We start from the raw sequence: 141,132 nt of genomic DNA on the forward strand, positions 1-141,132 counted from the left end.
GAGTCTGTGCAGGGGGGAGGCTGGCTCCGTCTGGTCAGCGCCTGGCGCGCGGGGGAGGGCCGGGCCGGGCTGGGCCGGGCGGGCGCCGGGTGTCCGGGGCTGGCTTCGCCCCCGCGCTCACGCTCCCTCCGCGTTTCACTGCATCGCCTCCGCTTTTCACGCCGCTCTCGTGGGACGGCTTCGAGCTGCCACCGGCGGCTTCGCGAGTCTCCACGGCGTCAGGGGACACGGATCTGCCTCTCCCGAGGCCGCAGAGCCGTGGCAAACAGAGTATTGATGCGAAAGAAACGCGGGTTAAGCTTCATCTTCAGAAACTCAGTGAAAGGACTGGCACGTCCCCAAACTGCGGCTGTTGTCGCCTTACGGTTACTCCGGGGGGGTGTGGAAACCTAAGTCAAAGGGGCTTGGGATGATTTTAAAAAGACCGTCCTGCGTCACCACGAGAGAGAAGGTACCATCCACTGATCTCTTTAAAAGGCTCAGCAGCTCTCCGGGCATTTTGAGCTTTTTCTTTTAAAAACCAAGAAAATCTCCTCTTTTTCTTAGTCTGTGGGTCCTTCTGCAAGGACATCCTCGGTCATTTTTCCCTCGTGTTTTAAATCCTGACCTAGACAAACCCACCCCGTCTAGGACGACCATTAGGCCGCGGCAAACAGGAGGGGAATTTCAAAGGCTGTGTTTCTCAGCAGCCTCTCCTTAAATTACAAGGTTTTCAAATTAAGCCTCTGGGGTTAATGGAGAGAAGGCGGGAGGGGCGGGAGGGGCGGGAGGGAGGGGACGCTGTTACGTTTATATTTGTGCTGAGTTTCTGGCAAAACGTTCCTGTCAATTAGTGGGTTCTTGGCCTTTGGAGAAAGACCACATTGCAAATATGTCTCAGCCAACGTCCCCCAAACATTCTGCCGAGAAGGCAGCGGGGCCGAGGACTTCTCCGGGGGCCGGCGGGCGCGGCTGGACTGTGGGCTGCCTGGGTCGTGTGCGGCCGAGATGGGCAGTGGGCGGTGTGACCTAGACGCTGGCCGGTCTCCTACGTATAAGTCAGCTTTACTTCATTCAAAGTCTATGGAAAAGGGGGGGATCTATTGCTTCCATGGACAGAGGCACGGTTAAGGACCTGTTTTGTCATTTGGTTCAGGAGTCTGCAGCTTGTCACGTCTGGTCCCTCTGTCTTCCGTCACTGCCCTGGTGACCGGCTCACTCGCTGCTGCAGCCCAGGCCTCAGGTCCTTCGCTGGGGGACATCCGTCCCTACCGCTCTGGTATCAGGTGGTGTCTGCAGAGAGATCTTGGGGAACAGGCTGCCCGTGGTTTCCACGGTGGCTGCCGTGAGCAGTGGCTCTGTGGCCAGGCTCCTGGAGTTTCCAGTTGATGACGGAGGTGCCCCGAGTCCACTCAGAGGCGGGACTTTGCCTGTGTCTCCCAGGAGCCCAGCCGTGGGGGCTGTTTCATTTTTTTCTTTTTACATCTTGGTTTTATTAAATGCATTTTGCATTCAACTTATACACTAATTAAACTCGTAAGCCTTAAATTTATACCGCGCCGTAAGTCAGTTATATCTCAATATACGGGGAAGAAAATGCTTTTTTTCCACCACGTATGGGAATTACACGTGAACACTTAAAAACCACGTAATTACGCTCCTCGGTGATCCCAGTGGCGCCAGTGGATGCAGGCTGGTAGGTCAGACGCCGGCTGCGTGTTCGCACTAAGCGGACAGGCCAGCGTTTAGGCCCAGCTGCCCATGTCCCCGGCTCACCTGGAGAAGCAGGCCCGCATACACGCGCTCCCACGCACTCGCGGGGTCCCCGCACATGGGGGCCGCACCATCTCCACCGGCCCCTGGCCCTCCTCCCAGCAGGAGCTCTAGTTGGTTCATGGTGACACTGCAGCCGACTAGGGGACACAGAGCCCCCACCCCAAGCTCCCAGGTGGGTGGCTGTGTAATAATATCCTGAATGATGCAATGCAGCAGAGTCCTACTGGGTGCAGTCGGCTGGGAAAGTTCTTGTTTCCCTTGTAAAAAGAGCCAGAGTTAGCTGGCAGAGCCCCACCCTCTGCCCTCTCCCCTTCTCACGGCCTGGACGGTGGCCCCGGTACCCGGCGGCCCCTCCTGACTGGGGGACAAAGCCACAGCCGAGGACGGCCTGCGGGAGACAGAGCCTCGCCCACCCGGGGAGCTGTGTCAGGTGAGAAAGACGAAGCCCTTTCCTCACACGGCGGCCGCCTCCAGCCCCGCGCAGCCCCGCCCGCCGATGGGCAGAGGAGACGTGCGTGTGGGACACGCAGGTGGCGCCTGGGCAGGTGCGCCCTGGGCACAGGCAGGCGGCGTCTCATCCCCGCCGGTCAGCCCCTCCCGCCCCCTCTGTTTATCTGCGTGCTGCAGGGTCCTCTAATGCTCACTAAAAGCCCGAAAAGCACCGTCTTTTATATGAACATCACCTTTCTCATGGCTGCAGTCTAGGGGTCGTTAAATTTTGTGGCTCATAAACCTGTATGAGAATCTATTCAAATGCTGGATATTCCCCTCAGAAGATGCCTAGACCTTAATAAACAAAAAATCAGTGCAGCACCGAGGGGTTCGCAGGCCCCCTAAGACCCGTCTGGGGCCCTGGTGGGAACGTCCTGTTCTGGGCACACAGCTCAGCGGCAATTATCTGCCCGTATATGCCCGCTCAGCTGATTAACAATATGCAAATTAGGTACTTGTTTGATTTTTAATTTTGCAAATGGGGTGTTCGTCCTGTTCCTTGGATATTTACAGCTAACTCTAAATTACTCTCATTCCACAAATTATTATTTGTAGCGAAAAATATAGAGAGAATCACGAAAATATCACCAGTACAGAGCAAGAAACCCAGCGGCCCAAAAAGATACACAACGGAAACCGAGCCCGTCCCCTAAACGCGGAGGCCCAGGCCCCAGCACCCCGAGACCAGGTGTCTGGGCCGTCATTTGGGGATGCTCTGTGCATGGCCCTGTTATTTCTTCTTTTAAGAAAGCGGGCGAATTTGTACCCGCTGTCCTATTTTCTGCGCTCACTACGCCTTGGAGAGCCTCTCCCGCACCGGCTGTGGCTCTGCTGTCCCTTCAGAGGTTGAGCAGGTCCCACCGTGCAGGTGTGCCGAGGGTTATCTGGCTGCCCCTTTGTGCTGGGCGGTCATTTGCGGAAGCTTCGAGCTTCGCTCGCGGGGCAGCGGGCCCCGGCCGTCGCCGTGCCGCCGCTGAGGCAGGTGCGGAGCCTCGAGCTCCGTATCTCTGCTCGTCCAGAGGAAATTCAAACCGAGACGCCTGCGGCAAACCCACCTCCCCTTTCAACCGTCTCCACGTAAAACGCGCTCAGGGGGAAAGGACAGGTTTTGCTACTGACCACTTTCAGTTATGCAGGTCACCATTTCCGTCTCTTGCTGGGGTTTCTGAGCCACAGGAAATGTCACCTGGGTACGGCAGGAATGGGTACAGCGAGGACCTCAGGGCCAGGCTGCCCGGGTTTGAATCTCAGCTCCACACTCTGTGGCTGTGTGACCGTAGGATAGGTACTTAACCTCCCTGGGCCTTACTTTCTCATCTGGAAATGCGGATAATAGTTGTACCCACCTCTCAGGGCCTCTTGAGGCTCAAATGAGGTAAAATCGCTCAAGTTCTTAGGACTGAGGCAGGCACAGCAAGCGCTAGGGAAGTGTGGATGTTTTTAGTTTACACGGCCTTGGACTAAGACTGAGGAGCCCTTTCTTCTGCAGTGGGGTGGGGGTGTTGTCCAAGGTGAGGACCCAGGGGGCCTGTCTCAGATCCCTCGAGCTCTGGTGCATACACGCGCATGCTCACACACGTGCACACACAGCACTCCACACACGCCTCCCAGGTGCTGACGAAGCTTATAAGGCCTGCACTGGGCTCGGGGGGGGGGGGGGGGGGGGATGGGACCCTGCAAGGTCCTACAAGAACAGCAAATGAGAGGACTGTGTACCTGCCCAGGGGGACCCCCACGGGGACAGGAGGCAGCTGTAATCCCACAGCCTTGGGGACGGAGCACTGGCGAGGCCCAGGCCTGTGGAGCACGGTGCCCAGCCGGGGAGGCAATTCACTCCCTCTGCCAGCAGGAAACCTGAGAGGCACCGGCAGGTGGAGGCAGGCCTGTTGCTAAGCACCAACCAGCCCATGCGCCCCTCTCAGTGGGGGGGGGTCCAGCAAGTCCCAGGGGTGCTGTGTGCATCAGAGGGGCCTCCCCAGAAACAACTGCCTGGATTTTAATTAAAGTTCAGCAGGAGGGGCTGACAGTGGGACCGCGAGTGGGAGCCGGGAGGCCCAGGAGAGGCACTGTGGCTGCTGGAATATTTAGAAATCACAACATGAAATCCACAGCCATCCCCTCCTACCCAGAAATAGAAGTCATTTACGTTTCTTTCCCATCTATGTTTTACCATCACATTAGAAACTGAGCTTGTCGTCACAGTCCAGGGCACCCAAGAACAAGGTGGGGCAGATTCACTTTAATCACAGCGATTACATTTTTAAAGTGACCTTAAATAGTTGAATGCTTTCATTTTCTCAAGATGACTAGGCTGGTACCCATTCTACCTCCTCCAAGAGCTGTGGGTGGAAGAAAATAGACGGGAACCCCAAATAATAGATATTTCAACCAGAGCTCTGCTGCGATCTGACTGGCTTGCAGAACACACAGTTAAGCGTGAACAGGACGTGCATTTGAACGATGCAGAGAAAAGCACCGTATTGTGAAGGAACGTTGAGAAAAACGATCCTAATTAACCGCCTTGTTCGAGGCGAGATACCGGCCGAGGCTCTTCCGTTCAGGGGCAGAAGGCTGCCCGACCACAGCCAAGTATCCAATCAGATTTTAAACGGAACTTTTTAATACGTCACATGCCACAGACCGAAAAGGGAATTAAATGGAGTAGGGATTTCTGAATGAAAAACAGACGTATCCCTTTTGATAGCTTGAGAGATCACATAGCAGCGACCCCAGGTGCTAGGATATCTCTATGTATTTGGCACGAACCTAATATTTGAAAAGTGACAGCTATCTCCCAGGACCTGGGAAAAGCACATAAATCTCCAAGGCCTGTGCATATATTTCTAACTAGGTCAAGCGCCCGCAGTTCGCGTCCATCCCCTTCTCTGTCTTTAGTTTCTCAACTTACCTATCACATGGAAAATGTGATAATTAGGGAGACAGAAAGGCGTTCTGCAAACCGCCTCGGCGAGCTGGACTCCGGTTACTCAGATTCGGAACCCCTAACCGCATTCTTACAAATTCACCGGTTGCACGCAGAACACGCCTTCGTGTGGCGCTTCTTGTTGCACATGCAGGGTCGCGTTTGTATTTCAGGGTTACAGAGGGTTCAGGTGACTCGTCAGCACGGATTTTACCATAAATTCTTCATTCTGTAGATGTCGATTCTAACCAGGCTCAGCGTGGACACTGAGAGTGACTCAATTCTCCAGACCCTTCCTTTCTCTTCTAGAAGGGTCATGCCCAGTGGCCGCCAGGCAACCGCCCCGCCCGCCCCGGAGGCCTGCCCATCCTCCTGCCTTCCGCTTCCCTCAGGTGCCCTGGTGACTATCTCGGGAGGCCTGTGACACCAGGACAGCTCACCTGAGGCTGCAGATGCTCACTAAGTGTCTGCTATTCTCACCCAGGTGCGAGAATCCGCACCTTGGGTGTAAACTCATTTTGCATTTGGAGTGCAGAAAAATACATGGATGTGTGAAAATACAACACTTTTTCTTCCAAAGTGTGGGCTTCAGCTGAGCTAAACATGTGCAATATTACAGGGGGGAGACCAGTGAACTAAAATGAGTAGAGATAGAACTTGCTAGAAAAAAAAATCCAGAATGGACTCCCCATAAAACTTCTATTTGTTTGATAAAAGCCACTCCAGTTTCACACAGAGCGATCCAGGTACTCAGCCTCCGTTCCCCTGAATGAACCGAGCTGCAGTCGTCACTGGGAAGCTGTTCATTCGGTCATCCATCCAAGAACGTGTTGAGTGTGACTTTGAATGTATTGAGCCTGAGCTGGGCACTGTGGCACCTCCTTGCCCAGTTTACAGCCTGGGGCAGAAGCAAATGCAAGCTCTGCTAGAGAGATTTGGATTATATTTGTGGTAAGGGCAGAGTTCTGCAGGAAAGCATAGAAAGGGCCTTGAGCCCAGATGGGGCGTCCAGAAACACTTCCCAGAGTCTGAGTATCAGGGCAGAATCCTGAAGAAATAAAAAGAGTCAGAAATCAAGGTGTTTATCTGCAAGCAACAGACACTGACAATGGCTAACGCTTCTAAAAAGGGACTTCCTAAAGGGCAACTGGGTAATTCAGAGAGTCGGGAGGGCTCAAGAACCGAGCTCAATTTTGAGCTTCCAGAGGACTGCGCCACCCCATCAGGGAAACTGCCACCGCCCTGCGTATCCCACTGAGGCCACGGCCAGGCCAGGAGCTCTGCCCCAGACCCACGGTGCCTGAAGAAAGATGTTTCCGCCACCAGCCTCGCCTCCTTCTGCAAGTTGGTGATGGGATCAGAGATCCACATGGTGGAAGCTAGACACACCTGCATTTAGCTGCAAGGGAAGCTGTGAGTTTGTGTTTTGGGGGTTCCAAATATAGCAAGAGTGTTCTCAAGATGCTGGGCACCCAGAAAACATGGCAAAACCATTATCTCAGTGAGGAGGGTGGTGCAAGTGGAAACAGCCAGTGGAATGGCTTAGTCCTGAACTCTACTTCGGGACTGGGATTGCCAGTCCCAGGGGCATGGGGCCAAAATAAAGGAAGCCGTCCCCGTGAACCTTTTGCGTGCTCCGGGCAACACCGATTTCCCACTGGCCGGCGATGACTGCGACTCCTACGTTCCAAGAGCAATTAAATTAATATCAAGAAAACGGATACCTGCTAACCCAACTGTCGCTAAGGGCTGACTGTTAGGGGAGGGAGCCATTGTCCTATCCACAGATACTTGCACTAGGTTTTATTTAAAGTTTGGTTGGTATGGAAAAAACACACAGACACATACTTAAGAGGTCAAAATATCCAAACAAAATTTACTGCAACTTCTGTAGAATTTAATTTGTGCTACAAGATATGTTGCATAGGACACTATTTTAAGCCCCTGAGGAAAAATATCCATGGTTTAAGGTGCAACTGGTTTTGTTTCGTCTTTGGGGAAAAGGGGAGAGAGGGTCAGTGGAAGAACAAAGGGGGAGAGCTGAAAAGTAGAATTTAAGGGTATCACGTGTGATGATTGGGGAACTGTGTGTCTTGGTTCTTCTTGCAGCATAAAATATGTAGTGTTTTTAGTTTTTGGTATCATTGTGTTTTCTAGCCAGTTGATCTTCAGTATCTGAATCAGCAGATACGTAAGAATGTTTCAGCCCCATAAGGGAATAGACATTGATTATAGTAAGTAATTAATGTGTTTTAAGAAAGCAGATTTAAAGAATGAGATCAGGATCCAAGTGGCCCACGTGACTTCCTACGAGTACATTCCCGGGGACTTCAGTCGTGCCCCTGCTCCCTCTGAGCTGCCACGACTACACTGCCGTCACAGAATTCAACCTGGAAAGTCGGCCTGCAACCGTAAAGGTTACCAACGCCACATTCTGCCAGGTCCCAGACATTATGTGGGAACTATTTCATTTTCTGAGAATGCTCACCCTGCTCAGATAATCTCTATATTGTAAATTAAAACGGTCTCCCCATACTGTTCCTTTCATTTCCGAGGCGACATGGGCATACCAGGAAGGGAGAGGGGTTACATGTTGGGTGAAATGAAGCGAGAGTTTGGCAAATGGCAGCAGGCACCTTGCAGAGGGCGTCCTTGTGGCAAAGTTTCCTTCGTGACCATAGGGAGGGGGAGTTCTGCAGGGACCAGCTCACTTGCAGCCGGGGTTGCTCTTTCGAACGAGCAGGGGCCACAAAGAACGCCAGCTCCCAGCTGCTTCCTCATCTCAAGGGCACCAGTCACGCATGTCGGACTTAACTTTGCCCACGAAACGGTCCACGTGCGCTGTGGCTGGTCACTTTCTGCACCAGGAGGCAACGGTACACAAGATAACAAAAGAGGAGAGAACATGACCCAGGACGTTCTCAGAAAGAATGGGCTTGAGCTACTACACTCATCTACCAAAAAACCACGGTTCCTATTCGATTTACGTTTTTACAGGTACAGAGTGAAAGAAGGTCCAACACTCGAACAAGCATCTTCCCGTGCTTCTTGTTGAAATGTGAGTGTCTGGGGATATGAAATGCCCCGGATAACTTTTAAATACATATATACATCTGTAACATAATTTAAAAAGATCTTTAGAGAACATAAAAACCTCAACAGCATCTGCCCCATTAGGTGTTTTTTTTTTTAACCTTGATGATCCATTAAAAAAATTAGATACCACCTTTCTCGTATGTCCCCTCCTCCCCATACTTTAAAAAAAGTGATTTTAAATTTAAATTTATACCTAACAAATAGAAAGCTATTTGATTGGCAATGACCTGCAGTAGAAATTCCCTTCAGGCGCCCCCTGCCCCGTGGCGGAGGCAGCGGGTGGAGTGCTGCGTGTGCTTGCTTGGTCCTGGGGCACGGGGCCAGCCCGGAGCCACCCTGATCGTCTGAGCAGCCAGCCCTCCCTTCCTCCCTTCCCAGCAACACGTCACTGCATGGGCATCCGGGGCAGACGGGGGCACAGGCCCCAGGGCAGAGCAGACCGGGGGGGACCAGTTCAAATCACAAAGTCGTCCTGGTCAGCAGGACTGAAGGCAGCAGCTCGCAGGATGTCCAGGGTGTTCACAAGGATGAGGGTGCCAGTGAGGTGCTTCCAGCGCTTGGTGATAGGGTTCTTCATCCGGTCCAGGCCCGTGTGCAGCTCCTGGATGACATCCCGGTAGCTGTCCCCGATCTGGTGGCTCCAGGTCAGTAAAAAGTCATAGGCGGGTTTCCACATGGCCTGCAGGAGGGAGTCGTCCAGAACAAAAGGAGGGAGAAGGGACAGAGGTGAGGGGCAGTCGGACGTTTGAACCTGTCCCCCGATGCAGCTCCTCTGCTAGTGTTTACATTGCTCTGTAAGAGCGGAGCAAACTCGGCGCCACAGGTGACCGTCTCTGTCCCGGGCCAGCACGTTTCAAAGGGAACAGGGTGTTTTGTGCTAGAGGAGGGACGTAGCCAATGGTGTCTCAACCAACAGAAAGGATTTCTCTCCTTACAATCCCCATAGCACTTTCTATCGGGGCCACTGATTCAGAAATTCACCCGGTTTAATAAAGGACACCCTTAGGCCTGGAGCTGCCCCCTTCCTAATCTCTGGAAGCTTAGTGACCTCCACCAACAGGTGAGAAAACAGGACATCTCAGCAGGAGCCCGGCCTGCTGTGGCTCACACTCCCTCTAACTGAAGGTAATTTAAGGTGGGGACCAGCAAGGGACTGGCAGTCCTGCCAATGCTGTTCCAACATTCCACTGCATGGCATGTGGCCTTGCCCGCGTCAGATTTGGAGTCACCGCTGAAGACCCCAAGAAGGACAGGACCCACCCCACTCAGTGGGGGCCTACTGTGCGCTGGGCACGTGCTTTCACGTCCAACCCACTCTGTCGTCAATGAAAACGCTATAAAACTGCATTGCTACAACTGCATTTTACGGGTTGGAAGAAGCGCCGCCTGGCTCACCTCGCTGTCCACGACCCCATTCCTGTCCCGGTGGGGAGACTCGTACGCGTCCATCTGCTGCTTGGACACCTTGGCGAGCTTCTCAGCCAGCTCCCTCCAGCGCTGCGCCACCTCGACGGCCGTGGTCAGGAGCACGAAGTCCTGGATGAGCCTGACCACCAGGCCCTGGCAGTCCATCTTCAGCAAGGCCTGGGGGAGGGGGGAGCAGAGCGTGAGGGGGGCAACTCCGGGCGCGGGCGGAGCCCCGCTGCAGAGACAGAGACAACTGGCTCCACCCTAACGCTTTATTATTATCATTCTTTAACACTCACCTGAGGATATTTTTTCCATTGCTTTCCAGAGACAGTGGAAGGGAGAGAGAAACAACGCTGTGAGACACATCCATGGGCTGCCTCCCGCAAGAGCCCCGACCAGGGTCAGGGATCGAGCCTGTGACCCAGGTCCGTGCCCTTGGCCGGAACTGAACCCGAGTCCCTTCAGTCTGCAGGCCGACGCTCTGACCATGGAGCCAAACCGGCCAGGGCTTTAACACCTGCAATACACCCCTGAACCCCTGCACCGCTGCGACTCATGGGACACAGTAACGTCGATGATGTTGGGGGGGGGTCCCCTAGAACCTAAGCATGTGGCCAGATCTGGAAGCAGGGTCTCTGCAGTGGACTGACAGCTCCTATTTCTTCTCATCTGGGAAGTCTGCTGTCCAAACCTTCCCTGTCTAATTCATTTAATCACAATTCCAAACCGAGGCACTGTCGTAAACAGAAAACTACTTTCACAAGGAGAGGGGTACCCGGGGGAGGGGGTGTCTGGCTGTGAGAGGGGGAAGGGGCAGGTTAGGTCCTTGGTCGACGCTGATTTCTAAGTCCCTGGAAATTAAGCCCCCGGCTTCCAGCGACTCCTCCAGCACCCTGGGGTCAGCCGGCCTGCGGTTTCTGAGTCTGGCCAGGCGCTCGGATCTGCCGCTCAGGGAAGGTGAGGGGAACCAGTTTCACTCCAGGGCACCTTCCTGCCAACGTCGAGTTCCACTCCCTCCTCCCTGGGGCTCTGGGCGCCAGGGTGTGGGGCTGGGGGAAGGCGAGAGGGCCCCCGACACACAGAGCCTCACCCTCACACTAACTCACCTAAAGAAGCCAACGGAAAAATCTATTCTGGGTCCCCCAGGTTGGAAAAAAGGGAGCAATGGCTAACGTCTTATGCAAAGAAGTGAGGAAATGAGATAAAAGCCACCTCCTCAGGCGTTTCCCCACAGCCCGGAAGGAGCTGCTGGGATCGGTTCCTTTGCCCTCTGCCCACTCAAGGTGAGCGTCGTTTTAGCTCACGCAGGCGCGATCAATCCGCGTTCGCTCCGCGAGAGCACCTAATTCCCTAATCGATGGAGAATGCCAGCTTGAGGCCCGCGAGAGGGAAGCTCAGCCCGCCCACGGTGTGAGGTCCGTCCCGGAGGAGCCGGGGACCCCCCCCCCCGCGTCGCTGGCCTGCGCAGGAGCTGCTCCTACGTGCGCCCCGAAGGGAGGGGCGCGAGGCATCACCCCGGGGGGACCACGCTGGGTGCCCGGGGGAGCTCTCCTGCTGCCAAGCTCACCCCCAGCCATGACAACCCCGAGTCCTCTCCACTGAAGCTGCCGATGCCCCATGACCTCTGGTGGCCAAGGTCGCCCCTCCACCTGCCCCTCGCTTCCCGGCTCTCCCCTTGGGGCACTGTCAGGTTCCCATCTGCTCCGCGTGTCCAGCTCCTTATACCATCGTGGGCCTTGCTTCACTGCCCACTCCCTGCAGGAGTGGCCACGCCACAGTGGACTGCATCCCTTCCGTCCCCGGCTCCAGGGGGCAGCAGAGAGATGTGTGTGCAATGGGCAAACCTCGGCTGCACCTCAGACACACCTGGTTCGCCTGTTCCCAGAAGCACAGACACAGAACAGCTTCTGTCACAGAATGAAGCTGACTGACAAAGGGCAGCACAGACTACAAGAGGTGCCCGGAGCAGGGCATTATTAAGCCTCTCCGAGCACTGCCGGAGCCCATCCAGCAGTTAGGAGAGGGGCTGCTGTGGGCAGTGGGGCTGCTGCAGGGAGTGGGGTGCGGGACCCGGGCTGAGCCAGGCCTGTGAGAGCTGTGAAAGGTCCAGTCAGGGCCCCCGGTTGGCTGGTGGGCGGGTGAATCCTGTAGCGACACCAGCTTCCCCTCTCACTTCTCAGGATCCCAACTGTTGGTTGTGCTGGCGAAGCAGAGGCGTCCCCACCCCTGACTCACACGCCCCCGGAAAGGAGGAAGAGGGAAACAATACAGAGACATGGGGGGGCCCCCCAGTAAGACGTGGAGAGGAAAACTCATTAAAATAAAGCCCGACGCTGGGGCAGTGGTTCTAAAATTTGAGCCATAGATGCCGGCGGAAAGCTGATGAAAGGACAGATCCTCTCCCAAGACGTCTACAGAGAGGTGGTTGGAGTGCAGGCCCCGCGTGTCCCCATCCCACTGGGCATGTGGAGATCCATCCTGAGACCTCTGAGGAGCCCCAGATTCAGCGGGAAGAAAGACCTGAGCTGTTTGGGGTGGTCCCCGCACGTCCCTGTAGACGCCTCTCTACAGATGCTTAAAATCCTGTCCTTGCATTTCAGGGAGCAGAGACGAGCCCGGACACGAATCCAGCTGCTCATTAAACCACAAGCACCCATGTGACACCAGTCCAACGGTTCACGAAACCACGGGGCACCCATGTGACACCTGTCCAAGGATTCACCGAACCACAAGGCACCCACATGACACCTGTCCAACGGTTCACAAAACCACGCAGCACCCACGTGACACCTGTCCAATGACTCACCGAACCACAAGGCACCCATGTGACACCTGCCCAAGGGTTCACTGAACCACACAGCACGCACGTTGACACCCGTCCAGTGGCTCACTCAACCACGAGGCTCACTCAACCACACGGCACCCCCGGTGCGAGGAGAGGCTGGACTGCACCCCACCCCCCCAAAGCCCAACCCGCCGGGACCTACCATCATGAGCTCCTTCTGGAAGGACTTGCGGTCCTTGTTCTCGGCGTTGTTACAGTCCTCCTTCAGCTTCTCCAGGACGGATGCCACCCGCTCGGGCTCGCTGTCGGGCTCCGCGCGGCAGAAGGAGGCGAGCGGCAGGTTCCCGTAGCCCAGGGCGTCGGCGAAGGAGCGCCAGCTGCTGACGTTCTCCATGAGCAGCGTGCGGACCGAGGCGTAGATGTAGGTGAGGAACTTGCAGGGCCGCAGCATCTGCTCCAGCAGCACGGCCGTGCTCAGCTCGGGCCCGCACGGCAGGCTGGGCCGGGCCCTGCCCACCACCAGCACGTTCTTGGCGTGCACCAGGCCCACCTGGCCCTGGTGGTAGCCGATGTACCACTCCTTGGTCCACAGCTGCCCCTTCAGGCGGATCTTCTCCTCGCTGAGCAGGGCGATGGCCTCCCCCTTCTTGTACTCCAGCAGGTAGTGGTTCTTGCTCTGCCGGACCACGGTCTTCAGCAACTTGCCGAACTTGAGGCTGGACACGGGGCGGTCCTGGAAAGTGGGGTACTTGGTGGTGGCCGCGAACGGCGACAGGATGATTTTCCCAACTTCGTTCTTCTTGAGGAAGCGCCTCTGCCCGGACGGCTTGATGGCGCTTTTGGGGGGCGGCTGGGGAGTCTGGACGCAGAACTGGGTGAGGATGGCCGCCTGGTCGTCCTTCACCTGGACGCGCAGGGTGAAGTCGGAGAGCTCGCCGGGGCCCTGGCAGGCGATGGGGAAGATCAGGCGGCTCACCTTGCCCAGCTTCATCTGGAAGCCCCTCACGACCTTGGCCGGCTCGCTCGCGCGGACCTCGTAGTGCGTCATGTTGGAGAACATGCAGACCTGGAGGTCCTGGGGCCTGGGCAGGACGAACTGGTGCTTGCCCCAGAGCTGCAGGGCCACGGGCGCGGGGCTGGGTGCCTGGCGGGTGACCTCGGTGACCAGGAGGGTCTTGGGGGCACAGTCATGCCCAAAAATGGTCACCACCGTCTTGAAGGACGGATGGATGTGTTTGGGGCCATAGAGACCCACTGTGACCTTTTTGTTGATGAAGTCCCACACGGTGGAAGGGTAGAGGATGTTGGGCCCGTGGGCAACAATGGCCAGGTACATACAGGGCTCCAGGTTGTCCAGGTGCACCTGGACCGTGTCCCCGTAGCTGTAGGTCAGCGGAATGGGGACGTACGGCCCTTCCTTGACGTCGCTCCTCAGGCACTGCAGGCCCACTGTGCTTTTGCTGAAAATGTCATTTTTCACCTCGGCGGAAACCTTCATCTCCAACACGATGACGGTTTTCACCTCCAGGTGGCTCAGCTTCACCTCCAGCACGGGGCTGACGCTGCAGCACCTGTCGCTGTTGAGTTCCAGGGGCGGGTCCAGCAGCGCCTTCATGGAGATCTGCTGGGTCTCCCCCGGGGCCACGTGGCCTTCGGGCACGTGGATGCTGATGCCGGTGTCGGGGAGCTGCACGGAGCCCCCCGAGCTGTCCAGCTTGCACACGATGTTCGTCTCCACCGCCTGGGTCTGGCCCCACCCGGGGCTCTGGCCCAGCAAGTCCAGGTCGTGGCAGGACCGGGCCAGCTTCCGGTGGCTCAGCCAGGCGGCGCGGAAGTCCTCCCGGCTCTGGAACTGCTCGGGGGCCGGGGACTTCAAGCCCGTGAAGAACCCCGACGAGGCGGGCGCGTCGGACTTGGACTGAAGGACGGAGAGCTCCGACAGGCTGTAGGAGCGCTTGCTCCGGAAGAACGGGTTGTCCCGCCTGCCCGGCGCCTCGGCGGGCAGCTGACTTGCAGCCGGCAGCCCGTCGAAGATGTTGCCGGTGCCGTTCGTGGTGGCCGAGCTGGACTCGGGGAAGGGACTCGTGCCCGTGTCGAACAGCAGCAAGTCCACGGTGCTCTTGGGAGCCGGCTCGTCTGCGCCGGGCACCCCCCCCGGCACGCTCCCGTTCAGAAACGGGTTCGTCCGGACGCCGTTCCAGAAGGGGTTATTACTGTAGGTTCTGGCCGGTCCCTTCCCGTCATCCGTCCACCCTCCGAGCAAGTCCAGCTCCTTGGCCGCCTCGTCCGGGCTGTCGGGAAGGTTGTCGATCATCCCGCTGTCGCTCAGCGTGGAGTTCCGGTAGTGGAGGGGCTGCACGTAGGAGGAGGGGATGTAGCCCATCTCCGTGGTGTTGTGGGCATACCACCAGTCCCCGCCCGACGTGTCCAGCACATAGAGGTGGTCGCCCTTGGAGAACTTCAGGGTGGTGAAGTTGTTGGGGCGGTAGTCCTTGATGGCGATCACTTCCTTCGCGTTTCCGAAATGCGTGGGATTGTCCCCGAGCAAGGCACTGGGAGAAGGCACTGCAAGACACACACAGAAGGGAAGGTGAGGGCGCAGAGGCGGGCGGGCCGCAGGGCTCCGCCCCAGCTAGGGGAGTGCGGGCCAGGAAACAGCCTCTACCGGACGCGACCGCCAGCCGCTGCCCGACTCACGGGAACAAACCGGAGCGGGGCCTGGCGTGGGGCCGACACGCCCACGCGGGCACGGGGGTCTCGCCACACTCGGCCGAGTCCGAGTCCCACACGCAACGTCGGGCGAGGCCACGGGGGAAGTCGCTCCGCCAGCCACAGGCGCGCAAACCGGCACAGGGAAGTCCCCGTGTGCCCGCGTTTCAAACGTCTCGTTCGGGTCAAAGTTCTCTTTACCTGACTAACTGGCCGGAACTGCTGCTGGGCAGTGAGGGGCGCAGGGCAGGCCCCCCAAAGTCCACCCCTGTGGCACGTGGACTACTCTGATCGGAAGACAACCCAGGCCCCAGAGACTCAGGAAGAGCCTTTGCCTCCTTACGGCTTACGAGAATGTAGATGGAGGCCCGTTCCGGGAAGAGCTGTCACCAGAGAGAAGACGCGGAGCGCCCGCCGGTGGGCTGGGGGAGCTAGGCAGGGAATTCTGTCCCACTGTCTCCGCAGGGCTGGGAAACCTGTTTATCCAACACTTGCTCTTCCATCTTCCTGTGAATCTCCTTCCCTTCGAGGCCCAGCCCCGCCGCCTCCTTCCCAGCTCAGCCTTCCTAGCATATGAGCCTTTTTGGCCTGACGGCCCCAGGTCTCATATTATTATAGGTCGCACAGTCTTACAGGGGCCCCATACGTATGTCATTAAATTTGTTTTTCTCTTGTAAATCTGTCTTATGTCCATTTAGTTATTAGGCCAACCAATAACTAAGCCTAGAGTCTAGAGCCTAGAAAGGTAGGGGAACAGTTGTGTGTCCCTGTGTCTTAGCAAACACAGAGATGTTCTGAATTTAGTGACCCTGAGGCATGTGACCAGGCACAGGGGGGACAAGAAGAGCCTCAGAAGAGCTGCCTCCATATCCCGCCTTCGACACCCAAGACACATTCCCTTGAAGCTCAGGCCCGATTCTTCCATTACAAGTTGAACCACCCTTATTTACTTAATTTTTATTAAAATTTTGATATTATCCGGCTGGGCGTGGCTCAGTGGTTGAGCATCAAGCCGGCCAGGGCTAGACCTGGGCTTTTAATCCAGGCCCTCAGGACTGTCTGACCTCCGGAGCCTGAAGTTCTTCATGATGGAGAAGAGACTCTTTATTCAAGGGGCCCTGGGGAGGATTAGATGAAATGGTGCCGGCGGGGGGCTTAGGACAGTGACGCTTGGCCCGGGGGGAGGGCTCACAAAATGTTCTGTCACAGTGGACACAGCACCCCCTCCTGTTTTATTCCCCACAACACTGATCACCACCCAATATTTCAGGCACCTTACGCATTTGCTTCAGTTTTGGGGGGGAGGGCTCCATCGCCCCATCAGGGTACAAGCTCCGTTGGGGGCTGCTCTGCTCACTGTGTGTCCCTGGCAGAGGGTCCAGCACAGCAGGTGCTCGGCCCATAGCCCCTGGATGACCGCTCCTGCAGTCTGGGCTGCTCACAGCAGACAGGGAGTGTCCACGCTACTGGGCCAAGGCGACGGCCAAAGGCAAAATGAGGCTTCCCCCTGGCTGTGGCCCCTACTGGAACATCACACACCCTGAAGGGAGGGGACTGAACAAAAACAGCAGCATAAAAGGGACTGGCTTCGAAGGGGAGGTGGGGAGAAGGGAGGTGGGTCAGGCTGGGGTCAGAGATAATATAAGACCTTCTCTCCCACTCTGTTGTCTGGTCACGGGCTCCAGGCCTATAAACCACTTCTGTCTCCTTGACACAGCTAATGAAAATGTCACATGAAAATTAGAACCAAATGAAAATTAAAGAAAGCCCGAGAGCTATTAAAATCTGGTTAGAATCCCTCGCAAGTTAAATCCCTATCATGTTGGCCCAGAATAATTCTCTTACAGTAATATTTTTAAAATTAAAAACGGAAGCTATGAGGTTGGCGTTGTACATAGCCCGAGACAATATATCCATGTAAATGATCACTTCAGTCTCACCCGGCTGAAGAACAGAAACGGTTTTACTTAATACTCCGAGCACTCTCCTTAGAAGGTAACAGATTTCACTCGAGGATCAGGCTCCTTCTGGTCAGCCCCCCCCCTCGTGAAAGTGGACAGTGGTGTGCAGGCCCTTCTAGGAGGGGCCCTCCATCAGGCACCTGCCACGGAGCGCCCAGGGCACCAGGCCGGGCCTCCATCCAGTTGGACGCAGGAAAATCCCTATTGAATTCCAACTTAATGAATTCTGGGGAGCGAGTGCTGCCCAGATCACAGCTGCCTTGATTTTAATGCAGAGCAGCTCCCCAGGCGTCAGGGACTCCCGGGCACTGGGCAACCCATTCCCTACCCTCCTGCCTCGGTCCTCTGCAGGCAAAACACTCAGCAGAAGCAGAGGACTTCGTAGCAGGTATTCTGGCCGGAATAGATCCCCACCTTGAAACGAGCTCACCATGGATGTGTGTGGAGCTGCTGGGCGGGATGCTGCTTAGGGCTGCATTTGTTTGCTCTCCTATGACTTCTTTGAAGCTACGACAGGGCTGAGTAGCTGGGACAGACATCATACGTCCTGGGACCCCGTCCCAGACAACCCTGTTTCTTCCCAGTGTTTCCAATAAGTCACGCTTCCCCCTAGTTTTCTGCGCCACCAAGCTTCCCACCGTAATGTCACCAAAACACATGAAGAGGGGAAACAAACACATTCTGCGTGAAGTTTCGTTACTGACGGGGAAAATTCAAAACAACCTCCCAACACACGAGCGAAACAGAACAGACACGTGGTCGCTGTCCCGGGGCTGGATTCATAACCCGCCGGAGCTCAGGGCTCAGATGCACTGGTCTGAACGTGAACCCGGCCGCCGAGGGGCCCCGACCCGGGTCTGCCCCCGGAGCTCACCTTTGACATCGTTGAAGCTCGATTCGGAAAAGCCCTCGCTCAGGTCGATCAGGGTCCCCTCGGACTTGCAGCGGGGGAGGCCGCTGGAGTTGGCGGCCCGGATCCGCTGAGCCGCCATCCTGAGGCTCTCCTGGGGCGGGGCGGGCGCGGGGGGCTGCTAAGGCTCCATGTCCCCTCCTCAGGCGACTCGGCGTCTGTCTCAGGGCACCATGCTGCCCGGCGCCGGCGGTGCGAGATGCCCTTTCTCCTGGAGGGAGAGGAAGAAAAACGTGTCCCTTGAGCAAGTGAAACACAGGTTAAAAAGTAACTTGACGGGAAGCGGGAGCCTTTCTTTCAGAGGCTAGTCCCATCCGCAGACCCGTGTCATTCCCTCGGCCCCGAGGGCAGAGCAGGCTCCCTCCCGGGGTCCCGGGCACAGGGCCGGGCAGTGTCCCTGCCGCGGTGGGTGCCTCCCTTCCCCGGGCACAGTGGGGTCTGTGAGATGGGTTCTAGCACCGGGCTGGCCCTTTCCCTACAGTCAGAGAAGGCCAAACGGGGTCGGTGCAGCCCACGCCGCTGGCTCCAGGGTTCGAGGGCTTGGAGAGGGAGGGATGAATCTCCAGCTGCCCAGGCAGGGGCTGGGTCCGCGGTAGGAGCAACCTCGGCTGTGGCTCCAGCCCCCAGGGACAGGGCTTAGCATAGCGCCTCCGAGGGGGCACGCTCCCCGCCTGCACCCTCCTTCAATCCTCCCGGGACCCCAAATAAACAGACAATCATAAATAGAACATGCAAGTGGCCATTCGTATATATGAGGCATTTTCGTGTAACTCGGGCAGGGGAGACCCTCCGTTTACTGAGCCGGGCGGCGTCGCTGAGCGAGCAGAGGAAGGGTGGGTGGAAGGAACGCGGGAGTCGCGCCCGGGGCCTCGGCCCTTTCGGGGAAGGGACACCGGGCACCTGGGGGTCCTGGAGATGAACGAGCACCGGACTCAGGAAGAGCACCAGCTAAGAGCCCATTTCAAAGCACTGGATTTCACCTGCTCTCCAAGAGGAGCAGGCAGACACGCCACGGCTGGCCACGGCTGGCCACGGCTGGCCACGGCTGGCCCGCAGCACTCAGCTGAGAGCGCCCTGCGCACAGGCGGGCTTCATCCCAGTGCGGCCGGGTTCACGCAACCCAGTCCGAGGTCCCTCCCTTATCTGAAGGCACCCTGAAATGCAGCTTCTGACCCACGTGTCACCTTTACTAACCAGAGGGACCTGGAGGGCCTGACTCCACCCTCTGCAGCCCCTGTGCTGTGGTGACAGCTCAGCCCACCCACCGTCCCCTTTCCCCCGGCTCTGCACGCGGCGTCCGGGCTGCGGGCCCACGGTGGGTGAGCGAGCGGCCCCAGCTTTGCATCCACACTGGGCACCTTGTGTTCAACACTGAGCTCCGCTAAGCCTCCGTTTTCCTATCTGTAGCACGGAGTGGGGAGGGCATCGTCCTGCTTTGGCTTGTGTGAGGAATTCATGCTCTATTAGAACAGGAGCTCCGTGCCGCTGTGCTCGCACCCCGGGCATTCGCAGCCCTGGTCCTGGCGTGGGGTTTAGTCTTGCCCCGGAGACCCCAGGAAGCCGCAGAAGGTTCCTGATTGAGAAAGAGAACTTTGGCTGCAGATGAGAAGGGGGGAAGCAGCAATGCCGTTATCTCTGAAAATGACTGACGCAGCTTAGGGGGCGGATCGCAGGTGGATGGCAAGGAGAGGGCACCTTGGGACCAGCCCTGCCATCCTCCAAGTCCGTCCTCAGCCGACACTGTGGGTGAGCCTGACGGGGCCGAGTTACCTGGGGCGGGGAGAGTCCTGGCCAACAGCTCGCTCGGGCACCTGCAGGACCCGGGAGCACCGGGAGGAGCCTGCAGGTTGGCGAGACGAGATGAGAGAAATGCTCCAGAGCGACAGATTCCTGGCTTCCAGGGGGCGGCCAGGGTGAAACCAGGGCGTAAGGGCTGGGCAGAACGAATCACAGACCCTGCAGTGTTTGGAGACTGATCATCATTTTTGTTTATTATTGATGGGGGGACAGAGTTATGACCCAGAGCCCGGGGAGAGACAGAAAGTGTTAACAGCTGTATGCAGAGATCTGCTTTCCTTTTAAAAACACAAAGATACCCTCACAGAGGCTGCCATTCAAGGGACAGATAAGCCACCAACTGTGCAGCCCTGGCCACTTATCAGCCGGAGCGCAGCCAAAGCGCTGAAGTCCCACTCCCTGGTGGCCAGAGCGCCGCCTCCCGCTGAGCGTCAATGCCGTCATTCATGCTCGGTCTTCCACGGGAGGGAGGGGGCGTTTCGGCCCGTGGAGCTCAATGCCCTGGAGAAAGTCCAGAATGTGGCTTCTTCTCTGGTGGCAGTGGGAGACGGTCCTTAAACAAAGTCCCAACACCCACCAGCACCTTCATGGTGAGCACCGGGCACTGTCACCATTTGGAGATGGGCAGCTGGCCCTGCTGGACCAAGCCTGGCAGGCTCCGGGCCCAAATACAGTCAGGCGGGGAGCCCTGCACCTCCACCAACTGCAGAGTCAGGCATTGAGGGTGCCTGGGGTCACTTGCCCAGGTAAGACTCCAGGAGGCACTGGGGTCTCCCCAAACCCACAGGGATCACCAGGCCTTCCTCACCTGCAGCCTCTCACAGTCTCCATCAGGGCCCTGAATTTTCGCAAAGCTCTCCTCTCCCGTCGGGTCATACCGGCTCAAAACCCTCAGGGGGTTGCTTGCTGCTTTTAAACCAGCAAAGTTCAACTTTTCAGGTCTATCCGCAGCGAATTAAGGCCCACGCTCACTCTACTTCTCAAGCGCCCACGCTCCAGCCTCTGCTCCAGGACACAAGCCCTCACCTGTGCTGCCAGGAAAACCTCTCTGCCTCTTTGTGCCCCACCCTCCCCCCACAGCACTGCAAACCCCGGTGAGTCACCTGCTGGCGTCAGATCTGCAGTCAATGTCCCCAAGCCTCAAATTCAAGGCTTATGAGCTCATGCGCCGCACCCCTCAAACCAGTCCTCCCTTTATTAGAAAAGTGATGTCGGGAGAAATGACACAATCTGCTTTATAAGGAGTTCTCGAAGGTCCACTATGCTATATTTTACTGAACATTACGTTATGACGGCAAATATGTGTATTTATAAGTATTTAAATATATCACTATATTTACTATACATTATACTATTTTCCCTATTTATTTACTGTTACACATGGGCATGGTCGGGGTCCTGCTCAGCTGACAAGTGACCCCTGAACCTGGACCTCAGACCACCAAGGGCTCAGACTACTGAATGGCATCTCGAACCTCCCAGGTCCAAACCCAACTCTGGGGTTTGCCCCAAACCTCCTCTCCCACTTTCCACCTTCGCCATCTCCGTGAATGGTTGACTGGCTCATTCCACTGCCCACCCGCCCCCTGCCTCTTGACCCCTGACCTGAGTGGTCTGGGCAGTAACCCAAGTGGAAAGGTGACACGTGACTGGTGTCCCCTTTCAGGCACTCCCTCCCCTGCAAGAAAGGCCCAGGTTCCGGTTACAGGAGAGGACCAGCCCCACACAGAGAAACTCAACCCTTCCCCGCCACTGGGGCACTTCTCCTCTCAGCTGCACAGTCCCACCTCCAGGACTGTCGGTGTCCACTTGAAGCAGGAGACGGCTGTGCTGTCCCGTGTCCCCAAGGAGGGCACGCCCCATTGAAGGTACCAGGATGCCCTGGCCTCCTTGACCACTGTTCACTTGGATTCAACACCACTGAGTTCAGCTTGGGGGGATAGCGGTAGTTGTCTGGGGCCCCCAACAGGCCATCTGGGTCAGTCATGAGGCCTGTGTGCAGGACCATGTGCCCTGGTCCCAGAGTCTGAGAAAGGTGGGTGTCTCCCAGGCAGGTGCCACATTGCCTTGGTCAACAGCCACTGAGCACCTACCTCTAGGATGAAGGCTGTGTCCACACAGGGGACATAGGACACATGGAGCAGCTGTGGTCAGAGAACCACGTCTGGGAAAGACTGTAAGACTCAGAGGGGAATGAAGGTGCTCACACACACACACACACACACACACACACACACGCACGCCGATCCTTATCTGCTCACCCAAAGCTGGTGACTCGAAACCACCCACAGGCTCCACGGGGACAGTGGGCAGGACCCTGCAGCTCTGGCCTGCCCACTCGGTGCCACTCCCCACTCCCTGTTTTTACTGTGGAAAGTGTGAGGGCTGGGCGTGGGCACAGTGACTCGGGACGTTTTCTCAGGCCTGTGAAAGTAAGAAAGTCCGGGTCTGTAGAATCAGAGGGTTGTGGTGCGGGGCAGGGAGGGCAGGAGGGTCTCTGGGGCCTGAGCTTCCGGCTACCTGCCTCCTCCCTGCAGGCAACTGGACGACCAGCTGCGGGGTTGGTCCTCCTGGGTGTGGGACCCATCCCATCACCTCCTCGGGGAAAGCCAACAATCTAGGGCTCTGCGGAGGCACCCCCCCGCCCCCAGTCTGCAGACAAGAATCCGCAAGTCTGGTTTGTCTCCCCAGGCCCTCACGCACTAACCCCACCATGTCTGAATCATGCGCTAACCCCCTCCAACGTCTGTATCGCGCTTTCCTTTGCCTGCCCTGTGCTCTTGCCAAACACAGCCACAGTTTCTTTGACTTGGCTCAAAACATCCCCCAGTCGTCTCCCAGAACCTGCTGTCCTTCTCCCCACCCCACCTTCCCGAAGACCCACAGGCCTCCCAGTTTCTCCTACATCAAAACCTACCCATCTGAGCGGGCCCCGGTCACACAGTGCCTTTGCAGGTGGGAGCCCGCCTCCGTCCTGAGCTCTCCTGAGATGCACCTGTCATTGTATCTGGGCATTTACTGCTTCGGTCGCAAGCATCAGAACTCACGTGACGACTCTGCAGGTGCCAGCTCAGTTCCCTGACACTTGGCTCCCCTATCTTTACAATTTCCCAGGAGCAGACGCAGTGCCTGGCCTGAGTCGGGGTTTGCCGTCACCTGTCGAATGGACAAATGTCTTGTTCAAACACTTACTCAGGCCCAGTGCCCTGGGGACCACCAAAGACACAAGGGAACGCAGGACCTGGTCCCTTCCCTCCACTGCTTGTCATCTGGCTGAGACAACATACTCGAAACTGACACCGAGAGGAGAGAAAGGGGCGGGGTTTCCACCGTGTCTCCTGGGCACGCAGGAGACTGGGCACCTCGGGTGGCCGTCACACCGCTTGTGCCGAGGTGGGCACCCCTCATCTGTCCATCACCCTGCTGCTGCAAACCGCAGGCGTTCAAACACTGACCAACGGGCAGCACGTCGCCTGCCTGGCGAGCATGGGACCGGGTGGGGTGTTCATCACGATGGGGCCTGTGGTCTGCCCCCGAGTCACATGGGGAGGCCTGCCCACCATGTGACAGAGCTGGCAGCAACAGGCTGAGGAGCGGGATCTTGTGATCAGCCCAGACCAGAACATTCCTAGTCCCCGGGCAGCGACTAGGGAGGCAGAGCAAGATTCTCTGCCGAGGTTCCGGCAGCTACGAGAAGAGAGGCCCATTCACGTAACCAGGGCCGGGCAGGGTCAGCCGGCCCGCCCACCCGCCCGACAGGCATCGAGGCTGCGAAACCAGCCCTCGAAGGATTTGTGGTTTCTCAACATTAGTCACTGATATCCTGTGGTCCTTCAGAAAAACACACACAACCAAATACTGTTTATCGTTCCCTTTAAGCCGAGTTAAGTTTGTTTCAAGGCAGTTCTTGAAGGCAGCTTTCCATCGCTTTAAAGGAAGCCAGTCTGTCGGCCAGACAGACTGACATACCTTCTCTAGCGCACGTACATCAACTTAAACGTTTTTTTAAAGTTCTGCTCGGATGCCACTCTGAGAAACGCAGACCCGGCCAGTGCCACTCACTTTACAGATGAAGGGACTGAGGTTTGTTTGGTTTTTACTGGAAGGGGTTTTCCCCAAGGTTCGTTTGTGAGACTCAGATGAAAACACGAGGGTCACGCGAGCCTGAGAGGGAGGCAGCGCCGCGGGTCCAACGCTGCCCAAGTCAACAGGCCACGCCCGAGGCTCCACTTTGGGACAGGAATTTAATACCGTGAGGACACCGGGAGCTGCTGGAACCAGAAGGGACCTGGGGACGAGCGAGAGCCCTTGCGAGGCTGCACAGAGAACCAGGCCAACGGTGCCGTCGGAAAACAACCAACAATCACAAGGGGACGCCCGACGGACTGACCCAGGCTGTCCACGGGCCTCCCGCGTGGCTCGGGAGAGCGGACGGGGTGAGGACCCCCCCCGGGCATCCTCCCCTGCCTTACAGGTTTGCTACCTCGCAAGCAGTTCAGTTTTACCCACCAGTTTTTCGAGGGCCTGGCGGCACCCGGCACAGCAACCAACCAGCGAAATTCAGGGAGTGAAGGAATGAATTTCTTTACCACCTACCACGCCCACGAATTACTAACCAAGACGTCTAGAGCACTAAACCGATTACAAATCTATACACTTCACCAATATTTATTGAGGAAACGAGAGGATATGTTCTGTGCCTCCTCCCACACCCCTGCCCCTCAAATATGTGTCCTTGGGCAACCCAGGATCTAGATAAAGTGACTCAGCCACATATTGCTCACAGACGTGCAGAAGAGAGGAGACGACTGAATTATCCTTCACAGGGCTGAGGGTGTCCCATCCCCGTGGGGGTTACAGCCACCAGGCCCATGTTCTGGTATTTCACAGGATGGAAATTCCACACCCCACGATACTGAGAAAAATTAAACCCACTGATTTTACAACAAAATCTTATCCTACTTTGTTTTAAAAAAATGTACATTTGCTAGAAAAAGATGACTGAATTTCACACTAAACATGGACGTTAATTCGGTCTAGGTGGCGGGGACATGGGTAATTGTCTTTCTGATCTTAATTTTCTTAAGTGTTCAATTTTCTGTAGTTTAAAAATGCATTTTATGAAATAAACTTCCATTCTTATTTGCCAACAACCAGAAACTGTGATTCCATAGATAAAAGTAGGCCAGGTGAGGGGTTGACTGTGAGCTCTCCCGGAGGCCGGACGGGGCACTGAGAACTCTCCCGGAGGCCGGACGGGGCACCGAGGACTCTCCCGGGCGCCGGACGGGGCACCGAGAACTCTCCCGGGCGCCGGACGGGGCACCGAGAACTCTCCCGGGCGCCGGACGGGGCACCGAGGACTCTCCCGGGCGCCGGACGGGGCACCGAGGACTCTCCCGGGCGCCGGACGGGGCACCGAGAACTCTCCCGGGCGCCGGACGGGGCACCGAGGACTCTCCCGGGCGCCGGACGGGGCACCATGACCTGTACTAACTGATCCCAGTGCACCTCAGCCCGGCCCCATTCCCGCTGTAACTTGGGAGGTCATTCACCACTAAATGGAAATAAAAGGTACGCCCATTTCTCCTGGGCTCATAACTCCACTAACTAGGAAACACGCGTACCTGACTGCGGCGTTGGGATTTATAACGAGAAATGCTTATTTGGTGTAAGTCCCATTTCTGGCCCTGAGCTCCTAAAACCCTTGGCGTCTCCTAAGTGAGGAGAGCCAGAAAGCTGTCTGTCATGACGGGAATGACGTGACTTTGGAATTGCTCCTAGATCACCTAAGGATGGGGCCGGTTGTCCCAAGAACCAATCAAGTGGTTAGAGCAGCAATTTTCAGTGGCAGGTGTGTGTGCCGCAAGAACTAAAACATGCAACGCCTGAGTATCGAGTCAGGGGCACCGACCTCTTTTCTCTTAGATTGTCGAATAAAAAAAATGACAACAGTCAACAGCACAACAGCTGTCCGGTGTGAACGAGTCAACATGATACCTTCCCCCCATCCCGCTCTCTTAGCTCAGTGCCGACGGTGGTCAGAGACGCTCCCCTGCCCGGCCTCCTAGGCCCAACCAAGCTCTCCGGACCTGTGAGGACCGGGCCCTAAATCCAAGGCCTCCAAATTCCCCACTATCTGCATGTTCTTGTTTCCTGCAAAAAAACCCACATTCAGCAGCCACGGTACCATCTGCTTCACCGCCCGTCTCCCTCCCAGCCCCCCACGCCAGCCGTCCGTGTGCTCGCCGCTGCTGGCATGGGCCTGACCTCCTGCCAGGAACCCAACCTCAGCAGGCTCGCCAGCCCGCCGCTCCCCCACCCGGGGCTCCTCTGCCTCCCCTACGTGTGGCCAAACCCATCCACCCTCCGCGTCCTCCCTGCTCTGCTGCGCTGTCGCTGACCGCCCCCCCCCGACCCCCAGCACAAAGCCACGGAAGGGCCGCAGCACCTTCTGGGCGCTGCACACGAGCTCCTGTCCGGGCACTGCCTCCCCTCTGACCCCCCGGGCCCCCAGGCCCAGTTCTCTGCAGCCGCGCACCGAGCTCGGGCAGAAGGGCCCTCAAAGTGGCGAGTCCTTCATTCGCCGCAGGCTCAGGCGCCCAGGTGACGTGAGCTCTGCTCATAACGGGCACCTCTGTCCTGAGTGACCCCCGGAGCCTGCACTGTGGGCTCACTAACAAGTGGCCTCTGAAGTCTGGGCCCCGTGCGCGGCCTGGGAGGCCTTCGACCCCGGGTCCTGGTGCGGTCACTGCTGTGTGAGTCTGACTGAGGCGTCTCCTGGATGTTTATCCGCGAGACCATGTGGACACACAGGCAGGCACCTGGGAAACCTCAGGGTACCAGGAGAGGCCAGGAGAGCCGGGCACAGAGCCGCCCCGTGGGCACCCCGGCCCAGCCAGCAGGGCAGGTGAAGAAAACCGCGGACGTGGCTTGGGACGAGGCCAGGTCTGTGGGCACATGGATCACCGGTTGTAAAGCAAGAACCCTCTTCTAGCGGAGTCAGTCACACGCCCCACTCAGACTCGGGGGACACACACGCATTTGGAGCTTTCTTTGTGTAATACACACACATACAGACACACACACAGGTTCCGGGGCCTGTTGCCGGAGCCCAGCTCAAGGACCAGATGGATCAGCTCATGTCTAGACAACCCCGAGAACACAAGCTGTCCCTCCACCTGTCTGGCTGGGCCCACGTCAGCCGGCGCCTGGAGACCAGCGCCTGGGGGACCCCAAGGCTGTGCCACGGCGGTAGAGCTAACGGCCACATTGTGGTTTTTTAAAACGAAGTGTAAATAAACAAACCCTGTGTGAACCACCGTTTCCCCCCAGCTTCTGCTACGAGTCTGTACCGGGCAGAGATACGAAGAAGTGGAGCCGAAACGCCAGGGTTCCCGCGGGACAGGGAGTGCGGGGGCGCTGCACGCGGGCTGTGCCCTCCGATAATTCCGTGTCCCCCGGAGAGGCACGTGAACAGGGAGCCAGCGGGACCTGGAGCCGGAGGGCACAGCCGGCACCCGGGGCAGCCGGAGCGCCTCTGCTCTCTCCCCAACCAGAGTCCCTGAGGACAAGCATTCACAGGACCGAGAACCACGCGCGGAAGGAGAGAGGGGCCTCCTCCAGTGCTTTCTGTCCCCTGCCTCACGTGGTCACGGCTCCCACCAGATGTCCCGCCCACTGCCAGTGACACCTGGTCCCAGGCGCCACTTCTGCAGGAAAGTCCCGCCCACTGTCAGTGACACCTGGTCGCAGGCCCGTCCCCTGCAGGAAGGCTGCGTCCTCCATCACGCCGCCTCGGCCTAGAAGCCAGCAGCCCGGGGAGAGGCGCCGCCTTCCCAGCAGGGGCTCCGGGAGGCTGGACGCTGGGCACCTTCCCTTCAGCTGATCAACACCCCCAGCTCAGCCCTGCCCCACCGCCCCTGGACACAGCTCTCACTGGGGGCTCGAGGCGCCCCCTGGGGCCACACGTCCTAAGGGCTCACTCCCATGTGCTTCTCACCTGGCAGCTTTCTAACCACGGGCAGCTCTGTGGGTGTCTCACAGCACCCCTGGCTGATCCTTCCCGCTTCCCTTCAGAGATTTCTCGTCCTTAATGTCCCCAGTGTCTCCTCTCCCTTCTGCTCCTCACCTGGGGCATCTCCTAGGTGCCAGGCCACAGCCAGGCCACCCCAGGGAACGGGGCTGTTTAGTCTCTGCGGTGCTCGAGCCCGTATCTCCAGGGCAACCCTGGCTCCGCAGCACCATGCACACAACAGCTGCCCCCAGGCCCAGCCTCACCTCCACCCCAGCCTGCCTGCACCCCACATCCCCATCCTAGCACAGGGCACCGCCCAGAACCACTCATCCCAGATGCCTCCTCTCCCCGCCAGCTGGTTCTCCAGCTGAAACAGCGGACTTTCCTAGAAAGCAGTGTTTCCGAGCCTCGGCACCACTGGCATTCTCAGGGCCTGGTCATCTTCCTGTGGGGGCCGTCCTGGCATCGCAGGATAGCAACCCAGCCTCAACCCACCGGGTGCCAGCAGCACCCCCAACCCCAGTTGTACAACCAAAATGTCTCCAGACATTGCCAGATGTCCCCCGCTGACACCAAAGGGCCAGACGGCAGCTATTTTAGGCAAGGTGGGCCATTTGGTCCCTACAGGAACCAGTCGCTCTGCCTTTGAAAGGCAAACACGCCTGGCAGGTGAGGGGTGCGGCTGGGGTCCAGTAAAACCTCCCTCACAGAGGCAGGCACAACCGACCAGCCTCCCACCCTGGATGCTGGCTCACCAGACCGACAGCCCAGGTGACAACGAGAAGTGAGGTCGCCCGGAGTCCAGGGACCTGTGGCTTTGAGCATCCTGCAGTCCTGGCTGCCCTCATCCCGCTGGCTTCCTTTCTGTAATGTTTTAGTACCAATTAAAAATCTATTACAACTAAAAGGGAATATGTTTCCCCTAAACATGAGACTCCACTGACTTCTGACGGGTCCATTTTTACCAAAACCCATGAATTTAGGTGCAATACCTCCAAGGCAGCAAGCGGCCCTCCTGAGAATTTCTGAACGTGTCCAACCCCAAGGGAGGGAGGGAGGGAGGGAGGGAGGGAGGGAGGGAGGGAGGGAGGCCCTAGTGGAACAAAGCAGGAAGAGACAAGGGTACCCGGCTGGGCTCCCCACCTGCCACCTGCTGTCCATTCCCAGTGGGCCCCCAGTGGGCAGAGTCGGGCCAGCACTGCTGAGCCTGGAGGGGCACCCTTCTCAGGTTTCCTCACATCCGCAGCCAGGACAGGATTAGAGGCTGGAGCCTAGGCCTGGGTGCGAGCAGCTGCAGGGACTCGGCAGCACTCGCGCCCCCCCCCCCCCCAGGGACACAGACAGGGCACAGACACAGCCATGGGATTCCAAGCCCTGAAAGGAAGCTAAGTGGCTGGGCACAGGGCGACCCGGGTGGGCCACCCAGCAGGCTGCGTCCCTCCTCTCCCTTCCCGCCCCCACATTTTGCCTGTAAGCTGTGTTAAACCTGCAGGCCCTGGAGCCAGGGGGTTCAGTAAACATTCCCTCCTCCAACAGATGCTCCAAAGGCAGAGCAGAACAGGGTGGTCAGTCCAGGGCCCGGACACCGGGAAGCGGAGCGTGTCAGGGGCCCACTGGGCCGGCGGTTCCCCAGCTCAGAGGACTCGGGGCCTGTGAGTGCAGGTTCCTGGCCCTGCGGCGGCCTGTTCACGGGGTAGGGACAGGCTGAGCTCTCATTCAGAGTCAAGACAGAAATGGGATCATGCACTCAGTTTAGCATCATTTTACAAGAGCTTTTTAATAAAGAGACAATTTACAGAGGTGTGTGGGGGTTGCAGGACGGCAGGGGTGAGGGGAAGGGGGGCAGTGGTGACTGGAAATTGGGGAGACAGGGACCCTCAGTCAGAGGAAGCAGAGACAGTCCCAGGCTATGCTGCAGGGAGGGACACCCTGTTCTCTCCCTCCCTCTGTCCTCTCCGCTGGCTGATCCCACCAGGAGGTAAGGGAGCCCCGCCTGCTCCAGTCCTTCAGATCTACCCACAGGAGGTGCAGAGAGGGTGCAAGGGACAGAGGGACAGACCAGCAGCAGCCAGCACAGAGGAGGTCCAGGAGGTTGTTTTCTGAAAACAAGCCCCCCGTGTGATCTTGGTGCAGGTGACCAAGAGGCCACACCTGGAGAAACACCTGGGCAGGTGTGCTGTGGACACCCCCTCGGTGAGCAGCACTTCCTGAAGGTGACTCACTGTTCCTGGCCCTGCTGTGTCAACACGCAGCCAAAGGAACTTACAGAGACAACCGCAAACTGGCCTGTTCGACAGACACCCAAGCCCGTCCACGCCACGGGGGATGTTCACAGCAGGTCAACACCAGCTCGGGGAGACTTAAAAACACTGGGGACAGGCACAGGCAGGGGGAGGGAGCAGGAGTCAAAGGCTGGGGGCCGCCCAACAGCTCTTAGAACTAGGGCCCCAGAATATAGTGCATCTCGGGCACACTGTTCACGAGAGCCAGGGGTGGGAACAGCCCAGTGTTCGCTGCCAGACAAGCAGGCCAAGACGTGGGCATCCTTATGGTGACGTCACCACACTGGAAAACGGTTAACTTTATGTTCGATAAAAACTTTTTAAAAAAGAACCCTTGTACAGAAGTGAGGTCACCTGAAAGGGGTGTGACGCAGGTCGCAGGTGACACGCCTCAGCTCCCATTTCACAGATGAGCAAAGTGAGGCACAGTGAGTAGAGACACAGAAGTCCAAGCCACACCCCACCAGAACCACATGGGTGAAGTGGGAGGAAAAGTGTCCCCAAGAAAAAGAAAGAGGGTCCTTTTCTCATCACTCTATGGAGGACCCCATTTTGCTCCCAGCCCCTCCCCCACCTACCCATCGGTGCAGCCAAGCAGCTCTGTTCCCATCACCAAAAGACCTGCTTTTCTCAAGCCCCATTGATAAAGTGTGTTTGCAGGACCTAGGCTCACCCTGGAGCCCGGTGCCTGAGGGCCTGGCCCTGGCCCGGGGTGTTGGTCATGCCGGACCAGCCCCAGGTTGTTCCTGGACCAGCCTCACCGAAGGACGGCCAGGTTCCACAGGGCCATACACCCTGTCCCCACGGGACCGCATCAACGGGAGCCTTTCGCAGGCTTGCTCAGATCCACTCGGAAGCCCTCTCACATGTGGTACCCTGAGGAATTTCCACAGAAACAGAGTCCCAATGTGGGCAAACCATTTCCTGGTGACTTACAGGAAAAACTGCCTCCTGACAAATATCTGATGCCCAGTCACATGGAGGCTGGTTCTCAGGTTACATCGAGTCCTCTGGAAATCAAAGATCTGAGCCCGATAGGAACCTGTGCGCAGCGCTGCAGCCAGAGGCCCCCCGGGCCCACGGGGCCTCCACTGCTGCCAGACTCCTTCCGCACGGAAAGTTCCAGAACCCTGCTGGGCCTCCCGTCATCCCACTCAGGCCTTTGGCTCTGGAGACCCTGTGCGAGGGTGCTGAGGTCCCGTCTGACCTCAGTCAATCACTGTCCAGCTTCTCTGTGCCCAAGCTCTCCGGTCGGTAAAACGAGATACTAAGATCTGGCTGTGGACCTGCCTCTCCCTGGGCAGATCAAGAACAAACCTAAGAGCTTTGCAAACTGTAAACTGCTGTGCAAAATGTAAAAATAACACCCAGCCACAGAGGAGCTCGTCCAATGACTGCTGCAGGTGGTGTTTCTCTCCTGGAAGCTTCCTCTTCGCCAAATCCACGGCCCTAGAGTCTCCTGCACCACTCACAACCCACCCTCCTCTCTGAGGGCCCATTCATTCAAAATGCCTGACACTGTGCAGCCCCGACAATTCAGAGGACCCCTCCTTCTATTCACCTGCCCACAGATGGCCAGTTAGTCACCTGGACGCCGCCCCGTGACCTCCACCCTCGGTTTCTAGAAACCACCTGGGGAGCACATTTGATTTTGCAGGTTCTGTTCAGAGTAGGTCCAAGTTCAACAAAGACCCAAAGATGATTTTCATAAGCCAGGTCTCCCCCATTCTGTGAATGAGCAAATAATATCTGGACTTAATGAAGAACAGAATCATTAAACAGGTGAAGGAAATGGAGTTCTCACTGGTTTCTGTCCAGTCTGACCCTGGCGTATGCAGAGCGCTCCAGCCACAGGGAGAGTCTGTCAGCCCCTCACTCAGAGCCACCCAGGTTAGCTCATCTCCCGTCACCTCATCTCCATGCAGGTCTAGACCGTCCTCCAGCAGGGGCTGTGAACTTTCTGGTGGCACAAATCCTTTGAGGAACCTGTGAAGGGCCATACGCTTTGTCTTTAGAAAACCGCCCATCCCTGCAGAGTTTTGCTGCAGACCCGCTAAGAGGACCTGGCTGAGAGTCCATCAGGGTGAACACACCTCTTCTGTGGTTGATAAAAGTCATGCTCCACGGCAAGGCCCAGACCACTGCTCCCCATCAGAGGACGCCCAGGCCAACAGAGCATTCAATGCTTTTTAGGTTTCATCGGAACCTGCAGGCACAGTGAGTGCAGACAGGATGTATGGGCGGCCACAAAGAAGGGAAAAAATCAAGCCGTGTTTACTGAGCACAGAGTCCAGGGCCGCCCGGGCCGGTGTGGGGGGGGGGGGGGGAGGTGTCCACAGGAGCCAGGGCGGCGAAGACCCCAAGCAGCACAGCAAGGCAGACCCTACCAGGCGCTGGCGGAGGCCTGGGCCACCCCCGACCCGGGGGGCGGCGGATGGAGGGTTGTAGTAGGAAAGACACCGTGTGACCTCGGACAGGCCCCGGTTTCCCCTGCCAAACGCACGGCTTGGCTTGGCGGCCGTTCAAGCCCGTCCCCACTCCTGAATGGAGTGCAAGGGGGGGCACTGGGTGAGCCATACGTGTGACTCCGGGACCTGTGTCCACCCCATGGGGAGAGGAGCATCTCGGCGTGCCATCCATCCTGAAAACATCAACAGAGCGCAAGCCAGGGACATCTGGTCAGTCCTTCTGCTCAGCCATCCCCAAGGAGAGCTGTGCATGGCTTGGAAAGAGGGCCCCCGAGTCATTCACTCTGACCAGTGGGTCATGTTAATCCCTCTTTGGACCCTTGGGACTCCTGGGGTGACCTGAGGTCAGGAGGGCAATGTGCTTGAGAAATGGCATGAACTGAAATGTCAGGGCCAGGGCTGCCCCCTTGACCACATCAATGACATGTTCACAAAGGATCACTGGACTAATGTTCGGGGCCCTCAACAATGACATGAGAAAAGGGAGCCCCAGAGGGGCTAAATGGCCTGCCCAAAGTGATGGCCTTGTGGGAAAATCCGAGGGAGGGAGGGGGGAAGGAGGGAGGCATGGGAAACTTGTACACATGCCCAGGTAAGAATGAAGCATCTCACCTTCCCAGGAGAACCAACAGCCATCGTTCCCTGGCCCAGGGACGTCCCCAGCCTGGACACCCCTGTGGCCCTGCCCCTTCCCCCAGATGGATCAGCAATGGACACAGACCCACAGCCCTCCTGCTGACCCAGCCCAACCCTCTTCTCTGGTAGCTGGGACACGCACAAGCGACCAAGGACTGTTGTGCCCGGGGCTGCAGGCCACCCCGGGCCAGGTGCGCGCCAGGTGAGCAGGCAGCCAGGCGAACGGAGGCCAGGTGACAGGGACAAGCACAGTTCCTGAAGAGCAGTCCACCCCTCACGTTCCTGCGCCCGGGTCCTCCGCACGACCGGCTGTGCTCTCGGTGTCCAAATCTCTCCTTTTTACTTCTTGAGCAAGTCCGAACGCCTGTCCTCTCCTTTCCTTTCACCTTTGAGAACCATCTAAGAGGCTAACTCCATTTCTGCAGATGAGGAAACTGAGGTCCAAGGAAATTAACTTATGCAAAGTGCGCTTATGTGCTCATAACCGAAATTCGTTTAAAAACAAAACCAAAGCTGTGGCTCTGTGCAGAGGCACTTTCCTGGCCTGAGAATGAGCCGCCTTCACTGGAAGCTTCCTAAACGGCAGCTGCCCAGCCAGCTCCAAACAACAACCAACAAAGGGGGGAAACTCCAGCCGGGACAGGAAAGCCCGGGCCCTCTGATTAGACTGGAACTTTCTTTGTGAGTCGGAGCAGGTTTCAGTAGAGACTGGAAGGCTCTGGAAATAAACAGCGGTAGACTCTTTCTCCATTCACACCTTTTATCTCCAAAGCCTCAAGTATGCTAAAAATTTCTCCCAGTCCTGAGGCAGCCTGCTTTATTTAAGAAGCGTGGAAAGGCAGGCTGTTTACCAGGCCAAACACAGGGCTCTGAACAAAGGATACAAATGCCATTTTTAGTCTAGCGGGCTGGGGGTGGCTGGGGGGGCTTGGGGGGGTGCTGAGGGTGGCTGGGGGCCGTTGGGGGTGTGGCTCAGGTGTCTGGTCTGTCCACATGCCCCAGGCTTCTCTTCATGGCTCATGACCTCACTCCTCCAACGGCAGCCGTTTCTGAAGCAGCTACGTGTGGGGCATGTTCATGCAAAGGTTTGGAAGGGGGCCGAGTAACGTCTCAGGCTCATGCGGGGCTGCGGGGCTCCCCTCCCCGGGTCTCGGGGAGGTCAGACTGTGGGCCACAAGGGGTACCACAGGGTGACGGGATCATAAATTCCTGACTGGGCAGGTCAGGGTGGGTAGTCACAGCCTCGGCCGGCCTATCACTTCTGAATGGCCCGTCTTGGCCTGAAGCCAGCCCTGTCCATTGTTTCTGCGCATCTGGGTTAACGCACTTTTGAAATGAGCCGTCACCACCGCTCTGTAATCCAATCTCTCCCCGCTTTCTCCCACCTTCGCGTAATCCTCCTGACGATCCCTCCTTAATTCCACAGGCATAAAAGAAGCTGCACACTGACATTCGAGGAGGCATTTTTCTCAGTCTGTTGAGAAAAAGGAGCTCTGGGGACAAGCTCTGCTATTTCCGGTTACATCCCTCATTCACCCCGTCTTAGAGTGAAGGGCAGCGAGTCAGCTCCCCCCTCCCTCTCCTGGCCCTGATACCATCCTGAGCAGCAGTGGCCGCGGAACTTAATACACTATCAACAGCGGGACCACTAACAGGTTGAGATCCTGACCCCGAGTTGCAGAATTACATGCAAATCACAAAACCGGAGGCCAGCAAAACTCTGGATGTAGAAACAGAAACCCTGGGAAGCTCCATCTCACAATGAACTTGAGACAAATCAGATGTTGATTATGAAGCACAGAGAAAACACTGCATTTATGTTTCTGGGGGAAAAAGCCACAAAAGTCGGCCAAATGTGTCAAGACGCCAGTTTTGCCACAGCCAGGGATGGTCTCTTTAAACGCTGAGACACACGTCCACTCTGCCGTCTCCAAGGCAGGCAAAGGCGAGCCTCCCTCTCCTGGCTCCCAGGGGCCAGCCCTTCATGCCCAGGTAGAGACAGAGGGCACCGCTGGGGCCCATCTGGAGACAGCCAGGCCCTGTCTCACCCTCCTGTGTCCTGTTCCCAGACGTCCTGCTGCTCTGGTGAGTCTGGCTCAGTGCCAGCAAAAGCAAACCACATGACTGACACCCAGGGAGCTGCTGGAGCCAGGGAGGGGCCCCAGGCAGGGCCCACAGTGGGGAGCCGTGCCTCAAAACCAGGGGCGAGACCCGTGGGGTCGGACAGGAAGCCGTGCTGCTGTGTCTCCGGAGCCTGGAGCGAGAGCCATGCTGCATACTTGCTTCTGATTTCAAAACGCCCGTGTTCCGGCCAGTGCCCGGCCAGAGGAATGCCAGGAATGTGGCCGCCTCTCCTGGGTCTCACCGCCACCCAAACAGACCACAGCCCGCGCCAGGGGGCTGCACTTATAAGGCAGGCTGCCTGGGGCTGCTTCCTGTCCCGGGCAGAAGTATTTTAAGTCCCCAGAACACTCCGGAATTCACTTCACTAAGAAAAGCCCCGGGGTCGTAACCTGTGGGGTCCCTAACATTCTTTCCATCCTAAACCTGCAGGCGCCCCTACTGTTCTCTCCGCTGAAGCACAGGCCGGTGCTGGTGTCAAAGTAGTTAGAAGAGAGTTGGGCCAAAATCTCCTCCCTGAGTCGAACAGGGGATCCTGCAATAATTCAGGCTGCCCCCCGCCCCCCGTGACTGGGGGACCCCGAAAGGGAGCGGCAGGGAGCTGTTCCCTCTCAGATCCCCAACCGCCACCCCTGCCCAGGGTGATGCAAATGCCCATTTGGATTCTCCCCGCCCTTCCACCGGGGAGGAAACACACTGTGGTTGTTTTAAATACGTGGAGGCTGCAACACATCACAACACAGTACGCAGCCGATCGCGCCCCACTGACTTCACAATAGACGGTTTCCTTCCATTGCTCAGAACAGAACCGGCGCCAAGAAAGCCCCCAGGACACTCCAGCAGGGTGTCATTTACTCTGTCCCTTTTGCTGGGAGTTCCAACCGCCTCCAGCTATTCCTCATGAGCCTGGCTGCTGCTTCCTTCTAACATTTTCTGCTATTGTTGTTCCAAGGACAGGCCGGTCCCGGAGCCCCAGTGTGTGTGTGTGGGGGGTGACCCGGAACCACAGGGCCACTGGAGGTCCCTCAGCTCCCACCGGCCACTGCTAGCCATTGTTTGGAGCTCGTAACCTCTTACGTTGTAAGAATAACTCCTTTGTGCAAACACAACAGGACGGCCAACCTGGGCTGTCAGGTTCTGGGTAAAGCGAGAACGTTCCATTGGCAGCGACAGAGAGGAAGTCACAGAAAGTAAACAGAAACGAGGGGCTGTTCTGGGAACCCTGGTGCCAGGCACATCGCTGACATCTGACCTTCCTGTGAAGATAGAGTCCGGAGGGAGAGTCTGCAGTGACCTGAAAGGCCAAGGGCCACCAGAAGCTTCTGGAAGCTTTTTCTCCCTCCCAAGCTGCTGGGCACATGCACGGGGCTCGCCTCCCCACACGGGTCTGTGCCCCTTGGCCAGGACATGGCTGTCCCTATGCAGTGGGCCCAGGTAGAGCGACCCTTGCAAACACCTGTGTGCATCGCTTACCTGCAGCAGGCCACCAGCTCCCGACGTCAGGGGCGGAGTCCCAGGGCCCGGCCTTCCACCCAGAAAAGGAGGGAGATGCTGCAAGACAAAAAGAGAACCGTGACTAAGGTTCAGTCTCGCTCAGTCCCCAAACCCACGTCTGCTTTCCCTCCGAGACTCTTCCACATCGAGAGCAGCCGCACGGTCAGGGAGGACAGTGGTGGACGCTACGGGGTGGCACCCACGTGCCCGTTCCATCCCGCTGCTGGGAGTGTGACCGGCAGGACCTTTTCCTAGACCTGCCCTCCCTGGGGCCACTGTGCAGGGAGAAAGGTGGACCCTCACCTGCTCCCACCTACTGAGAACTCTAAAGGATCCCCCAGGTCAGAGCTCCTGCAGGTCTCGAAGGGCTTTGCTGAGACCGCAGGGCAGCCCACTCTCCTCTGCCCATGCCTGTCTCCCTCCCGTGGGGCTGGTCTCAACAGTGTCCCCACAGACCTCCTGCACAGTGACCTGTGTCCACTCCCCAGGATGCCTTCCCTCCCTTGCTGTGACTTCTGCTGCAGAGACTGTCAGCTAACAGAGGCATCTCATGGGCTCAACCCTAAAGACACTCCAATTGCCTCCCAGCAGCGGGGCTCCTCCCCACACGGCGGGGTCACCAGGAGGTGGTCAAGTCACAGAGCACTAAGGTGGTAAGTACCGAGCCCACATCCGTGGCAGATCCCATAAACAGTCTGACGATGACAAGAGAGGAGTGGGTTGAAGGTCACCACCCTGTGGCCCTCTCAGCCACCCACACCCAGGCTGGCATTTTAGACAGGGTCATGGGGGGGGGGGGGAGGCTCTGGGCTTTTGAGGTCAGGCTGGGAAAGGGAAGGTGGAATCCACTCTGGATACCTTCCCTAAATCAAGGCCACTGGGCCTGCCCCCGGCATCCCTAACAGGCGGCCCAGAACAGCCCCTCCCCTGCATACATATTTCACATGCAATTAAAATGAGCCTGTGAGGAGGTGAGGAGTCTCCTCTGTGAGGCCAGGACAGCTGGCTAGTTTTCAGGACACCGCTTCCCCCCGGGGCTTCAGCAGTAAGAGAAATTCCAGATGTGCAGAAAGGGGGGGCGGGGGAGCAGGAAGGGAATCAACCGGAAGGAAAGCCCATTGCGCACGGATACGGCGAACCTCGCGGTAGAGACCTCTCGCAAAGGTGCAGCAATGTGAGAAACCCCACGGGCAGAGGGGACGGCTCCATCCCCGCCAGGGAGCTCCACGGAGGAGGCAGTGACGCGAGGAAACACTGAAACACGCAAGGGATCAGGTCCCCAAGGCCCAGGAGAGACGGGGGGTGGGGCAGGATGCTCAGGACACGGGAGACAAGGGGCCACTGTGTGCCCACCACATTTATTCTGGACGCGTCCACTGTGTGGCTCGCAGGTCCCAGGAAGACCCGGGTTATTCTGAGAACGGAACAAGCGCTCTGGGGGGCCAGGAGACCTGCGTCCGGACAGGCCGTGGAGAACCTCATCTTAAAGGGGGAAAGGGAACTGAAAACACCAGGGGAAGCGAGACTGTGAGCAGGGGCCTCTCGGAAGTGGATTTATGGGTGTTCTGCTGCTTCCTCGGACTTCCTTCTTTCCAATTTGTTTGACAGTGTGTGGGTGTCGTTTTGTTTTCTTCTGACTTTTCAAAGTGACTCCTCAAAAGTCACCACGCCAGCCTGAGAATTTAGGGGCCTCCTTTCCTTTCTACCCCCACATCTGGGCTGAGGTAACGGGGCCAATATTGGATGGATGAGAGGCAGGCAGGGGACTGGCAAGGGCCCGCAAAGAGCACCTGTGTGTGCTCGGCACCCCCTGCACCCTCCTGAGCTCACCCCACCCCAGGCCCCCCCAAGCCCATCTCCCAGGCACAAAATAAGCCACAGTTGAGCAGCTGCAGCCCGACCGTCTCCCGTCTCAACTCCGCTGAGCTGCCAGGTGTCTTCCCTTACAAAGAGCAGTTCTTTCCAACATCCTGACTCACCACTGCTTTGAGCGCCAAGTCCCTAAGCATTTGGGTCGGGGCCTTGCTCCTTGGGGCTCTCCCCTGGTTACAGGCCTGAGCTGAGCTGTATTCCTCACACGGCCCCCTGGCAGGTTCCCAGACAGGTAAACTCACATCTCATGCCCAATATGGGAGGACCCAGTGCTGCCCAACCAGGCTGACCCAGATGTCGTGATGTCCTGCTGGACTTTGGGGCACGCAGGGACAGGGGCGCACAGAGCCCTCTGACCACTTGGTGTTGGTGTGTGGGCTTGAGAGGGGAGGCTGGCTGTGAGCAGGCATGCGGTGAGGCCCAGGGTGGGTGGATTAGGTGGAGAGGGAAGTGGCATGCACCCATGGGCGTGTGGCTAGACACCAATTCTTGGCAAGTGTCATGAGAAATGGCCACAGGGAAGGGAAGAAAACAGGAAGGTGTGAGGTGTGGCTAGAAACGAAGACAGACGTGGCCCAGAAGGTAGCCTTCATCAGGTCAAAATTGCTGCCTAGAGCTGGCTCTGAGGTCAAGAGGGAAGGGCTCCCGGCCTCCTCGGGCAGACAGGAGCCCCCCACCTGCATACCTGACAAGGATCGGTCCTTATGCAAGGGATGCTCAAGACAGAGCATTTTCACTCTTCATGGGAGAAACCCCAAGACAACCAACTTACAAACTCGAGACAGTAACGCTTGGGGAGGCTGGCGACGGCCTTTCTGTTTAATGCTATTGAAATCATCGCCCTGGAAACTGCTCGTGAAAACAGCCTTGTGGTGGATGACACAGCCAAGCGGGAGTGTGACATCTCGCCCGATTCATGTGGGGAAATGCTCTTCGCAGAACACAGCTGGCTCGCTTGCTTCCCTGTGGTTACGTAACACTTCACGTTTCAGAGAGGACGCCTCTGCCCCTCCTATACTGAAGCACAAAGGGGAGGCATTTACTGAGCAAACAGCCAGACACCCACAACGGTTTCGTTCTGGGTCCGGCCGCTCGCTCCACACACCTGTGGGCTCCCACGCGGCGCCGGACACGCACCGCCAGGGCTAAGCTCACTGCGGCCGGCGTGTCCGGGTCCCTCCCCGGGCGAGGCTTCTGTCCGCCGGGGTGGGAGGCGGGGGCGCTGGGGGTTCCCCGAGCCCGCTCTCAGGCACGAGGACTCCCACAGCCTGGCCAGGCGGCTGCTGCCCCCCCCCCCCCGCCCGTGTGCTTGTGCCCCCTCCGGCGGGAGCTGGGGAGCCCGTCATAGGAACTTCCATGTATTTGATTTACGTGAACGAACAGCCACCGTGAGCCAAGAGCAGCGTCTACGACGACCCCCGGGGAGGATTTCAGACCCGACAAAGGCGAGTGGCTACAACGGGCCGGCAAACGGGACCCCGTTAAACACTGGAGGGAGAGTAAGCTCGAGGAGGGCTCTGCACTCGGGCTGTCCCCCCCGTGTCCTTACGCTCCTGCCTGGTATTAAACTGGGAATCAGGGGAAGCATCACGCTCACGAGTTCGTGCAAAACACCGCTGTCCAACGACACTCAGAAACCACCTTCCCGTTTTTAAAAAAACAAACGTGTCCTTCCAGGCTCTGAGCAGCGTTTCCAACTCACTGACCTGGGGGCTTTCGCAGTGGGGCCCGGGCCGGAGGTTCAAGTCCAGGTCGTGACAATCACCCCTGAGAGGCTGATGGAGGAAGCCCTGTTTCGGACCCAAAACCTTCTCCGTGAATCGGCGGGGAGACGGCTCCAGGTGGCGGGAGGCGGCCTGCAAACGCAGGCCCTCTGAGATGATCCCGCGTCACACCGTGGGTTCCAGGTCAGCTCTGCCCCTACCAGCTCCATCACCTTTGCTAAATCATTCACCTGGACTCCGGGCCTCAGTTTCCTCAAGTGGCAAGCAGGGCTCTCCATGCCCTGCGGGGGGTATCCCCGCTTAAGGTGGCTTTTTCTCTTGTCTTTTCCACCCGCCTGCGGATCACGTCGAGGGTGGGACTCCGCCTTTGTCTTCTTTGACACATAAAAGACCAGATACGTAGTGCCAAATACGTGGCAGAAACTTCAAAAAACGTCTTCCATTTGAATAAGGCGGTGGTTGTAAACATCGGTGGGATCCAACTCCACGCCGGGAGGGCTTAAAAACAGACCGCTGGGCTCCACTCCGAGGCCAGGGTCCGGCCTGAAAATGTGCATTCCTAACTCGAACAGCCTCGGGAGTTTGAAGAAGGCAACCCAAAGGCCAGCTGACCACTGGAGTGGTGACCACGAGCTCAGTTACTCACCCAGCCTTTGCCTTCCCCCTTCCCCACCTCAGTCTCCCAGTTCCCCGCTCCTGCTTTGGGAGGACACCTCTCCCCCAGCAACCAGCCCCCAAGTCCTTGCCCCAGGCTCGGCTTTCGGGGGTCCCATCCGGAACAGATGACAGAGTGAAACGGGCACTGGACGCTGGGCCTTTCCGCCCAGACGCAAACAGGGCTGGTGATATAAATGAGCAAGTTCTTGGTCAGTCTGCTCAGAGCTAGCGGGCTATTTTACAGTGTTAGAAATTCCTAGTACAGGAAGCCGAGGAAGTATTCTGTGCCTTCAGTAAGTTACATTTATACTCAACTAAAGCTGGAGGAAAGCAAAGGGCATTTATACCACACCTGACATTTTTATATTAAAAATGCTATATACGTTCACTGCGGCCCCGTCCAGGCTGGAGGCAACCAGAGCACGCAGTTCCCAAGGAATTCCCGACTCTCAGCCGGGCCTAGGTCCCAGCCAGGCCCCACAGGCCCAGCCCATGTCAGCAGGGAGCCCACCCGGCCTTCCCAGAGTACCGCGAGTTACGACCTCACGTCACTTACATTTAGGGGCTCCAACCCCTAGGCCCCCGTTACATTCCTAGGGCCATTATAACAGATTGCCGGCAACTTTGTGACTTAAAACACGAATTTATTCTCCTGTAGCCTGGAGGTGAGAAATCTGAAACCAGTGTCGCTGGGCTACAGTCAAGGTCGGGGCAGGTCTGGTTCCTTCTGGGGGCTCTAAGGGGAGAACCCACTTACCTGCCTGTCTCAGCTTCCAGCAGCACCCGCGTTCCTGCCTCGTGGTCCTTCCCTCCCCCTCCAAAGTGCATCGCTCTAATCTCCGTCTCCATCATCTCATGGGCTTCTCCTCTGTAGTCGGGTCTCCCTTTGCCTCGCTTTTAAAATGGCTCTTGTCAGACCCTGGCTGGGTGGCTATTGGTTAGAGCATCATCCCGATGATGCCAAGGTTGCGGGTTCGATCCACATACAAGAAGCAGCCAATGAATGCATGAGTAAGTGGAACGACAAACTGATCTCTCTCTTTCTCTCTAAAAGTCAATAAATAATTTTTAAAAATATATATATCTTTATAGGTTTCAGAGAGAGGAAGGGAGAGGAAGAGAAAGAGACAGAAACATCAATGATGAGAGAGCCATTAATCGGCTGCCTCCTGCACACTCCCAACGGGAGATGGAGCCCGCAACCCGGGCATGTGCCCTGACCGGAAATAGAACCCCGATCTCCTGGATCCTAGGTCGATGCTCAACCGCTGAGCCAAGCCTGGCCGGACTGAATTTTTTTTTAAAAAGCTTTTAAGCCCTGGCCAGTGTGGCTCAGTTGGTTGGAGCATTGTGCCTTACACCAAAAGGTGGAGGTTCAATTACTGGTCAGGGCATATACCAGGTTGCAGGTTCAAATCCTGGTCAGGGTGTGTGCAGGACACAAAGGATAGATATTTCTCTCTCTCAAATCAATTTAAATAAATAAATAAATAAAATGGCAATACTTTAAAAAAATTGTTTTCAAAGCGATACTTGTCATTACATTATATTTTGGGCCCATCTGGATAATCCAGGGTAATCCCTCCATCTCAAGAGCCTTAAACACACGTGCAAAGTCCTCTCTGCCACATAAAGTGACAGCGGCAGGTTCTAGGGGTTAGGATGGGCCCGTCTGCAGGGTCCTTACTCAGCCGCCACATTCTCCACCTAAAACAGCACCCTTCCACTCCTCACTCCCTCACCCGGCCTCAGGCACCACTCCCGACATCCCCGGTCTATCGTGTGCTCATTTCCTTCCTCTCCAGAACAAGTGCTCCATGAGGACAAGGGGTCACCCAGACCAGACCGCCTGGAACACAGCAGGGACTCAGTAAAAGGCTACAGAACCCCCTCGAGCGGTCAGCATAGTATCTGTGACAGGTGAACCTGCACCGTCTGGAGGCAGGAGCTCACCTGCCTCCTTCGCTGCTGTATCCCAGCCCCCGGCCCGCACATGACGCACAGTAAGATGTCCATGAGCAGGACCTGGTTCCTGACTGTGAAACAAAGTCCCCCGGTACCTGGAATCTGCGCATCAGTTTGCCTCCTGACTGGTCCCAGGTGCATCTCCCCCAAGCCCGCTGTCCCTCTCGCTCCCTTCAGCACATCCCTCTCTGCTCTTGAACACACGGCGCCCGCGTCCTCCTGCCACCTGCCCATTCCAGGGCTCCCCCGGGCTGGCCCTGTCCCACCTCCAGGCTCCTTAGCTCCTCCTGCCAATTTCCTTCACCCTGGCCAGGCCAGGGGCCCACCCTAACCCCACCTCCTCTTGAAGGGACCCTCCTAAAGGCCCAGCTCCCACCCACCGCGATTCCAGGTGTCAGTGACACCTCTCCCACCCCCAGCGAAGGCCAGCGCAGGTGAGCTCCCGGCCTGCAGCCTCGGGTTCCCTGGGGGCGAGTCTCTGACGAGCACTCAAGCTCCCTGGGGAAGATGCCCTGACATCCTGCAGTGCCCTCCAGCTCCCGGGCTTGCATCAGATAGACCATGAGGTCAGGCCCCAACTCGGGCACAGCATACTCACAACTGAGTGACCACAGGCTTTGCCACGACAGGAAGAGCAGCCGGTCCAGCGCCAGTGGGATGACGTGTCCAAACACAGAAATGGACAAACCCAGCGAAGCCACAGGTCTGCCAGCAAGTGCCACCAGCCCACAAGAGCAGGCCCAGGCACCACAAGTAACCAAAATCAAGGACCAAAAATGAAGTATAGCCAGGGGTGAAGGGGGGGGGGTTAGGGTCTCCAGATAAAATGCAGGACGCCCAGTTAAACTTGCATTTCAGATACACAATTTAATTAGTGTATGTGTGTCCCACATGGTCACATGTTTCTGAGTGTCCTGCCATTTTATTTGCTAAACCTGGCACCCTCAGGGCGATATAGGAGTGGCCCCCCAGACTGTGCCACTCAGAGGGAAAGTCACAGAAGGGAGAGGTGGGGGATGGCCTGGGCAGGGTGGAGGGGCGATCGGGAGCCAAGTTCACTGCAGGGCTAACGACTTCTCCTTCCAGGCCTCACTTACAAAGGTGCTCTCCGTGAGATTTACTTCCCATTAAAACGCTTTTAAAAACATAAACCATTTCTTGCCAGTTGTAAAAAGGGGCGGTGTCAACACTATTTTTCCATTCCCTCATAATTCTTCAAGAATTCACAAACAAAGCATCGGCCCTCCGACAACAAAGATCGCCATGGAGACCGATCACCTCCATCCTGAAACCATGACTTCACCTCCCATTCCGCCAGATTGTTACCAGAAGAATCCTTGTGAAAACAAATGCGAGCCCACGAGGGGCAGGAAGTGTAGCCGCTCTTTCTAATTTTAACTTTCCCCAGGAACGCACTCACGCTGAATGGCCGGGCACCCTCCCCAGACCCCGCGTTCCTTCGGGAAGGCGGTCACCCCGGGGTCCACAGCCCCCGGCGGAGGGCTGAGCCCAAGGTATGATGCTGACTCACGGATTCCTCCAAACTAAGGGACCAGAACGCGGTGTTTGAATAGGAAAGTACCCCCGGACCAGAGGGTGAGCCCCGGAGGGGCACCCAGGGAGCCGCTCGCTTCAGCGTCCAATAGTTACGGTAAGCAGGGGCCAATTTCCCAGGCACAGCGCCGGGACGAGGGGACCACAGGCCCGAAGTGGGAACACCTCCCAAACGAGCCTGCGGATCACCCCCCGGGACAGAATTCGGAACCCGTCTCATTGGACTTTTAAAGCCCACGTGGCTGGGGGACAAACGGGGTGGCAACATTTTCGAGGCTTACAGCCAAGAAAGGCTTATTTTCCAGAAAATTCCAAAGAACTACGATTCAGTAAGAAAAATGGGCAAAACCCATGAAAAGCATCTTTGCATCAGAAAAAGCCAATAAGCACTGGTTTATGGCTAATAATAAGGAAAGCACAGGTTAAACATGAGTCAAATACCGGCTCAAATCCATCAGACCAGACCGCCCCCAAAATGACGTCAGCTGAGGACCTCAGCCCCCTGCCACCTGGGCTCCATGCGGCTGCTCGCTGCATCGAAGCCAGCGAGACGGAAAGCCTGTCACTGAGGAGGAAGCCACCGTCTTAATCTAGTCGTGGGCGCGGCCTCCGTCACCCCCGATGAGTTCTATCAGGCCGGCCACACCTGGGCGGCCAGCACCCCGGCTGTGTGTACAGGGAGGTGGGGATCACCGGGGGCCCCATCAGAGCCGGCCAGCCACGCATGGGCACAGTTCCATTTACACAGAGGTGAAAACACATGCCACCGCACAGGGCCACGTGTTCACTGCTATGTGGTAAAATTATAAACACGAGGGAATGACAGCCACAAAATTCAAGACGGGACACCTCCAATGCTTACCGCATATCAAACAGGTTTTGGGGAGGCAGGCGAGAAGGGCATGGGGCTGGGCGGGGGCACCAGGAACTGCAGACTTACGGGTTAAGTTCTGCTTCGTGGCCCGGGTAGTGGCTTATACAGTCTGTAAGAGTGACCACGATTTCTGTGACTTTCTTTTCCTCTCAAATATTTCCAAGTATTATTAATATCTCAAGACACAGGGACCTCACGGTGTGGCCCCCTGGCACCCCATGGAATGGTCGGGAGAGGTACCCTGAGCACCGGGGGACCTGGGAAATGCCCGCCTGCTGTGCATTCGCCTCGCCCTGCAAAGAAACACTGGCCCCAACCTGGCAGCGTGGTCCACCTGGAATCCCTTCTCTCGCTCGTCGCCAAACCAAATCCAAAGGCCTCCAGCGTCACCTGGCAGCCTCCTCCCGGGCTGGGTGATGACTCCCAGGCTTTGCCCCACCCTTGCCGGCTCTGTCACTGTAACCGAGGCGCAGGTTGTGGCCTCCGCAGACCTCAGCCTCCTCCTTACCCAGGGCTGCCCTCCAAGGCCTCGAAGAGCCCTGTGGTGGGGCTCTGTCCCTCTCGAGGCATCATCTGAAAACAAGAGCCATCGGCAGCTGGAAGCTGGGAGCCACCCAGACCACATCCTGTTTGGCTGCAGGGTGGATTCAGTCATGCCAATACTGTGAACAAAAGGACATTCTGCACGGGCTTCGGGGAGACGCCCGCAGCAGGGAAGGGACGCAACCGGAGCTCATGGCTCCGGCCAGGGGTGCAAACTGCCTAAGCGTGCACCAGCTCGGCCCGTGGCTGACAGCAGGGGGGTGCCCCGGGCCCTGCTTTTGCCCCCATCTCCACACCCCAACGTCTCAGGCTCTCAAATGTTTGATAAATGAATGAGTGACGAGCGCTTCTGAGCTGGAGCAAGAGCACGCACAGCGTAGATGAGCCACGGGTGATGGGGAGTTGCCGTCAGCGCAGGAGAGCAAACCCCGCAAGGCCCCAGCGACGGTGGCTCTCTGGGCGGCCTCTTCAAAGGGAATGACGACCCCTTGGAAGTCTAGCACCCCAAACCCTGGCGTTTTCTAGAAAAACCCTCCACTAGCTGCAGTGCTGGCTCCTCCTGAGAGTGAGGAGGGGACCGGGGTGTGTTTCTCCAGCATCCCTGAGGATGGGGAGAGCTGAGGTTTGAACTGAAATCTGCTGAGTGTCATCGGGGAGCAGATCCGCAGGCTTGGATGTGAGAAGCAGGGTGGAGAGGTGAAGAACCTTCTGGAACGCCCAGACAGCAGGGAAGGGGTTCGTGAGCGGCCCCCAGTGCGGTGAGGACACCAAGTGAGGGCAACAGCGGGCACACACAGGCCTCTGGCGCTCACCCGGCAGAGGGACCCAAGCTCCGGTCTGAAGCGTGAACACAGCACATGGGGAAGGCCGCCCGTCCCCTGCCCGCCAGTGGCCGCAGGTCTCTGGACGGCCGGGGTTCAGGGGTCCAGGGTTCACCTTCTCCTGGGGGGGGGGGGGCCTCAGGCAGGCGGCAGACCTGCCTCATCTCCAAAAGGGGCTGCTGTGGGGAGTGGCCAACAAGCGGGAAGCACTAACGACAGGCAGCCTCAGGCCCACAGCCCGAGCCACCCGAGTGCTCACAGCTGTTCTCCCCGACGGAGCCGAACCGGACGTGCACACAGCCGGCCAGACGCCTCCCAACCTCCCTCCCCTCCCACCTGCCACCCCCTCTCATCTCTTCCCAGATGAATCTTGTCCCTTAACTCACATTCAAGCTTATCTTCCAGTTTATCCACCTGACAACATTTCAGACCCAACTCCCAAGGCACAAAGCATGAGCCCCAGTCCTCCCGGAGGCCACCTCCCCACCTGCCCAGACCACACCCCTGCTGATCACGGAGCCCCTGGCTACTCAAAGCGTCCTCTGGATCGGCAGCCTGCTCTCCAGACCTGCCAGGCCAGAATCTGCCGTGAACGAGCCCCAGGCCGCTCCTGTGCACAGGTTGGAGGCGGGCCCCGGAGTCCTGCGTTTGTGCGTCTGCTCTCCCGAGCCGAGTCCTGAGAAAGCCCTGCCGCCCGGCCGCTCTGGCTCTGTGCGCTGAGCGTCGCCCCTGCACCAAGAGGTCGCTGGTTTGATTCCTGGTCGGGCCACATGCCTGAGTTTCGGGCTAGATGCCCAGTAGGGGGTGTGTAGGAGGCAGCCCATCCGTGTTTCTCTCTCATCGATGTTTCTATCTTCCTCTCCCTCTCCCTTCCTCCCTCTCTCTAAAAAAAAAAAATCAATGAAAACATATTTAAACAAAGAACGAAAGCCTTCCCTTCTAAGATGACTAACTGAAGCGCAGGGCCCAGGGCCTGCATGCGAATGAGCCCGCAGTGACTCCCCGGGCTGCGTGCGTGGTGGTGCCGGGCCCTAGGCCAGCCCGTGGCAGAAGAAAACCGCTAAAGGAGCAGCCTGCTCGACACGGCCGCGTAGACTGTCCCCGCTGTATTCAGCCATCCTCGGAGGACAGCCAATCTCGTCCTGTTTCCCGTGCGTCAACCCCCGACCCGAGCGGATAACAGGATTAGGAGGGCCCTGGGCCACCGCCACGAACACCTGACTCCCCTGCAAGCCTACTACCCCGGACTCTGCATTTCGGAGCGGCTTACAAAGAGGCCCATTGTCCCCGCCGCGCTGCTCCCTTTCTCAGGTTCACCTGGCAGAGAGATGATGGTGTTTGTGTTTGGAAACCAGCTCCCTCACCAGCCGGGAGAGCAGCTCACCTCTAAACATCAGGTCCAGGAGAGAACAAAGGACCTGCTGTGGGCAGGAGGCAGGCCCTGGCCTGACCCGGAGTGGGCTGGGCCCCCAGCGCCCGGCTTTGAGGAACTGGGTGGCCGCTGGCCAGGGCGTGGAGGCTCCGGCTTCTCCCTGGCAGGGGGCACCTGGGTCTTGACACCAGCCGTGGTCACCACACGAGGCAGACATGGGTGCAGAGGCCACGCTGGCCCGAGAGCCGTGCCATGAAACCCGTCACCCACCAGCCTTCCCTGACACTATCTTTAAGTAAACTCTTTCTTTACACCAGTCTCCCCTTATTACTAACATCTTACATCGGGAGGGCACATTTGTCTAGTTAATGACCTGAGGCGGGTGCGCAGTTACTAACCAATGCCCACTCTTTACTCAGATGGCCTGAATTTTCCCCAATGTCCACGTTCCATTCCAGGACGCCATCAGGGCCCCACGTGGCATTGAGTCCTGTCTCCTGAGGCTCCTATGGGCTGTGACAGTTTCTCAGACACTCCTGGTTTTGATGACCTTGACAGTTCTGAGCAGGACCACCAGGGATTCCCTAAATGCCCCTCAGTTGGATGTGCCTGATGTTTTCCTCATGGTCACTCTGGAGTCATGGGCTTTTGGGAGGAAGACCAGAGGTGAGGTATCTTCTCACCTCTTCATATCAAGGGCACACACAGTCAACACGACCTACACTGTAGATGCTGACCTTGGTCACCTGGCGCCTCTTAACTTGCCTTCTTCAGGCCCCACCCTCCCTGCTGAAAGATTTCCCCATGTCCACTGTCAGCCCCAGGATGTAAACACGAGCTCCTCTATTTTTAACAAAACAAGCAAAGGAAATTTCGAAGCACAAGTCCCAAAGAACAGAGCCCTGGCTTAGTGGCGGGCAGCTCTGTGTGAACCACACAGCAACCTCTTCACACACACACACACCCCCCCCTGCGACACCCCCCCCACGCACACACACACCCCCCCGCACACGCACACACCCCACGGACACACACTTCCTGCGCGCTCAGAAGGGCTGACGTTACAGACGCAGAGCTTGCCGCCGACTGGAAGATCAACAGTTTAAAACCTGAGTGGCTGGATAGATAAATACAGGTGACGACCTGGCCTGTGGTTATAAAAAGGCCATTTCAACGAGAGCCCAGAGACCAGCTGCCCTGCTCTCAGGCCCTTGACACGCACCTGGCCAGGTGAGCTGGTGCTGGGGGAGGGCGGCCCCGCTGCACGGATCAGTGGGTTACCTGATGAGGTCCCGCAAGCCTGTGGTGTCCCTCACAGGGGCCACCAGACAAAAGCCTCTAAGCCTAGGGGGGACTCGGGCACACAGAGAGGACACACCAGGTCCCAGGCACTGCGCTCAGCCGAGAGCCTTGTGCTCCGGAGGCGCCGTTCCGTTCGGAGAGCTCAGTGTCTGTGAGGGACCAGAGACCCTGGGCCCTGGGGGGGGGGGGGGGGAGAAGAAACACATTTAAGTTCCTTTTGGGAAGAGAAGTGGGGAAGGGGTTTAGAATGAAAGGCTCCAGGTCAGACCACTTTTGCTCGATTTTTGACCTTCAAAGCTTGGGTGAACTGCTCGGTGCCTCGGTTTCCCCACATGCTAAATGAAGACGCTCACAGTGCCTGCCTCCCAGGCAGGATTCTAGAATGAGGCATGAGTTCCCCAGGCAGGGGTGGACGAAAGCTCTGTTACCCTACGGACCTCGGCGCTGGGTGTCTGGGTTCAAGTCCTGCGCCGTGACCCTGGTGCGTCACCGAACTTCCCCGGGGAAGCTGTCCCACCTGCAGGAGGGAGAAGGGCGCCAGCTCGGGCACCCTCAGCACTGCCTCACCCCCCGGAGCACTGAGCTGCTACGACAGAGCTGCCGTCGCCACCACCGGGACAACTACTCAGCCAAAACCCAGTGCCCCGTCTGCTGAGGAGTCCCCAACACAGAGCTGCCACCGCCACCGGGAACGAAGGCGCGATTCCTGCACCACCTCGGTTCAGAGACGCCCCGTCCACACCGACCCTCACCCCTCTGGTCCCCACGCCCCAGGAGCTGCCTGCTGGGCTGGCTCGAAGGCGCCCGGGGCAGGGCTCACACGTGTCCCGGGCCCATGCCACACGCCTGTCATCACGGTGCGCTTTATGATTATCCCCATTACAAATCGCCACTTGCCGCGGGGCCGCCACCCCCAGAGCCGGCACACTGACTAGCTCAGACCCCCCCCACTCCTCCCTGTCCTCCCCCGTCGGCCAGCACCAGCTGTGACCGGCAGAGCCCGCGGGGACGGGAGGAGAGGGAAGGGACAGCTGGGCCCGGCAGGGAGCCCCTTGCTGTCTGAGTGAGAAAGCGCGTCCATGCGCGTGGGGGAGCCCCAGGGAGCCCCTGCAGCGGAGGCCCTGCTGCCCAGGCCCATCACGACCGCAGGAGCCCCAGGAGGGCCGCGTCCAGCTGAAGATCCCACAGGCTGTAATCATTCAGGACACCTGCCAGCGGAGGGCTGCGTGTCCACCGGATGCCCCATCCCACCCCCCGCAGCGCTGGAGGGCAGCAAAGTGGGTTAAGTTCACGGCCCTCGCGAATCCCACAGGGCAGTTTTCTCCACCCGCTGAGATAAGTGAAATGGTCCTTCTCTCTGGTCCAGGCAAACTTTCCAACCACACCTATTAAGCCAGACCCAGAAAAACACTCGGCAGGGGGCTCGCAGCCAGTGTGGGTGGTGCCGTCCACAGTTCCCCCCAACCCAGCTTCAGAGGGGCCTCGGGCAGCCTGTGGCCAGGGAAGCAGGAGAAAGCACCGGTCTGTCCCCAGGGGCTGCCCGGGCACTCCGCAGGGCGGCACGGCCTCAGGGGCTGCCCGGGCACTCCGCAGGGCGGCACGGCCTCAGGGGCTGCCCGGGCACTCCGCAGGGCGGCACGGCTTCAGGGGCTGCCCGGGCACTCTGCAGGGCGGCATGGTCTCGGGCTGCCCGGGCACTCCGCAGGGCGGCACAGCCTCAGGGGCTGCCCGGGCACTCCGCAGGGCGGCACGGCCTCAGGGGCTGCCCGGGCACTCCGCGGAGCGGCATGGCCTCGGGGGCTGCCCGGGCACTCCGCAGGGCGGCATGGCCTCGGGGGCTGCCCGGGCACTCCGCAGGGCGGCATGGCCTCAGGGGCTGCCTGGGCACTCCGCAGGGCGGCACGGCCTCAACACGGGAGCCTGGACAACGCTCTTCGGCAGTCAGGCTGCAGGGGAGCCGCCGGCCTCGCTGGGGTGCCTGCTGCAATCCCACCTCATACGCAGGCGGCTGGAGGGAAACGCTGAGACCGGGGAGAGCATGGGAGTGACACTATGGGGACCCGTCAACACAGGGGCCGTGAGGAGGTGAACACGGCACTGCGCCTGGCAGCCGTGGCTAAGCAGCCGGATGGCACACAAGTGACCTCAGCGTGGCCTGCGCCCCGCGACTGCCGGGTGAAGTGGGGGGTTGCAAGAGTGAGCACAAACGCCCGCGTCTGGAATAACGCCCACGTGACTTGCTCGCAGTGACGAGGCACAGGTTGCAGGCGACTCGGTGTCTCCTACAGGGTCTGTTTCCTGCGTGTCTGACAAGCGGGGATTGCTCACGCACCACCAGCAAACACAGCCCGCGGGCAACCTGCAGAGTCCCGTGGCCCCTCTCCTCCGATTTCGCCTCCACGGGCGAGGAGCGTCTATTGTTATTCACGACATCGGACTTGACCGGCATCAACCCTTTAAACAGTTTGCAGGGGGAAGGCGGCTTTCTGGGAGTCCTGCCAGGGGACGTTTGTTCCCAGTTTCACGGAAGGAAATCCTCCCAAACGGCCTGTTAGAAATAAGCTCCCCGAGCACAAGGGAAATGGGAGAAGCCCGCGGCGTCTAAAACAATTTCCTGGCGTTTTCATTTTTACCACGAGCAGATTTTATACCTATAACTGTATAAAGAAAAAGAATCATCAAATACACTTTACAGAAAATCTAAGCCAATAAATACTGTTGGAAAAGGGCAGGCCCCCCACGAGCCCGAGACAAGCTGCTCCACGTCACTCATCACCAGGGGACGCAAGTCAAGACCGCCTGCGACATCAGCGCTCACCCCGAGGAGGAGCGCCATCGAAAGCCCAGAAAGCAGCGAGCGGTGAGGGGACTGGAGAAGCCGGGCGGTGTCACCACCGAGCTGTTCCCGCTGAATAAAGTTTCCTTCCTCACCGCACCCCAAAGTGGGGGTTTTGGTTGGCGTTGAATTGGTGCCAGTGACCATTGGTTAACAATGGTAAAGCTTATATTATGCATGTTTTTTAACCCACAATCAAAAATAAATAAATAAAAATTCTTTAAAAGAGGGGGGGTCCTAAACAGCGGCCTACCCTGCATTCCTAGCGCAGTTTCTGAGGGCGTTAGCGTCTGGCAACACCTTGCAGCAAATACGCATTTACCTCCCTTCAGTTCGGGCCTGGTGCCCAGCAGACAGGTGTAAGGCAGTTTAAAAAGACAAACCGTCCCCCCTGCCACTGCTTGGAGAGGCAAAGAGGGATCCCAATCCCCAAAGCCAGGGATTTTCAGCCTGTTCATCTCATGGCACATAAACTAATCGCTAACATTCTGAGGCACACCAAAAAATATATTTTTTGCCAATCTGACAAAAATAAGTAGGTATAATTTTGATTGACTTACCAAAAAAAAAATTTAAAAAATAGTAATTACCTACCCTTTTTGCTCCAAAGTGACTTTTAAAAAATCAGGTGCCGATACTTGTATGTGAAGATTTCTGGTACCAAGAATTAACCGATCAGACGTAACCTTATGATGCAACATGACCGATAAAACGCAACTCTATCATAGGACCTATATATTTACGGTTCAAGACAAGGCATTCGCAGGGGACGGCTACTGTTGTTTGGCTGTTGTCATTTTTTTTTTATTTGACAATCTAAGGGGAAAGAGGTCAGTGCCCTTGATACCCAGACAGATACTGTACGTTTTAAAAATTGTTCAGCTACTGGCTGAAAATAGCTACCCAAAGCTAATAACCAGAAAAGGAAACCTGCATGATACAGTCCACAGGAGACTCCCACACAGCCAGCGGAACCAGCCCGGAGGTCAAGGCCGGCTTCCGAGGACAGCAGCCTGAGCCCGTGACACAGCCGCTCCAGTGGGGACGAGTGACTCGCTTTCCACTTTCCGGGTGTCTGTCGTGCTTGGAGCTGCTACAAAAGCACCCGTCCTTAGAACTGAAAGATTTAAGCGCACTACCGTTTAGAACAACCATCATCTCAGGTGCACCATCCAACGCGGTCACTCCGAGCTGGTGGTTTTCATTCTGCTGAACAGTCACCTAGGATGCTTTTAAAATCAGGGGTGCCAGGGCCCCAGCCCAGGCCAAGTGACTCTCCAGGGGTGACACTGAGCAATACCTGTCAGTAACCCTCACGGGTGATTCCGATGCATGAAAACAAGAGAGGCCGTAAGCTCAGAAGTCATGTAAGGATGCGCTCCAGGCCGAATATCCTCAGTACCACTGTCCCCAGTCCCAGTCCCAGGACCACGATTCCCAGGGCCACTGTCCCCAGAACCACTATTCCTGGTACCAGTGTCCTCAGTACCACTGACCACAGTGCCACTGTCCCAAGTACCACAGTCCTTAGTACCAATGTCCCCAGTACCACTGTCCCCAGGACTACTGCTCGTACCTGGGCTCTGACCAGCACAGTTGGCACAGAGACAGGCAGGCAGGAGGCCAGAGGACGAAGGCCCAGCCACGCAAACACACACCACTCGGGAGAACACTGTGGCATCTTAGGGTCGGCCTGCAGGCCGCAGGGAGGGGCGGGCTAGAGAGGGCGTGCTCAAGGCCAGCCTCCCAGACCCCGGTGCCACACTAAGTCAGGCTTCCTCTGGGGAACCGAGGGGCGGGGCTTGGGAGCCCGCAGGCCAGGAAGAAACACAACCAGGTGGTGTTTTCAGTTCTTGGAAAGGGTGAGGGCCATGACTGAACGGTGCCCAGCATGCGAAGGACCAGTGTGTGTGTGCAAGGGAACCAATGAATGAATGAGTGGGAACAGGGGCAGGGTCGGCTTCCCAGGCAGAGACCAGGCCCACAGAGCCATGCCACACACAGCCAGAGTTGGCGCACACGGGGCATCCTATGGCTACGGAGTCCCCCCAAAACCCCTTAGTACATATAATAACACGCAACCTCCCAAATACAGAGAAAGGGGACGCTGGGCGCCAGAGTCTCACCAGGGTCAACCCCCAGATCGAGGCATAAAACATACAAAATCAGAACCACACAACACTGCAGAAGCCTACTATTCAGATACTCTCCACAACAAAAACTGCACAGCAGGATTAGCAGGTTCGACACACAAGTAAAAATTCTCAGTAAGAACTGTGCCCACAGACACTGGGAAGGGAGACGCGGGGAAGTCACCAGCGAGGCTCTCACTGTGACGCTCACCAAGTAATTTCAGCTGAAATGTTCTCTTTTCCTTAGAGCTTGGTGGGCCGGAGCCCCCGCACTTGGTCTAAGTCCCAAACCCTCAAGGAAGAAAGCTCGACAAGGCCTGAGAAGCAAACTCTTCAAGGAAGAGGCAGGGACCAAGCCAACCGTATGTGTTATTTACACCAAACATGAAACATCTCGACGGGGGGCTGTGACCCAGGGAAAAGAACCACTCACCCAGCAGGGGAAATAAATCTACGACCAGCTGACCCAGGAAGGGTGGCGATAAAGGAGTGTCAGAAAAGCAACATTCAGGACGGGGGACACTGAACACGCGCAGGAAGGAGGGCCACCCTGCAGGCAGGCCCCACTGTGCTGCAGAGGGAACACAGGTGAAGGACACCGTTCCCGCAGATCCAGAGAAAACGACGGAACCAGCGGGGAGGGAACCCCGCGCCCAGCTCCTGAAATCTGACAGACAGACAGACCGCATGGCACGCATGGCACAATCAGAGCTCAGTCCGATGGATCCGTATCGAGCCCCGCGTCCCGGAGACGGTGCTGGGCAAGGCTCCAGGGGTGCTCACCAGCCGGCTGAGACCTCGGGAACGTCAACATAGAAACCTGTGCGGACACCCCCTGGTCCCAACGCAATGACACCCAGAAGCTAACAAGAAAATAAGGTTAGAAAGAGGGAAAAATAGAAAAGGGAAAGTTAAATACTTAAAAAAGAACTCATGGGTTAAAGAGGGCATTAAAATAAAAACTGGAGCCCAGCCAGGCGTGGCTCAGCGGTTGAGTGTCAGCCTAGGATCCTGGCGATTGGGGTTCGATTCCCGGTCAGGGCACATGCCCAGGTTGCGGGCTGCAGCCGATCAATGACTCTCATCATTGACGTTTCTGTCTCCCTCTCCTTTCCTCTCTCTGAAATCAATAAAGATATATTTAAAATAAAAACTAGAGACTCCTTAGGAAAAACAAGGACCCCTGAGGCCCCCTGGCTGCAGGCACTCACAGGTGACCCTCTGGAGCAGTTAGGGAAACACGACTGTAACCACACACACACTCCCACCCCATGGTCCTAGTGACCGTGCTACTTCCAAATAGTCCCTGCGTTCAAACACCCAAAGAGGCAATTCCGGAGCTTTCCATCAGTTATCACCACGCTGGCCTGAGTGCTGGGGCCCCGGTGGACCAGGGCACAGCCGGTCCCTGCCCACCCTCCATTCCATCGGCTGCGATGGACAGGCCGTAGGGGACCCAGGGGCCCTGGGGGGGCCCCCCTCACCGGACGGAGGGAAAGCCCTGTAGGCTTCTCCAGGGGTGGCAGGGAAACCGGAGGCACCTTGGCCCTTCTGAGTGGGGAGCTTCCCGCACTGCACGGATTCTTCGTTTAACATAAAATCAGAAAAGCGCCACAGAATGGAGATATCTGAGGGCAGGCTTCTTAGGCATGAAGATTTCTAACACACCTACCGCTCTGTGACTAGATTATCCCGACCGAGTGTCCCGCCTGGTGCCTGGCATGGCACAGGCCTTGACAGATGAGTTTCGATGGACACGAGGGGAGGACATGGGCACAGCGCCACACGTCACCACAGCAGGGCTTCCGTGTGCCTGCCAAATGTCAGGGTGCTGTGGGGGAAGGAAATGCAGCCCCTCCTGCCCCGCTCCCACTGCCCCAGCCTTGGCTCCTGCTCATGGACGGGAACCTGCCCCCCAGACTCTCCACCGGGCTACATCACCTCCCGCCCTCACCGGAGACCTCACCTTGCCCGCCCCCCCCCGGCACCGCCCACGCTGCTCCCTGATCTGGTGGGAAGCACCTGGTCACCCGGGGCCTTCTCTACCCTCGGGGAGGCCTGGCACGCGGTGACGGGCAGGTCAGGGTGACAGCTGACAGTCTGGACTCAAGCCCTGGTTGCTGCACTCACAGCTCGGACAAGTCCCCTACCCCTCTGGTGCCTCAGTGTCCCCATCCGTCACACAGGCACCGCAAGAGTCCCGCACCTCACAGGGCTTGTAAAGATGAAGAGTTCACAGGTAAAGCGCAGAGACGCCGGGTGTCGCAGGGCAAACGCTGACAGCCGGGCTGTTATCACCAGAAGCACGTGTGTCTGTGCTAGGCCCTGTACGTCCCGATACGCCTGTGACCAAGGACAGCGTCACGCAGAGCGGCTGTGCTCTCCCTGCCACACGGGCGATGCTCACGTCAGACGACACCAGGGCTGCTTGCCGTCAATGGCAGCGACGCGTTTCCGAGGATCCTGAGCACCGCGTTATGCGGCGGGAGCTCCGGAGTCTAAGGCACAGGCGTCCCCCGCGCAGGGCGTGAGGTCGGAGTAACGTTCAAGAGGAGATGCGGGGCCGGCAAGGTTCTCCGCCGCGGCGCCGATCCCAGAAACGCTGGGGAACGATGCCCGTCGGCAACGCGTCTGGGTTCCTGTCACCTTCAGCGATCTTAGCGGTTCCACTCTCGCAGTCCTCGTACCCACCGTGGCACCACCGCCCGTGGGAGCCTGGCGCTCAGGGCTCGGGGTCCATGCCCCTCGGTTAGTATCCGGCATAAGCACCACGGGAGAGTTTGCTCCCTGGCATTTTCCACACTCGCCATGTCCACGGACACGCTGAACCATCTCTTGGCTTCAGCTTCACTGTCGAAGGGGGCAACGCCACTCACCCAGCCGGGTTTCGCGAGGGTCACATAAGTGACGGGATCCAGCACAGTGACGGCCTGTGGGTGCTTTACAGACATTACCTAGCATTTCTCCTCTTTCCTCCCCAAAGATTTAAAATTCACAGTTTACTTTGCTTTGTTACAGACAACAGAGGGGTTGGAGGTGGGGGGACGGGAGGCCAATTTTCACACCCGCACAGCAAGGCCACTTCTGTAGACTCCCTGTTTACGATTCCCAGCAGTGCAATCCGAGAGCAAGGGACGACCACAAGCAGCCTGACATATTCAAAGTCACGGCTCAAGTTTTCTGTGCAGCTAAGCTTTCCGTAGTCACCTAAGGCGTAAATCGGAGCCCGTCCCGAAGGCCTTGCTCACGGCTCTGTGCAGCCTCCCAGCCCCGCTCCCCAAGGAAGCCCGGCTGCTCTCCCCTTTCCCTGCTCGTCGAAATAACCCCTTCTTCCCAGAGCAATCATCGGGCTCCCAGTTTAGCGAGCAGCCACTTCTCGACACTTCCACTCGTGACAATAGAGCGGCGTTGGGGACGTCCTTTCCCAGCTCTTAGCTCTGTCCTTCTAACCGGGTCGTGATGATTTTACTCTGAGCGCACTGAGGGCCGCTGGTTGTCCTCCTGGAGCGGGGGCTCTTACTGAGGCTTCCCCAGACGTTGACACGGGATTAGCCAGGTTCACGTGGGCTCAACACGGAAATCCGCGGGCTGGCCAGCAATGCTGCCATCTCTCAGCGGCTTTCATGAGGTCAGGACTCACCCAGCCTGGCGTCCCCTGTGCTGTGGGCTCTGGGACTGCCTTAAAGACAGTCAGGGGCGCAGGTGGCCAGGGAGGGGCACCCCAACCCGCCTAACTGGGTCTCTCTGATGAGGTAGTAACTGGAAATCTCCTCTTCTACATAATACCTTTTCCTTTCTGGGATATAAAAATGCTATGACTCCCTTAATAATCCGACAGGTGGCTTTGTTTCCAAAGTGTCATTTTTAAAATAAAGGCAACTCTTAATACTGCACAGAGGGGTCATTTAATCAGATATTTCACGGGCCTCTCGCAACAGGGCACGAGGGAGCAGCACTGTGGATCACTCAGGGGTCCCGGGAGCCCAAGGCTGTGGGGTGTCGGGGCTGTGAGGAGGGGACCTAGAATGAGGTGTGGTGTGTCGGGTCCCCTCCCAATCATGCTGGCATTTTTTTTTAATGCTCACCAGAGGATATTTTTCCATTGCTTCTCAGAGGATGGGAGAGAGGGAGGGAGGGAGGGAGGGAGGGAGGGAGGGAGGGAGGGAGGGAGGGAGGGAGGGAGGGAGGGAGGGAAAGAGAGAGAAACATCACTGTCAGAGAGACACATCGATTGGCTGCCTCCTGCATGCACCCTGACCAGGGCAGGGGATGGAGCCTGCAACAGAGGTATGTGCTCTTGGCCGGACTCGAACCTGGGACCCTTCAGCCTGCAGGCCGGCACTCTAACCACTAAGCCAAACTGGCCAGGGCCATGCTGGCACTTTTAATCAAGTCTCCCCAGTGCCCTGAGATACAAGCTCAAAGCCAACTGTGGGCCAGAGGACCTGTCCATCCAGCCACTTAACTCTCCCATGGCCGCAGATGCTCCAGAAAGCGGTCACCTCCTCCGGTTCACCGCACTTAGCCAATCACCCTCCATCCCCAAGACCCCTGCCTGCACCCACACAATGCCCTCACATCCCCCCACTTACTGGGGCTGCTTTGGGGAGCCTGTCCTGACCCCCCAGCACCATGACCTCCCCAAACAGAGGCTGTCTCTGGTGCCCCTCCCACCCCCAGGAACCTGCCTGGCATACAGCGGCTCAGCGGGGTGATGGAATGGAGTTCAAGTCCCACAGAGCTAATCAGAAGGCGGGAAGGGGGCCAGGACAGTGTCTCAGAGAGTTTCAAAAGGGCTCAGCAATCAGGCCCCGTCTAGGGGCTCCAGCCCCCAGACTCCGTGAGGTGGGCCTGGCACCCAGGACAAACAACCAGAGCAAAGAGCAGATCTCCCGGTTTCCCTGAGGCCCCCAAAGTGCTGCCTCATGTCCTAATAGGTGGCCGATGACTCAGGATCCCGCGGGTGCCAAGACCAGGGAGGCAGCCAGGCCCCTTTGCAAAACCGCGCTCGGGAGACGGGCCAAAGATCTTCCACCCATAACCGAGTTCCCCGCTCTGGTCAGAAGAAGACGTCCCGTGACACCAGGCTGCAGGCAGAAATAAAATCACAGCCTCGCCCCCAGTGGGAGGCACTGAGCACCTTTCTCTTCACAAACCTGCAGGTTCTGAAAGTCCAGTCTGCTCCACCCCCCTGCGCCAGACCAAACGCAACCTGCCTCGTCACAGCCGGTCAGGGACACAGCCCCAGAGGTCAATCACGACCACAATGACGCGGCCCGGGCGCCTGCAATGACCATTCCAGAGGCTGAACGCCCCGAAGCGTTTCCAGGGGCAAGTGGGCCCTGAACACTCCCAACAGAAACAGCTCCCGTGTGCTCGAGCATGTTTCCCCGTGTTTCAATGTTCCCGAAACTGGTGTGCATGTGTAAAACTGAGGGTGCACTTCCAACCCCACCCAAAACTCGTAGTGCAGAGCATTTTAGGATTGGGACAATCATAAAGGAATTCCCCCAAAAGGGTGCCGGAGAGTCTGAGGCTGACGCACAGATTCCCCAAATTCTATCCAAGATATGAAGAAACTCTCCCCCGAGTGACTCCCTCCAGAGGTGTTTTCCTGAGCAGCGAGTGTACATTCACCCAGCAATTCATATAATTAGTTCTGTATAGATTTTAAGCCCGATGAAAGCAAAAAGGAAACATCATTCAAAGGAGAAACCTACAGGCATGGGAAGGTATCTCACGACGGTCGCTATAGTGCTGTTTATAATTTCACAGTAGCTGGAAACGGCCCGTGAACAGGTCGTGTAAACAAAGAGGGTGCATCCCCGACAAGCCTGACAGGACTGAGACCCAACCTGCACCACTCATCTGGAAATACGTCAGCAACAATTTGAGATAAAAAGCAGTTTTAATAGAGGAGTATTCACTGGACAAATGCTTACTGAAGGAGGCCGCATGGGCCAGGCCAGGGCCAGGCGAACACAGTCCTCACTGTCCCGGCTTTGTTTGAAGGTCTGATTTACACGCCAAACGTCTGGAGCAGTTATCGTGGGGAGCAGAGTTTCGCTGATGGGAGCTTTCCCTCCTTTTGCATTTTCTAATGTTTCTAAAATGAGCATTACTTGAAAACTTTTTTAAAAATTTAAGTGGACAGGGTTTAAAGAACATAAGTCGGTAAGAAACTAGTCCCCAAACAATTCACACACCTAGGAAGTACTTACATTGACCACAAGATGCTTCTGGCCTCCCTCCCTCATCCCCCAAGGGCAGGGCAGGTCTCCTGCACACAGAGGCCTCCTGCAAGGGGCTGCTCCCCCCTTTGCCCTGTGCCACCAGCCACAGCCACACCCCATCCCAGGTCTGGGCCTGTGATGCACCTCGCTGACTCCATTCCCACACCGCTCCTGCTCCCAGGGCTTTGAGAAACAGGGCAAGGACTGAGGGTCCTAATCCCTAGTTAGACACCCACGCATCATACTGCTAGTCTGCACCCATTCACTTTTTAGGGGTCAGACGGACCACCTAAAAATACCCAAGTCCCAAACTCCTACTTAATTCAGATGGTGCAACATAAAGAAAATTCTCTATTTACTCTACACTTAAGAATAATCTACAGTGCACGCAAGACTCAGAAGGGACCACGGTGACAGGCAGCGGGCGGGGGGGGTCTCCACACGTCCACCTCCCAGCCAGGAGGTGAGCAGCGCCGTCACCATTTCACAGACCAGAAAGCTGAGCCTCAAAGAAGCCCCCAAACTTGCCCAAGGTCAAAACCAGAAGTAAAACAGAAGCCAGAGATTTGAATCCAGACAGGTGTGTGGTACTGAGAAGCCCTTGATGGCACTGGAAATAAAACAGGTCTTAATGATGAGCTGTTGGAGATGCCAGTAAGAAAAGGAAGTTGGCGCGGTCCAGCCTGTGAAAGCCTCGTTCCAGCTATTTCTGTTCCCCGACAACGACCTGGATACAAAACACAATGTTAGCGGGACATGATGGATGGTGAGTCACTTGTCTTCCTAAGAATCAAATATGATGACTTTCAGTTGTGCACACTGGGCTGTTTCATATTTGAAAAGAAAAAGAGCCATTTACAGAAGACTGGGCAGTGACAGAGAGAAGCCCAGTCAATATGTGAAGCCACAGAAAAGTCCCTGTTAAAAGGTGAGTGTGGCCCTGGCAGGTCTGGCTCAGTGGTTGGAGCGTCGGCCCTGGGACTGAAGCGTCTCGGGTTCGATTCTTGGTCAAGGGCAAATACCTCTGTTGCAGGTTTGATCCCCGGCCCCGGTCGGGGTGCGTGTTAAAACCAGCAGATGCAACCGAGGCACAAGCATGTGGACCAGCACCGTGGGGGAAGGGCACTGGAGTAAGACGGACAACAGGTAACTGGGAAGATCGGTCTCTGCCTGCCTCATCCTCACACTCGGAGCTTTCTGCTGAAAAACCTTCCCAGGCTCCACGAGGGAATTTCAACTTCTTGGCATCAAATACAAGGTCTGCCAGCCTGGCCCCAAACTACCTCTTGTGGACAAACAAGGAGCCATGTAGCCTAGCCCGCCAAACTGTAACCTCACAGGGTGCTCCCATCATAAATCTCTAACTGGTAGGTCATGGTGGGTAGTGACCAACTGGCCGGGTAATGGCAGGTAGTTACGCCCCAGGCCTATAAAAAGATCTGCCTGTGCCTTGAGCAAGCCCTGTCCATTGTTTCTGGGCATCAGGGTTAACACACTGACCACGGACAGTCATGGTCATTAGCACCAATTCAACGCCAACAGTTTCCTTTGGTCCTATTGGTGGACCTAGGACTCCAGGAAACCTTCATAAGGCTGGCTCAGAGAGCAGGAACACGGGGCGGCAGGCAGTCCCGCAAGCCCAGAGGCTTCTCCGTGAAGTGCAGTTTGTGGAGGGGCCCTGTGCAGAAGAAATGGCTGCTTCCCCCCCCCCCCCCATTTGAGCCCAGTTAGCCACCAGGAGCCTTTCTTAGCAGGTGTCTTCCCCACCCCCCGGGTTCACAAGACCTTTGAAATACCTCTTCTTCAGACCGCTAGAAGCATAACCACCCTCAAGAGAGCACATAGTCATGTAATCCAATCCTGTCCCCACTTTCTTCCACCTCCACACAAGCTCCCTTACACTCATTCCCTCCTTAATCCAAATGAGTAAAGGAAACTGCAAATTTACCCTCCGGAGCATTTGAGATCTTGGTCCCTGGCAATGTCATCAGTTTGGCTCCAATAAACTCCCCTGGATAGACATTAGAATGGTGATTCTACCAGGGAGCTTTTATTTTTTTATTTTTAATCCTTACCCGAGGATATGTTCCCCAAACACACACTTATTTTAGAGAGAGAGGAAGGGGGAGAGAGAGAGAAACATGATCAGTTGCCCCGTGCCCTGGGGATTGGACCTACAACCTAGGTATGTGCCCTGACCAGGAATAGAACCCACAACATTTTGGTGTACAGGGAAATGCTCCAACCAACTCAGCCACCTGGCCAGCGCTCAACTGGGGAGCTTTTAAATACTACTCATGTCTGAGCCCCACCCTCAGAAATTCTGACTTGACGGAGAAGGGGGCAGCAAAGGTTTTAAAAAAACTTTTTAACTCCTAGATGACTTTAAGGTGTGGTCTGAGTTCTGAAGCACTCTAGTCTTGCTGGGCCAAAACTGGCTACCCAGTGACACCAAATCCTCTCTCCTCTCATACAGCTAAGCAAACATAGTCCAAGCAGAAGCCAGCCAACCTTTAATCGATTATATGAGGGCGCTGGACAGGTGGGCTCAGTCCAAGAAAAGTAAGCTGTAGCGGCTCTTATTGGCTCATACAGATCATTGCATAGTTAGTAATGTGCAGCCCGAACACTGCTGGCTTTAAGTCAGCCATGGTGGGAGTCTTTACACCCAGTAATTGGCAGATGCTACAATCAAGGCTCTGTGTTTTTTGGTTTTTGTTTTCCTCAACGAGCAGGTTTCTCTGCAGTGGTTCACTGCAGCCTCAGGCCTCCTCCTTTGGAGAGGCTAGAAAAGGAAACATTTGTATTCCACTGAGACCTGCAGACTTTAGTGAGCTTCCCTGTTTTGAAAAACGGGCAGGCTTTCCCTCAACTGCACAGACTAGCAGGAGAGAGGAAAGGATGTGTTCTAAGAATTTGGAACCATGAAATCATTTTGCAGCAAGAATCTTTGCAATCTGCTCCAAAGAGTTGGGCTAACCAGCTTCAGCAGGGCTCCCCAGACACTAGTCTTTCCTGAGCAGATAAGAATAATCTCAGCAGTCTGTCACTTCAGAGATTGTAAAGGGGAAGGCGGAGCCCTTATCTTACATTTATTTATCAGCCTTCCCATAATCTTAATCTTACTCCAGTGACCTCAGTGACCTCATCGGCCCAGAATACCTCTTTTCAGGGTGCAAGGACACACTTCATAGCAGGTGCTGAGTTTTCTCAACTTCAAAACTGCAGTCTTCCAAAAAAAAAAATCAACCTTTACCCTGTAGACAGGGTGAGGGCACCCGCCCCCAGGAACAAATGTGCAAACCTGCTGTCTTCCATTCAGGCTGAAAAAATTCACGGGTTTTAAAGATTCCATCAAGCTTTTTGATCACGGTGTGAGGCGGCAGGCAGGCAGGCACTCTGCTCATTTCATGCCTTAATGCTACCAAAATACGTGCTGAACAGCTGTTTGGGAGACGGGAGCTGGGAGATCAAGCTGGGCTCAGGCAGACCCAGGTTCAAGTCCCAGCTCAGGCACTTACTGAATGAACTGTTACGTTGGAGAAGTGACTTGAATTCTCCTAGTTTTTGTGAGGATTTTAAAGTGTGCACACTGGTCCTTGGTACCATGTACGCCCTCAGCAAGTGACACTGATTTCTTCCCCTTAAAACACCCCAAATCGCAATTTAAATTAGGCTAACTCAGTCCACCGTTCTCTCCCTTGAATCTGCAGGCACCTCCTGATGGTTTGGGAGGGTATTTGCTGTGCACACATATGGGGACTTCACAGTTCCCTTCCTGAAACACACCACACAGACCTTAATTTCCAAAACACCTTGTGTATCCTCTTGCTTTCTTCTAGCTGAAGGCTTTCCTGTGAGGCGCTGGCCGCTGGTTCTGCCCGCACTAGGTGTGTTATGTAACAGGGATGCCCTAGGGCCCCGGGAGCAGCAGGCCAGGCTCCCTGGAAGATCCTGAGTCAGTAGCCGGCTTGTTCCCTGGGTGTGTGGGGACTTGAATTACTTTTCTGTCACTCCTCCAGAGGGTAGTGGCAGGACATGGGGCTTCTATTGTGGGAATATCTGGGGAGCCAGGAGACCCGGCTCTGCAAGTCCAGTGTAAACCCTGGACGGCGGAAGCAAGGCGGGCCGGCCTGTGCACTCTCTGTGAAGTCAATTTCCCTGCTCCTCGGTGACCTTTCTCAATCCCTGGTTGTCAGGCAGCGACCTAGGGACAAAGAAATCCTAGTGCCCATCTCCAGGGCCTTAGGAAATAAAATATCCCAGGGGTCTGACTCCAGTTCTCAAAAGGAAAATGGCAACATGGCCCAACTCAGGTGTCCAATTTGAAAACAAGAAAGCGAAGGGAAACCCACATGGCTGGCCCAAGGCCCGCTTGCTCAACAGCGGCTTTCACTCAGTCAACACAAGGCTAGAACCTGAAACAGGGAGCCACGGAGGCTTGCCCTGAGCCGGGGTGAGGTCATTAGGGGTGAACCCGGAGCTCCCAGGCTTGTTTGGTGGAAGCCAGGGGGCCTCCTCCCAGGGAGGAGAGGGAGCACACACACCTCCCACGCTTCACTGGGGGTCCGAGGATTAAATCCCCACACTCGCCATTAGCATATCTTATAATCAGACTAGAAACCAACATTAGAATAGAAAAGAAGTCTGTTCCAGCAGCCAGCAGGAAGTTCACAAACACTGCAAAGGAGAAATCCAGCCAGCCTCCCCTCCTCCTCTCGCCCAGATAAGGAGAATTGCCACCAGACAGCGAGCCCGGCGACGGGCACCGTCAGCAACTCTTCCAGCCCCCTTTCTGGGTCCTTCCGGAAACCCCCTGTGTCTGGACAGATCCAAGTGCTGCTGGGAGCGACAATAAAAAAAATGAAACTATCAAATGACAAACCGGAGCCCGTGAGACGTTCAGGGAAAGAGGATCTTGGATCTTCCACCGCGGTTTCTGTTCTAGGGGAACAAAAGGCGACCTGTGCGGCACCTCGCCCCACTCCGCCTTTCGTACCTGAAATTAACTCATGGTAGGAGTCCCTTCTCATTGTTATAAAATGCGACCTGGGACAAGAGGAAAAATATTAGAGCTCACAGAGCTTCTCAGGCAGGGCAGATCCGAGCTGGTCATTGTTCATTTGGTAAACAGGGGAGCCATAAAACAAACCTCCGGGAAGCCGGGCTTGTGCACTTTCTGAGTCCCTCTCCCGGAACTAACTGTTCCCTCTGGGGTCACTGTGGCCTCAGCAGTCCACAGATGGTCAAGCGTCAGGTCTGTGCAACTTGAGGCCCGTCTTAATACCAATGCCCCCTTCTCCCCATCTGCCCACATGCAGAAGGCAGAGAGGAGCTGGATTTGGGCATGCTGTCTCTTTCCAAGGCCCCCGTTTTCTGGGGGACTTGGCCCAGACAGACGGACCTGAGCAGGGGACCAGGATGGTTCTCCAGGCTCCATCGGACATTCCTGGTGTCCGTCTCCTGGTCAGGATGGCCAGGTGGGAGGTAGACTGTTTTTATTTGATGACAACGGCAACACAGAACAGCAAGCAGAATGCTTCCTAGCCCCTTAAAGTACAGCCGCTGTCCATCCAAGGATGGCGATACGCTTGGCAAACCACCCATTAATTTTTATGGCGGCCTGAGAAGCTGATTGAGAATCATTACCTTCATTTTTACAAGGCAAGGAACCAAAACCACAGGGGAGGGTGGACAGGCACTGGGCCAATCCCATCTGAGCCAGTGTTCCAAGCTGACCACTCCTCTCTCTCCATCTCAGGCCTACAGAAGGCAGGGAGTACACCACCCTCTGGAAAGGGAGCTGGCCCTGGTGAAGGAAACCAGGCCCATAAACCCAGACCTTGGTGCTCAGAGACAAACACGTTTCCAAGGGTGGGAAGAGTTGCATAAAGAGATTACTTTTGATTTAGGCTAGAGGGGCTCCAGTTGTAACTTACTGAGGAAATCTGCAAGCGTGCGACCCCGAGAAAGATGAATAAATATTAAAGGCCGGAGGAACTAAGGGGCCATGGATGGTTTCTGTTTGATGTCTTTCTTTCCATGTTTTCCACCCAAAGCATTTACTGCTTTTGTGCTCAGAACAAAAAGTTACGAGAACTTATTACTACGGATAAGCAGCGGGCACCAAGCTGCTGCACTAACTTGGAAAGAATCGGCACGAATGAAATCCAGCCCAGCGCTCCCTTCTTTCAACCTCAGGGACCCGCCGGGCTCCCTCGCGCTCGCTCCCCGCGCTCCGCGGCCGCGCCTCCGGCCTGCCGGCGCCGCGGGCAAGGGCCAGGGAGGGCCCGGCCCCCGGGCTGCAGGGCCAGCCCCGGGCCGGGAGCCACGGGACCCCGAGGCTGTGTCCCACGCACCACCTACCCGCGCCCGGAGCGGGCTTCCCGGGAAACAGCACTTAACAGAACAGCGTGCCTCTCCCACCTGTCCCCGCCCGCCGGCCGCGGCGCTGTCACCCCGGGCTGCCGGGTCACCGCACGGCTAAAGCCAGAAACCAGGTTTTCATTTCCAGCCTAAAACGAGGGATCTCCGAAGTTCAAATATGCATTGTCACCAGCAAGTTTAACGCGGGACCGCGCGCCCTGCCCGCCACCCAGGGACCGCGCGAGGGGGCGCCCCGGCCCCTCCAGCCCTCGGAGCGCCCCGCGAGTGCACAAGCCCCAGATTCGTGCCCCGCTGTCGCTGTGGGGCGGCCCTGGGAAGCGTCTGGGCCGGGAGAGAGCGGATCTGCCGGACGCGGGGGGGGGGCTCCGAGGGCGGCTCGGCGCCCGAACCCCGACCCGCCCGCCCGGCCGGGTGATCGGGGCGCCCGGGGGAGCGGCAAGGGGTGCGCGAGGCTTCCGGAAGCCGCCAGGCGCCCGCCGCGCCAGGGCACCCCGGACCCCGAGCTCGAGCGGCGAGAGAACGACCCGCGCTCGAGAGGCGCGCCAACCCGCCGGGCGCGAGCGGGCGCCGGGCGCGGGCCGGGCGCGGGGCCGGAGCGCCCGCAGGGGCCCCGCCCGCCTGCCTACCTGGCTCGCATGGCGATCCTCCGGCTCCCCGGCTCTCCTCGAGCTCTGGGAGCTCGCCCGGCCGGGGGCGCGCGCGGCTCCGCGGGAATCACCGCGCCGGAGGCCAGGGGCAGGGACCGCCCCGAGCGCCCGGAGCTTTCGGTCCCAGCCTCCGCGAGCCGAGGGAGGTCCCAGCCTCGGGGCGGGGCGCGGGGCCGGGGGCAGGGCTTGCTCCGCGGAGATCCGGGCGGGAACGGGCGGGCGCCAGCGGCTGGGGTGGTCTCGGCGCCCGGGCGGGGTCTAGGGGCGGGGTCCTGGAGGGGTGGAGCCTGAGCCCGGGCCCCGCAGGGCGGGGAAGGCGGCTGGGAGCGAGCGGAACGGGGCGGGGGCCGCGCACATGCAGCGTAGGGTGTGGACCGAGCCCAGCGCTGGGCGGGACGATCGCGGGGCGGGGCCTAGGGGCGGGGCATGAATAAGTAGGGGCGGGGCGAGCGGGGAGGGCGGGGCCGAGCTGCTGGGGCCCGGAGACCGGGGCGTGGAGTGAATAAGAGGGGGCGGGGCGAGCGCTGGGGGCGGGGCGAGCTCTGGGGGCGGGGCATGAATAAGTAGGGGCGGGGCGAGCGGGGAGGGCGGGGCCGAGCTGCTGGGGCCCGGAGACCGGGGCGTGGAGTGAATAAGAGGGGGCGGGGCGAGCGCTGGGGGCGGGGCGAGCGCGGGGCGGGGCATGAATAAGGAGGGGGCGGGGCCGAGCTGCGGGGGCCCGGAGGCCGGGGCGGGGCGTGTTACCAGGGCTGGGCGGTGGCACTGGGCCGCGGGGGGCGGGTTGGCGCCCGGTCTCCGGAGTCCCGGAGGATCCCGCCTCGGCGCCTAATTCCTTCCTTTCCTCTTCCCGGCGCCGGCGGGGGAGCGGGCCCCGGGACGCAGGGCGCCCCCGGAATCGTGGTCCCTGGCACCAGCGCCTCCAGGTGTGGCTGTTTCATGGAGACCTTTTGTCCGCGCTCTTGTGCCCACCGCATCCCCACCTTCTCTCACCCCGTCCCCGGGGAACCCCGGGTGAGGCTCGGATCCCCGAGTGGGCGGCGGCCAGGCCCCGGAGGGCAGAGCCTAGTTGTCAGAACGCGCAGGACACTGTCGAGGACCCTGCGAGGCGGGCAGGTGGGGGGCGTGGGGGCCATGGACTAAAACGCCTAATCCTCAGAAAATCCCACACTTGGCTACTCCTTAGCCCATTTCACAGGTGAGCAGACTGAACCTTGGAGGGTTGATTTGCGGGCAGCAAAGTGGTAGAACCAGAATTTGGCCAGCGGCCACTCCAGAGGCTGGGCTGTAACCCCTGCCCAACTGAGGCCCCCCCTGCAAAACTGGGGCCCCCCTGTGACCCCAACACCAGGAAGAAGCACAGATCTTCAGGGGCAGAAAAGCTAACATTTGTTATGTCAGGTCCGGAGCTAGACGCCCTTTCAGTCCTCCCTCACCGTACCTCCTGAGGCAGCTAAAGTCGCACTTGGTGGGTGACTTTAGGCCTCATGCACTGTATCGTGATCACGTGGGACGGGTGCATCTAGATTCAAACCCGTATTCTCAGGCTCCCTCTGCCTTGGAGACAGACCTCCCTCCACCTGGGAATCTGGTCTCCTGCCTTTGGAACTGAAGTCAGTAGTTTTCAGGAGCCCCCAGGAAGACAGAGACTTGGGTCTAGAAGAGTGGAGAGTGGTCTGATTCCGGTGTCATCTATGTGTGGGCCACTGAATGCCTGAAAATTGACATAATTAGCCCTGCTGACCTGAAAATAAAAGGGCCTTTTAAAATAAGAGGCAGCAAGCATTTATTTGAGATCAGTAAGAATAGCTGTGTGGGGCCAAGCTGACTCGGGCAGACGTGTTCTGTCCCAGATAGTGTCCTGACTCGGAGACAGAGGCAACGGGGATTTATGAAAAAGGGAAGTTACATCAGTAGAAGGCAGGCATTTCTACCGGTGCAGGTAACATGGTGATGTTAACTCTAAACAGATTTTTTAAAAATTTTCAGTCCGCTTGTCATCAGCCCAATAGTCATAATAACTGCTCTCTTCTTATCTTTGCAAACACTTGGGAATCCAGTGTTGCTTCGGGCCCCAGCCAAAGGTTATTTCGTCCTATTTCAACATTGCAAAGATTGGAGGCACCCGGCTCCGTTTTAAAATGGCTCTGATTACATTATTCCAACAGCCCTAAAATGTATGCTGCAGATCTGAAAAGGATCTGCCCCTGGAGGGGCAGGTAGAGAAGCCTCAGAGAGGGGGAGGGTGTCTAGGGAGCCTGTGGAGGCCCGGGGGTCCTCGGTCAGGGACACACGAGGAACCCTGGGTTTGAAGCCAGCCTGCAGGTCTGGAATGTCGGGGAAGTAACTTTGCCTCTCTGTGACTCAGTTTCCTATGAAAGGTTGAAAAATTAACGCAGCCTGTGAGGTGCTTAGCAGAGGGCCTGGCGCAGACTGACGCTCAGTAAGTTTTGGCTACTAGATTTGCTTCTGTTCCAAATGACCAGCGTCCTCCCTGTGGGGGGAAAAATGCCGATAAAGCATTGCAGAAGATACGCGGCAGAAAACGGACAAAGGTATGAACAGACAATTCCCAGAGGCAGCACGGATGGCCCAGAGCATGCGGAGCTCTGCAGACACACTGCTGCAGAGAGCAAGGGCAACGCACAAAAATAGCCCAGGAAAGACGGAGCCCAGTCCGGGAAAAGCTGAGTCCACTGAACGAGGGAGGGAGAGACACTAAGATGGCAAAGAACACAGGGCGGGGGAAATGCAGGCCCAGGGTGGACGCACGAAGCTCCTGCCAGGTGTGACGGGCTGGGGGCAGGGAGCACGCCTTGCGGTGCCCACAGTTGTATGAGCAACTCTAGGCCTCATGGTGCCACAAGCGTCCTCAAACCAGCCCACCTCCTGGGAGAGGAATTTGTGGAGGTCAGAATGTTTAAAGGGAGCAGCAGAGAAAGGCACAGACTTCCGTCCTCCGCTCTTATAAGAGCTCGGTTGCGCTTGAGGCTGGTCAGAGCCGGGAGACCGCTCGGCGTGTTCAAGCGGGTGTTGTTCACGGACCGACCGTTTGGTCTTCTGTGTCCTGTGAGGCCAGGAGGCCTCGAGGTGTCGCTCCCTGTTGAATTCGTGCTTTCTCCTTCCACCGGTTTTTATTACCTACCCTTCCAAAGACAAAAGCAAAGCGAGAACAGGAGCTCCTCGTAACATTCACAACATTCAATTACTCGGTAAGCGTGTCTAGTGGGAGCACCAGCAAAACCAGTAACTTGGTTTTTTTTAGGTACAAGTACAGCACATGTTTGCTTCAGAGGGTTCAGGCGGTGAGAGCGGCGGGAGGACCAGTCGGCGTCGACCCCAAGTTTGTGCCCTCTCGCAGGATCCCACGGCTAACAGTGCGCGAGGCACCTACTGAGACCTCATTCTGGTGTCAGTGTGTGTGATATGAGTGTGGCATGTGATAGGAGCGTGTGTCCATGCACACATATGTGCGTACACGCGCACAAAAAATGAGAGAAAGACAGGCTGGGCGTGGTGGGGTCTGAAATCAGACCGCCTGGGTCCAAGGCCAGCGCCACCACCGAGCGGCTGGGCGTTTTCTCGTCTTAAAATGGGAGCAATATTTGCAAGGATGAAATGAGATGGTGCTTGCAGATCGCTCAGTGCAGTGCCGGACACGCAGTACACATCATGTATAAATATAAGCTGCCGTCCTGATTATTTATACACACACACTTACAAGGTGTTCTTTGGTTCCCACAAAACCCAAGAGAACGGTGCTAGTTTTGTATCAGCTGTACACAGAAATGTCTTGTTCAGGCCACTGTCGTTATCCGGAGGCTGTCCGCACGGCCCTGAGGGAAATGGGTGGGCGAGACAGGCCAAGAGCGTGAACCTCACACTCCCCGGGCTTCGCTTGCCCAGCCTCGCCCTTAGCGTAGGCTCCTCTCTAGCGGGGTCTGCTCAGTGCACAGGGTGGGGGGGGGGCGATGGCATTTTAGGGAGTCTCCTGTGCGGAGGAGGCAAGATGCACGGGGAAGTTAGAGGGAGGGGGTGGGATGGGTTTGGACTGTCAACTTGTCACCTCTGTTATAAAAATCAGCAATAGTTGAAGTGTGATCCACACTACCCACCACCACTAATGATTCATTCCAGAGGCTTCTCAAAATAGGCACAACACTCCCAGAAATAGCGGCTCAGGCAAGACTGGCTCTCCACGGGCGGACACTGTCCCGAACTCTGCCGAGGCTGCTGACACGTGCGGCCCAGCGCTGTGGGCCCCCGTAAGGTGCCCTTCCCATCGGAAAGGGGCTGCTCAGGAGCCTCACGGGGCCCCCACAAAGGGACCTCTCGGCGTCCCCAGCAAGACAACGCAAAGAGCGACGTCCCTTGATGAGGTGGAATCGGTACCAGCCACATGCCACGTCCAGGGGGAAACGGAAGGAAAAGATACGACACAGCTAAGGGGGAGGGGGGAGCAGAGGGCCCGAGCCGCTGCTCCAGTGGAACCTGCGACAGCAGAAACCGGATCATCCGCAGGGCCGTGCGGAGGCTCAGGCGTGTCGTCGGCGACTTGGAATGTGAAGCGCGGCCCTTGTGAAACCCTAGTTGGGGTGAATACTCTCCACCGGTTTCAGTTGAGAGAGGAGGTGCCTCTCGCATGATTCACACGCCTGAAGGGTGACATCATCCGTGCACCCGAGAAACACTGGACGTTGGCTGTGTGCCAGACCCTGGCGGCCCTGGGACCGAGGCCGGGACAAAACCAGCTCTGCTCTTGGGGGGCTGAGGTTCCGGGGGTGGAAGGAGAGAGGGCGAAGCTGCCAGGTGGCAAGTGCTCTAAAGGAAGCCACAGGTGGCCCGAAAGGAGGTCACAGGAGACACCTGCTTGAGGTGAGACCTTGAGAGGGCCCTCAGGGGAGGTGACATCAGACTCGCTGGGAACGGGTCTGAGTCAGGCCGAGGGAACAGAGTGGGTGAAGACCTTGGGGCTAGAGAGCGCTTCCACCTACGGATCTGGGAGGACCGCCCGGTGGCTGGAGTGAGGAGAGGGAGGTGGGAGCCCTGAGAGGGAGGCTGAGAGAATCGCAGGCGTCTGTCCCCGTCACCTCCCCAGAGCCCAGCGGCTGTGGGGGAGAAGCACAGGCCTTCAGACGCTCCACCCCCTGCCCCTCCCCCCGCAGCTCAGAGACCCGCTGCTTTGCCAGGAATCCAAGAAGATGCTGGCTGTGAGTCTCTGTTTTAGGCAGAAGATACTGGGGGTCTAGTTTGTCATTCTGGGAACCCTGTAGCCTTCCCACCGCGGAAGGCTGTGACACCGAGCCTCCTGCTCAGGGTCCCGCAGGCAGCATGTGCACACCTGAGGCCCACAGGCCTCCCTTGTCAGGAAGCAGTAGCAGGTGGAAGAGTTTAAGAGACCAGGGTTCGAGTATGTCCTGTGCCACTTCCAGGCTATGTGCGACCTTGAGCAAACCTACTTAATTACTGAGAATAACTTTTGTAGAAAGGAAAATAATTGAGGTAAAGCACATAGCCCAACATCTGGGACCCTAGAAACGCCCAAGAACTGTTAGTTAATTTTGACTCCGTGTTTCTCGGGGAAGGTGCCACCCTGAAGAGTATGTGTGGGATCCTAAGATGACAGAGACAATCTGCCTTTGACTGACTCCTTCTGCAGCTCCCCAGGACCTGGACGTGAGGGGGAGAGGTCAGCACCCCCAAGCCAGGCTGGGCGGTCCCCCTGGAATGTGCAGAGCAGAATAAAGACTGGGAAGAGCTCCCAGTGGAAACAAATAATAAACACTTAGAATTCCAAGAGCATATTTTAAGCAAGTATGTAGAGTGCCAATCACCTGGGCTGCCAGTCCTCACCTGAGAGAGGCGGTGACAGGGACCTCGTCAGGGCCACGGGGTCCTTGTGCCAGTGTAGCAGATCAGGTTACAGAGGGCGAGGAAGCGGCCCAGAAACCAGCATCCGGCTGCACAGGCTCCATGCCACGGCTGCCGTGAGGACGAACCAGAAACTGGCATCAGACAAGGGCGGGGGGTGCTTCTAGGGTGCGGTGCAGATGGACTAGATCATCTCTGAAGTCCCCTCAAGCCCCAAGATTCCAGATACATCAATTCACTTAACAAGCATGCAAGAGCTGGGGCCTGCATTGAGCCCCCTTCGCAGTGCCCGCGTTGAAGCCCTAACCTCCAGTGTGACTGCATTTGGAGACGGGGCCTGTAGAGGGGCGATTAAGGTTAAACAAGATTATAAGGATGGGGCCCCAATCCAATGGGACTGGCGTCCTTAAGGGAACCAGAGAGCTCTCTCGGCGCCAACAGAGGAAGGGCCATGTGGGGACACAGTGAGAAGATGCTGCCTGGGAGCCAGAAAGAGAGCTCTCACCAGAAACCAAATTTTCTGGCATCTTGATCTAGGACTTCCAACCTCTGGAACAATGAAAAAAATAAACACCTGTGGGTTAAGCCCCCCAGTCGGCGCTATTTGTTTTGGCAGCCCCAGGAAATTAACAAGCAGTGTTGTAGCCACAAGAAATATAGCAGCGGGCATGTTCCGCAGAATTTAAAATCTGGTAGAAGACACATACGTTAAATAACCACGTAAAAAAGTCCAGATTAGTCAGGTTCTTTCTCCTTTCCACACCCTGGACAGCCGCTGCAAAAGGCCTTCACCGGTTCCTTCCGAGGGAGGAAGGGGCTGTTGCCATCAGCAGAGTCACCTGGGCTGCTGTGAGCTCCCGCCAGAGGCGGGGCACACCTGGAAGGAAAGGTGTGTCAGAAAGAAGGGATCTCTTCCTTCAGGCTCGTTTTTCATGCCCACGTGGTCCTTAAAGGATTTAGACAGTTAAGAGCCATAAAGCAGTTAAAGGGAATATAAATGTTTAAGAGCCACATAATATGAATTAAAGATGGGAGGAGTTTTTGGTGGCTTTTTTTTTTTAATTCCGGCCAAACTGGCTGGATCAGATTGCCACAGGCTGGGAGTCTGAGCTCCCCGGCAGCCAGAGGGAGGGGAACACAGAGTCAGTTATGAATAAATGTATTATCCGCCAGCAGGCACTGCATCTCTTCATCTCGAGGACCCGTGCGCTCCCTCCGCCCTGCACGGCTCATCTTACGGATGTTTTACTGTCTCTCGATGCACATAAAGCTCCTCTTTGTCCCCAGGGCTGTGGAGTTCCCCGCGATGTCCCCTGATACGGTTCTACCTGCGTTTATTATAATTTGTGACGGATGATTTAACAGCTCTTGCAAGCTCGGAGCACCTATCTTTAGATGGTGGGAGATTTTCCTGACTTTGTTTTTTAAATAAATTGAGAAATACGCGGCCCTTCCACTTTCTCTGCCTGAAACGCCTGTTATTTGCATATGGGGCCCCCGGATTGATGCCTTTTTCCCCCCAACTTTTCCTCACGCGTTTCTCTTTCTCGGTCCTTTTGCTCTGTTTTTTGTTTGTTTCTTTTTGAGACGTCACCTCCATTTTATTTTCCAAATTTTCTGCTAAGTTTGTATTTCTGCCGTTATATTTAATATGTTTACACACACACACAGTCCTGCCGTTGCCAGCCTGTTCGCCGCATCGGCAGGACGTCCCGGTGACGGTGACGAGGCCTCCTTTTCAACGGCGCCTCGCCGCGTGGGTGCGCGGGGCGCGCCCGACCACGGGGGTTGGATCTGGAAGGACGACGGGTACATTCCCAGCAGAGGTTCGGGGCGTGACAGGCAGAGGGACAAGCAGGTGGAAAGGGTCGGGGACACCGAACAGCAAGGGGTATCGAAAGGCTAACTGGCGACTCGGTGGGGGGAAGAGTGCGTGTGCGTGAGTGTGTGCGCCTGTGGGTGAGTGTTTGTGTGACGTGTGTGCACGTGTGTGTGTGCACGTACACGAGTGTGTGTCTGTGTCACGGGAGGAGTGCGCCTGAGAATCCAGTGATGGACGGACAGACCCCTTTTCCGGGCGACCTGGACGGAAGGCCCTGATTCCCAGGGGAGCAGGCACGTAGTGAAGCCTGCTCTTCGGAAGCCCCCTCTGTCGGGAAAAGGGAGGCGGCCCGGAGGGGACGGGACTGCGGTTAACTGGCCGTCCCAGAAGCTGGGACAAGAAGTGCTGAGGGTGGGGACCAGGGCTGTGACAGTGGGACGGAGGGGGCGACACGGGCAGGGAGGGCAGATATCCAGGAGGCAGCCAGGGTACAGTCGAGGCTGCGTGAAGGGAGCCGGTGAGAAGGGGCGACCCGGACGGGCCCTCGATTTCAGCGGCTGACTCGGGCGCCCGCCCGCAGCGTTGCCACGGCGGGTGAGCTCCCTGAGACGGAGAGGGAGGGAGGCGGCCACCCGGGCCGCCCGGGCCGCCGAGCCGCGGAGAACAGCTCTCCTGCCAGCGCGGAGCCGGGCGATGCCCACGGGGAGGCGGCGAGGCGAAGGCCGGGAGCCGGGCGATGCCCACGGGGAGGCGGCGAGGCGAAGGCCGGGAGCCGGGCGATGCCCACGGGGAGGCGGCGAGGCGAAGGCCGGGAGCCGGGCGATGCCCACGGGGAGGCGGCGAGGCGAAGGCCCGGAGCCGGGGCGATGCCCACGGGGAGGCGGCGAGGCGAAGGCCGGGAGCCGGGCGATGCCCACGGGGAGGCGGCGTGGCGAAGGCCCCGGGGCAGAGCTCAGGCTGAGGGGGTGCGGCGGGACAGGCAACCGGGGAGCAGAGAAAACACACTGAGGTAACGCTGTAAAATTTTTAAGACGCTGTTTTAAAAAGTATTTTTTATTATTGAAAGAAAGGTTTATGGGGAAATAAAGACGATGGTGTTTAAAGGTCCGGATGCCGTTCACGTGGTCTGTGGGCGGGCCGGGGGACCAGGCGGAAAGGCGCCGCCAGCCTGCGCGCCCGGACCCGCCGCCGGGGACTCCGGGGCCTGCCTCCCTCACGGTCGGGCCAGTTCCCCACGAGTTTACAGACGCACTTTGGCGTAGTAACAGCATCGAAAGGCGTTTTGCCCTACGAATCGCTAGAGTTCTACTCAGCGAAAGCAGAAGGGGGGCCCCGGCTCAACAAAGGAGAAAGCAAACGAAAAACCAACGGAGATGCCGCCAGCAACACCGGACACGAATGACTGCGACGGGTATAAATGGGCCAGTTCTCTAAGGAAAAGGAAAAGAACTGAACTAAGACGACAAAGCCTAACGATACGCTGCTTACGAGAGCCAGGCCTGAGTCGCGGTGACAAGGAGGCGTAATGAGGGGCAAACGCGCGCCAGGCATCAAACGAGAGCTGAAAGGAAGCCGGGGGGCATGTCGTGTTGCTGTCCGGGTCCAGGGCGAGGGTGTCCCCAGGAGCGTGGAGGCCGGACTCTCCCCGGGGCTCGCGTCCCCACCCGCAGCGTCAGTCGTCATCGATTGTCACGGACACACCAACAGTCCCAGGCTACACCGCCTGCCCGTCCGCCTGTTCTCTCCGCGCCCCCACAGGTGCCCGCTGTCCCCCTTCCGAGGACCGGCCCGTGGCCCGGGAGGGGCGGTGTCTGGGGCCTTTTGGTACTAGGGTGGGACGGTTCCAGTCAAACAGGGCGGCTGGGAGCCTGAGTCCCTCTGTCTCAGAAAGGCCCAGTCGCTTTCCTCCGGGGCGCTCGACGCGGACTGTAATCCCGGGCTTGCTTCTGTCTCCCTTGTCACTGAGGATGGGAGGGCTGGCCCTGTGCTGGGGACGAGAGGTGCTGAGGGCCGGGACCAGGCCGTGGCCGTGGGAATGAGGGGGACACGGCGGAGCGCTGTGCCCGGTCCCGGAGCCTGAGACTCAGCCACCCTCGGCTGAACGAAATCGCACACGAACGCTCGCCCAGCAGGCTACCTGACAGTGTCAGAGCACGCAAGGCCACTGATAAACAAGTTGCTCATTGAAATACACTTTTGAAAAAGCAAAAAATGACAGAGCGTAAGGGCATGTGTGTGTCTGCGTGTGCATGTGCATGTGTGTGTCTGCGTGTGCATGTGTGTGTCTGCATGTGCATGCATGTGTCTGCGTGTGCATGCGCACGTGTGTTCCCCATGGCCGTCTCCTCACAGAAATCCTTCAGGAATGCCTTCATCTCCTCCAAACCCTTCAAGCACCTTTAAATCACCTGCGTCCTTTGTTTGCTCCCCAAAGTTTGAACGTGTGTGTGCGTTTCAGTTACCAAGATCCTTGAATTTCTTCAGCTTTGCCGAGTACGTTCAGGGTCCCCAAATAAAGAATTAAAATAGATTCCCCATCTATTACTAACTGAAGATGCTGCTGCTCTTGGTGGAAGAGTGGCCCATCTTGGTACCATTTACAGAAGCACTTTGGCTTCCCTAAATATTTATTAATCAACTATTTTTATCGGCAAACGCGCCTTCTAAATATTTATTTTTGAGGGATCCTTTTGCCATGTTCTGTTTACAAAATTGCCTGGAGAAAGTGAGAGCAGCTATGACTTCCCAGGGCTGGAGTGGTTTTAGCAGCCACGGTGAAGGTTTGTTTGGTTACTGGCTTTGCCGCTATTTTATGAATAGATTTGGCTCTGTCGTGTTTAGAAATACTTACCCCAAAAGAGAGGCATATGAAGTGTCTGCAGGAGGAGCTCGTCTCTCAGTCCCGGGGAGCAGAGGGGACCAAGAGTCAGGAGCCGTTTGGGTCCACAGCACTGCAAGCTGGAGGACACCACCCAGCGCCACCTCGCTCGGCACCGGGACACCCGCAACGCGCACACCTCATGCTCCCGGGGACAGGGTGGCCCCCAGGGGCCTCTCTGCCTTTCCAGGACGCCTCCCACCCCTGCTGCCCCCCTTGGTCCTCCCCGGGGCTGAGCGGCACGGCCCCCCCTTGTCTGACTGCATGCCGTCATCTCTCAGACCCTACAGGGCCGTCTTGAGTCTAAACGTCCCATCTGCTTTCTGGCCACATGTGGCAGACGTGTGCCTTGTTTTGACTTGGAAAATGTGGTCCCCCATAGCTGGGTGCCTTCAGAGCTTCACTGGGTAAGAGGATGGGTTTTCTTTCTTTCTTTTTTAAATTTTTTAATTTTATTGATTTCAAAGAAAGGGGGAGAGAGAGAGAGAGAGAAACATCGATGATGAGAGTCATTGACCGGCTGCCTCCTGCAAGCCCCCGACTGGGGATCGAGCCCCAAACCCGGGCATGTGCCCCGACCCGGAATCAAACAGTGACCTTCTGGTCCGTAGGTCACCGCTCAACCACTGAGCCACGCCAGCTGGGCAAGAATGGGTTTTCTTCAGCTGGTCCACACCCACTCTCTGGGGAGACCTTGGGCTCAAGTTTGGTGTAGGTAGTTAGGTAGTTGCAGGCAAAACAAGCCCCCCCCCCCTTGGAATGTGTCATTTTAAATGACAGGTGGTTTTAGTCTCTTCTCTATTTCAGCCGATTTTAAGACAACTCAGACGGCATCCTTACACACCGGCGTCGTGTGGCTTTGCTGGGGAGGGGCCGGTGTGACAGCCAGCCAAGGGGGGCTTGCCCCTAGGCCCCAGCAAAGCCCTGGGACCCCGTCGAGCCTGTGAGCGTCATCTCTTCAAACGCAACTCGGGCTAGCCAAGCCCGAGACCGTCTGCATTATGTCACTTGTTTTCCAGAAATGCTCCCGGCTTGTTTCTTGCACTGGAGGGTGAAGGAGGCAGTTCTGGGAAAGGCACTTGGGGTCCGATCGGAAGGGAGAACCTCAAAGCCGAGCGAAGGAAAGGGTTTGTGGCGGGAGCCGTGCTTGCGTAACAGTCTCATGTACTTCATGGCACTAAATTATTTGTGCTAATGGGGGAGGTAATGAGGAGATAACCCGAAGTGGACACCAAACCGAATGGCCTTTATTTTTGGCATCGAGCGTGTCTCTGAGCCTCGGGTCAGTGGCCCCGCCGGCGGTTCTCTGAGGCCCGCAGGACGCCAAGCGCTCGTGCCCAGGGGGCCGAGCCGGGCCTCGCCCATCGCGGGAAACGCGCCCCGGACAGCGGCGGAAGCAAGCCTGCAGTTTCACATTTATTCCAGAAACACATCCATCAGATAATCTGCATTCCCTTAGTTAGGTGTTGATGCAAAACAAACAGAAACCAATGGGGCATCCAAGTAAACAGAAACGTAACCATTTATCAGTAATAATGAGCGAGGTCACCAGGATTTAGTGACGCTGACACTGTATCAATTGGCCCTTAAACTCCTCCTCCTGCTGAAAAGTGTCTTTTCAAGGCCTGGGGGGGATTGTCTCCAATTCAATGTTCTACGAACGGCAACGTTACATTTAATACTCACCAGCAACTGCTCCGGAACCGCCATCTGGTCTCCACGCAGCTGTCATCTTTCGCTGCTACTTAGAATTTCAATTATTCAAGTTTCATCGGGCTTGTTTTCCACCTTTTGAACCCTAGGGACTGTGTCTTTGACTAACGGGGGCCCCCCGACGTGCCGAGAACAGTGTCCACACGGAGCGGTTGTAAGATCACACGCTCACGAGCCTCGTGGGGTTCGTCCTCGAATTCCGGGGTCGGGGGGTCAGGACTTCCACACGTGAGTTTTGAGAGGACGCCATTCTGCCCGGGACAGGCCCGGAGCGTGCGCGCTGTTGGACACGCAGACAGCGCTCGGTCAAGGTTACACCCCATCACTGCCGCCCGGCCTGTGTGGCTCAGGGGTTGAGAGTTGTCCACGCACCAAGGGGTAGCTGGTTGGACTCCGGGTCAGGGCCCATGCCCGGGGTGCGGGCTTGGTCCCCAGTCGGGGTGCGTGCGGGAGGCAGCCGGTGGATGCTGACGTTTCTCTTTCATCAGTGTTTCTCCCTCTCCCTTTCTCTCTAAAATCAATAAAAACATTTTGAAAAATACCATCGCCGCCTTTACACAGACTACCTAGCAACCGTTCTGGAACCGCCAGGCGGCCTCCACGCAGTCATCATCCTCAGCTGCTGTTTAGGATTTTAGGGCTGGGGCCGGGGCCCCAAGAGCCTCGCCTGGTGAGGGGGCAGCTGCCCGCAGGACAGCGCGGGGCCGATGGAGACGTCCCGCCGCCGCCGCGGTGGTTTCAGCTCGGGCCGCTTTGACGGTGCTGCTGAGGGACCCGGATGCACCCCGGGCCTCAAGGCCAGCGGGAGGCTGGGCACCACCCGGCTGCCCCCTTGCCCTGGCTCGCCCCCAGCAGCTCCGTTCCCCTTCCCGCGGGTTTGTCTCTGAACGCGGTGAGCCACCCGGTGTCACGCGGTGTCTCCGTGAAATGCGTTGCGCGGTGACCGGCTCTCCGCTCCGCTGTGGATCTGGGTTTCCTACGCGCGCAGGCTGGCAAGTGGGCCGTTCTGGGCCGTATCGCGCATGGAAGGGCTGGTTTGTCCGGAGCGGCCCTTCCGTGGCTCACGCTTCCCCGGGCTTTCTGGGTGTTTCTGCAGAGGATGGCAAATCACACAGGTGAGCGCCTTTCCTGGAGGACCAGAAAGCCAACTGGGCACAAATTACAAAACGCCCGCGATTCTTCACACTCACTCTGTGTCCAAAAATAGGCCGAGCGTAAAGCTGCACAGCCTGGGATCTTGCTGTTCTCGTAACAGGCTTGCGATCGGGACTATGTGGAGGAGCAAGTTTTAAATGTGGGTCCCCTGGTACCCCAGGAATCTGCCCCTGAGTGGATGCGTAGGAGCGGGCACCGAGGGCGGACGCTGCATTCCCGTTGTCTGACTATTGAAAACCCTGCAAATGTGCCCGCTGGGCAGCCTGAGCCACGGGCATTTGTCAGAATGACGCTGCGCATCCAGGATTCGACATCAGCCGTCACAGCCCAATTATAAGGAACCTCCGGAAAGGCAGGCGTGGCTGGAGGTGCCACGTTGCCATAGAAACTGAAGCTTCTGACTAGCAGAGTAAAATAATCCCGGGCACCTGAAAATGTAGTATTCTGGAGGAATGTCCGTCTGTCTGTCATAATTTTATTCTCTTCATGACCAGAAGCAGAATTATTCTCAGAAAGGCAGCGACTTAAGAATAATACTGTGATAAGCTTCTTGATAAAAATCTAAACCCCTGGGGGCACAAAGAAACAAAACGGCAGCTGATACCTAACCTGCTTCATTTTACAGAAATACACAGGAAAACGGGCGAGAGTAAGAAGAGACGAGGGACCCAGAGCGGTGCTGCTCGGGTCCGAGTCACGGCGATAGGTGAAGGGCGTCTAAGAACCGGAGCGCCGGCTGGAGGCTGGCCCTCCCAGGGGCCCTGGCCCGGTGGAGCACCTGCCTGCGCGACTCGGGACTCCCGCACCTGAGGCCCTTTACAACCGGCCGAGTTGAGCTCTGCGATAAGGAGCCCGCTTTCTGCACGGCCACGGCTGGGGCAAGGGGGCTTACGGCTCCAGGGATATCTCTCAGCCAAACCTTGCTCACGAGCCAGGGACCCTGGGGCCAACCCCAGGAGAGCTCCCGAGAGCCCATTAGAAAGACCGCCTGCCGGCCACCCCGCCCCTCGTCCCTCCTGCCACAAAGGACCCTGGCGCAAGGAAATAAAAACGGGCAGAGTTTTGCTTGAGGGCTGGACACAGATCCTCAGCTTGTTTGTTTCTGTGTTTTAATCCCCACCTGAGGATGTTTTTTCCATTGCTTTTCAGAGAGAGTGGTAGGGAGGGAGCGAGCGAGAGAGAGAAACATCGATGTGAGAGAGACACATCGACTGGGCGTCTCCCGCACGCCCCCCGACCGGCCGGGGCCGCAGGTCGAGCCTGCAACAGAGGCACGTGCCCCTGGCCTGAATCAAACCCAGTCCTCAGGCCAACCCTCTAAGCACCGAGCCAACACGCTCTGCCTTCCTCAGCTAAACCCGAGCTCCGTCCGCCCACCGCTGGACCTCCAGCTGGACATCATCAGAGAAGCCAGAGTCTGCATGTGGTCCCCGTGGTTTCCCCGGGGGACTCCCGGCGATGGGCGGGAGGAAGGCTTGGTGGCTGACACAGCAGGTCGTGGCTGAAACAAACAAGCCACAGATCTGGGAAAGATCACTACTGTGGCCGTGAGCTTATCTCCGGGGGCGTGTTACCTGGACCACTGACCACGTGCAGCTCTGTCAGTCCACAAGGTACTTTCCATGTGTCCTGCTGCGTCGGCCATCACACCGTGACGAGCGCGTCCCAGAAAGCGCACGTCGCCACATTTTTTGCACCAAGGAAGAGCCCTGTAAGCGTGACGCCTAAACTAGGGACCACAGGAAGCATCAAAAGAAGCAGGAGCGTGTCGCTGAAAGGGAACGGCGCAGAAGTCGAGCCCGGCTCCCCCGGCGGCGGCTGTGGATTTATTTCTGGTGGAACTTGAGCTGGAGGGCCCGCCATTAATCGGAGTAGAAATATGCCTCCTCCACAGGCCAGCAAACGAGCCGCATCTGCTCGGTCCTGCGCCCGACGGCCCCCTCTGCGGAGATTTAGGGCCTGTTAACAGGAAGTGGGCTGTAAAGCATTTACAGGTCCTAGGACCAGGATTTTATTGGCTCCGGGGACCGGTTAAACTTACGACAGTGAACTTTCCCACGTAAGATGTGATTTCTCCGAGGTTAGGGAATGTGCTGGAAATGTGCCTCTCCGGAGGGGCTGTCGGACTATATTTCACGCTGATTCGGGAAGCGGAGCGAGAGGCAGAGGCGCGCAGGCTTCTCATTTGAGGGCATTTTTCTCGTGAAAGAGGCGGCGAGGCCAAGACGGGATTCTGTATGAGGACCGTGGGCACGGGAGGGGGGTTGGGACTTGTTTATCCTCCTCCCCGCGTCTGCGCGTCGCCTCGGCCTCTGCCCCGAGTGGCCCTGGCAGTGACAGGAATCCAAGCCACTGTCACCTGGGGGACACATCTAGTCCTTTGTGTAGCTGGAGGGCAGGGCCGCACAGAGCCCTTCCTCACACCCATGCCACACATCTCTTGTCTCTTGCCTCAGGGCACCTCTGTTGTCACCGAGGATTGGCCAGGTAGGACCCAGGCAGGCCCGACCCAGACGTGCAGGGCCCCAGTGCCCTAGTGAGCCAGCGGTGACCAGCCGGAGTGGGAGCCGGATCATCCGTCCAGGTGGGTAGGTGGCATCTGCGGTCCCTTCTGAGAGTCTTTCTAAAGCTGTCCTGCAAGACAAGAGTCAGCTTGTCCCCAAATGGTGGCCAGCTGGCGACGCGCTCTTCACACCCACGCCCCCCCCTCCCTGCTGAGTTGAATCAGGGCCTATAAATACTCAACAAGATTTGCAAATGACTAATTTTTAAAAAATATATATGCCTTTATTGATTTCAGAGAGAGGAAGGGAGAGGGAGAGAGAGACAGAAACATCGATGATGAGTCATTGACCGGCTGCCTCCTGCACGCCCCCGGCTGGGGATCGATCGAGCCCGCGGCCCCGGGCACGTGCCCCGACGGGGGATCGAACCTCAATGGCCTGGATCCCAGGTCGACGCTCAGCCGCTGAGCCACGGCAGCCGGGCAAATGGCTAACTTTTCAAAGTCTCATAGGTGTTTGGAACATTTCACTGCTGACTATTCTGAATATTTATACATAGATATAAAAATATATTCTGAATATATATATGCACATGTATACATACGTATATAATCGAAACGAGTAGACCTCGGTTGGCCACGTCAGTTGTGCCTCTCCTTTCTTTCGCATTAAAGCTGGCAGGGGCTCCACACCCATTGCTTCTTTGATGTGACTGATAATAGTTGGTGGGTCGGGATGGCTGGTCTTTCTCCTGTAGGGTAATTGCATTAAAATCTCCCTTCTGGACACTGTCCCGCTGACCACAGAAGCTCGGTCCATCAGCCACGCCTCTCCTTCCCACCTGCCCCTTTTAAGTGACCAAGGTCCGGCTGTTCATCTAGGCATTTTTATGAGCAAAAATAATTTGCAGTCGTATCAATTTTCTACAACTTACAGAATTATTATACAATCGCTCAGAGACAGTGGGGGGACCCTGGGAAGCTACACTGGGCAAAACAGAGTAAGGTTTTTATTTCACTTTTTTCCCCACTTCTAGGTCTTGCACCACGTTTCCTGAGAGTAGCGGGAGCGGATGGGTGGTTTAAGAATTGAGAGTCTGCAGTAACAGGTTTTTAAACAAGGTTCTTCGTGGTTGTCTCCTCCTGGTATATGCACTATTCGCTTATCTGCCAGAAATCTGATTTTAAAAGAAATCAAGTTTGGGAACAAATCCTAATTTCCCCTTTTCTCCCTGATTTTTACAACAGAAATTTTTATAGTCGTGTTGGGTCAAATCAAATGATTTTATAGCCTTGCGGGAATGACTTCAGTCCAATTCTATTTCTCACGTTCGTTCCCACCTCTTGTGTCGCCCATTCTAGAAAACCCTGTTTTTTTCTCAGCTGGGGTCTCAGGGACCTTCCTTCACCCCTTTTCCTTCTTGGACAAATATTTAAACTCAGCCAGACCAACCCTGGGAGGCTGAGCAAGGGTCGCTCTTTGCTTCCCTCGGTGGTCCCCAACGGACGGAGCGTCTCTGCGAGCTGGCCCGGCAGCCGCCCCGGCGCAGGGTCCGGCGCCAAGGCCAAGGGCGTCTCCCGCGGCGGCAGGGCGGGAGCAGCGAGCAGCTCACAGCCTCACAGGCGGACTCTGCTACTGGTCAGGAACGGCCGCGGCAGGGGGAGGGCTCGTGCCCAGGTTTTCCTTAGCATCCCTGAAACAGATCTTTCACAAGCACCTACTATGTGCACCTACTAGGCGTGTTATCCTTGACCCTCAGAAGGCAGAGGTGTTGCGTGTGATGTGAATTTAGACCAGTTGCTGAAGTACAGCCACACCCGGGCACCAGCAGTGTGACCCACGGTGACACAGCCTCTCAGGGTTGCTTTTTTAAATTCTTATTTTAGCAAAAGTTATGTAACTCTGTCTACGAGTACCGGTAGTCTGGCTATTTCTATGCAGTGTCAGCTCTTTTTGTAAAAATTCCTCAATCCCTCTATCTCAGCGATTTTCAACCAGTGTGCCTCTCGCAGTATCCGACTATCTAGTCAGGGCCGCTGGCCTCCTTTCCTTAGACTGTCAAATGAAAAAATGACAGCAGCCAACACAACAAGAGCCGTCTGGTGTGAGTGAATCAAAATCACACCTATTTTTTTTTGTTAAATAGGCAAAAAATATACTCTTGGTGCGCTGCAGGTTTTTAGTGATTCGTTTGTGTGTCGTGAGATGAGAAAGGTCGAGACTGGCTGCCCCATGTCAGTGGCCCAACAGCAGCGCAAACAGTAACTGTAACAACCACGTCGGCAGCAACATTAGTTGCAAAGCCTCGAGCTGAGATGCCAGAGAGCAAAGGAGGGACAGAAGTTGGTCTTTCGAGGCCTTGGAGTCTGCAGGGCTCAGGAGGGGACACAAGCACTCCATCAGTGAAGACTTTGGGAGGCGGAAGGAAATGACCTCGGCCAGCAGGCGTTGCTGGGGGGGGTCTCTGGAATAGCCCCCTGCTATTCCCGGCTCAGGGAGGGTTGGCATTCGTCCTTCTCCTGATTCTAGCGCTTATTGAGCGAAGGCAGGTGCGTAATCGGGAAATCCTACTTTAGAGATCACCTGTGGAGGGGCAAGTGACGACACTTTTGTTTGCAAGGCGTCTGTTCTTTCCAAGACCAGCGTTCTCTGCAGGGAGATTCTCTGTGAAGCAGAGATGGTGCTCCAGGGGTGGGAGGCCAGGGCTGCAGCGATGGCAACAATGTATCGCAGTCATAGAGAACAGCCTTTTTTTTTTTTTAAAACTAAATAGTTTATTTTTAAACTAATATCTAGGGTTGTAATTATCTCAGTTTAGTTAAGCTAGGATAAAATTAGCACCACTTTCTTAAGCATAGTATTCCAGTGAGAGCACGGCTTTGGGAAGGATGGCTGAGAACAAAGTGTTACGATTTTATCTGGGCCTCTGTTATTTACTGGATGAACCTGCGACTTGGTGGCAAATGGGGGTAGTTCCCGAGCTCTTTCCTTTTAATACTGACTTATGAAGCCCTTTGTTCAACATAACTGCACTCAGCACCGCTAAGGGCAAATAAAAATCAGTTATTTTTAGGTTCACTGGCTGTTTGTTCTCACTGTGCTGTTTTAATTTTTTGTCTTTTTTGTTTTTTTGTTTTGCTTTATAACATTTTTTACTCTCACTTGGTTATCTTTACTTTTCAAGAATCTGTCTGATAGTCTTAAGAATTTATTTCCCACATGAACTTTACAATGTTTGGCAAGTAAGATGCCGTTTTCTTCTTTGTTAAAACAAGAACAAAATATTTAGAACATGTCAGGGATAAAAGAGAAACCTGAGCCGTCGGCCTCTTGCAGCAGCGTTTTTTGCAGCGTGTTTTCCGCAGACTCTGGGAGGGTGGGGGCCGCTCTCGCACATTGACGCGCCGGCTCTGCTTTCTCCACGCGGGACCTGCGGGCGTGGCGGGAATGCGGTCAGGGGTCCAGCCCGGGGGCCCGGGGACCCTTGTCATCATCGTTGTCATCAGTGGGTAAGAAGTCCAAGCAAGGAGGGCAGCAGGAGCCCCTCCGACTCCCCTCGCAGAGCAACGAGAGAGGTTCTTCGAGAAACCACTAACACAACGTGGGTGATGCCGTGTGTCAGGGGCCTGTCCTGCCATGGCTGGGCCACGAAGGGAAGGGGGCTGCAAAGAGAGAGGAGGGGGAGCCATCTGACCAGAGGGCCGAGAGGGCCTCGGTCCCGGGGTCTGAGGCAGGAGGTGGGCCCAGGTGGGGGAGGGCGCACCACCCCCGGGGTACACAGGGGACCAGGACTGCCACGGGGCGGGGGTCCTGGAGTCACCACGTCTGCAGACCTGAGTCCCCAGTAAGAGCCGAAGCACCGTCCAGCGCCCCACCAACCTCCCGGAGAATTCCTTTCCCTTCAATCTTCCCTTTCTGACGTGGGAAATGTGAAAGCGTATTTCTGCATATTGATGGGCCCTGGGCCTGCTGGAAGCAGGACTCGGGGGGCCGCTGCCCAGAAGCACCTCCAGAGGGGCCGCCTCCAGGGAACCCGCGCTCCTTCCCTGAGGACCGGAGGGAGGCTCCGCGGCCCTGCGGAGCCCACGCGGGCGCCTTCCTGGGTGGACCCGGCCTCACGCAGCACAAGCGTGTGTGGCTGTCTCGCGCCCAGCGCCCAGCGCCCAGCGGAGAAGACGCGAGGCTGCGGATTTTAGGAAACGCTGCTCTCCGGACAGAACCAGCTGCGCCGTGCCGGCCTGGGCCTTGGCCGCGGGGGTGGCGGGCCTTCCTTAATCTCAGCCTGTGATCCCTCCGGGACAGAAGCAGAGTCTACACTCCAGTTCCTCCTCCTCTTACCTACGCGACTTCCAGAATGTTCCAAACCTTCTCATTTTTAAAAAATCCTGCTAAAAAGCTGGTGTGAGACACACAGTTTGTTCGCAGCCCCTCCACCCTGGCGGTGTCCGGACACCCCAACCCTGTCCCTCCCGGTTCGCCCGCGTGGGTGTCGGCCGCCCTCCCCCCAGGGCCCTTCCCCCTCGGCCTCGCTCTGGGCCCCACCTGAGCTGCTCCAGCCGGGAAACTCCCCGCGCTCAGTCTCGGTTAATTATTATTCATCTCATGATCTTAAACTTTCAAACGTTAGTGAGGAGGCACCGAGTGTGGTCCAAGGACAAATGTGGTGCAGGGCGTAGGGTGTGGGGTCCCTGGGTCCCCGGGGCCTGGGGGTCGTGGTGGAACGTGGCTCGGAGAGGCTGCCGTCCGCAGGGCCTCTTCCCTGCAGCCGCCCTGCTCCAGGCCCTCCTCGGGGCCCTTCCGAAGGAGAGAAGAAACACTCCAGGAAGCGGAGCGCTGGCGGGAAGGAATTAATCACCACCGAAAGCACGCAAATGCATTTAAATAACGAGGAAAATGGATCCCTTTTGGTCCTATTAGAATATCTGAAATTCAAGAAAACTGATGTTTATACATATTTATAGCTTCTGTTATACGTCTTAGTCACCCCGGCCATTTGGGAAGATGCGCGTTACGTGACTGGAGACAAGCTCACAGTGATTTACGATGGCCCTGGAGCCCCACACCTGCTCCCATCCCACAGTCCTGCCCGGACGGGACCCGCTGTGCCCGCCTCTCACCCTCAGCCACGGCCACCTGCCCACCCTGCCCACTGAGCCCACCCTGTCCTGGACCACGCCTGTGCAGGGTGGCCAGGGAAAGTCCTCAGGGGCTGCACACGGGCCACGGCCAGTCCCCACGGCTGAGAAAACCCCCCTCAGTGATGCCACTCGGGGGTCTGCGAGGAGCATCTCTGTTAAGCAATAAAGATTACTCTTCCCAAATCGTATTTTTCACCTTCAAAACAAGCTTGTTTCTGTTACGACAGTGCCAACATTTTTTACGGTTTCCGGTGGCAGCCCCTGAAGAAGATTTATTTTATTCGAGAGAGCACTTGTGCTGGGTGGACAACCTCTGAAAAATTAGGTAATTTCCGCCCAGTGAATTCACCGAGCTTTCTCGCTGCCCCCGCGTTCCCAGCTCGGATGATCTGTGGAGCGCCCTGGCGGTTTCGGTGCTCACCCTGGAGCCGGGAACAGTGCATTCAAGGCAGAACCACATTTAGCGGAAGACGTTTTCCCAGCAATAGCTTCGGAGGCCGTGTGCGCCCCACCCCCACCCCCCCAAGGATCGCGTCGCAGACCCTCAGCTACAATTTGCGTTGTGTTTTAAAAACAATGTCCCCAGTTAATTAGTTTCTTTGGAACATGCTGGTTGGACGCCTCTTTCCATGTGGAGTATGGAGAGGGTTCTTACGGAATGATACTGTTTCTTTTTTTCTTTTTAATGTTTTTATTGGTTTTAGAGAGGGAAAGGCGGACGCATCCACACCGACCGGCTGCCTCCTGCACGCCCCCTGCTGGGGATCCAGCCGCAACCCCGGCCTGTGCCCTGACCCGGAGCTGAACCCTGACCTCCCGGCTCACTGGCTGATGCTCAACCCCTGAGCCACACTGGCCCGCCTGCTGCTTCTTACATGAAGGGGGCAGACCAGTCAGCGTCCACCAAGCAGGGAAGTTCCGTCGCTGAGAGTGGCCGGCGGCGGATGGTGGACAATGTCGTGGATCTGCCTCCCGATGCTCATGCTCTGATGTCCTAGGAGGCTTCTCTACTCCCCAGCGCCTGTCCCGGCCCCACTGGGCACGGCCGCTTCAGCACCCCCTGACCACATCCCTTACTCAGCCCCGCTGGTCCTCCGGAACCCACCCTGGCTGCTGCGGGGACACAGGAGCCGAAAGGCCCTTCGCGGGCCGTTGCCTTCTCTCCGGCCACCTCTGGCCCCACCATCGCTTCTCTCCTTCTCAGGCAGTAGAACTATGTTTTTAGAAGACTACTTTAGCAGTCACTATGTCAAGATGATCACAGTAACATTGCCCATTATGTTCTGAAAGTATAAATATTTACTTCTTTACAGGAATAGAGCGAAGACCATGAAGTTACTCTAACCCGTGAGCCTCCCTGGCCAGGCTTGTCGCAGTCATGGGAGAAGGAGACAAGGGGATGGGTGGCGAAGGATTTGCCAAGGCCCTTGCTCGCGCTGACCGCCCCGGAGCCCCGTCCCCCTGCCAGGCACCGGGAGGCAGCGCCAGTGGTTAAAGGGGCGCAGACACCGCTCGCTCTCCCACGCCCTCGCCCACCCCTGGGGCTCCTGCCGCGCTGACTCCCCCAACCTCCTGCCTCCCCCCTCCCCGCTCCTACCATCCAGCAACGAAAGGGCTCATGCCGGGCACGAGTCAGCTTTCTGCCTTTGGCTCCAAGCAAGTAAATATATTTCTTTTCAGCTGTAACTAGAGCTTAGCGCCAATGTGAAAAATTAGAAAACGCAGAAATCAAATCAGCTACGTAGTCAAAGTCTCTCCCCCTCTGAACGTGTGAACTGCTGCGTCCACCTCTGGGAAAGGGCAACGGAACTCGGGGGCCCGTCCTGTCTGCTGCAACAGGGCGTTTTCTGCTCGAGGAAGGCTCCGGGCCGTGCTCGGAAATTCCCTGAGGCCGCAACTCAAGCAACTGCGACGAAGCCCCGGTGTTATCAAGGACTCGGAGGCAGTTTTCTTCCAACTCCCCTGGGGTTTAAACACTACTCGGGGCTGGGACTTTTCTGACAGCGTGTAGGTAACACACCAAGCCCCTCAGAACAACTGGTAAGTGGGGAACGGAAGTCAGCGAACAGTCTTCTGTTGCTTGTGTGTCGTATTAGATCCCCAGGGTTGTTGTGACAAGTGGCCAAAACTGTGGCGGCCCATGAACAACAGAAATGTATTATTTTACAGCTTTGGTCATCGGAAGACCAAAATCCAGGCGCCGGCAGGGCTCTGGGGAAGGGCCCCTCCCGCCCCGCCCGGCGCCTGGGGGCTCCAGGCGTCCCCTGGTGGGTGGCTGTGTCCCTCCAGTCTCTGCCTGGGTCTTCGCATGACCATCTTCTCTGTGTCTCTGTTTTAAATCTTCCTCTGCCTTTCTCTTCTCTTAAAAGGACACCTGTCCTTGAACTTAAGGGCCACCCTAAATGCAGGATAATCTCACCTTGAGACGCTCAACTTAATTCCATTGCAAAGGCCCTTTTTCCAAATAAGGGCACATTCACAGGTTTTGGGGGGGGGGGAGGCAGGACTCGGGACATATTTGGGGGCACAACTCAACTGACTATGGATATGTATTTAAACATTTCAAGCGAAGCTCAGCACCGTTAATCTTCCCAGCAACAGAGCTTCCACGCAGGCTTTGAGGAACTCGAGTCTGCGTGAGATGCTGGGACTGCGCGTCTTTTCTCGCCTTTGTTTATTTACACGCGCGTAGCCGTGAAGTGACCGGTCTTCCCTGGCAGCAGGTCCGACTTCAGGACTCCTGAGCACAGAGCGTCGAGGAGACAGAAACCCTTCCTCTCTGCCCGTTTCCCTGGGCGCTGCGCAGGGTGGCTCCCTTACCCAGCTGTCCGCCCACATCAGGTTGTGGAAACCTGTGCCCTTGCCCAAGGGGCCCTCCACCCACCTGCCCACCCGCACACTCGAGACCTCCCTCGACCGTCAGGCGCTGCTGGTCCAAATGCTCCTAACGATACAGAAAGCCCAAAGTCTGCAGAGAAAGTGGCCTTTCCTCCTACACGAAGTCCTCCCCGAGCAGATTTTCTGGAAGACTCACCATCCCAGAGGCTCCACAGCTCCGACAGCCTTTCTTTCAGGGGAAAGGTGCAAACGTGGGCTCTGGATGGTCCCCACCAGGTTCCGCGGGAGTTGATATCAGCAGCTCTGCACGCGGGCAGGGAGGGTGGGGGAGAGGAGAGGCTGGGTGACTTCCCCGTAGCCCAGGTTTGCCTCCTCTCCCTGGTTTTCACAGCTTGTTCTCAACGCTTTGAACTAACTGCATCCAAACACCCAGTTCATGACATCACGCTGGCTCGCCCGGGTCAAGGGCGGAGGGCTGACCGCGCACCATCCCGCGCGTGCACCTGGGCACCGCACAGTAGCTCTGCTGAGCTGCCTCACATCAGCTGTGGGTCATTCCCACCATCTGGTTCTAGGCCAGCGTCTGATAACACGAACCAAATGCTTCGTTACGATGCTTACGTGGAAAAAAACGAACAAACCTTTGCTTTTCCTTCTGACTTTAGTCTTAACCCTGTAGGTTCTAAATTCGCCACACGGCTTTTAAACAGTAACAACCACAAAAAAGCCAAAAACACCCCCTCCCCAAACGCTCAAGGGAACAGAATCCAGACTCTTTCTATGGCTCTGAAGGCAGACGGACGGAGTCAGCAGGCTGTGCCATGAGGCAATGAAGCCCGAGCAAGGTCACCTTCCAGGCACATTAGCTGTGTGGCCTTAGGCAACTGACTCAGCCTCTCTGAGGTGGAGTTTCCTTAAGGGGGGCAGAGCCTCTCTCAATCTTCGAGGATTAAAATAAATAATAAAGTCTCCGTTCTCGGTGCCCAGCACACTATCTGGCCCAATACGTGGTCTCTTTTCCTCCTTTCCTACCATGGAAACTCCAAGGTGGCCCACGGAGCCGGTTTCTGGTGGCCCTGCTCGGCCACGGGCCCGGTGGTGACGGCTCCTCCGGGGCCCTAGCGAGTGTGTCTTGATTGACCTCAGCCAATTACAATCACCTGTTCCTCTCCCTCCCAGTGTGATTGGCTGTGGAAACAGCTGTCCGAAGCCAATCAGCACGTGCCAGTCGCCCAGCCCTGGGGACTGGTTGGTTCAGGGGTGGCCCAGCCGGCTCAAAGCTCAGCGCTGTGGGCAAGGCCCTGAAGCCGGGGCTGCTGTGGGAGTCAACCGGTGACCTTGAGAGAAGCCAGCAGCAGGACAAAGCCAGAGACAGAAGAAGGTGGGTCAGAAGGAACCTGATTCCACAAACCCCGAGCGGGACTTGCCATTTTCCCGCCCTTCAGTGCCCTGCCCACCTCTCTGAGCTTTCGGAGAAAGAGAGAGTCAGTCGCTGGTGCTCCCCCGGGGTTTTGGCCCAGGACTCCAGCTGGGCGAGGGTGCGTTGCGCAGGTCCTCCCAGCACTTCCGCCAACTGAATCTTTTCTCGTGGATTCTAAAGGCCAAACCCTCCACACCAGCTGCACGACTGGACCTTCCACTATCAGACAGTGCTCGGCTGTATACAGTTGTTTTTTCCCCTATGGTAGGGACCCCCTGCGAATGCTGCACCCCTGACGTCACTGATTTCAGAGCACACCATTTAACCCAGTAATCTGACTTCTAGATCAGCGGTTTTCAAGCTTTTTCATCTCACGGCACAGGCAAACTAATCACTAAAATCCTGCGGCAGCACCAAAAAATATATTTTTTGCTGATCTGACCAAAAAAAAAAAAAAAAAAGATATAATTTTGATTCATTCACACCAGGCGGCTATTGCTGTGTTGGCTATTGTCATTTTTTAATTTGACAATCTAAGAGAAAAAAGCTCAGTGCCCCTGACTAGATAGTCGGGTGTTGCATGTTTTAAAAATCCTCACAGTACATCGGTTGAAAATTGCTGTTCTAGATACATCCCCTGAGACATCGCCCTAAAGAAGAAAACCAGCTTGTGTGACTGCTATTGCAGCATTATATGTTTATATGTTTTCATTAAAACTAGAAAAGCATTACATTTAGTTGTAAAAACTCTGGTACTAGAAAAAGCGTAAAGTAAAATATATTAGTACGTTCCTGTTCCTCTCTGATCTGCTCAGAGGTAACCACTGCCAACAGTGCGATCCTAATATTTTTATTTACAAAAAAAATGAGTATATTGGAGGCATTTTGGTAAAAGCCCAGTTTGTGTTTTGAAGAGATTTAAGGGGACACTAATAATAAGGGGACCCACGAGATCACACTGCAAGCAAACAACCAACTGACGACCCCCGAAGGAACCTGGGTGCCCTCAGGACGGAACCAGGTAAGGGGATCTGATGTCCTCTAAGGGGATGCTATCCATACATAAAAAAGGATGAAGAAAGCCTACAGGTACGGGAATGGGAAGGTGTCTAAGGTATGCCATTAAGCGAAAAAAGCGTGTTACCAAATAGTTTGTATGGTATTTTCCCTTTTCGGTACAATACCGTAGTATTGCACATGATACTATTACTTAACTTTCTATCCTGCAAAGTTGCTACGATCGATTCTTAGTTCCAGGAGTTTTTTTTCTTGCTCTGACTTTCCGATTTTCTAACACAAATGATCACATCATCTAGAAACAAAGGCAATTTTATGTCTTCCTTCCCAACCCGTGTACCTTTTATTTCCTTTTCTTGCCTTATTGCATTAGCAAGTGCTTCTAGTCGGGTGTTGCAAAGAAGCTGTGAGAGAGAACACGCTTGCCTTGATGGAACCTTAGCTGGAAACTTCTAGTCTCTAACCATTAAGTATGATGTTAGCTGTAGGGTTTTTGTAGATGGTCTTTACCGAGTTGAGGGAGTTCCCCTCTCTTTCTAGCTTACTGAGAATTTTTTTTTTTTTATCATGACTGTGCATTGGAATTTGTCAAATACCTTTTCCGTATCTGTTGACATGGCCATGTGATTTTTCCTTTTTGTTTATTTATTTAAATTTTTATTGATTTCAGAGAGAGGAAGGGAGAGGGGGAGAGAGAGAGAGAGACATCAGTGATGAGAGTCATGGATCGGCTGCCTCCTGCACGCCCCCTGCTGGCGATCGAGCCCGCAGCCCGGGCATGTGCCCTGATGGGGAATCGAACCGTGATCTCCTGGATCCTAGGTTGACGCTCCACCGCTGAGCCACGCCCGGCCGGGCTGATTTTTCCGTTTTAGTCTGTTGATACGGTGGATGAAAAGTTGCTCAGTAATAAATCTGACGGGAAAGTAACCTCACAGGGTGATCTCATCGTAAATTCTTGACTGGGCTGATCACAGTGGGTAGTCACACCCCAGGCCTATGAAAGGTTTATTTTCACCAAAAGTACCAGAAAAGAGAAAACTATGACAGAATGCGGGAAATAAAGCTTATGTGTCAGGGAGCAAAGAGGGAAGTCAATAATTTTCCTTTAAAGCAACTCGGGGGAGATCTTCTTTCCCCTCGACATGCTTGCCCAGCCGTTGAAAGCAGCGCCAGGTGTTGACATGCTGGTTTTGCATTGTCCAGACACAGTCTCAGGAAGCGCCCGATGCACCCAGCCCCACCCCTCCGATGTTCCCGGGCACCAGGTGCTTCGGGGGCAGCGTCTGCACCTTCGCTGGGAGGGAAGCTGACCTGCTGATTCAGCAGATGCGACGCTTAATTGGAAAGCCGCCGTCTCCTTGTCAGAGCGAGAGGGGAAAAAAATCCCATTTGGCTCACCTTGCTTATGACTCTGTCCCGCAGTGGTGCAGACTGAACCGTCTCACCCAGCCCGAGACGAGTGTCCTCAGAGCCACCCCAGCCCTGCTCTCGGCCCTCTCTGTGCAAATCTCTGCCACCCTCCGGGGGTGCAGCCTGCACCTGAAAAGCCGTTTGACTCAGTGTTACCTGAGCACCCCCTGTTTTCCAACCTTCTCGCTTCTAGTCACTTCCTTTCCACACCTGGATTGCCTCCACCCCCTCCACCTGAGGTATCGCAATGTTCCCCAAGCGTCAGGTACCTGCTGTGGGTTGTCGCCGAGCTGGACGGGGTCACTGCCGAAGCAGGGTCCTCCCCAGCCTTCCGCCCGCTGCTGGCCATGAACCGAGGCCAGCGCTGGGATCTCTCCCGAGGGAAGGGGCCTCCACTTCTAGTCTCGGACTCCTAGTTTGTTCTCCTAATCTCCCATCCCGTGGGCAACAGAGGCGTTTGATCTGGCTTCCAGGGCTTCCCGCCTCCGTCTGAGGATTCTGGGCAGCCCTGTCTCCCGAGAGCTGGACGCCTACAGCGTCCAGCGGGGCTCAGCACCCGAGGGCCTCCTGCGGCCTGTCCAGGGATCCGGCGCGATCCCACCACCCCCTACAGCTCAGTTCAGTTCCGCCCGCGGTAAGTCAGCTCCCCCTGACCCGGGGTGATTCTTTCTTTCGTGCCCTGGACATGTCTTCAAGTCCCCGCGCCTCTGGCCAGACCCCCTCAATCTGCACTAGCTGCCCTAGGGGGTCACCAAAGCCCACTCAGATGTCCTTCGAGGACCGAGTTTAGGGCGTATCTGAATATAATTCTTTGTCATGTTTCCTGGATGGTCCTTTTTCTCTCTTGAGTACTTAATAGTCCAGTTTCTAGGCCACATGCTAGATGACTGAGCAGGAAGTTGGCGAACCGCCCCAGGTTATGGGTCCCGAGGGACTGGGCTATATCCCGAACCAGGGGACACAGACCCACAGGGAGCAAAACCTGGGTGCGGGTCTGGACTCCGCTAGCTGGAGTGGCCCAGGGCAAAGTGTGCGAGTTTCTGAGTCTCCATTCCATCCTTTGTAACAGGGAGATAATAACACTAACTTCTGGGGCTGCTGAGAGCCCACTGCGTAATAAGTCAGTGTAGTAAGACAGGAGAGGCTCAGGAGCTGCCCCTTCTCTTTCCTTCCCTGCCTCGTGCCGGGAGCCCACATCCGGCTGTTCGGGCGGGGCCCAGGGACACCAGCCTTGATTTTTAAACATAGTCAGATCAGCTTGGATGGGTGGGAAGCTGTTTTATGTTTGTAAAATATTGTTATTCGTAAGGCAGAAATAATGACCTTAGTGTACTTGGCTGATATTATAGTTTTTGCATTTCCTAAAACATACCACAGACGCTCTCACGGGTGACCCCAGGTAGAAAATCACCTAGTTGAGAATTTTACGTGATCAGATTCCGAAAGCAGGCCCTGTGCGGCCCTTGATGCCATTTGAAGCGGGACCTGGCGAGGTGTGCTGGCTCTGAGGAGTGCTGGCTCTGAGGCATTTGGTGGTTAAGGAGAGTGCAGAGCTTGGATGTCTATTTAATGGGACGACACCCGGGCGGTCATTAAGAGGCAGGGAACCGGAATGTTCTGGAAAATCACGGAGATGAAGCCCATTACTGTCTACTCGAGAAGCAAGCAGGCCTGTCTCAGCTCCCAGCAGCCGGAACACGGTCAGTTTCAACTGGAAATAAAAGGAGCAGCTTCCTCCAGACCCCAGCAGACATTGCCTCCTATTCTACTTTAGAAAACCTTTCAAACCACGCAGACTGCTCTCAGAGTGAAGCCGGCCCTCGGATATTGACTTAGCTCCTGTGGAGATGTTGCCGGGCCTCGACTAAAAGCTCCAAAGAGGTTTTGGCTCCAATTAGCCCCCCCCCCCCAGCAATGAAGCCCTCAGGTAGCCCCCCTGAGAACTGCTGAGTGCTGGGAACAACTTTTCATGGGATGCAGATGCTCACCCCAAACACAGAACACGCTGCGGACAACTCCCGCCCAAGGGCCCCCAGCACTCGTGTACCCGTGACTAGTCATAGTGTGACGACAGGATCGGTACCCGGTTGCAAACAGAACAAAAGGACTTGGGGTGTGTCTACTAAACACGAAGAGACAAACTGACAAAATCTGTGGACTAATTATAACTGCGACTTTGCCCAGGCCAGTGTGGCTCAGTTGGTTGAGTGTCATCTCCTGCACCAATGGGTCCTAGGTTCAATTCCCGGTCAGGACAGGTGCCAGGTTGCAGCTCGGTTGCCAGCAGGGGCGGGCGGGAGGCGGCTGATCAATGTTTCTCACGTGGATGTTTCTCTCCCCCCTCCCCCCTAAAATCAATGAGAAAAAAAAACACATTAAAAAACAACGACCCTGTGACTGTAGAATGCATAGCACAGGCTGGACGGAGTCTTGGCTGCGGGCGATGTGGGCCTCAGGGTGGAGCTCTGACCCATTGCCGCCCTGACAGTGGGGTGGGGGCTGCTATGTCTCAAATGGAGAGAAATGAAAATTTAAAGCTATTCTCCTAGAAAGCACAATAACAATAATAAAAATGCACAAGCGAATGTTAGATTAGGCAGAGGACTGGGTGCCGTAAATTCTAATGGACTCCAGCAAGGCTGCATTCGGACACGCGCCATGGAATGGATGGAGGCGGCCACTCGCCACGGCGGACGCGCGGGGAGTTCCCACCGAGCGCGGTGCGTGGGTGGGCGCCCTCGACAGCGCGCAGGGCTTGGGGATGGTTCTGTCCAACGTGCCTCTGCAGAAAGAGCTCGCCTCGTGCCCTCCCGAAGCATTTGTATTATAATTGGAAAAATACACTTCTTTACAACCAAGCCAACCTTACGCGCACTCTGCGGTTTGCGTTGAATTATGAACTCCGCGGCAGGTAGCGTCCTCAGCAGCCTGGCTCGGCCTTGGTCCCCGCGGGATTACGAAGAGTGTCCGTTAGCTGTAGAAAGTGTCCCAGGTGGATGATCAATGATGTGGCTCTTTTATTAATTAAGTAGGGAGGACTATTCCTAAATGGGCGGAGTGTAAGTAAAAGGGATTCGTGTAACTATGATTTGGTGATGGACTTATGTTCCAAATTTATCAAACCTGGTGATTTCTTACCGGACCAACAAAAAATAATAATATAGGCCAACTGCCACCGTTAATGCATTTTGACCCCATCACAATACCACTTATGTTTGTTTTTGGATCGGCTCGCTCATGCTCAAAACATATACAATGAGAAGCACCTGAGAAAAGGCGTATTTTACATGAAATCACAGTCCTTTTGGATAAGTTTTTTCTGTTAAACGTGCCTCAGAATTCAGCTGCCTACAGGTCTGAGTAATGGATACTTAGTAACATAGTTCACTCAGACTCCAAGACTCTCCCCCTCCCCCTCTGTTTTCTAAGAAGAAAATCAGAAACAATAAACAGAAAGCCAACAATAAACGCTGGCTGTGTCTCAATGCCACAATATCTTTCTCTCGGGACAGAAACTACGCCAACGTTCCCGACGCTCGGCCTGCACACAGCCGCGGCGCCTGACTCCCAGGCTCGCAGTTCCAGGAGGAGAAGGCCACCTCTCTAGCCACCTGCCCACGGTGCCCCTCGTTCCGCCAAGGACGCAGCTATTGTTTGCAATTCGGGGCAGTGAACATTTTAATTACCACACGATACTTTGTATTGAATTAGGATCTAACGCGTATAATGCACTTACAGCACCGACCTTCGGAACCGGAGCGGGCCGCGGTGAGGGGCACGCGCTGAGCCTGTCGCCCGCTCGCCTTCACACCCACGTGCCCTTCCAGAGACTCTCCGGGCCCACGTGCCGGCGGATGTTCATCTGGAGCCTCACTTTCTGGCCCCTCTTTAACCCAAAGTTGGCGTATTGTACACACGGTCCTCCTTGGTCTTTTCAGGTAACAATGTATCTCGGGGATGCCTCCATGTCGCGCCTGGAGGGTGCATCGCCTTTTCCGCGTGGTCTGCCGTCCCCAGCACGGGCGCTAACCGTCCCCCCACATCCCCCCAGGAGGGATGCTTGGGCTGTTCCCAATATGTTGCTACTGCACCAAAGCTGCGCTGTATGGGTTCATTTCTCTGGGGCAGGCCTGTCGGGGGACCGCCCAAGTGGAGTGATGGACAAAGGGGACCGATCTGCTATTTAATAGAAATTGTCAAATCATTCTCTGGCGGAACTATATGCACGTCCGACCCCATCGGCTGTGGGTGAAAGCGCATGTCCCTCAGGAAACTTGCCCAGAGGTTGTGACGACTTGTTTCAATTCCAGCGTCACTTTCGTTTGCTTCTCTCTTATCGTGGGGGGGGCTCAGTGTGGCATTTTCTTTGCATTGACAGCCCTTTGTGTTTCGTGTCCTTCGTGTCATTTGCCCTTGTTTCTGGTTTTTTGGGGGGGGTTTTTAAAGTCTTACTCTGAACACTTTCTAGGAGCTCTGTCTATAGAGGGAGGCTGGCCCTTCGCCTGTGATTTGACTTGTAAATATCATTGTAAATTTGCATAAACTTCCCTCACCTTTGATATTAAGAGCGGAAGCGATTGTAGAAACTGGTTGAACCAGTGCCGGCTGCTGGCCTGGTGCTCACCCCAAGGCTCCGCGTCCACCCGAAGCCTCTCCATTTCCTTGCTCTGCGCTCTCTCCGGGGTTCTCCTGTATTAACTACCCTTTTACTAAATAAAACCGAGTGCATCTTTAAAAGAACTGAAGACAAAAGCACAGCAAAATAAGGAAGCGCTCCAGTCATTTACTATACCATTTATTGAACCCCTACTATGTGCCAAACATTGTGGGGTTTTTTGCCAACATGATAAATTAACATTGATAAAATATGGGGCATATTTTAATTTCGTCTGTGACCTTAATCCCCCCTTGCCATGGAAGGTAACATATTCATCATATTAGGACAGGGGCATCTTCTGTGGGGAGCATCCTTCCCCTGACCACAGGACATGTTGATAATGTGGTGCTTTTAAAAGAGGATTTTCAAAGTCCCTTTGGGGCACGTCTCACTTTCCTCCCCGGCTTTCTATCAGAACCCAGGCCCCTTCCTGGTGGCTGGGGGAACAGGCACTGGCCATCACTCAAATCCTCTTCAGGAGATCCTGGACGCAGGCGGGTCTAGACAGGCCCCAACGGGACCTCCTGTGACCCCTGAAGAAGTTGGCCTGAGTGACGATGCCGGGCTGTGGTTTCCTCCCAGCTCCTGGGTTGCAGAAGGACACCCGTTCTAGTGGCTGAGCCTGGATAACTTGGAATATTTGTCAAAAATACTGCAGACACAGATTCATATACTCAAGGCAGAGTTTGGCAAATCTTGTGTGTTTTTTTTTTTAAAAAAAAACAAAACAGGCTCACCAGGTACTTGTTCCTGAGGAAACCAATGTTCTAGATCACTGTGACCCAGACATGAATTCCTGACACTCGGTGGGGACCAGGACATCTCGGTGGGGACCAGGGCACATCCTAATTGGATGTAAAATCCTGGGTTATGGGGCTGTCTGGCTTCCTTACCTCTCTTCTTAGCTTAGCGATGCAGCAGGGCCAGGCGCACTAGCAGTTGGAGTCCTGCGAGGCGGGAGATAATTACAGAAGCAATCTTACTGAGCAATTACTTCTGCACTTGTGGGCGTTCAGTTGACACGGCTTTTGTGGTTGTTATTTTGTATCAAATAATAGCTACTGTTTCTTCCAGCGCCCTGGCAGACTGGATTTTCCAAAGATGGCATAACATCTCCCCTGCGGAGACGTGGAGGAGAATTTCTCTCTTTGAATCTGGACTCACTGTAACCCACAGAACGTGGCAGAAGTGACTGTGTCACCTCCAGAACTAGGTCAGGAAAGGTCGTGCGGCTTCCTGCTTGTTCCCTTAGGTGCCCGCTCTGGGGGGGGAGCCAGCCAGCGCACAAGGGGTGCGGTTACCCCCCGGCTGCCATGTGGGAGGGGCCACACGTACCCGCCCCAGAGGACCGCCCTGCCCAGCGAGCGCAGCCCTCCAGCCTTTCCTGCAAACGCCAGACACACTCTGGGGCCGTGAATTCTCCTGCTCACTGAAATGGACCTGCAACTCCAAATTCAACGCTCGCACCATCTCCGGTCATTCGTGGATATGCGTAGGGTGGCCCAACAGGCATGCTCTCAGCTGAGTCTCATAAGATGACACTCTGCCTCCTTGTTTCAGCTCGTGTGTAAACAAGTGTCCTTTTCACGCTCCATTCTGCCATGTTTTTCACATTTTTGTGCTTTTTGTTTGTGATCTTGCTGATTGAAGTGGTCGCTAGCACAGCGCTGCAGCTCGGGGGTCTAGCGTCCCTGAGCTCCAGGAGGCTTCCATGCACCTCATGGGTGGGGAAAGTCTGTGTGCTCATGAGCTTGTTACCTTACATGGCAAAAGGGAATCAAGGTTGCCAACCTGTTTATCTTAAAATAGGGAGTTTACCCTAGGCTGGCCAGATGGGCTTAGTGTGACCCGAAGGCCTTATCAGTGGGAGCGGCCGGCAGGCGTCGGTGAAACAGCGTGAGAAACACTTGACCAGCATCGCGGGCCCGCGGACGGAGGAAGGAGCCAGGAGCCCGGGAATGTGAGCAGCTTCTAGAAGCTGGAAAACAAGGAACTGTTTCTCCCCCGGGGCCTCCAGAATAAAACAGCCCTGCAGATACTTTGTAACCGTGGGAGACCCGTTTTCTACTCCTGACCTCCAGAACTGTAAGATGATAACTTTGTTTCAACCCACCACATCTGTGATAATTTGTTGCAGTGGGAGTAGGAAACTGATACAGGTACCATTTCCCACACTTTAGAGATGCTGAATGAGATGTAGAGAAACCAGGTGACTTGTCTAAATCAGCGACATTCACCGGCAAAAACGACAGCTGAGGTTCTATCCCAGGTGGGTGGGCCCGAGTGGGCGCCGCACAGCTTGAGGGTGCTGGTTCCCCTGCACGTGGGTCTCTTCCCGTCTGGAACTGGATCTGTCAAACCTTAGCGACGTCTGTGTGAAGGGAGAGCATCGCCTCGGCTGCGTGGGAGGTGTCCTGACAGGGGCGTCTTGACATTGCCACTAGACCTAGTCAGGAATAACGCAATATAAATGCAAAATTTGACATCTGGGTGGGAAGCATAAAATAATAATAGAATTAAGCTCAGCATTTCCTAAAACTGCAAGGGCTGCATCTCCATTCAACCTGGCTCCTTGTCCCAGCAAGCACTGAGGCAGAACTCGAGATTAGGAATATGCAGACTGCTGAGCCAATGGCCATTAATATGCATGAGGTGTCAGAGGGGTGCTGACAGGCTGGCTGGAGGCCGGACGCTCCAGGCCGGGGTGGCTCTGCCCTCTGTCCCTGCCCCGCGCACTGAAGGTTGCCCTGACTTTATCTTCGGCATCCGGCCATCTGCTGCGCCGTCACTCAGACCTTCCCAAGGCGTCTTCAGTCTTCTCCTGAGGCTTTTTCCTTTCCTCCCCCCCGCCCCCTTCTCCAAACTCTGCTTGTTCTTTCATTTGAAAATATTTGTCATTATTTTACTTTTTGATTACAGTTTGCATTCAGCACTATTTTGTATTAGTGTCAGGTGCACAGCGCAGCTGGTGGACATTCATAGAGGTTACAAAGTGTTCCCTCTGATAATTCCAGTACCCCCTCCGGCACCATACACAGTTACCCCAGCACCATTGACTGCGTCCCCTGTGCTGTACTGTACCCCCCGTGACTATTCGGTAACTGCCCATTTGTGCTTCTCGATCCCTTCACCTCTTTCACCTTGACCCCCAGACCCCCTCCCTCTGGTAACCATCAGTCTGTTCTCTGTGTCTGAGAGTCTGTTTCAAACGTGCATGTTCATTTTGCTCTTTAGAGTCCACATATAAGTGAGACCCTACGGCATTTGTCTTGCCAGGCTCGTTTCACGTAGCACGATGCCCTCGAGGCCCGTCCCTGTGTCCCGGGTGGTGAGAGTTCATCTGTGTTACGCCGAGTAGTATTCCTTTGGCCATATGGCCCACGGCTCTTTCATCCACTCACTGTGTTGCCTCTGGATCCTGAGAGGTTCCAATGCCGCTGGCGGGAAGGTCGCATTGGCATCCTCGCCAGCCTCCCTGTTCAGACGGTGACCTTATTTGTGTTGTTTGTGGCCCTAGGAGTTGCCTGGAGGAACCGCAGGGCGGCCAAGATGCCCTGGGTTGGGCTGTGCACAAACCCCTCGCCCATCTCCCCTCCGGCAGGATAACTCCGCGCTTGTCTGTTGAGTGTCTTTCACCCCCCGCCTGAGGCTCTGTTTCAAGAAAGGGGTCTGCGGCTGCCCAGAGCTGGAGAGCCGTTGAGGTCAAGGCCTGTGGTGGGGAGACTCACTCAGGAGGTGCCGACGCTGGAGAAGGAGCTTTAACTAGCAGACTTCCAGCCTTAGTGAAGTGACGCATCGTGTTCCAGCTGGTCACGGGGACGTGGGGATGCTCGGGGGCTCATCCTTCTACCCTTTCTTGGTCCCCAAGACTAAAGGCAAAGTGTTTGTAATGCTCCCGCTTTAAAATGTGCTTTCTTGTCCGTGGCTGATGGCACGGCGTCCCCTCCCCCAGTGACCCATTTGTACCTAAGAATTTGTGGCTCTGGCCCCTCCCTGGGGACCCCGCTGCTACCCCAGCCCTGATGCTCAACAAGTCCCTTCTGCTGACCCCGCCGCCCCTTCCCAGGGCCAGTGTCCCCTCTGGGAGCACAGCTGGGTCTGCTCTGGGACCGCGCCCTCCCCCCTCTGGCGCCCGGGTCTGGCTGGTTAGCGATGAGGACCCCCTCTCCTGTCTTGGCTCCAAGCCTGTCTCCCTAGGGTTTCTTCGGATGTCTCCGGGCTGGATCAGGGTCACCTGGGCGGGTGAAGCCTGCGGTCCTCTAACGCTAAGCCTGCCTGTCGCTGCCTCTGGGCTCTCTTTCGGAAGCATTGTCTCCCAGGAGGCTCCTCCATCAATCCCTCCTCAGAATGGGCTTCTTCTGGGTGGTCCCACCAGTTCCGCAGACAACCCTGGGGGCCCCACGCCTGGCCCACTCCCGCCCCCCACGCCTGGCTTCCATCCTCGAACTAACCGGCAGGCAGCTCATCTCCTTCCAGACTGGCTGGGAGGGGAGCCCGCTGCTCTGCCCCCACATGGCCTCCATGATCTTGAACGATGGTCGTTTATAAGCTGCCACCAGGAACGGCTGGGCGAGTCCCAGAGGCTTCCATGCTATAGCAACGTCCTGGACGTGCAGACCGGGTGGGAAAGCCTCGCCTCCGTCCCGGCAGCAGGAAGGGTGTCCACGTGGGAAACAGACTCACTCCCAGCCCAGCCACCAGCCCCATCTCGGGAAGGTCTCGCTGAACTCAAACAGCACGGTGGCCAGAAGTCCTTCCAGGTTTACCTGGGCTTCCTGAAGAACATAAAGATGACCTCCACCTTGATGGAAGCCCCGGTGCCCTCACCCTGAGGACCCAGCAGCGCCCACGCTCCCCGCCTCAGCCGGTGCCAGGCCTGCCTACAGGGTCCCATCCGGGACTGGAAGAGGGAGGAGGGCGGGCGGTCAGAAGGGCTCACCTACTAATACATCATTTTGGGCACCTGGAGTTTTTTATTCTTGAGGGTGGAAGGGTCTGAGCCCCTGCCCCCCCCGCGCTTCCCCCCTGCCCCCCCCCCAGCTGCTTCTCTCTGCCTCTGCAGGAGTCGAGAGTGGAGATGTGAGAGGCCAGGGTGGCGGAGCCGGTGTGTCCCGGCCACTCACCCGCTCTGGTCTCTCCCCGGCCCCTTGCCTGCCTTCCTTGGGGTCAGGTGCTGCTAGCCCACGTGGGGCCTTGTTAGGATTTTGATTACATCGGAAACAGTACATTTCCCATAAAGACCCCGTCTCGCCAGCTCCTGGATGGCCCGAGGAGCTGGACGGCTGGGTAACTGCGGGTCCCCAGGGCCGTCAGCTGGGAGACAGGCGGCTCCCTCCACCCACAGGCTGGCCTGGCCCTGCTCTCTCCTCCCGCCCGGCCCCAGGCATCCGCGTGTCCAAGCTCTGCCTTTATTTTATTGTCCGGGCTCTGGGAGAGCTTGGGTTATTTATAGAGCTCGCCTCCATTTCCTCCAGGCCACACACATTTTGACCCTCGTGAGAACTGAAATCCCGGAGGCGAGGGAAGGACTTGATTTATTTGTAACGCTGAGAAGGAGGGAAGGGCAAACCAAGGTCACGGCCTGCCTGCCTCCACCCTCTAGTTCCCCACGGCTGGTTCGAGTCGGGGAGCCGGTCTCCAGGTGGAGCCCTTCCCCGGGTGGATACGGCTGGTGGCCCCTCTTGGACCGTGGCTCCGTCAGGAGGGAGCCCCGAGGAGACCAGGTGAACAGGCGCCAGGGTGCGGGCCCCCTCCAGCCCCTGCCCCAGCCACAGGCCCAGGAACCCGGCAGGGAGGAGCCGCGCCTGAGGGGCCGCAGGGTTTCCGCACCGAGGGGCCACCCGGAGCCTCCCTGGCGGGGACCCCTCAGCAGCGAGAGGAGTTTTAATTGGACAGGGAAGGTAACGGTGGGAACCGGCCTGTTCCCGGACCTCATTCTCACGGCGAACTCAGGAGTTAGGAACACGGGGGCTCAGGGAGGTGACACCCAATCCCACTACCCGCTGTGCCAGCCCCACCGCCCGGCACAGCTCTCCTGCCCCAGGCTCCTGCCTCGGGGGAGGGGCTGCCACCTTCTGCCTGTAAAATGCTGTCCTCTCTCTTTCAACAGGTAAAATATTCCTCTTTGGGGACCTAGGACATGAAAACTTGCATTTTGAAGCTACGACTATTTACTCGTTTATAATTCAGGCTTTTTGCTGTTTTTGCTTTTAGCCAAAGGTCCCCAAATGTTACAGGCCCTGGATGGCCCCGGGACGGCTCTGGGATCGGTGCCGTAAGTAGGCTCGGGCTCCTCCTGCCAACTCGTTAGCGCTTTTACAGCCGGGCTGCGTGTCGGCTGCGTGTTGGCTGCGTGTCGGCTGCGTGTCGGCTGCGTGTTGGCTGTGTGTCGGCTGCGTGTCGGCTGCGTTCTTGCCCGCTCCCCGGCCCCACCCCATCTCGGTGAGTGTCGTTTCTATACTGGGCGCCTCGGAGTGTCGGTGCCGCCCAACGCATTCCTGTGCCCCCCCCCAGGAAAAAAGGTCTCTCCTTTGGCTGACTATCCGTGTTCCTGAAGCAAGGACATTTGAAAACTCATGTGCTATATGCAAAAAGATGCTCCTCGGTGTTTATATTTATATCTCTGGAAATTTCAAAGCTCACTAAATGGGCTGTTAAGAAAATTACAGTTTTCCATCAGCGGAAAATGATGCAGCCGCGGCGAGAGGAGGCGGGGAAATGCCTGGCCAGGTGGAACGGGCAGGACACCGGAGAGCGAGTGCGGCACCTCCTGCGTTCGTCACAGTCAACAGGACAGCCCGTCACGGAAGCGGCCGTGTGCCCGCAGAGTGCGGCTGTGTCCTCGCTCTGTCCCCGTTGGCGCTCGCGGCAAACACAAGCGAGGAGCCCTAGAGGGAGGTGCTCCCGCCGAGGTCAGCGCTCGGACGCTACAGGAGGGAGGCACCTGTCCGGCAGGGACCTGGGCGACAGGACGCTAAGGCCTGTCTGATGTGAGGTTCCACGACCCACCTGTACCTCTCATGCATGACCCCACTCATCCTCTCCAGGAGCAGGGTTCTGGGCACCTCCCCTGGGACCCCTCTTTGCTCTTGTCACAGCCCAGGGGACGAAGCAGCGAGACTGCAGGGCGCGCAGCGCCTCTCAGTGCTACTTTGTTTCTGGGCGTGATATTGACAAGCAAGGAAGTAGCCAGTGACGAGCTGTTGCAACAATCGCAGGGTGTCTGCAGAAGCTCCTCCCGGCTCGGGTTCCAGAACTAGACTTGGGTCTTGCGTGAGGATTTCTTTAATCGGCATCACTGCCCTTGTGCACACGGGCTGTTCTTTCCATATGTCTGCGAGAGGCCCCCTTGCAGTGGGCCTGGGAGCTCTGCTTCGGTAGGTTAGCAATAGGACATCAGGGCCAGCTTTCTAGAACTATTTACGCTCTTTCTAAAAAATATATGTTTTTTATTGGTTTTAGAGAGAGAGGAAGGGAGAGGGAAAGAAAGACAGAAACATTGATGAAAGACAGAAACATGGATCGGCAGCCTCCTGCTCACCCCCTGCTGGGGATCGAGCCTGCAACCCTGGCATGCGCCCTGACTGGGACTCGAACCAGTGACCTCTTGGTTCACGGGTCGCCGCTCAGCCGCTGAGCCACACTGGCCGAGCTATGCCCTTTTTATCTGCTGGATCTAAAAGAGAGACTCATACCCCTTGACATTCATAGATAGTTATGACCATCACACACTCTCCTTTCAGAGAGTCCTGTCTGGGTCCTGTTACCAAGCCATTGAAATTTTGTTTATAAAATAAACAAGGAACTCCTCGCTTATTTTATTTTGGAATAAACTCATTCTTTGGGACTGAACACTGAGGACCATTTCTTGCTGACGGTCCTTCCCTCCAGGAACCCACATTGGCCCTGTTTCTGGGTTAAATGACACTTAATTCTCGCCCGGTATCGTCAGCCTGCGGAAGAGCAGACAGCAGGCAGCCCCAGGAACCCTCCGCCTGCGGCTCCGCGTGGACGACTGGCTCTCCTCCCGCTCTCTCCGGGCTGGGTCCCCGCGGCCCCCACAAGGAGGCCAGATGCCAGGGAGCTGCCTCTCTCTGGCTGGTCTTTCAAGAGAAGTGAAAGATCTTTGGAGCGTGAGTCATGGATCCTGACTGTGGGTAGGGCTTGGGGGCCAGGACCTCCCGGGGGGGGGGGGGGGGGAGGAAAAGGGGAGAGAGGCCAAACCCAGGGTTACGCAGCCCTGAGAGGAGCTCCCTGCCACCCCCCATCTTCTCCGGATCCCTGCCTGCTATTTTCCACAGGGGAGCTGAAGTTTTCACAGTCAGGCTGAAGGGCATGGGCCACATATAGAACCCGCCATGGGGGGCGGGGGGGGGCTGGCAGGAGGCCCAGAAGGAGAGGGGAGGGTCAGGGCCAGGGAGGGTCAGTGACAGCTCGTGGCCTCAGGGCACAGCTTCCACTGCGCTGAAACCTGCCCTTCTCGTCACAGGGCCACGGGCCAGCCCAGAGGTTCCAGAAACTAAACTCTGGCTCCCTGAGTGCAAATATTCCCTTTTGGAACAAAGAGCCCGTTTCCAGGACCAACCCCCGCCCTTCTGAGCCGTAAGCGGACGGGTGACTGTTCTCCGTGGGCACCAGGCAGCCGTCCTGCCGTTTGTCTGAGCAAGTGCGTGATCGGGGAGGTGCACCACCGACGGCTTCCTGGCTGCGCCCGGTGTTTTTTCACACAGATCACACAGGGTTGGCGCGTCTGCTTCCCACTCACTAGCTGCCCGGGAGGCCGGCAGAGCCTGTAATGTCAAGGTCGTTGTCAGCTGAGGTCAGCCGGGAACGAGGCCAAGTGCTCCTGGAAGCCCCACCCGAGTCTCCCGTCCTGGGTGGCCTTGCCCAGCTCAGTCCAGCAGAGCCCGGAGCCCAGGACATGGGCGCAGACTCTGTCCCCGAATCTAGGAAATGGGTGAGGGGGCTTCTTTCCCGCAGGCCCTCCAGGCCTTTGGTATGAAAATCTGCTCTGCGAGTGGAGTCGTTTCCGTTTCCATGACCTTATTGGACTGCAGAGCCCTGCGGATTTGCACTCACTCTCGCTGATGTTCTGAGGAGCAGAGAATTAGGAAAAAGCTCATCCATCTACCGACCAACCAACCGTGCTCCACAAGCAGCTCGTGTTTGGTGCAGGAAATGCCTTTCTGCAGAGCACGCTCCTTGGTTTTCATGCAGATTGTGGGGGTGGTGAGTAACTCCCAGTATCTGCTCCAGGCATCTGAAGCGCCCCAGGGGGAGCTTGATCACCCCGAGAGGGGTTTCTTTACCCCGAGCTCTCATTCCCCACCTGAGCAGCTGCTCACCTGGACCTGGGTGGGACTTGAAGGGCTCAGTGTCGCCTTCCACCACAGGATCCGCCACTCCCACCCTCTTGAAGAAGACACCCCGTGACTTTCTCAAAGGCCTGGCACTGGGTTAGCCTGGATTCTGGCAAACAAACGGAGGCCGAGTTTTGACTTTGCTGTAAAAATTAACACCGTGTTGCGTAAGCGGTTTCCGTGTGAATTTCGGGGAAACGTTGGTCAACGACCAGATGACCTAGTCAGTGTATGAGAAGTTGGCTTTGAAGTCTTTCCCGCAAACAACCGCCCACCACCTGAGGTCCGGCCCGTCCCCGACCTGACCGTCTCACGGGCTCTTGTCAGAGGATGCTGAGCACTGCTGAGCATGATCTGAAAGTGGATGGAGGCCCTGCCCCGTGGGTTTGAAAACAGCCATCGATGGGCTGCCTCCTGCACGTCCCCGACGGGGACCCAGCCCTGCAACCCCGGCATGCGCCCTGACCCGGAACCGGACTGTGACTTCCAGGCCCCTAGGTTGGTGCTCAGCCCCTGAGTCACGTTGGCTGGGCAAAATTATTTTTAATATGTCAGTCTGGGTCCTCCAAGAAGCAGGCGACAAGACCAGGTGGAACAGACATGAATATGTGACGGGACACACCTGTGAGAGGAGGTGCAGAGGGAGCCGGGAAAGGTGGGCTCACACGTTAGACCCGGTCCCAACGTCACTAACTGCCCCCCCCAGACGAGTCCAAATCCTCAGCTTTGCACTCAGGGCCGTTCGCAGTCTGTCTTCGTCTACCTTGGCCCCTGAATCTCACTTCCCGTGACTGGCCCCTGGGCTGGCAGCATCTCTCCAGTCACGTGGCTTTAGTCATAGCCCCCTAAGTGGCTCCGTGGGATGTTTCTCGTCTGCGTCTCGTCTCTGCTCACAGCTCATCTCACGCTTGACGGCTCCCCCGGGCCCCAGTGCGCCTCCCTCAGAGCGGCCTGGGCCAGGACGTCCACTCCCTCTTCTTGGATATTTTTAGTCTTTTACTACCCTCATGGCTAGTTTGATGATGAATTTTTAATTTTTAATTCCAAGACTGTTGTGGCCTTCAACGCTGTGTTTAAATAACTCTTGCGGTCTTTGAGAAAGTCCATCGTCCGTCTAAGGAAGCGTCTCCATGGATCTGCGAGGATGTCCACTTTTGCTGGATAGTAAATGAGCGAAATTTGCTAATCCGGCTTCCCCAGTGTTCATCGCAAGCACTTAGTATTTGTTTCCATTTCTAAAGAAACATCTACTGGTCCTCACGCCGCACCTACTGAGCAAGAAGCTGTGCTGGGGAACCTGCTGACGATTCTCACCAAGAGACAAACATGAGGAGAGAACCCTGAGGCTCCGCTTTGCTCCCACCCACACGTCCGCTGCATCGGCTCTGCCCAGCGTGCCAGCCGACGGGTCGCGACCAGCCCGCCCAGGCACGTGCTGCCTGAGGGAACGGCACGCAGGCAGCCATCGCGCCGGTGCCACCTCGAGAGCCCCGACATGGGCCGTGACGGCCGCTGGGCTTCCCTCTGGAGGCCCGGGCAGGAGAGATTCCGCTCATCCCGAGGAAACACGCAGGCCGGAGCCCGCATCACGGCGCTGCGAGCGCAGAGCCCCGCGCCGGATGCTCTAACGGCCCCTCGGGGAATGGAAGGGGCGATCGCAGACGTCGCCTGGGTGGCGAGTGGGGCCTGGGGACTCACTGGAAAGAGACCGTTGGTGACAGCGAGAGGGCAGGACGCAGGAAGAGCAGGCAAGTAAGAGAGGGCGCGCCGCTGAACAAACGGGCAAGAGCCCAGCTTCCGTCATCTGGACGCGGAGTTGCAACAGCACCGACAGGAATACAGCCCGGACGCCTCAAGCGAAACAGACCCGGCCACTCCCTCCCACCACGGCTGGCTCTTTGTGTAGAAGTCCAGGCACGGCGGACTTCAGACACAGCTGGATCCAGGCGCTGGACCGTCACCCGGAGCGCTCAGGCTCCGCCTGCACCCTTGGGCTCCGCTCTTCTCAGCGAGTTTATTCCCCAGCAGAGCCTGGCGGCCAGGATGGGCCCTGGCGGCTGCTGGCTCACGGCCTGAGAACCTGCGGGGAGAGAGACCCCCACCCCCACCCCCTTGCACAGGACAACCCTCAGCCAGCTGGGCCACTTTGGCTGGGCAATAAAAAGCATTTTTGAGGAAGTCAATGTACAACACAAACCTTACATGTATGTAATGAGATCTCATTACTGATAAAGCCTCAGGTATAAATGCCTCGAAAATGCACCTGGGAGCAGGTCCTGTGTTATGACACTGTCTGTGGTCCCATGCTCCAGCCGAGCGGCCTCTTTAGCACAGTTCCTCTGCAGGTATCGTGGGCATGTCACAATTTCAGGGCCCACGAGCATCTGAGCCGTCGATCGCCGCACTGAAGCTCTTCCTCCGCTCAGAGCATATTGTTTGCATCTGGAGTTAATGTAGATTTGCTCTCACAGAAGCATCTGTGGAATGAGTCTGGACCTTGCTAAACGGGGCTGGCCGAAGGGGAGGAAAGGAAGAATCATGGCCAATCGTTAACTTGTTGTGTGGGCGTCCAGTTGGGAAAAACCAGCTGCCGAGCCTCGGTCCGGCCTCTGAGTCACGGCCCTGGGTGGCGACCTCTACGGTCTGGCCACGAAGGAGTCACAGGCCTTCAGTTTAGTCTCAGAGTGTAACTGGCAGTTCAAGGGACTCCTTTGCCAAAATCTAGACTTAATTAAACACGGCTAATTCTAATTTTAGAACGGAGCTCGAACCTTTCTTCTCCTCACTGCTCCAGAGTGGCGCTCAAGGGAAAAGAAAGGATTCCTCTCGGTCGGCTCTCTCACCGTATCCAAGAGCCGCGGGCGCCGAGGAGCCGGGTCACCGGCGCCGGGCCAGAGGCGGACAGTGCCCTGCATATTGCACAACAGGACTCATTCCACAAGGTGAGGTCATATTTGGGCAAAAGAAAAAACTAGGCTAAGGCAAAATATTCAAAACTCCAACACATGAAACCAGATTTTAGTTGAAGTAATCATTCTCTAACAGGAAAATTAGGCCCTGGAAAGCGAGTCCGCTTTGTATTTATTTTAATGCAGTTTGGACTCTGATAATATTATGCATCATGGAGCCTGTTGAGTTTAATACGGTGATAAAATGTAGTCGGATAAAGGACTCCCAAGCTACTTGTTCCACCCATTCAGTCAAAACACATTTACTGAACACCTTCCTAACAAGCAGGGCACAGAGCCCCATCATGGCTTTCTATGCACAGACTCAGCATCCCAACACCATCCTCCCAACACCATCACCACCACAGCACCATCACCATCACAGCACCATCACCATCACAGCACCATCACCATCACAGCACCATCACTATCATATCACCATCACAGCACCATCACCATCCCAACACCATCACCATCGCCATCACCATCACCATCACCATCACAGCACCATCACCATCACCATCACCATCACATCACCATCACAGCACCATCACATCACCATCACCATCACCATCACTATCATATCACCATCACCATCACCATCACCATCACCATCACCATCACTATCATATCACCATCACCATCACCATCACCATCACCATCACTATCATATCACCATCACTATGACCATCACCATCACCATCACCATCACCATCACAGCACCATCACCATCACCATCACCATCACATCACCATCACCATCACTATCATATCACCATCACCATCACCGTGACCATCACCATCACCATCACTATCATATCACCATCACTGTGACCATCACCATCACCATCACCATCACCATCACTATCATATCACCATCACCATCACCATCACCATCACATCACCATCACCATCACTATCATATCACCATCACCATCACCGTGACCATCACCATCACTATCATATCACCATCACCATCACCATCACCGTCACCATCACTATCATATCACCATCACCGTGACCATCACCATCACCATCACTATCATATCACCATCACCATCACCATCACCGTCACCATCACAGCACCATCACAGCACCATCACCATCCCAGCACCATCACCATCCCAACACCATCACAGCACCATCACCATCCCAGCACCATCTTCATCCCAGCACTATCCCCACTTCAGCACCCTATTGGTTCCTGGTGAGAGTCTACCTCTTGGCTTCTAGACAGCTATTTTCTCGGTATGTGGTCACAATGCCTCAGTGGGAGGGAGGGAGGGAGGGAGGGAGGGAGGGAGGGAGGGAGGGAGGGAGGGAGGGAGGGAGGGAGGGAATGAGAGTGAGCGAGCTCTACCTTCCTTTTCTTATAAGGGCACGAATTCCACCCCGGGGGCCCCACCCTCATGACCTCATGTAAACCTAATTTTCTCCCAAAGGCCCCACTTCCAAATACCATCCCACGGGGGTTAAGGTTTGGGGGGACACAAGCATTCAGCCCGTAACGACCCACAAGCAGGTCTAGAGAGGAAAGCAACCCGTCTGTTTGCCTTGGACTTTCCTGTTTCCAGCACTGAAGGTCCCAGATCCTGGAAACCGTCTTAGTCTCGGGAGAACCAGAGCAGATGCCCACCCCGGGCGGCAGGCGGTAAGGTTGAAAGGACAGGCGGTGGCTCAGTTATGGGGGGCTTTGCGTGCCAGGGGAAGGTGGTTTGGAAGTTATCCCACGAGAGGTTTCAACCAGACGTGCCGCGCGGCGAGGCCTGGCGGGGTCTTCGCAGGCAGGGGGGCTGCATGGGCACAGCTGCTGCTGTGCTGGGGGCTCGGCGGGAAAGCCAGGGGCAAGCGCTCACCCCGAGGTCGGGGAGCAGGGCTTTGGAGGGCCTGGGGCCGTGTGGACAAAGCCGGACAAGCAAGCAGAGGCCAGATAGCAAAGGCCCCGTTACGCAAAGGAGGTCGTGTTTTGGGGTAACTCTGAGTTGCGGAAAAGCTGTGAGCAAGGCAGGCCGTGATTGGGTCCCCTTGCTCTCGGCTGGTGGAAAGGATGGGTTAGAAGGGGAGAAACCGGGGTCGGGAGGGCGATACCAGGGCAGGCAGGCTGGCGACTGACTGAGAGGGAGGAGAGGGAGCCAGGCGGTAGATGGGACCACGAAGGCTCTGCAGGCGGCGGGTCTGGGGGACACGGGGAGGGACAAAGGGGACGGCGAAGACTGTTAAATGAGCCGATGTAGCCCACGGCTGCAGGACCTTCTGTGGAGCAAAGACTGCTAGATCCGGGTCTCCAACCCGGGCGCAGACGAGTGCATTTGACCGCTGGTTTATTGTCTCAATTTGGGTAACACATCTCAGATCCCACACAGCCCTCCCACACGTCAAGCCTGTTCTGTTTCTAGTTTTCTCCCTTCTCAGCAAAGGACACCTCATTTCTTCCCTCTGTTAATGCCTATCAGCCGCAAGGTTTCCTTTTGGTTACTCAAATGTACCATGTCCCATGCCCCAGGGCCTTTGCACGTGCTGCTCTCGGTACTTGGGACGCTCTGGTCCCCACAGGCCACTGGCCTCCGACTCACGCTCAGAGAGGCAACCCCTGCTCCCTTCTGTCTTTTTACAGCACTTCATTCTTCCCCGTCATAGTTCTCACCACAGCTTAGAGCTGTGTTTTTATCTGTGCACTTAAATGATTAATATCTGGCTCCTCTAGCACGCTGTGCCCTCCGGGGGGCAGGGGGAGCGGGCACGAATCATTGTCGTAGCTGGCGCATATTAGGACGCTCTTGAAACCGTGGCTCTCAGTTTGTTTGAGTGTTGGAATCGGCGGGGAAGTTTTAAAAATTCTGGTGCTTGTGTGCTTTCCCCAGTTTCTGATCCGGTTGGTCTGGGGTGTGGCCCAGACATTGTTTTTTTTTAAAGTTTCCTGGGAGACTCTAACGCACAACAAAGCTCAAGATTGTTAAGGGCCCTATTCCTGGACCCACCCCAGATGTGCAGGCCCATCCTTGGGGTCGGGGTCGGGAAATTCGCACTCTGACAGGCGCCCAAGAGATTCTTACGCAGCCTCCGATCTGAGGCCCACAGGCCCAGGGCGCCGACTCTGTGGTTGGGACAGACCTGGGTGGGCAGCGTGTGGGCTGGGCGTAGGGGGCCTGCCAGCTGGAGGCCCCGTGCCCCCGAACTTCGGCTACGCATTGCCATCAGGTTAAAAAAGTCCTGTTTTCAGCCGCCTCCCCTCCCTCTCGCCCCCCTCCCCCCCACACAACGGTCTTATTTAATTGGTCTTTGAACGTTGGTGGGGGTCCTGGTTTCCGTTGCTCGAGAACTCTCCCCGTGGCCTGATGCGGCCAGAGCTTGGAACTGTGGGCAGGAGAAACCAAGCGCAGGAGGCCGGACAGGGGGTGTGGACAGGGGCTGGGTCCTGGGTGGGGCTGGGGACACTCGCTCTGTCCTCTGTCCTTGCCCCGGGGGCTGCGCTCCTCCTCGGCCTGTGGACGCATCACCCCAGCTCTGCGTCTGCCTCCACGATTCCCCTCCCCGCGCTTCTCCACTGTCCCTGTCTCCAATCCCCTTTCTCCTTAAGGCCCCAGCTGCAGGGCTCAGGGCCCACCCTAGGTCCAGGTTGGGTTCATCTTCAGATCCGTAACTTGCTTACATCTACAAAGACACTATTTTCAAGTAAGGCCACATTCACAGGTGCTGGGAGTTAGGACTTGGACTTTTTTGGGGGGGGGCACAATTCAACCCCCTAGAGATGGCGGCTGCCTGGGGAGAACACACCTGGCGGAGGAGCCCGCTCAGAGGTGCCTGGCGGGGACCACACACCTTCTCCTGCTTCAGAAGCCGAGCCCATGAAGATGCAGCGAGTGCCCAGGGCGTGCGCGCACACACACACGCACGCACACACACACACACACACGCACACGCATGCACACACCTGTGCTAATTAAGGCTCCGGGTGGGTGCCTCGGTGGGTGGCCCGTCCTGCCGGTTCCCCCAGGAGGCCGGCCCGGGAGCAGATGAGCAGAGGCCCGGGCTCGCTGTCCATCTTCTATTTAAACTTTATCATAATTATCATCATTATTCACTTGCTTAGTTTTCTCACGTGAAAAGTGCTTTATTCATATGGGGCCTTTGGGCATCTGTAAAAATCTGCACATTTCCAAGTTTTAGAGCAAACTTTAAATCCTGGGTGGCGAGAAAGGACTTTCTCTTTTCTTGCTGCAGGGAGTGGAGGCAGCGGGCGCGGCTGGCATTTGGTTTACAGTAAATTTCAGAAAGACGCCCCCGGCCCAGAAACTCACCAAACCCCTCCCTTGGTGATTGACGGGGGCCCTGGTATCCTCTGGGGCATCTGCCCCCCAGAAGGGCTGTGACATATTTATCACAGGAAACACCGAGGTTGCCAAGCGAAGGGCAGGATCCCTCACCCGCCCCCAGTGCCTTTGTGCTTGAATTTAAACACCCATCTCCAAGCCACCCGTTGCCCTGAATCTGGTCGAATGGGCTGAAAGCCGTGACTTTAGATAAAGTGGATGTTTCACAGCCATTTCAGGAAGACTTGGGGAAGCGAGCTGAGCACACAGCTGCCTGGGAAAACCCATCACTGTCCCCAGAGGATGGTGACCAGGGGAACAGCATCAGGACCTCGCAGGTGGCCGGAAAAACACGCCCACAACTGACAGAGGCCTTAAAACGTGCGATAAGTTTAAACATGCTTGAAGACAAGAAAGGAATCGCCCTTCTTACAAGTGCCCTTCAAACCTCATTTCTGCATTGCCTTGTGCATTGTGTCAACTTTAACAACTAAAAATGGGTTAAAAAGTAAGATTTTTTTTTTTACTTTGAAAAGAGTCCCTGTTTATTGAGGGAAATATCAGCAGATCAGACTAAAGTATGCAAAGAAAACAGAAACATCAGGCATCTCAGGGCCCCCCGAAAATGTGTTTCCCTGAGAGGCTGGCTGCTGGGCCCTTCCAGTGACCGGCTGCGAGCCCCTGGGGGTGGATTTATGGCCAGAGCAGGACCCCCGGGCTCTTACCATCCCCTCCAGATCCAGCCCCTTTCCTTCCCTCCCGCTGCTCATCCTCGAGACTACGGACCCCAGAACCCATTTCCCGTGAATTCCCACAGGACCGAAGAGGTTTCCCGCCCTAAGTCGCCAACTTAATTTTGATTTCTAAATGTAAATGTCACAAAGCTGATTGCATCTGGGGTCGGTGACTAGAGGGAGGGGTAAAAGGACGCACGTGAAACGCCGGTGGACGGCAGGACTCCCAGCCGCACCCTCCGGGCCTTGAGGACAGGGAGCCTTCCCCGGGTCTATGCCTCACCTGGGGGCGAACTGGCCACACCAAGCTCAGGGATGCCTTTTACTGTGCACCCTGCCGGATGTGTTCAAACCCTGCGCCTCCAAAAAGTCCGGAGGCCTCAGGAAACAAGCAGCAAACAAACCAAAACACCCAGGGGCAGCAGGTCTGCTCCCGTGTCTGCCATCCGCCCCCCCAGCAAAGTGAGTTTGGTCTCATCTGCAATGGAGCTGGAACCAGGTTTGCTCTTAGTTCTGCTGTTTGGGTAGAAACTCTCTCAAGGGGACAGGAAAGAGTCTCTTGACCTTCAGGAGTCAGGGAATGGGTTAGGACAAACGGTATTTTCCAAGGTCAGCATTCAGCTGGGAAAGAATGTAAGGAGGTTGGGATGATTCCACGGAGTCCTGCTTCCAAGCGGCACCTGGGGAAGCTCTTCTGTGATCAGGGACCCGGAGGTAGGGAGGCCCAGGTGACCTGACCGGCACAGCCCCCCGACCCCCGCCCCTTCTCGGCTCTCTCTCTCTGCTGAGTGCTGGGCACCCTCGGGTGGGACAGGGGAGGGCACAGCGTTAGAGCTGAGCCGGGAGCAAGATCTTACTGACGATGGATGGGGAGAGTGCACGCCTGTGGGTGGGGCTTGTCTGGTACCATTTTCACCTTTGTTCGGGCAGCTAATGACTCCGTACGTTCATTCGGTAATTTGTTTCGAGTGGAGATTGGAGGGCAGAGCAGGCCATTCATCTCCGAACAGAGGAGGTGCAGAAATGTGAGGTTTGGACTTCACGGGGCCAGATACTTACCACACGACCCACAGATACCTTTTGAGGCAAGAGCACATTATTTAGAAAGAACCACTTGTCGTTTGGACAAGAAACGACGTATCAGCAATACCTGAAGATTAAAATAGCAGCTATTAGTGAGAAAACGTCATAATCCAGGTGAACATAGGAGCTATGTTTTGCCCAATAATCCTCCCATGAAGCAATCGACAAAGAACAATTCCAGAAATATCTGGACTTTCTTGCTGTGCACAAATATTCACTCACGATGCAGAACAAATATTCATTCGAACAGCGCACCGTGGAGCTCAAAGGTCACCCCCATCTGGCTACGAGCCTTCTCTCAGGAACGGGCCATTGTGGGGGAGCAGAAACCACTCTGGCTCGGGTGCCAGCTGAGCTGCAGAGCAGCAAAGGAACAACGTGAAGTAGTTTTCATTTACGCTTCATCAGGTCCTTTCCCCGCAGAATACTTTTTATCCTTAGACTTTTATTTATTTTTCCCATCTTCCGCTGAGGATACGTTTTCATTAATTTTTAGATAGAGAGGGAGACAGAGACAGAGCGGCGGGTGGGGGGAGACATCGATTCTTCGTTCCGCTTGTCTGTGTGGCCGTCGGTGGATTCTTGTATGTGCCCTGACCAGGGATCACACCCGCAACCCTGGTGAGTCAGGATGACGCTCTGACCAACTGAGCACCCAGCCAGGGCCTTAGATTTTTATTTTGAAGTTAAATTAAATGTACGTTTTAAACCCTTTGGCTGAGACTTGCTTTCGTGTGCTCCTTTTGCTGGGAATGACATCCCTGAGCGTCTCCTGAGGTTGACTCCCCTGCACACCTGAATCAGGAGAATATTTGGGGGGGAAATGGAGAACCCCACCTCACCTTTTCTGTGACTTGCTCGGGGCAGCTGTAGTAACCATGATCACAGCGGCCAATTAGTAAAGGATTTTAGAGCCAGGCACTGGGCTGTTTTACGAGGCTTATGTTGTTCATCCGCCAACCACCCATCAAAACTTTTCCAACATCCACATCCTACAGATAAGAAACCTGCAGCTCAGAGAGCTCGGGACTTGGTCTTAAGTCAGGAAGACGAGATGGGAGCTGATCCCAGGACGCCTACCCTTGGCGCTCCCGACCCAAGTTCTCACGGCCTACTGGGTATCTCCTGGGAAGTGCTCTGCATGTGCCTCAAAATCCACCGTACCTAGGCCCACACGGTGCGCACCTTTCACCCCCACGTCTCAGACAATAACTCTTTCAACATGACGGCGAACTTGCTTTCTCTCTGGGGCCCCCTCTCGGATAGAGCCCTCCCCATCTCCCCGGACAGCTGCCGAAACCGTCCGTGGTTGTCATTTTTGTTAAACAGGTTCGACTCAACATCAGCCGTTTTATGTGGTTTTCAACAGTAAAGGCAGCACAGATAATGTTCCATGGGATGAAAAGGCTGAAAGTTAAACAAAGGATGTGAGTCGAGTCAGATATAACAGCACAATGAAGGACCTGCTGGTGACCCGGGGCTGGAGGGCCCGAGGAAGGAGGGAGGCCCAGGCCGTGGTCCACCCGGTGAACTTGAAGCCGCTCCTGCGGCCCAGAAGCTTCCAGAGGATCCTCGAAAGCAGACCGGAGGGGCCCAGAGGGTCCTCTGAAGCGACGCAGGAAAGAAACATTCGAACTCATCCCCTGACCCTGTTTTCAAGACTCCTGCCAGTGGCTCCCATTGGGCAAACTTAGCTGAAAGCTGGGGGCCAGTGGAGTCTGGGGAGTCTCTTCTGCAATAGAGGGGAGTAGACAGGGTGGGGAGTAGATGTGAAGGGAACTGCTGAGTGAAGGCAGGCTCTCCAAGGCATGTTTACACCACTACTATTGTGCTCGCTTCGGCAGCACATATACTAAAATTGGAACGATACCGAGAAGGTTAGCATGGCCCCTGCGCAAGGACGCGCAAGTTCGTGAAGCGTTCCGTATTTTCCTATTTTCAGTCTTTGCTTGATTTATCAAATTAGTTCTAACATTCTTATTTTTCTCTCTTTTATTTCACATCACATTTCGAGAGAGTTTCCTTTCACAATCTACTTGGTTTGTCTTTGGAAAGCAACCCAACATCATCTTAGGTGTCAGAATAAAACGTAACTGGTTGTGCATTAATTTGGCGTGTTTGCTGGTTGTGAGGGTCGAGGTAAATGGGTATAAACATCCTATCTCAAGTCAGGGGGAAAAAAACCCTATACTTTTAATTAACCCTAACCTCCATTTTATAAATTCACGTACCCCTGGGCAGGGTACCACATTGTGTCTCACGTTTTTGTAGGAATACATTCAGTTAAATAATCTTCCGGGACCCACGGAGGTAAGGCGTAGATAAAAGTCTGGTCCTTTGGTAGAGACAGGAGGCGCACTCAGATGGAGGAGGGAGGGCCGGTCGAGATGGTTCTCGCGCCGCTCACCGTGTTCCTCCCCTGTCCCTCTGCCATCGCCCTTTGTTCATTAAACGCAGGCCCCACAGACGCCTGTGCAGGCTTGCCTGGCCTGGACCCGCGGTGGAATCACAGCGGCGCTGAAAGTCACGGCGCGCGGGACAGAGCTGTGAACTGCAGGGGCCGTGAGCAGGCGCCCGGGGCGACTCCCGTGGCCCGCTCCCGGGGAGCCCCGGAGCCGCAGCCTGGCACAGCCTGGCACTCGCCCGCCGAGCGAGCGGGAGCAGGAGCGCCCGTCGGGGCGGCGGCTTCTCCCACAGGTGCTCGCAGAGCCCAGAGCAGGCCGCCCTGGCTGTGCAGACAGATCAAGACTTGGTTCTGGCTTTTGCTTTGAGCTACTGAGCTGGGTCTCTTCCTCGGGAGCTGACTCTGGGAATCGTGACTAAATTGCTTGCTACAAACAATTTTTGCTTTGGCTGTGTGTTTATGCCTCGGCCTTTTGCCTCTGTTTTGTCTGAGAGCATTCGAGACCCGAGGTTGTGCTGGACATCGTAACGTTCATTTCAATAATGCAAAAATAAACCTGTGTCGGAAGGAAGAGGTAATGTCCCCCAGCAGTGACGCTTTCCAAGCCTCAGTTTCACGTTTAACAAGAAAGCGCTTGGGGAAGGATGGGAGGGAGCAGACTGCCACGCCCTGGAAACGCACACCGCACGGACCGGACCGGTGCGGATACAGTGAGAAAACGCAGAGCCGCCCACATCAAGGCGCAAACGCCGAGCCACTCACAGCCGCACGCCGTTCCCGGCCGGGGCTCGGTGCTGGGAGGACGGGACGGGTGCTCTGCACACTCAGGCCCCCGGCGCAGGTTTGGGCACACGGCGCATCCGCCTTAGTTCTGAGGTGTGGCGCTGCATCTGGGGCGTTCACCCACCGCACCCGGCGGAGTGGCCGCTGGCAGGGCTCACGGGAGCGGCGGCCGCGGTCAGGGAGCCTGCGAGGCGCAGGCACGAAGCGTTGCTCACTGGGCTCCGGGAAGCTGCTCCTGCCGCCCTGGGCACCGGGGGGTGAGGCCAGAGCAGGGCTGCGTGTCTCACACGCACGTGCACGCACGCACACGGGCAGGAACCGCACAGCCGAGGTGCGTGCTAGGTAAGGAGCTTTCTAAGCTGCAGCACTGATTGGAAAGCTGGCTCGCCCGGAGCAGAGTGGCACAATTCGTCAAAAATGCCGGAGAACGGGCAAGGACGTGCCAGGGCGGACAGCTCCAATCGGGCTACTTCAAAAGCCAGGGCTTGGGAGGAGGGGCCTCTCCTCCTGTCTGGCTCTGCTGGCTCGGAGGCCACCTGGGAGCAGGACGTGTGTTGCAAGATTATAAAACACCCGTGAGATGCGAGCCTGAGGAGGGATAGGAGAGATGGGTCCACCTGCCACAGGAGTGCTGAGCGGACGGACCTCTGCCCCAGCCTGGTCCTGGGCCTGACCTCTGCCCCAGCCTGGTCCTGGGGCCTGATCTCTGCCCCAGCCTGGTCCTGGGCCTGATCTCTGCCCCAGCCTGGTCCTGGGCCTGATCTCTGCCCCAGCCTGGTCCTGGGCCTGGTCTCTGCCCCAGCCTGGTCCTGGGCCTGACTTCTGCCCCAGCCTGGTCCTGGGCCTGACCTCTGCCCCAGCCTGGTCCTGGGCCTGACCTCTGTCACAGCCTGGTCCTGGGGCCTAATCTCTGCCCCAGCCTGGTCCTGGGCTGATCTCTGCCCCAGCCTGGTCTCTGCCCCAGCCTGGTCCTGGGGCCTGATCTCTGCCCCAGCCTGGTCTCTGCCCCAGCCTGGTCCTGGCCCTGACCTCTGCCCCAGCCTGGTCCTGGGCTGATCTCTGCCCCAGCCTGGTCCTGGGCCTGACCTCTGTCACAGCCTGGTCCTGGGCCTGACCTCTGTCACAGCCTGGTCCTGGGCCTGACCTCTGCCCCAGCCTGGTCCTGGGGCCTGATCTCTGCCCCAGCCTGGTCCTGGGCTGATCTCTGCCCCAGCCTGGTCCTGGGCTGATCTCTGCCCCAGCCTGGTCCTGGGCCTGATCTCTGCCCCAGCCTGGTCCTGGGCTTAGGCACAGACCACCCCGGGGAAGGGTCTCGCACGCAGAGCCGCTGGGCGATGTACCCACAGTGTGACTGCAACCTGCAGGCGGAGCGGGTCAGGCCCGGCTGTGGTACTGAAGGTGGGGTCAGGGCTGAGTAAGAGCCTCCGCAGGAGGTGACACAGGGAGGAGGCAGGGAGACAAGGGCAGGTGGGGAGGGGGCGTCAGTCGTGAGCTAAGGCAAAGTGGTCCGGGGGTCAGCTGCGGGTGGTGCGGAGGCTCTGGAACTTTCTCTGCTGACGCTGGCCGTTTCCCAGGGCTGGTCAGCTGGTCAGATCACTGGGGCGAGGGTTTAACAGGATTGCAGACTCAGACGTCTGCAGAGAAGTTTGGGGATGGTCTAAGAAAACCAGCAGGTGCGTGTGGGGTCGGGTAGTGCAGGGACAAGGGCCACACCTGGCTCAGGGGCACTGGCTGCTGAGCTCCCGCCCGCCACTGCCGTCTGGGGCTGTGGCCTGATTCTGCCAGATATTTCAATAGTTCAAGAGAAACCAAAACCCCGGTTTTCCAGGTCAAATCCGATAGTGTTCAAATCTAAGTAATTCAAAAATTATTTTAAATTTAAAACATTATTACAATACAGGGCCCCGGCAGGAGTGGGGCGAAGGTGAGTGGAAGAGCCTTTGGCAGCACGTGAGTGGGAAGGTGTGTGGCTGCTCCGGGAGCTGCTGTGGCTCCAGGGAGACCACCCTGCCCCGGCCCCAACTCCTCGAAGCCCCTCAGTTCCCCTGACAAACCACCTCTCTCTCTATTTGTCACCTTGGCCTTTCTTTTACTGTGCTATGGGGTAAAATCTGCCTTATTTTCCAGTTTTCTCACTTGTTTTGTTGCAGAACAGCCTCAAGAATTTTACTCAGAAAAGGTGCCTGGGGAGGAACAGCTGAGTCTTACCTGGCCGAGCCCTTGAAGCAGCAACGGGTGGGAAGGAGGGTGCCCAGGGGCTGTTCTGGCTTCGCTGCCCCCCCCCCCTTCGCCCTTTGAGAAAAGAGAAGAAAGACACACCCTGGGGCGTTCGACTCGGGCTCCCTTGGGAAGCTTCGCTCTGTGGGACCCTGGCTGTTCTTGGCTTTGACCCAAGCAAAGAAGCTCGTTGTTTATTGCCCACCCCCTCCCTGGGGGACAAGTGGAGGCGGGAGGCTCTGAGTTTCCCACCCGTGGTTGATAAACATGAACACGAGGGCCTGAGTCAGGGTGCAGGGGCAATGCTTTGGGGACAGAGACAAAGATGACATGGTCAGAGGGGGAGGGGACGAGGGAGGTGCGTTTCAGGACTCAAGCAGGGGTGGGTCTCCTGGGGGAGCAAGTTGCCAGTATCGAGGGTGATTCTAGGCATAACTGGGGCATTTTTCTAGGATGCTCATTTACCTGGGGAGAAAGGAGGGTGTTGGTTGCACCTGGTTTGCCTATAGCTTTCCATGTGGCCCACATGAGTCACCTTACCAACCTGTGTCATTTGGTCTCCCTTTATCAACGGAACAGGGCGCCAATCTTCTCTTTTCTCTGCCCTAGGCTATTTCACCTTCACCTTTCTCCCAGCTGACATGTGGGAGATACAGAGTTTTGATCTTATTTCATCACAAGAAAGCAGCCTCACCTTCTCATGATAGTCAACCGGCCCACCTGCATCGAACCTGCTCTGATTCTGTGTGAGTTTCCTGGGGCTGTTGGAATGAATCATTACCTCCCCCTCTTGAAATGCTCTCCCTACTTGGCTGCCGTTAACAACACGCCTCTAAGTCTGCTGCTGCATAGCACATTTTGTGGTTGCTATGGTGATGAGATGCTGAAACTGGGAGAGGATTTATGACATGTTGTGGCTTAGGGGCACATTTGTGATGCTTTTAAGCTGCATCAGCCAGGATCCTTGGTTAGAAGCAAACAAGATAAACTCTGGCTATTTTAAACAAAAAGAATGATCATTAGAAGGCTAAAAGGGCTTAGGAAACCAATCAGAATCCAGAGGCACAGGTGTGAGGAAGCAGGAAGAAAAGAGGGAGATAGCAAGTATTAAAAGGAGTTGCAGAATAATACCTATGGCAAAGTAGGACCAAAGGATGGGTCTCTTTTTAAGAATGGGTAAGGCATGAGAACATTTATTGAAAGAGAGGGAGGAAAAAAACAGCCCCAAAAGGAAGGTTTTCTTTGATCATAATGGAATTAAATTAGAAATTGATAACAGAAAATATTGGAAAACCCTCAAATATTTGCAAATTAAACAAAAGGTATCTAAATGACCATGAGTCAAAAAAGAAGTCACAAGGGGTATTAGGAAATAGTTTTAACTGAATGAAAATGAAAACATGACACTTCAGGGTTTGTGGGGTGCAGCTAAAGAGGTGCTTAAAGGAAAATTAATAGCTCTAAAATACTTATATTAGAAAAGAAGAAAAGTCTCAAACCAGTAATCTATGTTTTCACTTTAAGAAATGTAAATAATTGGAAAGGAAAGACTAAATCAATCCCAAAGCAAGGGAAGACAAGAGAGTAGTAAAGACAAGAGCAGAACTGATAAAATTGAAAACAGAGAAACTAGAAAGTGATCATTGAAAGCAAATTATCACTCTTTACAAGAGACAGGGTAAGGAACAGATGTGTTTGTGTGTAAATATGGTGAGGGTTGGGGGGAATCTTTGACTAATTAATAAAGAAATATATGACTTACTGTTTTTTCTTGTGAAATAGTAGGTAGAGTGGTCTCCTGAGAGATGCATGAGGAGCTAGAACTGGTGAGGAGAGAGGTGATGTTTTGGTGCATTTCCTGGGGAACTGATTAGTTTCCTATTGCTGCCATAACAAATTATGATTAATTTAGTGAGTTCAACACCCAAATTATTCCCTTACAGTTCTAGAGATTTTAAAAAATTGTAAATGTGCTCTACAGGGCCAGAATCAAGGTGTCAGCAGGGCTGTGTTCTTTCTGGAGGCTCTAGGGGAGAATCGGTTTCCTAGGCTTTTCCAGCTTCTAGAGGCACCCACATTCCTTGGTTTGTGGTCCCCTTGCCCATCTTCAAAGCCAGCAGAATAGCATCTTCCAATCTCCTCCCCTCTCCCCTCCATGGCCCTCTCTCTCCCCTGCTTTCACCATTACATCTCCTTCCCTGACTCTGGTCCTCCTGCCTCCCCCTTATAAGGACCCCAGTGATTACATTGGGTCACAGAGGGATTTGGGATAATCTCCCAGCTCTAATTCCTTAACTTATTCACCTCTGCAAAGTCCCTTTTGCTGTATACAGTGGTGCCTCGGTTTTCAAATGTAATCCATTCCAGGAGACCGTTCAAGTTCTGAAATGTTCAAAAACCGAGGGATCCGCAGCCGACAGCTAGGTCTCAGGATCTCGCCCTCAGCGGAAGCCGTTGGCACGTTCGACTTCCGAGGCGTGTTAGAAAACCGAAGCATTTACTTCCAGATTTCCGGCCTTCGCAAACCGAAATGCTGGTCACCGGAGACGTTCGAAAACCGAGGTACCACCGTAAAGTAACATATTCCAGGTCTGGGGGATGAGGACATGGACGTCTTTGGGGGCTGTTACTCCGCCCACCACAGTCGATGACCAAGGACAAGAGGAGCCCTCAGGCCCAGCTGAGGCTGGAGGCCAGGAACTGGCTGTGGTCTGAACCTGGTACGTTCAATAATTAAAATAAAGGAGCTAAGCTGGCAGACTGTGGATCTAGACCCAGATGTGGCATTTTGCTGGGACTACAGCAGAAGGACAGGGGATGGGGGGGGCAGGGAGCTTTCATAAGATGGTCATTTCTTTGCTGAACGGTGGGATCCAGGCTGGGAAAGCGGGGGAGGGAGGATGCTTACGGAGGGGGAGGGAATCGATGTGTGGCTCGGCACCCGGCTGCATATCTAGGCTTCAGATATGAAACAGAATGTAATAAATGGATGCTAATCGCTCTGGAAAAAGCCTCCGAACAGAACCTTCTCTGCCTGCATTCTGATAAATACCCGTTCATCAGGCTCGAAGGCCGAGGTTTTAGATATCCTGCCTCTCCCCAAAGGAATGCACTTAATCCACTCTCCGCTCTGCTCCGAGGCTCAGGACGAAGAAGGAGCCGGCCTTCTAATTCTTCACACCCCTCCTCGCACTCAGCTGTCCACACCTGCCAGGTAGGATCTCCTCGCTCCCACATCTTAATAAGAGAGAAGCTGTTCACCAGAATCAGGCGGGTCCATTCCGTCCTGGGCGCTATGAGTAATAATTTAATCTAAAAGGAGGCATGTTTATTAACAGGCTACAGAATGTTTTTCAGGACCAAAGGGGACTCGGCGACGGCTGGCCCTGCGGGCAGAGCTCTGGGCTCACGGGGTGTGGGTTGCGGAGAAAGGAAAGAAAGATGCGGGAATGGAGTTGGGGGGGTAATGAAGGACATCGGAGAACGGTTCTCTGCAATCGGTTTAAGAAATACGGGCTTGTCGTGTTTCTTTTTCTTTTTTTAATTTTTATTTTCGGCAGAGCCGAGCGGACCCCGGGTTCGAATCTTGGCGACGCCCCCTAGCTGTGGGTGAACTCGGGTGGTTCCCTGCCCGTGTTCCCTCACCCACAATGTGTAGACGGCACAAGCGCCTACCTTACCGCTTCGCCGTGAGGACCGTGAGTGGATATTTGTAATCACTTGGAACAGTATCTGGCGCCGAGGCGTTTGTTAAAGGAAATTGAAAATTTATCTAACAATGAGATTCATTGAAACACTTTGTAAATACGTCAGAGAAAACCTTGCGTGGGTGCAGAACCGAGAGTGGCCTGTATCCGTTTGTTTGTTTTTGTTTGTTTTAATCTGTCTTTATTGTTGAAAGTGTTACCATGTTTCGACTTGTCTGGATGAGAGTTGACCTGTGCTCTCTGCCGTTGGTCAGTTTCTATTTTGCTAAAACGGAACCTCCCCAACCCGAAGGCCGACGGCAGAGCCCATCAGGTTCGGCCCTCCTACGCCCTGCCACCTAGAGACGGTCAGAAAAGAGGGGGGACGCGGCGGGTAGGGCGGAGCAGAGCTAGCGGGTTGATGCGACACGGCCAGGACAGGGCGCCCCCGACACAAGTCCTGTCACCACAATGGATCTCGCAACAGGACGGCAGCCGCCCCGACCAGCATCCCCGACCAGCATCCCCGACTGGCTCATGGCCGTTGAACTGTGCCCGAGAATGGCTGTGACGAGTCACCGGAAATCTTACTGGAAACCAGTAGACCTTCAGTCACAGATGGAGATGGGGCTTTGTCGCGTGGTCAGGGCCAATGTGACGACTCGCCAGAACCTTCAGGGTGCAGGCGAGTGGCCCCCGTGTTTACGAAGACCCCAGGGTTGAGAGTGTTTCCCCTTGTTATTTTTTTTATTGTTTTTATTAATTTTTTAGAGAGAGAGGAAGAGAGAGAGAAACGTAGATGAGAGAGAAACATCAACATCGATCGGCTGCGCCTTGCACCCCCCCTGCTGGGGGTGGAGCCTAAAACCCGGGCATGTGCCCTCACCGGGGGTCCAACCAGTGCCCTCGCGCTTCGTGGGTTAACGCTCAACTACTGAGCAACACCAGCCGGGCCCCCCCACTATTTCTGAGTTATTAGAACAAGTCATTCAACTTCTTCGAATCTTATTTTCAATAACCCAGTAGCAACCCCCCCGAAGGGTTACGTGAGATGCCGATTGGGGACTGCGCCCGGCGTCACTGGACGCCGCGGGCAGTCAGGGATGTTCCCTTTCTGGCTTCCCCGCCTCCGTGTCTGCCTCTTGGCTGCTTGTCTTTGGAGAAATAATATGTAGCTGCTTCCCCAAAGCATCCGGGAAACGTTGCGTCAGAGCAAAAAGCTTGAGCTGTTTCTTTTTTAAAAGCTCATTAACTGAGAAATTCGTTCCGGGTGGCGACAAAGCCAGCTCTTGCCTTTCTTGCCCGGGAAGTCACACGCAAGGGGACAGGAGATTTGGCAGGTGCCTGGGGCCGGTGGGCGCGTGGAGGGTGCCGGCAGGATTCAGGGATCCAGCCACGGGCATTGTCGGGCCTCGTCACCAGGTCGAGGAGCCGCTCCCTCAGGGCTGGCCGGGGCCATCTCCATACTCCAGGCCCGTCTGCCGGTTTCCAGGACCTGCAGGTCACGGCGCTCCCTGTCCGCTTAAGGTCGCCGAAGGACTGTCCGCTCTTCCCCGGGGACAAGTCCCTTCGGACGTCAGAGCGCGTGTGCAGAGGTCCCAGGGTGGAAGGGCCTCGGGGCTTGTCGTCCCCCCAGGGCCCTGCCCCTCCCAGCCCCTCCCCATATTCCCATGTCCCGCTCGCTCCTGGACCCCAGAGCCCAGCTTTCCCGGGGGGCGGTCTGCAGAGCACCCCCAGGGCAGGGGAGGTCAAGAGGTCACCTGCCGTATTCAGAAAAAACTCAGTGGCAGGATCACACCCCTTTAGTGATAAAAGCCACACGGGGAAGACCCATCGAAGTAACTCCCGAGTAGCCCCCAGCTTCATCTCCTCAGCCCCCTGTCCTGTGAACCCCGGTCCCCGGCCCGACCGGCTGCCTGCGGACGCCCCGCCGAGGCCCACCGCGCACCCCGAGGGACAGCGGCTCCTCCCTCCTGGTTTCCACAAAGGCCGCCTGGGCTCCCGGCCCCCGGCTCCGGCGGCCGCCTGTCGGCCTCGGGCCGTGGGCAGGGTCGGCCCACGGCAGCTGTGAGGCCCGCGTCTCGCACCCCTCTCTCTCTTCAGTCCTCCAGCCAGGACGTCAGAGGGTGACGGGGGTGCAGGTCTCCCCCCCCCAGCCGCGCCTTTTCCTTCTATGACTCCGCCCTCCTTCCAGACGGTTCTGAGCGGGAGCCCAGATGCGGAGGTCTGAGGGGAGGGAAAGCAAACACGTGGGAGGGCAGCTGAGTCCCTGCAAAGCCCCCTCACGCGGCTCCCCCAGTCCCCCGCGAGGCCGAGACCACGTCCAGCGAAGGGCCTCTGGCAACCGTTGCCCCGTCACAGGATCGGAGGCAGCTGTAGAGACGGGGCCGGGAAAGAAAAGAAACCTTGTTCAGCCTATTCCGGGCTTGCTGTCCTGGCTCCCTAATTAGTTAACTGGACTCGAAGGGGATGAGCGGAACTATTGTTAATTGATTGCAATGAATGCGCATGTTTCCTGCCTCGAGCGCTTGCAGCACCTGCGTCCCGCGGGGCGGGCCCTGGAAGGAGGGGGCGCGTGGCTGGCGTGGGGCCCGCCCCGGCCGCTGGTGCCCAGGCCTAGTGTAGGGGTCCGGCGTCCACCTGCAGGGCCAGCTCTGTTGGGCTTGTCTCCTCCACCGCAGTGAAGTTCAAGGGGACAAGTCGGAGAATCTATCCGAACTGAGGGCCGCGTAGGTGTGGGTCCCAGGAATAGAAACAGCGCCTCCAGGGGGCTGGGGCAGGCGGTGGGGCTGAAGGACCGGCCCTGGGGCAGGGGACCTCGGTTTCACCAGGGCTGCTATCTCCCCAAATGAGGTTTCCCGTTTGAACTGCGGCGCTTCGCAAGCCGCCCGGTTACCCGGCCTCACGCCGGCGTCCCAGGGTCCCCAATGACCCTTTCTTTCCGCATCGCGATCAGAAACGTGCTCTCTATGGGTGGGATGCTTTGGTTTTAAAGCACATACCTACTGCACTTTTTCCGTTTCTTCCGCCGAGGAGAGAGGCCCGGAGCAGCCCCTGGCAACACCTTGACTTCAGACTTGCGCCCGTCGCAGCTGTGAAGCAGTCGTGTGTGTCCTTAGACCGCCGGCTTGCGGTGCTTTGTTACGAGCACGGCGAGCCAACGCACGGCCCGTCTCAAGGTGTGAGTCCTGGAACCCGCCAACCCCGCGTCTCCTGGAAGCCTGTGCCGGCCGCGGGACCGAGCCCTTGGTTATGTGAGGACGGAAGGGGCCTCCCGGAGCCGCTGCGGTTACCGTCAGGGGCACAAAACGTGCCTCCGCGGAGAAAAGCTGGCGGGCAGGTGGGAGATGCGAGGGGAGGTGCGTCTCGGCCCCACTCCACCGCGGGCGGCCAGGCTTGCTCCCTGGCGCCTTGTCCTGGGGGAGCCTGCCCAGTGGCTCCCCTGAGCACCAGAACCGGGGGGTGCTGGTCCAAGACGCAGCTCCCCATCCCCCAGCAGCCCCCCGCACGTGCTTCGGCCTCTGTTTGAAGGGATTAGCAGCCCAGAGCCACGTTGACGCCCGCATGTGGGGTTAAATGGGGAGCACATCTGTGTTTTTTAGCACGGTGAGATGTTTCTGACATTTAAATTCCTCCGGCCACAGTCCTGGGGGCAGCCAATTTTAGTGGTTGGCCAGTTAATTACGGGGGAGGTACGGTAAAATCTCACACTACGACGGCGACTATTTTATTACCTAGTCAAAATCGACACCTAGGAAAGGAAGGAAATCAGCCCCTCTCCGTCTCCTAAATAAACATTAACAAAAACGTAGAGTCCCCACCAGTTCGAAGGTGCGCGGATTGTCAACCCGCCTGGGGGAGACCCGCGCTTTCGCTCTCGGAGCTAAGGCGAGGGCGCGGCCACAGGTTTTCGTCGCCAGATGCCACTTCGTCAGAAGACGGCCTCTTTGGGGATTTTAAATTTAGAGGAAAATTTGTCTTGTGGATCCTTCCTAAAGGGACATTAGGGAGGTAGCAGCCGAAGTCTTCGTAAAGTTTTACAGAAAATCGAGAAATGTTTTTCATGGAGACGGTTCCTAAAGGAGCCCCTGAGAAAATCGGAGGCAGCTCGGACCCAAGGCGGGTCGGGTCACTTCAACTCCAGGCAGCCAGTGTGCCTTGAGAAGGCCCCGGAGGCCGGGCCCCCGGCAGCGGGCTCAGCCCCCAGCACCAGGCACGTCTGATTGGGTGCGACCCCGAGTCTGGCTTACGGCGTCTAAGCAGTTACCCAAAAAGCAAAACCCATCGACGCCAACAAAACCTATTCCCCAAGGAGAAAGTCAGTCAGAACAGAGCAGAAAACCCTGTTATACGTGAATTTCCCTGTGCTTCTTGCTGATTTTAACTCCATACTTTGTTCTTTGTTTTTATAAAACTGAAGTTATTTTTGATGTTTGGAAAAGCACGGTGAGTTTTATTGTTACTATGGATTTAAATTCTTATCGAAGCAAGCAGTGCGGGCACTTCAGTTGTGCATAGTTGAAAAGGTACTTACTGCGAGGCTTAACCACAGTCCCGTCCCCCTCTTCCTAGCCCGACCCCCAGCTCGCACCTACACTCAAGGATCCCTTTCGGGGCTTCAGGGGCTCCGGCCAACCCGCCCCGAGCCCTCCCTGCCTCTTCCTGCAGCTCCCACCTCCTTCCTCTTGGCTCCGGGAGCCATCGTGGGCTAAAGAGGGGGGCTGGACGCCAGTCCATGCAAGAGAATGAAAGAGAAAAAGAGAGGTTCCCGGCTGTAGGAAAGGGTGTGCATCGGGCCCCCGTCCTTAGAACAGGACAGAGGTTCGCTCGCAGGGATGTCAGCCCCAGCCAGCGAGGGGCCCGGGCGACGGGAGAGCAGGGCGTCCGCGCCTCCTAAGAGGAGCCTTGACCAGCTGGCCGGGGAGGGCGAAGGGGCCGGGAGGCTGGCCACCCTCGGCCAGCTCCGTCCCTGCGTGCCACGGCGGCCACGGAGGCCACGGAGGCCACGTCGGCCACGCTGGTGTGGCTCGGCCGAGAGCGAGCCTGCCAGAAACTCGGAGAGTTGTTTTCGGCAGACGAGCCAGGGAGGAACAGATGCCTGTGTTTTGCGGTCGCCATCCCTGTGTCTTCTCCGCATAACGTTTTCCCGAAAGATGTTTAAAATGCGTTAGGAATCGTGTTTCGTCAACACCCCCTGCCGGCAGGGGGGCGCCCGGAGGCGGGAAGGAGGCAGCTCGTCCTGCAGGGAGCTTCAGGCGGAGAGTGGAATCGGCCTGCGGGGGGGGGGGGGGGGTTGGAAGCCAGCGTCCAGGTGGGTTTGTGATGGACAGAAACGCCCAAATGAGGGGCATCGCCCTTCATTCATTCATCAGCAGGCACTTACTGGGGTGCCCCCATGCCGGTCTCTGTGTTGGGTGCTGGGCAAACACCAATGAGGAGAGTCCAGGATTCCTTGGATGATGGCAATTTGAGGTTAAAAGGAGACATTCTGAAGATCAGCAGAACAGGTTACGTTAGTGATTTTGGTGCAGAAAGAATCGAGGTAAAAGGTACTATGAACATAAATTGTGAAATGTGAAAGGTACAAATCTGAAGAATAGCCTTTTATTACTAAATGGAAAAGCAGAAAAGAAATTAAATTTAACTTTTTGAATAGGTCCTATACTTCAGTATTCAAACAATTCGAAAAGCGATGGCTTAAGAAGTCTTGCTCCCTCCCTCTGGACACACCCATTTCTCCCTCACCTCGTGGATATTTATATAAATTTCCTGTTTATCTTTCCGGTGTTTCCTTTTATTAAAATTGGTTTTTAGCCCGGCCGGCATGGCTCGGCGGTTGAGCATCGACCTATGACCCAGGAGATCGGGGTTCAATCCCCGGTCAGGGCAACCGACCGAGCCATAGCAGCCAGGGCATTTCCAATGTTTCTTTATGAAAATGGAAGCACATATGCCTATATATTATTATTACTTTATACCGTAGGCGTATCAGTTTTATAATTTGCATAACAAATTACCACAAATTTAGTGGTTTGAAACAATGCGTGTTTATGACCTCACAGTTCCTGGGGGTCAGGAGTCCGGGTGTGGCTCAGCGGGGTTCTCTGCACAGGGTCCCACAGAGTGGGAGCCGACGTGTTGGCTGGGTTGCCGTCTCATCAGAAGCTCGACTGGGGAAGGATCTGCTCCAAGCGTCAGACCCATGCCCAGCTCTTGAACTCGGGATCCCTGTGCCTCTGGCGATGCCCTCCTGCCCACACGCGCCCAGGGGGCCTGTGTCTGCCCACGGCGGGGCCCTGTGGCCGCTGCCAGTGGTGACTACATGCATGTGTTCAAACCTTCAGCTTGAGGTTACGTCGATGCTGGAGAGGGCGGGATCCAGTGACTGTGGAGGTTCCCGCCTGTAGGGGCCCATTCCTGCCTGTTTTATTTAAGCAGCAACCACACCCCCTCCCCCCTAATGGCCCCGTCTCTTCCCGGCACGTCCCGAGGACCACGCCACACTGGACGGCGTGTCCACACCCTTGGAAAGAGGTCTGCAGTGCAAGCCAGGGAAGCCCGCTTGTGATGAACACAATGCAAACTCGTTCCCCCACAAGACTGAATTTCTTGAGATGCTTTGTTAGGGGGAAAAAAAAAGCCCGGAAGAAAAAAACTAGTTCTCACTCGGGCCACTTTTTTTCTTAAGATTTTATTTATCTTAAGTCAGGGCCAACCAAATGCAGATCTGAGCAAATCCTAAACGGTTTCTCCTTATAAATAAACAGTGCCCAGGCAGAGAGGGAAAGGGGGCCGATCGCGGGTGCATCCCCCCATCCGCCCATCAGATGCACATGGATCCCACGCAGACACAGCTGTTTGTGTGAGGGCGGACTCGCTCAGCGGACTCACGCTCCGCGTGCCAGGCGCTGGGTTAGGTTTTGGGACCTGCACACGCTTGGGACAGGCCAGCTCCTCCCAGTGGGGTTTGCACTCCAGTGAGGACAGGCAATAAGGCGCAGACGAATGTACGCTGTGATTACCACTTGCAATAATTAGCGCTTATTCAGGCCCTAAGAGGGAGGGCAAGGAGGGTAACGACGGTGGAAATGACGCTCGTTTCCAAGGAACGGTATCACCTGCCCTTTTTCTAGGGCGAAATGAATGTGACCACGTGGATGACCTGCGGGCACAGGGCCGCCTCTGGGTCCCAGGTGCCCTGTGTGCTGAGACCTTGGGGAGACGTGGGGGAGGTCTGGTCAGCACCAGGAGTCACCTCCCCCCCTTGCTGCCTTGTTGTTCCTGGGGACCCAGGGTTTGGGGATATTTGATGATTGCCGCGCTGTTGCTTGGTTCCCGTGGGCTCCGCATTTTCCTGCTCCCATCTCACCCGAACACGCCGCCCCGAGTTCTCCCGCTGAAATCTCATCGTGGCCCAAGCAGTTTGAGATTCAAGCAGAAAACTACTTTTTCCCCTCCATGGAAACGGAATTCTTCGTGGCCTGTTCTCTCCTAAGGAAGCTCAGTTTTCCTTGACTATAAATAAATGTCACGGGATTATATTTATGAGGCCTGTGCCCGCGGCTTATATCAAAATAGCGGACTTACTGTCTTAGGAGGCGAAGCGCATCGCCCACGTTCCAAATAATCCACAGCTTTTATCTCATTGGACCTGAACAAGCAAAACAACCTGAGCGGCTCACAATGACACGGACACACCTACATGTAATCGCGGTCGGCGGGGACACGTGCGCCCCGTCGGGTCTCCTCCTCGCTTCTGTGCTCTCCGCGATTGAGCCAAACCCCGGCCCCTCCGCTACACGGCTTCCACTTCAGAGGCTGTTACATGTGGTTTGTAAACAGAATCATCTCCAAAGTAATTGAGTTAAAACGCTGATGAGCCGAAAACACTTGTCCTGCCCTTGCAGCTGCAATGAGGGCCCCGCGTGGGTTTCAGAGCCGGCTCTCAGCGACCGCGAGGATCTGAGCAAAGTGGCATCAGCATCGGTTTAAACACTTAGGAGCCACAGTCCTCACCCCTGAGCATCCGAAGCATCTGGGAGCTTCTTAAAAGCACGGTGGCCCCGGGCCCCTGAGCGGACCCCAAAACCCCTGGGGTGAAGCCTGGGCACCGGCAGCCTTTTGAAAACTGTCCCCCAGCTCCCGGCGGACAGGGAGGGCTGAGGCCCCACCAAGTAGCGGATGAGATTCTTCAGCTAGATGACGACCGTCTGTCGTCCTCGGTCGCTTGGAAAATCAAAACAAGCCTGAGCTGGAGAATCTTGGGTAGAAGGAAGAAGCCTTGCACAGTAATAGGTAAGCTAAAAATAGCTTGCATTCTGCCACTCACCTCCCTTTACACTGAGTTTATTTTGGGGACCAGGTCACCTAACTTGCCAGGAAGACCCTACTGCGGATTTCCAGGCGATTTTACGCACTGACTGACATTGTTTATTGTGAATCTACGGTGCAGGTCCACTCTGACCGCAGGGCCTTTGTGCAGAAAGGCAAACTAGGCTCCTTAGGGTCAGCGTCAGCCCCGGTGTGAGACCCGACCCCTTCTTTCTCTCTCCCACTCTCCCTCCCTGTCCCCGGCCAGGCCCAGGGCTTTCCTGGGAGGGGTCGCCTGTTGGTCAGAAAGACCAGGCCGGTTCCCAAAGGGCTCTGACCCGCGTCTGGAATCCAAGCTGCTTTCCTACCTCCCCGCCTCCCCCGCCCCCACCTCCTTGCCAGTGTCGCTCGCCCGGCCACTGTCCCGGCCTCTGCAGCACCTTCTCTCCTATTAACACCTTTATCATTTTTTGAAGGTCGGCTCCGGTTCCACCCTCCGTGGCGGCGTCTCCCTGCGTCTCGAGGCCCCTCGCATCCGCTTGCGACGCGTTCGAGCTCCTCCTGCCTCGCAGTAAACAGGCGCTTCCTAATCTTCCCCTCCCACTGGCCCGAAAGGGGGAACGTCTCTCGTCTCTCGGCTGTTTCCATGTCCTTTGAAGTCTGCAGCTCATAAGCGTTGCTGCAGGTGCGCTGGTCGGGGTGATGAACGTGGTATTTAATGAAAGCGCTGTGCTCTGCGGTTGGGGATTCTGCCTCGTGGATCTCTCAACGGGGGTGCATTTCCGGTAGGAAACCTTCAGGAAAGGCACTCACTCTAAACGCTGGACGGATTCTCCCTGGCTCTCTGTTAATCATTTACCGGTGGAGGCCTGGTGATGACAGCTACGGGGGAAAAGCAACGAGAGCCAGGAAGCAAAAACCGGCCCGGGGCTCCGCGGCCTTTGCACAGCCTGCCCTTTGCAAGTGGGAGACACACAGGCACCGTGTCAGCTGAGGAGACAGACGGCTCCCATGTATTGTCAGTTATGCTCCGGGACCCGCAGAGGAACGGCCGGCTCTTCATCTCAGCATCGCTAGGTTATGGGAACATCATCTCAACGGTTTAAGAGACGCGGGCGGCTTCTATTTTGGTCCTGGTGCAGGAAACTCAGCCTTTGTCCATTTTCACGGTTTGATTTATGTGAGCTTAAAAATTCATAAGGCAGGAACCAACCTCGAGCAAATATTGTTTTTTGCAGGAGCCAAGTCAAACACTCTCGCCTCTCAGCTTCCTGGTCAAGGGTGTCCAGATGCGCGGAGTAGCTGCCCCTCACCGATTCAGTCGACTGAAGGTCAAAACCAGCCTTTGCTGTGACCTTGGGGTGGGGGGCTCCACCCCAGGCTCAAAGAGGGGGACAGGGAGCCGTCCCCCTTTCTGGAGCAGTCTCTGCGTCAGGTGCCTTATGTTCACTCTCTTATTTAATCCCCAGCTCAACCTATGACACAGGCCCAGTGACCTGGACTTTCCGGAAGCAGAAGCTGGGACAGGGGGAGGCACCTGCCTGAGCTTGCACGGCTGCCGGCGTGACCTCGAGGCCGTGCGTGTGTCGGGGTCACTCGTCATTACGGGCAACTCCAGGAGCACCCTGATTATTTCCCACGTGGAGCTGCCGGGGCAGCCGTAAGTTACCCACGTTTCCTCCCCGCTCTAGAAAGAAAGACCACGACTGGACGTGGGGCTCTCTCTGGTGCACGGGTGTGCGGCCCGATTAGGGCCCGCGTGGGAGAGGGACGCGTCCGGAGACCCCTGTCTAGTGCAGAGTCGCTTTCAGACCCCAGTCCCTTTGTGCGAGAACCGCTCTGTTTCTCTTTGACACGGAGGCCAGAAACCATTCGCCTTCGAAGCTCCTGCTTCTCCAAGGGCCATTCAGGCCCAGGCTGCAGATGGCCGGACAAAGATGGGCCCTTGTGCTCTGGGCCGGATTCGCGGGCCTCCCCCCCACAGAGCATCTTTCACTAACATTTGCTTTTCAAAGCCATCCTCCCGGACAAGGGCTGCTTTCTGTACAGATGACTCCTAGTAACCCTTTCCCCTGTAAGGATGTTTCCTTCTAAGGCTTTACAGAAACATATTTCTAATTCCTGCAGAGACGCTGAGCATTAACAGTGTCAGTGCCCGATCAGGTTTTTGTTTCTTTGTTTCTTTAATCCCCACCTGAGGATATTTTTTCCCCTGCTTTTCAGAGAGAGTGGAAGGGAGGGAGAGAGAGAGAGAAACATGAACATGGATTCCTTGCCTCCCGCCCTGACTGACCGGGCCAAGGATCGGGCCCGCAACCCAGGTACATGCCCTCGACCAGAACCGAACCCGAGGCCCTCCAGTCCTGGGACCGACCCTCTAACCACTGGGCCAAGCCTGCTAGGGCCGGGCCAGGTTTTATCTCGCAGGGTCAGCGCTCTTTCTCCGCAGGAGGAGAGGCGGAGTTAGAGGCCCGCTGGGCTCCTTGACTCGCCCGGGACCCCAGCGTCACGGTGCCGCCCCTGGACCCGCTCTCCACGTCCCCAGATGTGCCAGTCAACGCTCAGGCCCCGGGCCCCAGGGCACGCAGCCTGGGAATCTGTGTCTGTATCGAGCCCCCAGCCGTTCCCACCTGCAGGCAGACGTGGGAACGAGTGGGTGGCGTTTGTGTGGCAAGCGAGCGGGCGGCAAGCTTCTGCCCGCGGGAACAGGACGCCCGTCGGGGCGGCGGGCGGGAACCTGCCCGCGCTGCGCCTGAACAGCCTCGTGCCCGGGAAAACGCCAGCAGCCGGGAAAGCGGGGAGCTCACAGGTGGGGCGCCGGCAGCCGCTCCCCAGAGGGTGCCCGGGCTTCGCCCCCAGGGAGGAGCCAATCCAAGGCCTCCTGAAGTGGCGACAACGGCAAGAAGTCGCCTTGCTCACAGGCTCCTGTGGCCCGTCTTCAGTCCCACAGCTCCGTCCCTTTGTCGGGCCTTATTTTATTTGGGGCCTGGAGGGCAGCGTTCCCAGTGATTTCCCTCGTGCTCCCCCACGGGGACACCCATCAGAGCCCCACCTGGAAAGTAGCCGACGTCGCCTAGCCGTGCCTTGGGGACGGATGGAGGAGGCTCGGGTGACCCCGCCGGGGAATTGGGGGGAGGCAGCCTCTGGTTCACTGTCCCGAAGCTACTTCTCACGCAGGCACACTCTTCACCCGCTCCCGCCAACCGAGGAACGTCAGCCCGGCGCTCTTCATTACGGAGGAAGGATGAAGGAGAGAGGGGACCCCTGCACCCCGACCCCGTGGTGAACAGAAGGCCCACGCAGTGCAGGGAGGTCTTGGAAAGCCGGGCAGCCCCTCCCCTCGAGGTGCCCGGATACGGGGGGCCTCACCTGTCCGCGCTGGGTGTTCGCAGCACATCTCGCTCTCTCCGGGGGCTCGCCGCGGCCTGGGCCGGCCCCGCGCTGTCCCCGCAGCCGGAGGTACCGTGGGAGGTCGTCGGCTCTCTCGGGGCCACCGGCCGACGGCCCCTGACGTCGCTCCCGGTCGGCCGGATGCTGCTGCTCTGTGGGATTTGCTGCCTCACCGTGTCTCTGTTTCGCCGTGGGTTGTTCTTGTCCTTGAGTATCACTAACAGTGATGACGAGTGAACAGAAACAGCCTAGCGACCTGGGTTAGATGAGCTCAGTGGCACGGGAAGTGCTTCTCAGCTTCTCCCAAAGGGCCTCACGGTCTCAGGAAATGAGCTTGACCTGCATGCCGGCCGGGGCCCAGCGAAAGCTTCAATTCTGCTGCCCTTTTTATGATGAAATCTTTTTTTAATATTTTCACCCGAGGACTTGCTTAGAGAGAGGAAGGGGGAGAGAGGGGGAAACCTTGATCAGTTGCCTTCTGTATGACTGGGGATCGAACCCGCAACCCGGGCATCGAACCGGCGACCTTTGGGTGCTCAACCGACTGAGCCACTCCGGCGGGGCCGTGACGAGCCTTTGAGTTGCCAGAAGAGAACATCCTCTCGCCTCAGAACAGGCCCCCCCAGGACGGTGCCTCGTCCCCGGGCCTGCAGAGAACTGGCCGGCCGGCAGGGACCAGCGGCTGAGAGCGGAGCGTTCTCCTTGGGGTGCAGGATCAGAGTTGGTGTTTGCGGGGAAGGAGGTGAGATTATAAAATAATATTGGGCCGGTGGACCCAGAAGCACCCAGTTCTGCCTCAGCTCTGCCCCCCCCCTCCGGGAGGTCTCGGGGGCAGGCGTGTGCTTGGAGGACGAGCTCGGGGGCTCAGAGCCTCACTCGCCGGCGCTCCGGCACGGTTGCCGGAGCTGAGAAGCTTGGACCACCCGAGAACCAACCTTGGCCCAAAGAATCAGGCCAGAGACACCACATCATCCTGAGGCCGAGACACCTTTGGCCCTGGGCGCCCATCCCAGGCCACCCAAAGGTCAGGGATACCCACGTGGACCTGTAACCTCAGCCTCACGAGGGGAGGAAGGCAGAGGGACATTAGAAGAGCCCGGGAGAGGGGCCTGGGAATCCAGCCCAGTCACGAAAACGAAAGCCCCCAGAGTGGAAATCCATACCTTCTGCCCGACCTTCAGCGCCCTGACCTGCGAGCCTGCTCTAGCCCTGGGGCAATGCCACCGGGCACCCTCCCAGGATGTCTTAGCCTTTAGCACAAGGACCAGAACGTCCCTCCCGCTCTGCCAGGAGAGCAGGGATGAGCGGCATTGTTCCGATTGACCTTTATTTACAAAAACGGGTGGCCAGCTGGATTTGGCACAGGGGCTGCACTCTGCCAATCCCGCGTTGGCACAAACGAGGAGCCCAGGGCCGGGACGCCCCCTGCTTGGTCCCCCGGACCACGCCCTGCTCCTGCGGTGGCCGTCCCTCCCGAGGGAGGCCTCCAGCTCGGCCCACTGCGCCGTCCAGGGATGGGCCTGACCCACGCCTGGCCAGTGGCGGGGGGTCCTCAGGAGCGGTGTGAAACAGTGGTGGAAGCCCCGCGATGCGAACCCGCGTCCCTGATGGCAGCCAGGGTCCCCGCCAGGAGGACAGAGCGTGTCGGCGCTGAGGGCAACGGGAGGTGATGCCCGAGCCCGTGGAGGCAGCAGATGGGGAGCGGAGTCGT

The 141,132-nt window shown here is 56.5% G+C and overlaps 1 protein-coding gene and 2 long non-coding RNA genes across 3 annotated transcripts; 2 read left to right on the forward strand and 1 right to left on the reverse strand.

Moving 5' to 3' along the window:
• Window positions 1-7,319: 7,319 nt before the first annotated feature.
• SH3BP4 (SH3 domain binding protein 4) lies at window positions 7,320-67,918 on the reverse strand. Its single transcript, XM_081141773.1, has 6 exons — window positions 67,755-67,918; window positions 36,836-36,913; window positions 18,006-18,252; window positions 12,664-15,026; window positions 9,662-9,850; window positions 7,320-8,945 (listed from the first exon to the last, which is right to left on the reverse strand). The coding sequence occupies exons 3-6, from the start codon at window positions 18,121-18,123 to the stop codon at window positions 8,721-8,723; spliced, it is 2,895 nt and encodes a 964-aa protein (XP_080997899.1). The 5' UTR covers window positions 18,124-18,252; window positions 36,836-36,913; window positions 67,755-67,918; the 3' UTR covers window positions 7,320-8,720.
• A 56,730-nt stretch (window positions 67,919-124,648) lies between these two features.
• On the forward strand, window positions 124,649-125,796 carry LOC308559670. Its single transcript, XR_013999189.1, has 2 exons — window positions 124,649-124,781; window positions 125,560-125,796. It is a non-coding gene; the product is annotated as an uncharacterized lncRNA (long non-coding RNA).
• Window positions 125,797-133,472: 7,676 nt separating this feature from the next.
• On the forward strand, window positions 133,473-138,771 carry LOC308559991. The gene is made up of 3 exons (XR_013999237.1): window positions 133,473-137,362; window positions 137,501-137,691; window positions 138,255-138,771. It is a non-coding gene; the product is annotated as an uncharacterized lncRNA (long non-coding RNA).
• The last annotated feature ends 2,361 nt before the right edge of the window (window positions 138,772-141,132 follow it).

Source organism: Miniopterus schreibersii (genome assembly GCF_964146895.1).
Source record: "Miniopterus schreibersii genome assembly, chromosome: 7".
NCBI classification, from domain to species: Eukaryota; Metazoa; Chordata; class Mammalia; order Chiroptera; family Miniopteridae; genus Miniopterus; species Miniopterus schreibersii.

Bases quoted from the DNA above. Each gene is read 5' to 3' on its own strand.
- SH3BP4 (XM_081141773.1), bottom strand. From the start codon at position 18,123: ATGGCGGCTCAGCGGATCCGGGCCGCCAACTCCAGCGGCCTCCCCCGC. The intron at 15,027-18,005 runs GTGAGCTCCGGG...TGTGTCTTGCAG, and splicing joins GAGCTTCAACGATGTCAAAG to TGCCTTCTCCCAGTGCCTTG. The intron at 9,851-12,663 runs GTAGGTCCCGGC...CCCCTCCCCCAG, and splicing joins TCCAGAAGGAGCTCATGATG to GCCTTGCTGAAGATGGACTG.